General features: G+C 39.5%; 2 protein-coding genes and 1 pseudogene across 5 annotated transcripts; 1 reads left to right on the top strand and 2 right to left on the bottom strand.

The window, feature by feature from the left end:
• Positions 1–3,688: 3,688 nt before the first annotated feature.
• Rab28 (RAB28, member RAS oncogene family) lies at positions 3,689–77,000 on the bottom strand. 4 transcript variants are annotated; one of them, XM_034509143.1, is made up of 8 exons: positions 76,700–77,000; positions 72,294–72,390; positions 67,169–67,257; positions 57,558–57,687; positions 11,605–11,708; positions 8,843–8,920; positions 5,715–5,809; positions 3,689–4,586 (listed from the first exon to the last, which is right to left on the bottom strand). In XM_034509143.1, the coding sequence occupies exons 1-7, from the start codon at positions 76,772–76,774 to the stop codon at positions 5,720–5,722; spliced, it is 663 nt and encodes a 220-aa protein (XP_034365034.1). In that variant the 5' UTR covers positions 76,775–77,000; the 3' UTR covers positions 3,689–4,586; positions 5,715–5,719. The 4 variants fall into 4 exon arrangements, with proteins under 4 accessions (XP_034365034.1, XP_034365033.1, XP_034365035.1 ...); XM_034509142.1 differs by lacking the exon at positions 5,715–5,809; XM_034509144.2 differs by lacking the exons at positions 5,715–5,809; positions 8,843–8,920 and having other exon boundaries at positions 4,348–4,586; positions 76,700–76,925.
• Positions 77,001–80,213: 3,213 nt separating this feature from the next.
• On the top strand, positions 80,214–82,670 carry LOC117712390 (DNA-directed RNA polymerase III subunit RPC6-like; annotated as a pseudogene).
• Positions 82,671–121,263: 38,593 nt separating this feature from the next.
• Positions 121,264–124,869, bottom strand: Nkx3-2 (NK3 homeobox 2). The gene is made up of 2 exons (XM_034509432.2): positions 124,262–124,869; positions 121,264–122,948 (listed from the first exon to the last, which is right to left on the bottom strand). Exons 1-2 carry the CDS (start codon positions 124,725–124,727, stop codon positions 122,413–122,415), a joined length of 1,002 nt encoding a protein of 333 aa, XP_034365323.1. The 5' UTR covers positions 124,728–124,869; the 3' UTR covers positions 121,264–122,412.
• Between the last annotated feature and the right edge of the window lie 19,310 nt (positions 124,870–144,179).

Below are 144,179 nucleotides of genomic sequence, written 5' to 3' on the forward strand. Positions count from 1 at the left end.
CTTGAGAGACATAGTGCCAGCAAGTCCCAGCATCTAAAATCTGTGGGTCCCACTATGGATTAAAAGGGGGAGTCAAGAGGCAGAACCAAAGGTGGCTAACTGTGCTGGTATATGCCTCCCACACTATGTACAGATGGTTCTACTTCCATGTACAATGTGACAGTAATGAAAACATCCTGGAATCAGGGAAGAATATTCTTATTCCTAACTCCCAAGCCCAGAAAGCTGGTACACTGCAGGCTAGAAAGAACACAAGTGTGTAGATCCAAGCTCAGTGCATAAGACTGTCAGTACACAGATGAGTTCTTTTCCAGTAAGTGGAGAAGGGCCGTCACTCTCAGGCAGTGATCATTTTTCTCTGTCTTCTTGTGAACTAACTTGCTGTTCGTGGTCCATGTATTTCATCTTTCCCATGGATGTAGTCTCCAGAAACCGAGGATGGCATGAAGCCACAATAGCCCACCTGCTTCCTCCTCCAGCCCAGGAGTTCCTTGAGGAAGACACCTGTCTATGTGCTCTCTGTTCCCAGCCCCAGCCTGAACATTGTGATTTTGCCTCCTGACAGTTTGGCAAATAATCTAATGTCATCAACTGTACAGCCAAAAGCTGAAGCATACAAGCATAGGGCTACAACCTTGTCTGTAGGTCTAGACCAGGCTACCCACCAGACCACCATTCACAGTATCCATGATATAAACACTTGACTGGCTGGGCAAGACAGAGAAATGCCTTACTCCGACAGAAAAAGGAAAAAGGTTCTCCAAAAGAGGGAAATGGCCTGAGAGAGGAATGCATATTTTCTACCTTGCATATAGATTCCATGTGTGCCAGGAAAGGCTTTATTCACATGTAACTTTTAGGTGGCCAAAAGAACTTTTAAAACTACATTAGAAGGCCTTTATTAATTACCAATCACTACCATTCCTCATTGTCTTATACTCTTAGTATTTCTCATTATTTTTTAGCTGCATATCCCTGAGAAGCAGAAGTTCACAAGTCTGCAACAGAGGGCAACAACACAAACAATAAAACTTGCATCTTTGGGGAGCAAACATTTGAAGGTTCTGTCCTAGGCCAGAATGATTCTTCTCTGCTTCTTCCTACTTATCCTACTTCCAGAAACATAACTCTTCTCCTAGAGCCCATTCTAATTTATCTGAGTAGCACTATGTAGGCCATCTTACCCTGGCCTTCTCCCCTCCATACTATCAAACAATGGTCTTCTTTCAACTATTTTATATGGTGTCAAATCCCCTCACCTTACTTGGAATGTCCTGTTATACTCTAAAAAGAGGAACATCCATAGGGGGAGAAAATGTAGCCATAGTCCAATCTCTTGCAAATCAGATTTAAAAAAAAAAAAAAAAAAGACAAAACAAACAAGCTAGCAGCATGAGCATCACTTGAGAGCTTAATATAAATGCAGAACCTCACGCCATGCTGACCTGTGGACTCCAGACTACTGAGTGCTTAGACTGTGAATGCAGCCTAAGATAACACTAATTCTTGGAGATAATTGTGCTGTGCTTTGGGCCCTGTTTGCTCCTATTTTAAATCTGTTTTTAACCACATTTCCCCTTAAGATATACTGTGTCATAACAAAGGATTTCTTACTTTGTAAAGATCTAGTTTGATACCTGCCTGGGAACCCAAGCAAAGACCTCTAGTAAGAATCATTTCTTACTAGAAAAAAGGATAAAGGAAAACTGACAAATACTACTAAAGAGCTCAAGGCACAAGTTGATCCAGAAAGGCATTATGGTTGACCCTTCCCAGTCCTGCTTCTACATTATAAGCTCCACTCCTGTCCTTGTGCTGGCTTTCCCTTTGTGATCTCAAGATGGCTGCCAATGTCCCTCGGAGCTACATCCATTTTCATCCTACTCCACTGGGTAGTCTTCAGACAACCTGAGTTGGTTTATTTGGTTGGTTGGTTTGAGTTTTGTTGGTTTTTGTTTTGTTTTTTTCTTATTCTATTTGAGACAGTTCAGCACACACCCCAGTGTTTCATTAGTCCTGATGGACTTAGCCACTTATCTCTGAGCCAACCATTGATACAAATAGAGTCTATGCCCTAATGGGTTTAAGCTAATGAAGATCTTAAAACTAGAATGGCTGGAAATCTGGGGGACTTGTATCAAGAATGGAAGAACTGTGGCTGCAGATGGACTGACAACTACCTTAACAGAGGTATTTCTCTTTTCTTGACTCTTGAAACTTTTTAGAACATCTAGCATTACAGCCCACATTTGCATAGGTTTTCTATTTTAAACATCACAAACATTTAAACATTCTATTTTATCATATTTTATCATGCTCTATCACTGCTTCAGTGATCAACTGTAAAGGGCCCTGGCTTACCTCCTGGAATAATAAAGCAATCCCAGGAGTTCTTCAGGCCACTCCAAAACCACTCCAGAGCAGTCAGCCACATGTAATAGAGAGGGCGCTTGAGAGGCAGCATCCAATGACCAGTTCTGGGTACAGACTTGTGTGTTTTTCAAAAGCTCAGTAAGCAGCAGAAGTGACCACAGTATGTTTGAAATATTATAGAGTGTGCTTTCAAGAGAGGACATGTCTAAAACTAGATAGGAAAAACTTATAATTTCTTAAATTAAAAACTGGATACAGGAGAGGTAACTGTCAAAGTAAAATGAGCATGGATTCTACATTGTTTCAAAAATAAACCTTGAGGTATAGGAAAAATTGGTAATACAGAATTCAGAAAGCTGCTTCTTCCCCTATGCTGTTCTGCTTGTGTTTGCTTTATCTGTACTGAGATTCTCAATACCTGGACACACTTAATTGATATACAGAAAACCAATACCACTGAAGAAGGAGGGGGTAAGGGTATTAATTTATCTTCATCTTAGTGGTTAAGACATGTGCTGCTCATCATGATGGTCGCTGCTGAGAAAGTAGATGGCACTTCAGAGGCCAATCACTTCTCCAGAACCACTCACACCCTGAGCTGCTCAATTTCTAGGAAATCAGTTGAGTGTCACAAACGTGTAGCCAGCAAGCATCAGCATCAGGCAATTCTGTTCTCGATCAAAAGCATTTTGCATGGCTCTTGGCCCTGCCACTTACCAAGGATACTCACTCTTGGCTCCAGTTTCTCTTCATGACAGGAAGAGGAAGGCAGTATCCTAGAAATACTGATGTTCATGCCAGAGCTGAGAATAGCTTCATGTATGTGTGGACTGAGGGTGTGTGGGGGGGTGGGGGGTCATTCCTACTTTAGTAACAAGTATGTGCTGAGCACTGGGCCTTTGCACAAAACAGCACAACTATGATGAAGACAGAGCAGGAAGCAGACACTGTGGGAGAAGGGAGAGGGAAAGAAGGGGATATGGGAGAGGAGAATACAAGAGGGGAGGATTCCTGGTTGTGGGATCTGTGTAGCTGGGACAGGAAGTAGAGTATCGGCCAACAGATAGGAATGAATTCACAGTTTTATGTGCACAGACCCAAGACTGGCATGACCTAGGTGGAAAGTGAGTCAGGGCTGATAGAGGCCCAGAAATGTCAAGCTACAGGCTTAACTGTAAACAAAGCAACAGAATGCCTAGGAACACTTAAGAAACTAGCTGCACACTAGACTTCACAGGATTGCTAACCATGTGTTCAAATCTACATTGTTTTTCTGTAACAAAAAGGAAGATGAATGAATGAAAATTCCAGAAAATGTAATTTAAATAAATTTATTTATGTGAGAAAAACATCTGAACATCAGGTACAGTGTGATCGATCCACAATGATCCAAGGACATCATGACTCATCCGCAAGCGCTCTCACACAGTCTGTAGGAGAAATTCCATGTGGAGGATCAGCTGAACCATTTATCAAAATTCATAAAGCCATCTAAGCCAAATATGATAAAATATGCAATGACCATGATACAGTAATAAAAATACAATATCAAATACTCACTCACTACTTGTGAGTTATAAACTACAATATAAACACATTAGGCTCCTTTTAAAAATGAAAAAATATTTCTATTACAGCCTCATTTGAAGCACTTTCAATTAGATACAGCTTTGTATATTTTACTCTTAATAGCCAGCAAAGGAACACCTTCTTGAATAACTTTCACCATCAGTGCTCTGAAGTACACTTTCACATACACAAGTTCAGATAGAAAATGATGATCAAAGCTTGGAGGATCTTCATATCTGGTTAAACTTTTTTTATATCTGGGAAAGAAAGAAGTAAAGAGATAAAGAAGCAACATGGTTCTTCTGGAGTGAGGAGGCAGTCTCAATCCAGAGAATGGACTCTCCATTCCGATTTCAAAACATGTGGTCCCAAATCTGAATTCCTTCCAGTCCAGGGAGCTGCCCGATACTCTGAGGCAACTAAAGGATGAAGGAGCAGAGCAGGAGGAAGTGTGAGCTGACTACAGAGACAGTCACTGATAAAACATGTTCCTAGGCAGCTTGGGCCCAATCCAGGGGAAGAACAGCCAGAACTATCAATACAGTGTGTGCTCACTGAACTGCACACATGGAACTCCGAGGTGGGTTAACAGTTCTTGCCATGGGTTCCTGGTTGTAGTTTACAATATCTGCCTTCACCACTCTCTGCCATAAAAGAAAAGAGTTATTATCAAGACATCAGAAGACGCCCCTGAGCATCAGTTGTTTTCTGAGTTCTGGTCAATGTCTAACAACAAACATCACACATGAAACAGGAGTTGTTATTAAAAATAATTGGCCAGAATTAACAGTCAGGTTTGGGATTTTCTTGTTTGCTTTCCTGTTTTTTTAAGGAAGCCATTCAGTTATGAATTTTAATACTTATTGAAGTTATCACAAGTTTTATTAAAAACTCACAAATCTATATAAAGATTTGAATCATGGTTATAATTTTAGTACAAGTTAAATCATTCATGCATATTTAGTTGATATATAAGACATCACCATTTTAAAGATTTTCAATATTCTTTTAGTCTTTTTGTGATCGTTACACTTGGCCACAACTTTGTGAATTAGAAAAAGAGGCATGTTTTAAACGACTCACATAGAAAACAGAAAAGTCCTGAGAAATTCCACTGTTAAAATGTGTTTCCAGTTTTCAAAACATTGCTCTCAAAATACTTACGTCAAATAGTTCACTATGGGTTATGCATAATGACTCTACTAAAACATGACTTAATGGGGAATTTAAAAGTCACTTCATAGCCATGCCTATAAGTCGACTTAAACCAAAAGATACTTTCACACTTCCATCTTATGCTCAGTCTAAAGCAATGAATTTAGCAAAATGTCTAATACTCCATCTCTAAGTAAAATTTGAAATAAAAACAAGCTCTCTTTTGGTTTTAGCTTTTAGTAAGTCCATGCACACAGACCGAGAAAGAAGGGCAATTCAAGTTTCTCTTTAAAGTAATTTTAAATAACCTTTAATATGGGGGCGGGGGGAGGGGAATGGTAAGTAATTACTAATGAAATAACTGCTTCAATCCTATGCACTACATGTGTAATAAACACCCAAAAAGATAAACATAATTGAAAGTAACTGAAATGATATTTTAATTTGTTCTCAAATTCTTGTTTAATTTATAAATTTCCTGGTAAAAGACCAATTTTTCAAAGTTCTAAACCAAGACTTATGTCATTTTAATTGATAATACTCCTGAATAAGAAAGAACAAGATAATATAACTAGCCCTCACCCCTCCCCAAATGGCAGTAATTCACCCATAAGTACCTGCACTATTGTACTGAACAGACTCTACTCTGAGTAGAGCTGGGGTGCTGATTATCTTCTTCCGGGTACTTGACTATTTCTGCCCTGACAATACGCTGTCAATTCCGTACAACATAAACAAGATGAAGGAGAAAGAAAAAGAGAGAGAAAGAGAAAGAAAAAATGAAAAGCATGTTTAATGACTGACAATAGAAGGAAACACCAAAGCAGAAAAAGAAAATTAACAGATGAATTCAAAAATGTCACAAAAGAATTAGCAGAATGTTTATAAAAGGAAGGAAAAGAGAGAACCAATACACATTGTTCTTCATAATTCTGTCCAACCACTGAAATAGATGACTTTAACTTCTCTGCATTGCAGAGGGCTATGGAGGTATTTGTTCATTTCCTTTGACAAGCATTGCTGATGATCTACTATGTCAGTCTCTGGCAAAGAATAGAACCAGTTGTCACACAAGCTAGGTATTCTGCTAGTGAGTGGGATGCTGTGGGGACACACAGAGGATGATGCCTGTTGTTTCAACAGTTAGAGGTAGTACATATTTCTAAGTTTTACTTCCCAAGGGCTTCCTCTGCTGATTACTTCCCATCCTCCTAATCACACCCTCCATATTTCCAAATTTCATATAGAAATCACTCCAAATACAATTGTGAGTCATGTAAAAAGAATAATGAAATGCAATATTAAGGCATGATAGCTTTTTGCTTTCAAGAATTTTGCTAAATAAACAAAACCACAGTACTGCACATTAGTTGTTCTCTCCTTGGGGATAGGACTCTGTGGGATAACCATGTATAGAGAAGTAACAAGGTCCTCGAATCTTTGAATCTGAAGTAAGGAGTACTCTCTGCATGACTGCACAGACCTGATTTCAGAAGCTCTCCTTTCCTAACAGCATATTTTCATTTACAAAAATGAAAACACCTCAACATAAAATAACTGTCTGTGAAGAACTTTCTTAATAAAGATTTGATAAACACTGAAAGTGAATAAGCAGGACTCTGTAGTGTATAAATGTGGGAGGTTAAGGGTTCTGCATAAGTTCTCTAGTGAGTAGTATGAATTCTGGACAAGATTCTTCACTTACCAGACACTTAGCTTGGTACCATCAACAGAAGCATTGCTAATTGACAGATGAGATGGAAGCAGGGCACATCAATAAAAGATACACCATAATCTAACTCCCTCAACATAACTGTTTCATACCAAACTACAGGTTACAATGAAGCAAAGGGATTTTCACCACCATAACAGTGTGAAAAAATAAGTCATTCATCAAGCAAGGCATTGTTTTAAGCATTATTTATAAACATACTCAGGTTACTAAGCTATGTGTAAGACACTGGGGTTAAGGTACTAACTAATGGAAATGACCAGCTCTCATCACTCATTTGTCACATTAACAAATAACCCACACGGCACATTTTCCTTGGGGTTCTTGACTTCTGCACATGAAGCTGTGTGCCATTTTCAAACCTGAAGCTGCTCAGTTAGATTATATCTGAGGTCTCAATGCCTGTTTGCTTGCTTCCTTGCTTGTTAGTTGAGATTCAATCTCACTGTTATTTAATTGAGATCTGATCTCACTACGCAGCCCAAGCAGGTCTGGAACTGCTATATAGACTAGGTTGGCCTCAAAAGCACAGAGATCAGAGAGCCTCCACCTCTGGTGTGCTGGAATTAAAAGTGTCCCCCACCACACCCAGAAGTTTTAATGTATTTGAAAACATATATTTAAATTTTAAAAATGAAAAGAAAAAAATGGTATTTGGAAAAATACAGTCAGCAATGTTTAGTGTGTGAGGGTTAGGGTACAACAAACATGAGAGGTGCCTTCCTCAGGGAAGGTGAACAGTATGTACAATGGCTTCAGAAGAGCAATATTTGGAAAAGACAACTCTGAACTCTGTAAGGTCTCCTTAAGATTGTGGGCTTGTGCTATTTGTATAGTTTAACCCTTAACAAAAATCTAGAGCACGTACTATTTGCAGGGTCATATTTCAGATAATAAAGAATATACATTTTAGCATGCCTATAAAGCTCAGACATTACAGAAATTTTTGTTTTGAAGAAACTAATATATGTCCAAATCAAACCACATAAATTCATGTTTATTAACTAATGTGTAAGAATGTCAAGGCTTAAATCTTGTATTGAGAGCCTAAAGTCTACATGGCAAAGGTCTCAGACTGCAGGAACAAAGCACAGGAATGCTTGCTTTCTTCACAGACTGCCTATTAAATGAATGAAGAACTGAATGTTAGATATGCTAGAAATGGCTCAGGAAAATTTAATTTCTCTCCAAAGCTTTAACTACTACTCTGAACAATCTGAGAAACTAGAAACAAAAGCCCCAATTTTCACATTGTGATAGAAGGAAATCTGCTTAGGGGAAGGGGAGTGGTTAGTGAGGAGGGAGAGGGAGAGTAAACAATGCAAATGAAACTATAACCTAAATTTAAAAGCTGAAATGCTTTTTGTATGGCTATTGAAGCATCTGCCTGCTTTGTTGTGAAGTTTATTCCTCTGTGCTTAGATTGCACTATGGTCCCTTGACATTATGCAGTCCCCCAGAAAGGTTTGCTGTATCAAAAAAATCTTCTTTCTCCCATTTTCTTCTTACAAAACTTACAAAATGTACTGATAACTCAATTGAAATGGAAGCAATCTACATTAGAACTAAAATAGTGGAGTGTAAATACTCAGTACATAAAAGAAAAACAGAAACCTCATTATATGTAGGGAATCTTTGCACTAGAGAACTAAGAGAGATCTATAACCCCACACTGCAGAGGTGAAAGCAGGGGAGGTACACAGTCAGGTTCTCTAATAAAAAAAAAAAAAACAAAAGAAAACACAAAACAGGATCCTCTGAACCTTAATCTATTAACTAAGAACTAATAAATTTTTATTCATTTTTTCCACCAAAAGGGACAAAATTGCAAGACTATCATTATTTTGTAAAAATTCATTTTCCATCTTCTTCAATAAACACTCATTTATACATGTAATCTACTTCCAAAGTTTTGGGTGACATGTACATAGAATACATGGGGAAGAATTGATGAATAAAAAATTGTCACAAGAAATTTGTTACTTTTTAAAATATAAATTTTAAGATAATCACCTGTGACTGTTCTATTTCTGTTTTGTTTAATTTGATTCCCAGGATTTCTGCTGCAACTTTCTGAAAACACAGGAAGACCTACATAACAAAAATAGGTTTAAATGATTTAAAACAGGCATGCTTCAGTTACTTTCAAGTATACTGAACTTTCTAAAGAAGCATAAACAGCAAGTATTCAAAAAATGGCTCCATTTGTCAAATATGGCAACACATGAAATGAAATCATTTTTTAAAGAATTAAACCACAATTTGAAAATCCAAGCAATTCATTGAATCAGTCTAAACACGCATTAACAAAAACATTTTTAAAGAATTTTATGGATTTATTTTTATTTTATGTATGTTTTCTACCTATATGTGGTTATGTACAGAACATATCTACCTGGTGTCTGTGGAGGTAGAAGGTGTCAGATCCCCTAGAAATGGAGTTTACAGATGGTTGTAAGCCACCATGTGGATATTGAGAACCAAACTATGGTCCTCTCCAAGAGCTGCAAGTAACATTTAACTTAACAGCTGAGCCATCTCTCCAGCCCCATTTTAAAGGATTTAACATAACAATTACAATAACAAATGTAAAGAACACACCAACACATCTAATAGCATAATAAACTCCCATAATTCTTGAAGAAAATGAAAATAAGTTCATGTATACTTTAGAGCTCTGGTATACTTTACTATTAGTTCTACGCTGGTCTCCTGAGCTGGCTTTAGTCTGTTTCAACAGGTCTTGCTTTCCAAACCATTAACACTTTTGGTTCTCTTATCAATGTCCAAACTCTCCATTATTCCCTAAGTAAAACAACTTGGTACTATTTACTGTGTTTTATCTCTTCAGGGTAAAGAAGTGACAGAGTCCATTACAGCTATACATTATAAACATTTCTATAAACATCCTTTAATATGTAGTTGGCTTTTGCCAGGTCCTCTATAATCTCTGAAGCTTCAGCCCTAACCATTTCTGCTGTATAACATGCTTTTGCTCTATAACTATCGTACCTGATTTCTAGCCCAATTCACCTCAGGATCACCTACTAAATACAAGTCACAAGTTTCCTAACTTAATTATTTCTAGAGGACTGGAGGGTACTTCCCAGCACCTATGTGGTGGCTCACAGCCACCTCTACCTCCAGTTCCAGAGGATATCATGCCCTCTTCTAGCTTCCATGGGTCCTGCACTCATGTGGGGTACATAAAAGAACTCACACAAGTAAGCACATACACATAAATAAAAACAAATACATCTTTAAACAATTATTACTTTTTAAAAAATTAACAGCCATAAGCAAGGCTCTAGCCCTAGCACCAAATGAAAAGAAAAAACAAAAACAAAACAAAAAGAACCTAAGTCAAACAAAACACTGGACAGCAGCCAGGCATGGTGATTCGTGTCTTTAATATCAGCACTTGGGAGGCAGAGAGACAGGTGGATCTCTGAGTTCAAGTCCAGCCTGATCTACAGAGCAAATCCCAGGATAGCCAGAGCTGCATAGAAAAACCCTGTCTCCAACAAACAAACAAACAAACAAATGAACAAAAGAAACTGGACAGGGAAAAATAGTCGCAAGAGTCATAACAATCAGTTATTGTCTCTAATATAAATGTGGACACAGTATTGTTTTTTTAACCAATAAAAATATAAGTGGTTAAGTAGAAAGTGAATAGTTAGTAAAATTTAATGAATTTCAATCTAAACACTCATGAAAGAAATTCAAAATTAGTAAGGTTTTTATTGTTTTAAATTGTTGTGTTCTTATGTGTACTGCTCTACCACTGGGGCAAAGGTTTAAAAACAATTAAATCCTTATTATTACAAGGACTAGTGGAATAGCAATCTTACAATACTAGGAAAAGAATAGGTTAATTTAGTCTTTCTGGTGAACATCTAGTAGCATGTTTCAATCCCCAGTCAAAGAATCTATCTAAAGGAAATAAAACATTAAAAGTTACTAAAATTTCATAATAAACTCAAATTTGAAATTTAGAAAAAGCACTACATGCCCAAGAAAAATAGTGCATAACTAAATATATTTTTGAACATTTAATAAATGATTAAATTTATTATATAACATTAAATGACATGAGAAAATTTTTACAGATAAAACGTAAAATAAAAGAAACACAATATAAAACTACTAGACCATGATCTTAGTGTTTAATGAACTAAACAAACACTAAGTTTTGGTTAAAATGATAGGCCTGAAATATCATTACTTAGGCTCACAAACTGTATCTCTACCCCTCAACATCTATGCAGAGTAAGCCCTGTGGCATAAGCTCGAGAAGATACACCTACATAATAGAGACAATCAGACTCATACACACCTGCCACAGAGTAAGCAGCAGTGAGGCCTTCAGTGAAAGAACACAAGAGAATCCTCTGAGGGTCTGAGTGGGTATCCCTAAAGGCCAGAATTATGAGTGACTTGGGTACTTTAGAATTCTTGTTAAATAAACTATAAAATTAACTAACCAAATAAGCATTCTCATATGTTCTATTTATGTCTTCCCTCCAAAAGTATCACTGTGTTCCTTGTTAAGAAGTAGAAGTGTACTTCCTGAGAGGAGGGGGACATCCTCTTGGAGACAGGGGGGAGGAGGAATGGGATGAAGAACTGTGGGAGGGCAGTTAGTGAGGTAATAACTGGACTGTAAAAAAATTAAAAGTAATAAAAAAAAAAAGAAAGAAGTAGAAGTGTACTTCTCAGGAACATTAGAAAAACAAAGCATCACTTACAACACACTCCACTGTTTTACTTACAGAGTCTCCTGTCTTGGCTGAAACAAAGTGGCTACTAAAACCATTTTCCAGGCAAAATTTTAAGTGTTTATCAAGTTTTACTGTTCGCATATGCTCCAAGTCAACTAGGAAAAATGTTAGAGAAAGAACAAAAAATATTAGAATCAAAAAAGTATATTTAACATGTTTAAAACTTATATTACAATACCATTTCCCACTGTGTAATATTGGGTAATTTTTTAACTTTTTTGTGCTTCAGTTTCCACATTTATAAACTGTGAATAATAAATATACCTATTTAATATATCACTCTTTCAGAGTTAGCCAGAACAAGGACTGGCAAGTAAGTGCTCAAAAATATGTGTTACTATGCTACAGCAAAGCCTACATAAATCCACACACCATGACAAAGTTCAAAACACATCTATCTGCTCAATGTACTACATTTAAGCACAGTTACTAACTGAAGATGGGCCATACAAACACAAGTATATTTGGCTGGAAATAGTTTAATTACTTATAAGACAATTAATTAATTAGAACAATTCTGAAATCTTTTATATTATATAGTAATATTAATTTATTCACACTACAGTTCACTTTCACAAAGATGCAGCTACTTTCCAAACTGTTAATAGTATCAACTTTGAGGATAGTGAGCAAGATATATTTCCTGGCCTTTAAAGCACAGTATAGAATTCATATCTAATACTAATAGCACATTATTCTTCTTTCAGATGAAATCCTTTACTGAATGGTTTCTTGTTCACACTATAACCCTCTAAAGGCTTATTTAATGATATCAAATTGCACAACAAATATAGTCACATGACTTAAAAAGTAATTAAGCTCTTTGCATCAACAGAAAAAACTTTTTTCCTGATTTCCTGAGGAAGAGACTTAGCCAACTTGTAAAAACTTAGAAGTTTGCAATTATCACCTGAAAATGCTTTCTTATTTCATAAAAGGCTTCACTGAAAATCACATTGAGTTTTTTGTTTGAAGGCTAAAGTTTCTCTAGGAGAGTTCTGAACCAACACAGGAATCCTACACCCCACTTTCACTGCTGACCTTGGAAAACAGGGAGATGATTTTTTTGTTTTGTTTTGTTTTTATTCCTTCCTGGCTGAATAAAAAAAATGAACTCAGCAAGTTGTATTTATAATTTTATATAAATATACGTGTAACAAAGAATAAGCAGCCATGAATTTGAGGTAAGTGGGAGTGCTGAGGGGAGCTGGAGGAAGAAAATGATGTAAATACAGTATTCATGTTTACAGGAATGAACTCATCTTGCTTTCTCTTTCATTCACTCTAAGACTCCAGCCCATGGAATGATGCATCCACAGTGAGCACATCAACCAGCCTAATGTAAGTAATTCTCTGTAGGCATCTCCAGAGACTTGTTTCCTAGCTAATTTTGGGTCCCATCAAGACAAATCAAGAATAACCATCACATAAAATATTAGAACTAATTACGTAGTATGGTAGGTTTTTTTTTAATTTAAACTAAAGTAGAGGTAGTTTGAGCAGGCCAGCTTTGGTATTTGTTTCACCCTCTTTCAATGTTGAAATCAAGGAAAATGACATTCTGTCAAGAACTAAAGAAAAAAATGATGTATTTCTCAACAAAGAATTATTTGTCTACTTTGAGTAGAATGAAAACATAATTCTGAAAAGAAAGCACAATTATTTCATGAATCCCTGAAAAGACTGTTTTTAATGACACTGTCTTTGCAACACAAATTGTTGAAGAAGCTGCTCATTGCTCTTCCTTGCTTGTTCCCTAGTCAAATTACTAACTTGATCCAAGAACTATAAACAGTAGTTTTACACATTATGGTTTTTTGTAAGGTCTATTTTATTCACAGTGTAGTGCTATTTCTGGAGTCTGCTTTACCATAGTAAGAATTAGCCCAGGAATCAGATAAGCCTTCAAATAAATGCTGAGATTGTCATCACATTTGCTAAACAAGAAGCCTTCCAAAGACAATACAGAAAGCCCAGAGAAAACCTCGCATATACGCTAAGACAATGCCTAGCAAAAGTGTCAAGCAATTCAGTAGAGAAAGAACCATTTCTTCAAGAAATGATACTGGGAAAACTAGATATTTACTTGCAAATGAATGATGATGGAAGGTTATCATATGTTAAAACTTAACTCAAAATGGATTACAGTACCTAAACATAAGGCTCAAATCTCAAACTGTTGATAGAAAACAAAAAAATAAGCTTCAAGACATTGGAATTAATATAAATTTCTCAGATAGAAGATTGAAAACCCAGCATCAGAAGAAACAAACAAATGGAACTACATCACACTTAACAAGGCTTACACATAAAGCACACAATCAAGAAAGTGAAGAAAGAATCACCAAGGCATTACTATGCAGAAGATATTTTATATTTTAACTTTTAATATACTTTTGAAAGTCTTACAACTCGACAACAGAAAACAAAAAAATAAGCTTCAAGACATTGGAATTAATATAAATATAAACATCCAACTTAATAATAGGCAAATGATTTTCTAGACATTTATTCCAACATGATATTATCATCTGAGATGTAAAAATCAAGACAGCAGAAAGAATATCTCACACCCATTAGAATGACTGCCATATCAATATATACTATATTAATATTTAATAATATATATACATATACATCCCACAGCCCCCACAGTCCTGGAGTGGCCAAAGAGAGAGACCCAAGTGCCTACCCCAGCCTGCAGTGGGCACCACTACAATGAGCAAATATGTGATGGATGGATAGGACAGAGAGAGTATAGGGTAGAAAAATGGGAGAGAGAGTGAAGCTGAACAGTTCAGGCACTGTGGAGAAAGGTGGGACCAGAGACACAATGGCAGTGAGGAACAGGGGAGTATGAGGAACCTATACAACTGCCTCTGGCCAAGGAGAGGTCCTGGCTCTGGCTGGTGCCAAGGACCATGACGTGGTGGGTTCAGGACCCTATGCAGCCAGGGTCTGTGCTGATGCCTAGTGGCCATCTGAATGTCAGTGGTCTGGGCTGTTGCCTGAGACCAAGTTGATGTCCGGGACCATACTGTCACCAGCAGCCAAACTAATCTGAGTCCTGCCACTGAGGGCCATGTCTGGGCCCATAGTCCTGCTTTAGCTGGGGTCTGTGTCAATGTCTAAAGCCCAAGTTAACCACCAAAGGCCATGTGGATGTCAGTAGCCTGGGCTGTCCCCTGAGATCATGTGGATGTCTGGGGTACATACTAATCTAAGTGGCCTGTGCTACCACTTGAGGCTATGGTGACATCAAGGCCCATGCTGCTGCATACGTGTGTGGAGAGAGGGGTCTGCATCTGCAGTCCTATCACAGCCAGAGTCTGAGTTGATGTCCAAGGTATATGTTACCAGCAAAGTCCATGAAGATATCACTAGTCTGGGCTGACACCTGCGGTCATATTGATAGTGACATGAGTGCAGGAGAGAAGCACCCACCACACACACCCCACCTATATATAGCAAGTGGATAAGCTGGCCAAGGGCCACACCTGGGTAGCACTGTAGAGCTGTCCCTAGTGGTGGGTCTGGGTGAGCCAGCTCTAAGGATGTGAGAGCAGAAAAGCTGGCTCTGTCCCTTGCCTGAGCAAAGTGGGACAACCTGCCCCAGTAGTGCTGTACAGGAGTGTAGGTGAACTAATCAACCCAGCTTCTACCCAGGCCCACATTCAGGGTTCTGAGTTGACCCACCCCAATCATGTTGATAGACATGAGTAGGGGAGAGAAGCCCCCTGACACACACACACACACACACACACACACACACACCATAGATGGCGGATACCCACCCCATTTATGAAATGCTAGGGTGCATGAAGGGTCCAGTCCCACAGATCCAAAGCTGCAGGACCAACATAACACAGGTCAACAACAGGATATCCTAGAGGAGTCCCTATGAAGACCCAGTATTGATAGTATAGTAAAAGTCAGAGATCTCAAACCAGACCAATGATGCATTATAATGAACATTTGCAAGCAAAATTGTTTAGGCAAAGAATGTACTATGTGACCCACTGTGACAGACAGCAGCAGCTTCCATGGAGACATGGTTTTCTTGGGTTTTGTTTTTTATTTCTATTTTTTGTTTTCTTTTATAGGAAAGTTGCAAGGGCAGAAGGCAGATATGAAGGGACAGGGAGATGAACGGAATCTGGGGTATATGATGTGAAATTCACAAAGAATCAGTAAAATGTTTTAAAAAAAATAGCAGTGTTGGTAAGTGTGCAAACATTGAGACATTTATGTGCTACAGCAGAAATGTTGAATGGCACAAGTGTTGTAGAAAACAATACGGAAGATACTCAGAAAATCCAAGGTCTTGCTACCATATGATCTATCAATCCCACTTCCAAAATTGAAAGTAGGATATTGAAAAAGAATTTTTGCATACCCACACTCATAACTGCACCAGAGACAAGAGACAAGAAATGTAAATGAATGCATATGTCTATCAATAGATGAATAAACCAAAGTGGTAAGTACAAAATGGTTATTCAGCCTTTAAGATAAAAAAATCCTGTCTCAGACTTCAACTTGTAGTTATTGGGCCACATAAAACAAGCCAGTCATTAAAAGAATAATACTGTATAATTCCAGTTACAGGCAGATATTTCATATCCAAAAAGATGACCTTTACTGTTGAACTTTACTGAACAAGAAAGAAGATAATATCACGTATAAGTCTCATTTAAGCAACAACTGTTTCTAGGCCTGGAGAGATGTCTCAGCAGTTAGCTGAGCTTGCTGCTCTCTTACAGAATCTGAGTCTGGTTCCTAGCATCCACATTGCAGCCCATAATTGACTGTAACTCCAGCTCCAGGATCTCCTGGGGCACCCGACCACACATGGAAACACAAGGAGAAACATGCACACAAATAAAAACACAAGTAAACTTTTCAAAGTAAACAAATAAATAATCCCAACTACTTAATTGTTTATATTAGAGCAAATGTAAAGAATACATACATGGGCTTCATGTTGCCATAGTTCTTTTCTGGACAAGATGTAAAGATTGGCAGTAAAGAATATACTCTGGCCAGGCATGGTGGTACAAACCTTTAATCCCAGCACTTGGAAAGCACAGGCAGGAGGATCTCTTAAGTTTGAGATCAGCCTGGTCTACATAGCAACTTCCAGGACAGCCAGGGCTCCATAGTAAAACCCTGTCTCAAACCATCAAATCATCATCCCTGAAAACATACAAACAATTAACATTATACAGACTGAGTGTATTGTATAGTTAGAAACATACACATGTCCTTGTGGATGGGATATATCAGAAAACCTTTAAATGTTCCAGTTTAATTCAGAACACTTCCATTCTACATTCTATGAATGTTTCTACATTCATAAAGTATTTAGAAGTAAATTATACATGATAAAGATATTACAGTCTTACAGATATTATAAATATTACACTTTCTGCTCCCATGTTGTATATATAAATGATTCTATATCTATATGTAAATATCTTAAATATATATCATCTTTAAATATCAAAGTAGAAGACTATAGTATACATAGGTTGTCAAGTGATTTCTTCCTCCTTCAAGTCATAAGAATCCTACACATTTATCAGCCTAACTATTCAGATTAACTGCAGGCTATAAAAAATCACACAAAATAACAAAAAATATACAAGATATTCCAATTACTTATTTAAACCAGGTAACACATGGCTGGAGAGGTGGATCTGTGGGTAAGAGCAGTATACCACTCTTACAGAGAACAGAGTCAGTTACTAGCACCCAGTTCATCACTGTCTATAACTTTAGTTCCAGAGGATCTGGTAATTTCTTCTGTTATTCATGGGCATCAGGCATGCAACAGTACATGCACATACATGTAGAAAAAACCCTCATACACATAGAAAAGTAAATAAATACATAAATCTTTAAAAATAAGCAGATAAAGCATATCTTAAATTTAGGAAATCAATAGGAACACCTATTTTGCCTCATACTATACTAAAGAGCACAAATAAGAAGTAGGTAAACACACTAAGGACATCATCAATAGGACAAAAAGGCAGTCAACAGCATGGGGTAAGATCTTCACCAACCCTACATCTGACAGGAAACTAATATCCAAAATATATTTTAAAACTCAGGAACTTAGACATCAATAACCAAATAATCCAATTTAAAAATGGGGTACAAAGCTAAACAGAGAATTCTCAAGCACTTAAAGAAATGTTTGACATCCTTAGTCATCAGGGAAATGCAAATCGAAATGACTCTGAGATTCCATCTTATACTCATCAAAATGGCTAAGATCAAAAACTCAAGTAACAGCACATGCTGGCGAGGGTGTGGAGCAAGGGGAACACTCCTCTATTGCTGGTGGGTGTATAAACTTATACAGCTACTTTGAAAATCAATTTGGTGGTTTTTCAGAAAATTAGGAATAGTTCTACCTCAGGACTCATCTATGCCACCCCTGGGTATATACCCAAAAGATGCTCCACTACACCACAGGAATACTTGCTTAACTAACTATGTTCATGGCAGCTTTATTTGTAATAGTCAGAAACTAGAACCAAGCTAGATGTCCCTCAACTGAATAATGAATAAAGAAAATACGGTAGATTTACACAATGGAATACATACAATTCAGCTATTAAAAACAAAGACATTATGAAACTTGCAGGCAAATAGATAAAACTTGAGAATATCATCCTGAATGAGGTAACCCAGAGTCAGAAAGACACGCATGGTAAGTACTCAGTGGATATCAACCATAAAGTGCTGATAACTATGTTACAATCCACAGACCCAAAGAAACTGGGTAATAAGATCCAAAAGAAGATCCAAAAAAAGAATGCATAAGTCTTACTCAGAAGGGGAAACAAAATAGTCATCTGACATGGATGGAGAGAAAGAACTGGGTGAGAAAGGGTATGAGGAGGAATACAGAGATAGGGATCGGGTAGGGGGTGCTGGAAGTGAAAATGGGAATTGGTAGAAGGCATCTCTGTGACTATCTGGAGACCTAGTACAGGGTTAGTTATGGGGAACCAATAGGGGTGACCCTAGCTGAGATTCCTAGCAGCTGGAGATATGGAAACTGATGTGGTCACCTCCTAAAAACAGTTGAAACTTCCAGAGAGGGCAGAGGGCACACCTACAAAACCTTCAACCCAAATTCTGTCCTGCCTACAAGATACTTAGGAATAAAGATGGAGCAGACATTGAGGGAAAGGTCAACCAATGACTGGCCGAACTTGAGACCCATCCCATGGGAGACAGCCAACTGTTGACACTACTAATGATATTCTGCTATGCTTCAAAGACAGGAGCCTAGCATAACTGTCTCCTGAGAGGCTTCATCCAGCATCAGATAGAAACAGATGCAGAGGCTCACAGCGTAACATCAGGCAGAGCTCGAGGAGTCCTGTGGAAGAATGGGGAATAGAACTGAAAGGGTAGTGTGGAATCCAAGGGTTTGGGGGGTGGGGGTGGGGGGCTTCCCCTTCTCCTCAGAGAAGGGAAAAGGGTCAAGGGGGAGAGATCTGTAAGGGCAGGTCAGAGAGGTGTCAGGGGGCAGGGGGAGCTGTGATCAGGATGTAAAGTGAATAAAAAAAATAAGTTATTGAAAAAAAGAAATAGGTAAACACTATAAACATTCCCCTTCAGGATTGTGATAGAGAAAACAATGATAAACAAGCTGACATACAAATAAATGAGTCTTCTAAGCATGATGATGCACATCTGAGATCCCAGTACTTAAAAGCTGTAGCAGGAAGATCATGAGTTTAAGGCCAGCCTGAGCTATATAGTGTAAAGATGGTATCCTGAGCCTCATATGGAGACCCTCCCCTCAATACCTACCCAAATAAACAAATAAGGATATTACAGCAATTATCATAATCCAGAATGAAGAGGCAAATGGTGACTGGACAGACAGCATCATAAGGAAGAGAAGAATGAGGTAAGAAATTGCAGTATATAGGAGAGCCATGGAGCTGTGGAAGACCTTCCTCCTGGATCTGAGATCTAAAGGATTAAAATGAGGTATTAAAATGTATAAAATAAGGCAAGTCAGGAGGCTGAAAGAGAACTGTATTTCATTCACCTTATTCAGGATTTCCACAGTACTGATCATTGTGGTCAAAGCTATAAATAGACAATAGATTTTTAAAACCTAGTTATATACAATGTAATCAGAGTTGATGAGAAGATTAAATAATATTCAATTTTCAAGTGTGAAACAGTTGATAACAAACCTTATCTTTATGCTAGCCTTAAACTCAGAAGCTGACTGACTTTCCATGTATTTCTTTTCCAACATCCAATCATAATATGGTCTACAATTAATGACTTTTTTCATTCAAATCAGTAACTATGATTTGTAAAAAAGTAAAAGTACTCTATGTTGCTTATTAGTTACACTATTACTGTCCATTGCCTAAGACAGAATTCAAAATATCAACTATTTTTGCTCTGACTCAGACCACATATAACAGCAGCAGCAACATTCTCTGTGAAATGATTATAAAGGCTGCCACGACTGAACTTAAAGAAATAAAAGCAAAATATAAATACAGCACTTGTGTAGATTTTCACGGTAATTTTTAGGTTATCAAGGAAACATCTACAGTGTTGATCTGGTTATACTCAATTCAAACAAACTACTTGTCACATTAACTACCTCCAGGAAGTTACTCCAAACACAAAATAAACTGTTTATGCCCCTACTCAGATAGATAACATGACAGATTGTTATTAGTTGAAGACAGATGAGATACATTAATTTGATTGTGAGCATGTGTTTAATTTTACCCTGCCCTGTACACTCTCTAATGCTGTCTTTCTATGATGCCATAGTAAATCATGCCATATTCGAAAAATTGTTAATGCAAGAAAATAAAAAATGACCAGAATTTGACTTTAACTTTGCAGTTTCTTAAATTTACCTTTTAACCAAAGTAACTACCTTCACTATTACTGAGTTTCACCCAGGGATATAAAAGAACACCATGCCTTCAAAGAAGCTACTTTAGTTTCTAAAGTCAGTTTAAAGATGTGAGGGCAATTTACCATTTTTCCATACACTAACTTTTCTTAATGAGCTGTCTTGTCTTCCCAATTTCTACCGTCCTGTTGATCCACTAAAGAAAGCACATCTTACAGTGATGATACTGTCCATATTTGTTGCAAGCATTCTCCTCAGGTTAGGATCCTCCTTTCAGATCTTTCATAGTACTTTGAGAAACAAAAACTTAGATTTTGGGGCTAGAGAGATGGCTCAGTGGTTAAGAGCACCAACTGCTCTCCCAGAGGTCCTGAGTTCATTTCCCAGCAACCACATGGTCATTCATAACCATCAGTAATGGGATCTAGTGTGTCTGAAGACAGTTACAGTGCACTTATATACATAAAATAAATAAATCTTTTAAAAAATTTAGACTTTATAAGGTTCAATATTCTTGCGATAATGAGGTTATTAGTACTTCTGTGACGCTTACTGAGTTCTTCTTGTTATATGCAGCTGAAAACAAAACAATTTCCAAACACAGTAGCGACTTCAAAAGTATTGATTGGGTGGGGGGAAAAAGGTTTTAGGGTTTTAAAACAAGGACAAAAGATTCCTTGGGAACCTGTAGTCCCAAGGGACTAAGCAGGGAAACAGGCTAACTTCAGATCTTCACCCACCCCTACTTTCCTCCAAATCTAATCCCCCAGTATTACATTCAGGTCTAAAATAGAGGAGCTGCTGCAGCCTCCCTCTTCCTCACCCTTCCCCATCTCCCCTCCACACAGATCACACAGATCTTCCCCTCCAAACTTCCTTACTCCACACTCATTATTTTATCCAAGCCCTCAACTTCAATAGGCATTCCCTGGAAACCTGAAGGCCAGAGTTCTGCCAGGGAAAGAGGCAGGTAACTGCAGCTCTTCATCTCTCCCTCCACCCCTCCAGATCTACTCCCTAGTAACCACCAGCTGCAGCCTCCCTTCAACTCCCCTGACCCACTCCCAGCAGAACACTTGCTATGGTCTCTTTTTACACTCTGACCCCTATTGCCAAAGGAATACATAGAATATCATCTTTTTTTTAACTTTTTAAAAATTAAAAAAAAAGGGGGGGGATGTGTAGGGGAGCAGGGCAGAAGAAATCAGGTGTGGGGAGATCTGGGTAAAAACAGCATGCAGAGTGAATGAAAATGGGCAGCAGGCAAGGGCCACAGGGAACCATCTTTAGGACATGCCAGAGACCTGGGATGGGGGAAACTCCAGTGAGTCTAGGAGGGCTATTCTAGCTGAGACTCCTAGGAGTGGGGGAATATGGAACCTGAAGTGGCCACGTCCTGTAGCCAGGCACAACACCCAGAGGAAGGATATGGACATCAACCCACCCACAACAAAACCTTTGACTCAAAATTTGTCCAGCCTACAAGAAATGCAGGAATAAAGATAGAGACTGAGGAAATGGCCAACCAATGACTGGCCCAACTGGAGACCCATCCCATGGGCAAGAACCAATCCCTGACACTATTAATGATACTGTTGTGCTTGCAGACAGGAACCTAGCATACCTGTTCTCTGAGAGGCTCCACAAATGCAGAGACACACAGCCAAACAGTAGATAGAGCTCTGGGAATTTTATGGAAGAGTTAGGGGAAAGGATTGAAGTATCCAGAGGGTATAGAGACTCCACAAAAAGAACAGAATCAACTAACCTGTAGCCTTGGGTGCCCCCAGAGATCGAATCACCAACCAAAGAGCATACATAGGCTGGACCTAGCCACCCCACACACAGACACATATGTAGCAGATGTGCAGCTTGGTCTTCATACTAGGTCCCCCAACAACTGGAGCTGGGTTGTCCATCATTCTGTTACCTGTCTATGGATACTCTTCCCTAACTAGGCTACATTGTCTGGACTCAGTGGAAGAAGGATATGCCTAGTTCTACAGAGATTTGATGTGCCAGGGTGGGTTAGTACCCAAGGGGGTCTTCACCCTCCTCAGAGGTAAAGAAAATGAAAGGGGAGGGGCTATATAAAGGGGAAACTGGGAGATGAGGGGGGATGCAAACAGCATCCCCAGTGAATAAATAAATAAATGTGGAATATTTATTCACTTTACCTCCTGATTGCAGACCCCCTCTCCTCCCATTCTCACCCTGGAATCCACCCCCTCCACTCTCCCTGCTTCTTTCCTCAAAGGGAGGGGCCCACATGAGTATTAACCTGCACATTAACCTGGCACATCAAGTCACAGCAGGACTAAGTGAATCCTCTCCTACTGAGGCTAGTCAAGGGAGCCCAGGTAGAGGAAAGGAATCCCAAAGCAGGTAGCACTGCTTCAATTTATAGGGGACCCACATGAAGACCAAGCTGTACATCTGCTACATATATGTAAGGTGCCTAGATCCAGCCTCTGCATGCTCTTTGGTTGGTTTTTCAGTCTCTGGAAGCCCCCATGAAGGCAGGTTAATTTACTTTGTAGGTCTTGGGGTGTCGATGACCCCTCTAACTCCCTCAGTATTACCCCAACTCTTCCATAACTCTAGCCAAGCTCCACCTATTACTTGGCTGTGATTTGTTACATCCACCTCCATTAGCTGCTGGATGAAGTCTTCCAGAAGACAGCTATGCTATGCTCCTATCTGCATACAGAGCAGAGTATCATTAATAGTGTCTTGGGTTGGTTCTCTCCGAGTGGTGCACATCTCAATTTGGGCCTATAATTGGTTGGCATTCTCTCAATCTCTGTTCCATCTTTATCCCTTCATATCTTGTAGGCAGGACAAATCTTGGGTGAAAGGTTTTGTGGTGAAAGCTTACGAACTCATGGAAACTGAACAATTAAATACTGAATAAAATATGAATCAAGACAGAAATTAATTCTAGAATTGAATGAAAATGAATACACAACATACCCAAACTTTAGGACACAATGAAGATAGCTCTAACAAGCAAGTTCATTGCACTAATGCCTACATTAAAAAATGAAGAGATATCATATTAGTAACTGAATAGCACATCTAAAAGCTCTAAAACAAAAGGAAGAAATCATATGTTAATCAAGTACATGGCAAAAATAAACTTAGAGCTAAAATCAATAAAACAGAAATTAAATGTGTGTGTGTGTGTGTGTGTATGTGTGTATGTGTGTGTGCCACACACACACATAAAGAATTAATAAAACAAAGAGTTGGTTCTTTGAGAAAATCATTAAGGTGAACAAACTCTCATCTAAATTAATTAAAAGGTAGAAAGGGAAAATACAAATTAACAAAACTAGGAATAAAAAGTAGGCCATAACAACAGACACTGGGAAAATCTAGAGAATTATACATGTTTTAAATACCTGTACTCTACCAAATTGTAAACTCTAAAAGAAATTGATAATGTTCACTATATACTACTTCCCAAAGTTAAATCGAGATTAGATAAGCAATTTAAACAAATCTATAGCCCCTAGTAAAATAGAAGCAGTGATTTAAATGCTCTCCTCCAAAATAAGCTCAGAGTCACACAGTTTAAACACAGAATTCTACCAGATCTTCAAAGAGTTAGTACAATAAAAATATTGTTTAAAATAATATTGATCTTTCCATTTTATAGGAATGCTACATTTATATTTCAAAATCCATAGTTTCATATTACAGTAAGAATAAATCACATACTGTGATAAGAAAAATCAGAATGCAATTTACATAAAATTTTGAAACAGCAAAACCAATTTTGATCAATAGTAGATGGGTGATAAAGGCAAAAAAAGAAAAAGACTAATCAATGGATAAAACTACTATAAGAGTAACAGTGAGTGAGCAAAAAAAGTGTCTGATCAATACTGGCAATGAGCAATGCTACAGCCTTGTAATAATTCTTTAAACTATATACATAGGAGCTACAAAGACGGCTTAGCTGTTGAAAGCACTTATTGCTCCTGCAGAGAACCCAAGTTTGGTTCCCAAAACCCATGTAGGATTGCTCACTATTGCTTATAACTACAACTTCAGGAAATTCAATTCCTCTGGCCTCCATGTGAACTAAAGTGCACATGTTCCTACACACACACACACACACACACACACACACCCATTAAGGGGCTGGAGAGATGGCTCACTGGTTAAGTGCACTTACTGTTCCTGAAAACCCAGGTTCAGTTCTCAGCAACCACAATAAGTAACACACAACTGACAGTAACTCCAGTTCCAAGGAATTTGACCTTTCCTTCTGGTCTCTATCAGTTTCTGCAGACATGCAGTACATATATATGATTTGAGAGCTAAAGGATTACTGGAGGTCCTTGAAAAAATCCAGAAAAACTACAACTATTTTTGTGATAATGACCTTCTCTTAGGATAATATGAAAAGTCAGATCTTAAAAAAAATATTGTAATTTTAGGAACAATTTTAATATAATGAGATACATGCAGAAAATATTGTGTAGGTTTTAAGGATTTATTTATTTTATTTTATTTTATGTGTCTGTGTATGCCTACATATAGGCATACACAATTTGATCTACTTACATCATGAGCCTTGAGGGGTTTGCTCTTTTTAATTATCTATTATCTAACTCTTCAGGATCCTATTTGGTAATTTCATGGATCTAGTAATTCTTTTTAGATTCTTCATACTATGGCAACATTTTCATTATCAACTTTCACTGCATACACATTCATGCACTTAAATCATGCTACAGGGATTCTGAGACGATAACAATGACTCATCTTAAATATATGTAGTGACCAGAGTCACCAATGGTAACTAATATAAAAAGAGCAAAGAGGGGAGTATGTAAGAATTCCTACTACTTATTCAAATCATTTAGCACCATTAATTAGATTACTTAAATCCTTTTTGGTCATAGCACATAACAACTCCTATAATGACAGTTGAAATGGAATAATGAATATAAATAGATAGCATTTTCTGTATTTGTGGCTGGCTACTTCTGTTGCTTTCTGTAACATTTGTGCCTGAAGAGGGTTCTATACCTTCCAAAGGGAGTCACATATTGTTGTAAGCTGTCATGTGGGTGCTGAGAAACAAACTCACATCCTCTTTAAGAGCAATAAATGTTCTTGACTGCTGAGCCATTGCTCCAGCCACATATATGATTTAAAAAAAAACAAAAAACAAAAAACAAAAAACAAAAACAAAACTCAAGGATTCCAGGGTTATCATAGGCCTGAGCAGCAAGTGCTTTTATCTGCTGAGCCATCTGCCTAGCCCCTGAGGTCTTGTTTTTATAGTTTTTGTCAATGTAATAATAAGTTTATGTAGCTAATAATATCATCTGAGAATCAAGAAATGTATTTCTCCCTTTTCAATCGGTAAGGTCTATATATATTTTTCTTATGGATTTACAATGACGAAAACCTTCAAAATGGCAGTAAAGTATTAAAGTCAATAACCTTGCCTGGTATGTGACCTTAGGTAGAAAGCATTCATTCTTTCACCACTGAATATGGTACTAAACCACGGGTTTTACATAGATGTTACTTAAACTGAATTTCCTTGCCATTCCTAATTTGTCGACAGAGTTTTCTAAAAATCAAAAATGGGTGTTTAATTTTATCAAAATGTTTTTGTGCATTTATTCAAATCATCCTATGACTTTTTTTCTTTAGCCAATGAGTGCATATATTATTTCATATATGAAACCAGACTTTCATTTCCAGGATACAAAGATAAAGCCCACTTGGTTACAATGTAGTACCTCTTCTACTGGATCCAATTTATTAACAGTATATTTAAAGAACTATATGTCTATGATCATGAGGGTTATTGGTTATAGTCTTTATCTGATTTAAATATCAGATTGTCAGGTTAACACTATAAAAATGAGTTTGGGACAGTGTTCTACTATCTTTGACTATCTAAAAAGAGTTTGCATATAGTTGCTATTATTTTTCCTAATACATCTGGTACAACTGACCAGAAAAGCCATATAGACCTGTAGTTTTCTTTGTGAAAAGATTCCTAATTATAAACTACTTTCATTAACATGGCAGATATTACCATTCATATCTGTTTCAGTGGATTCTAGTAGTCTACAACTGTAGTAGAATCTGTCATTTCACCTAAACTGTTGAACAATGAATGTAAGCCTTTCAAACTAGTCCTTTATACAACTCTTAATATCGGAAGATAATGACTGAAGATATGACTTCCATCTTTTATTTCTTACCTTCTTTAAAAGTTACATGACTGTAACAGTAAAAGCTTTGCAACAGTCACCATGACTATTGCAGTAAAAGCTTTGCCACTTTAAGCCTCTTTTTCTTCTCTCTTTCTCCCTCTCTTTCTCTCATTCCTTTCTTCCTTTTATCTTCTTTCATTTTCCTCTTATAAAGATTTATTTATTTATTTATTTTATATGAGTACACTGTCGCTCTTTTCAGACCCACTGGCAGAGGGCATCAGATTTCATTTCAGATGGTTATGAACCACCATGTGGGTGCTGGGAATTGAACTCGGGACCTCTGAAAGAGCAGTCAGTTCGCTTACCCAGTGAGCTATCTATCTCTCCAGCCCCATTTCTTTTCTTTTTTAAACTTCTGCTCTTAACTTTCACTTTTTTCTTCCTTATGCTTTTCCTTTTTCTTTCCTTAAAGTAAAAACAAATCATTGGGTTGCAAAGCCTTTATTTCCTTAAAAAAAAGGACTTAATAATACTAATCACACTTTTTCAAATATTGCTTTAGCTACAGACACCAAACCTTGGTACAATGTTTTCATTTTTTGGTCAATCAAACTATTTTTACATATTTATTTATCTATTATATTTACCCATTCCTCAATAGTCTGTTTTGAACTAAACTGCTCAATTTCTGAATGCTTTGGTGCACTATATATATTTTCCTAGTACTGATTTCTACTGTAATTACATTATTGTCACAGAACAAATTCAACATTTTACACATTTGAATCTTTTACTAAAGTTAACTTATCCTCATTTTTGTAAATAAGAATCATTCTAACCAGTTTATATAAAATATGAATAATCATTAAAATGATTTGTGAAGTGCCAAAAAGGGATTTCATTGCTAATTTTTTATAGGTGAGAACATTTCCTATCATGATAAATACCTTGCGTGAATTTGAAAGCAGTATCTATTAAGTTGTGATATACAAAGTTCTTTTTCCTTCATTCACTGTTTACTAGTTTGTTTTTTATTTTGAAGATAGGGTCTGGTTCTGTAGCCCAGAATAAACTCAAACTCTTGTTAATCCTTTTGCCTCAGCCTCCAGAGTATAGAGATTGCAGGAGTGATCACATCCAATTTAAAATGTACTATAAAAAAAAAAAAATGGGTCGAGATAGCTGGTATTATTCAGGCCATCAACATCTCTACTGATTGCCTGAGTTCTGTCAGTCTATGCAAAGATGGCACTGATCAAATACAATGGTGGATTTGTTTTGTTCTTCCTGTTCTATCAGCTTTTATTTGTAATTCTCAGTTTTTTGTGGGTTTATACTTGTTTAAGATTGTTATTGTTTTTTCAAAACCTCCCCTTTTGCAAAGAAAAGCTTCTCTGATGCTTGAAAGACGCACTAATATATGGACATAATGAGAACTCAGTAGAAATCAGTTTACTACTATGTCCCATTAGCTTCTTCATAGCATTAGGCTTTCCCATAAGGCCTGTGATCTACCTACCTGCTGGTTCTATACCAGACATGAGCTCTATCTTGTAAAGCAGACCTTAAATCCAAATAGAAAATTTGGTGACTCCCATGGCATGTGTACCACTACTGTGTTAATGGAAATGTCTTACCAGCTAGGTTATTATCATAGCTCACAAGGTTGACAGCTGGGTGCAACTGATAATTACTTTTTCCCTCCATTAGTGTGCAGAGTACCTTCCAGCACTATGAAAGCTAATCAGTAGAGATTATGGTTCCAGGTCAATACCAACTTTGTTCTATGACTCAAGTATGTTATGCCTTTAGGGTCTTATTGACAACATATATATATATACCATATATAAAATAAAACAAATCTTTTAAAAGGAAGAAAACTATAGTTAAGCATTTCTTCACAACACAGCTAGAAAGTTTTCCCACAAAGTTTCTACCTCTATTTTTCATTCATCACATGAATAGATTCTATTTGAATACCAAGTAACAAAGAAAAGACACACTAGTTATCATACAGAGAAAAAGACACCATGTAATTCTTAGCCCTGAGTGCTGGGATTGAAGGCATTTACCACCACTGCTTGGTTTATTTTTATTTGTATAAAAATTATTTTACCTGCATGTGTTTCTGTACCACATGCATACCTGCTAAGGTCAGAAAGTGGTATTAGATATTCTGGAACTGGAGTTATCTGGAGTTATGAATGGCTGTAACTCAAATATGTGGTAGCTAGGAACTGAACCTGCCTCGTCTCCAAGAGTATACATGCTCTTACCTACTGAACCATCTCTCCATCCCACACTCCTTACTTTCTTAAACCTATTTATATCTGCATTAATGTTTAAGTGGGTTCTTTATGGACAATATAAAATTGAGACTGCTTTCTAGCTGGTATGAATCTCTCCAATTTAGACCAGGTCTCTGCAAACATTTTCCTATAAAAGGCCAGATTATAAATATTTTAAGTTTTGTGGATCCTATATTCTTTGAAGGAACTATTCTACTCTTTTAGTGAAAAAGCAATCCTATGAGTAGACTAAGTGTAGTCCTCTTCCAATATCACTCTTTATTAATATTAACAATTGTTTTTTATCATTCAGGTATCATAATTGGTATCCTTCTATTAAGTTTTTTCTAAATACTTTAACATGTAAAAACATTCCTAGTGGTTCATAAAAAAGAAAATAAAGCAAAAGGAGTTACAGTCATAATTTGTTGACTTTTGCTTTACACACTACTGCTGAAATACCTTTAATATTTCTATAGTTCTCATAACAAAATACAAACTCTTCCTGACTTAAACCTCATATTCTAGCTGGGACAAAATGTTGTACATTCCTCTTAAAATCCAGCTGGCTTCCAAAATTCAGCAGGTTTACTCATCCTATACTTCTTCCCTGTATGTACGATGTACATCACTCTAATTCTGTTTTACTGTCTCTCCCACCATTATGCTATGTATGAGGCACTCAGAAATAAATAAGTCAGTAAAGGAATAATTTTTTAAAACATAAGGAAGCAATGTGTGGATATACCTACATACACAAGAACTGAATCGTAGTACACAATTATATTTATAAATAATTAAAATGCTTTTTAATCAAGTCAGTTTTAAATTCTAATAAAGCGGAGCTCCTTTACAGAATGTCCTCAGGTTGAATGGCAACATGTTGTATAATGAACTTTTAAAGATACTACTACCCAATACACCAAGAATAACTAAGATGTCAAAAAAAAAATTACTCTTTTAAATAAAATAATTTATTTACAGAAAGGGCAAAAGATAATTTCAGACAAAAACAATCATTTTGAAAAAGAAAAATTAATTCCTGAATAAATCTACGACTAAGTACAAAAATTAATTTTTACTAATTCATAAAAAATATAGAATATTGATCAGTGATTTTAGTGCTTAAAAAGAAGATATCATGAGGAAACAGACAACTCAATTTCAAGCCATAAATATACTCTCCTCTGCAAAGCCTTCATTCAGTTCATAGTCCCAGTATATTAGCATATCAAATTATAACTCTGGTTATAAATGGCATTGTGGGGAAGAAGTTTGTATAAAGACAGAAGCAAAATTATACTAACCATCTTTGATGTTGTTCAGTTTTAAATCAAAAAGGGTTTTGTTTTGTTTTAAAAAATAAAATGGGCGGGATAGTTCAACATGTAAGAGCATGTGTTTCATGTGGTCCCTCAACAGCTGGGGTGGGGACTATCTCTTACTTAGACTCTGTTGCCTGCCTTCAGATCTCTTTCCCTTAGCTGGGCTGCCCTGTCTGGCCTCAGTGGGAGACAATGCACTTAGTTCTGATGGGACTTGATGTGACAGGGTGGGTTGGTACCTGGGGTGAAGGGAGAGAGAAGAGGAAGGGGGTGCAATTGAGATGTAAAGTGAATGGATGGATAAATAAATAAATAAATAAATAAAATACTTATGAATAAATTCAACAAACTGAAAAAAATAAAGAAAGAGCATGTGTTGTTCTTACAGAGAACCCAGGTTCAATGCCCATTACCATGGTAACTCACAATTGTCTAAAACTTCAGTTCCAGAGAATACAATACTCTCTTTTGACCTCCACAAGCACCAAGGGTGGAAATTATTTATATATATATATATATATATATATTGCACACACATACATGAAAGCAAAGCATTCATGCATATAAAATAAATCTAGTCTGTTCTAAGAAAATAAAACGTACAATTTTACTTAATATGTTTTAACAATTACCACTTCTTTTTGCTCAATCACCTGCCATATTAGTTCATTTTTCTTAAAACCAAGTAGCCTCTTTATTTTTTGATAATACCAAATTATAATTTTAAACATGTATTTGAGTCATTAACAAGGACTTTGTAAACTCCACATTCAAGTATTCATTTTTAAAAGTTAGTGTTTTCTGTAGAACAAATTTGACTGGTAATGCCAATTTAAACTCTTGTTGAAAAGATCTTTTGCTAAAAGATTTTAAATGTTCTTACTCAGAAGACACATAGGACCAAAATCTCAGTTCACGATTATCTGACTTAACATCAGCAGTCTCCTCTCACTGAGATGTCTTCTAGGAAATTACATACTCTGCGAAATAGATTCAAATATAGCACCCGATGGCCCTCACTCCACATGAAACCCCAGTGGTCCAACTCATAAATGCAATATGTTCTCTGAACCTGAAATAATAAACATGTGGGTTTACACCAAAAAGAAGCTAAAGAAAGCTGTCAGCTTATTTGGGATAGACAGGAATTTAAAAAAAAACTTCTGAAAACCACAGTTCTTTCAGTCAGTAGCTTTCTTAATGTGTAATCATGTTCTGACATTGTCATATAATAGATGTCTTTTACTGGGTAGCACAAGAAAAATATTCAGAAAAGCTGACAAGCTTCTATTAAATCACATATACAATCAGTTCTTACAGATAGCACTTACAAATTTCATAGTGAATGCTGTATTCATGGGGAAGCAATTAAAGAAGAAATACTCAATTTTGATTCAAATTTTTCCTAATTAGTACCAATCTGAAGAACAGAAAAAGATTACACTATGGGAATTTACATCAAATAAGTATGACAATTTTTTAGGTACCCACAGTAATGAGAATTTTTCACTAAACAGAAAATTTTCTCACTTCCTCAGTTTGCAGAAGTCTAATACTCACTGAAACTCATTTTTCCTTTTATAGAGCATTGTAAATATCATTTTAATTAAGGAGTAATCATAAACACAAAAGTAAGTAAATTATAGAAAATCCAATCAACAAAAATTTTGGATAGCTCTTCAAAACAATTTAAGTCTACATGGGAATAAGCCGGGCAGAGGAGGCACAAACCTCAGAGGCAGAGGCAGGTGGGTCTGGGAGACCAAGGCCAGCCTGATCTACAGAGTGAGTTCCAGGAAACAGTCTTTTAAAGAAATAGAAAAGAAAATTCTACTGGTAAGAAAATATGGGCTAAAAACTGAGTGAAAACAATACACCAAGAGAAACAGATTTAAAAACATGTTAGTTCTATGCAAAAAAAAAAATATATATATAAAGGAATTTTTTCTTTATTGATATTTGTAGTCTCTGAGCTGAGCACCACAAAAGCCTTGGTCTCATAAAGGCATCAATGTGGAGACAAGTCCCTCCTTCCCACCCAAGCTGCTGTAGTAAATGTCCCTCAGGAACTGTCCAAATTGGGGCTTCCTGTCAAAATGGCAGCACCACATCTTCTCAGACTGCAGCCTCCGCATGAGCTGTCTACAGTGGCATGCTGCCTTATCTGCCCTCAGGAGCTGTCAACAGTGGCAACACTTCTTTCCTGACTCAGCCTTCAGCTTTAGTGAACCATGACTGCAGGAGCTGTCCCACAGAAGCTGTTCACAGTGGCAGCATTTCCTCTCCAGCTCCCCTCCCACACTCCCTAGCAGCCCAGCAAAGATGGCGCCTCAGCAAAAGCTAGCTACAACAGGGAATGACTTCCCACCCTAACCCACGAGCCCAATACAGGAAAAAGGTGGTGAAAAAAAAAAAAAGGTCACCAATCTCTTAGCAGGAAAACCCAGAAATCCCTGAGGAAACACGCCAATTTCTCAACAGGAAAACACATCACTCCTAAGACCCTCACCTCAAGCTCAGGACTTGGAACCTCACCAATCCTCACTCTGGAAATCTCTGCCTGAGAAGCTCCACCCCCTCAGAAATCCTATATAAGCACTGGCCCTTTGTCCAAGTCTCTGATATCTGTTCCCAGGAGACAGCCATCCCTGGATTCTTCTGTCCACACCCTGGACCCTCCAATAAATTTCTTTCATGGGGTTTGATGTCTGTTGTGACTCTCTCATTGAAAGATGCCAAGAAGGAAAGAAACAATGAAGAGAAGAGACAAAAGAAATGGGAGTTAGGCTCCTGAGCTCCTGACCTCAGCTGGGGACACCCTGCCCTGGGTGCACTGCCTCTGCTGAGGAGGCTTCCTCTCAGAGCTGTGTGGTTCCTGAGCTCCCTTGTCTCAGGATGCCCTTCCACTGGGATACCTTCTTCTCTCAGAGCAGTATGGTTCCTGAGCTTCCTAGTTCCAGGATACCCTTCCATCCAAGTAGAAATACTTCCGATATCTATGTTTTAGACTTTAAAAGCATGTGCTGACTGTTCTCTACTTTAAAATCCACACAGCCCACCTTCAACCTCTTGAGATTTGGCTTCATGGTGTGGACCCATGGCTTCTTTAGTTCTCCCCAACTGCACTTTCAGCCATTCCATTTGGTCTACCTCCATTCCTTTGTGTCTCATATCCAACCCTCAGAATGTTCTCTATTAGAGACCTTACAATGGCCACACTTGGCTAGAATCCAGGCTGGGCAACAGCAATCGAAGAACAGAACAACCTCCCAACAAAGGCAGGACCAGATACAAACACCAGAAAACACCACATGTCTATGGCAAGGTCAAAGTACAAAAACCAAGTGGGTTAACCAAGAAAATCTATCTCCTGCATGAGCCAGCAGCCTTATATTATAATAAACCCTACAAAAAGCACAAGGACTTCAGAACAACAATTATGAAGTTATACTTCTATTGCTGTAATAAGAAATGGCTAAGGCAACTTATAAAAGAAATCATTTAATTTGGGATTCACAGGTTCAGAAGGCTAGAATCCAGGACAATACTGGTAGGAAGCAACATGACAAAAGGCAGGCAGGCATGGTACTGGAGCAGTAACTGAGAGCTCTTACTAGGATGGCCTAATAAGCCCCACATAGCATTCAGCTACTTTCTTAATCCAAAATCTCAATGTCTTCCACATTCCTTCCAACATAGCATGGTCAGGTCTGTCACAGCAATACCCCACTTCCTGTATCAATTTCTAGTTTAGTTACTTTCCTATTGCTGGTGATATTATAAAGGCAACTTAAAGAAGGAAGAGTTTACAGTTACTTACAGTTTCAAAAGGTTACTGTCCGTGCCCACAGTAGTGAGTAGCATGGCTGTCAGCAGATGGGCATGGTGCTGGAACAGCAGCAAAGAGCTCACAACTGGGAAAGCTAAAACAAGGCCACACCTACTAATCATTCCTAAACAGTTCCACAAAATTTGAACAAGTATTAAAATGAATGAGCATATGAGGACCATTCTCATTCAAGCTGCCACAGACCTTAAAAAGCATGTGAATAAAAGCCTTACCAGAGACTATAAAAATGCAAAGAAAAAGCTGAATGAAATAGTAAAAACAATTGAGACTATGAAACAAAGAATAAAAAAATGTATTCACTAAGGAATAGCCAAACTGAAATAAAATTTGAAATAAAAAACTCAGAAACTCAAATAAAAAGTTCAGAGGTAAGCCTCTTTACAACAAAGTCCATTACAGAAAACCATGAACCAATCAAAATGGAGATGTGGAACCCTGCAAAACACTCCCATGTCATAAACTAAGGAACATTGCAAAAAAAAAAAAAAAAAAAAAAAAAAAAAAAAAAAAAGGAAGAAAGATTCTAAGAGCCAAAAGATCAGGGAGTTTGCTGTGAGACTGTGTCTCCTTGTAATGTCAGAAGCTACCTCCATACACCAACATGACTTCCTAAATGTGAGCTGAACAGTGACAACAATAGACATGCCAAAGTGAAAGAGGAACGATTACAAAACCTCACCCCAAAGCAAAGAACTACAGGCAACTAAGGAATGCTAAGAATAGAAGAAATAGTTTTCCCTAGGGAAGAGCAATTGGTTAACCAACATCAAATGAAACCATGCATACAAGTAACATTTATATTTAGGAGTGGGTGTGTATGTGTCTGTGTGTGCCACATGTGTGTGTTCACATGCATGTGATGAAAAAAAACATGACTTTGAAACAGAGCAAGGAAGGGTATATAGGAGGGTTTGGAGGAACAAAAGGGGAAGGGGAATAATATAATTATACTATTAACATAAAAAGAATGGGGGGAACCACTCTGAAATTTCACCTTACACCAGTCAAATGAAAGATAAATAAAACAAATGACAGCACATGCTGGTGAGGATGAGGGGAAAGGGAAACAATTATTGTTTGTGGGAGTGAAAACTGGTACAACCACTATGAAGTGTGGTGATTCCTCAGGAAGCTAGGAATAGAATAGTTATATCACTCTTAGGCATATGGCCAAAGGCCTCTACATCTTTACTATAGAGATACTTATTCATCCTTGTTCAGTGCTGTTCCACTCTTAGTAGCCAGAAATTGGAAACTGCCTAGATTTCTGGCAACTAATTGATGAATAAAGAAAGCATGATACATTTACATAGTAGAATATTATTCGTCTGTTGGGGAAACTATGAAATTTGCAAGTAAATGGATAGAACTAGAAACAATAATCCTGAGTGAGGTAGCCCTGACCCTAAAAGATATAGATTATTTTCTACATAGATGTTAGAACTTAAGCTTGAACTCTGTGTGTGTGTGTATGTGTGTGTGTGTGTGTCTGTGTGTGTGTTTCAATTAGAATAATAATAGTTTAGGTGGCTATTAAGAGACCAGTGTGGAGAATGGAATCTTCCAAGGAAAGAAACAAAATGTAGTGTTATGATGGTAAAAATAGAACAGGAATAAATGGGAGGGGGTATATGAAAGGGCAGAGTAAATAATGTGGGGAGGGACAACTACCACTAATATCCTTTCAAAAAACCCATCTGGAAACCTGTGGGAGAGGTTTAAATGGAGTCACCATATAATGAGAATGACAGTGTGCCAACAAGATATCTTATGATAGCAAACAAAAGCCCCAGTGTCAGCTATGAGCTATACCTTGACAAGTTGATGGTCAAGCAGGTCCTATATACCACCACCCCCAAACATCACAAGCTATTCCCAAGGCTACTAATTACCCTCCACAACTTAAAGGTACTATTAAAGCCCTATTGTTAATGACACCATGTCATCAAACATAGAGAAATCAAGTTGGTGACCAATAAGAATCATCATTCCTACTGACTAACTTTCATGATCCTGCAAGGTACTATATGCATGGTGTCAGAGCAGAGAATTAATCATCAGTATCGACTAGCTACAAACCCTGAGACCAACAACAGAGATCTGCCTTCAAAATACACTGGCGGGATAGTGGTAAAACTGTTATGGCAATGACCAACCACCTGATTTGATTTGATTTGATTTAGGTTTAAAATTCATTCCATGAGATAGAATCTATACCTGACACTGCTAAATGACAAAGACTAAATGCATTATGGGTACTAAAGGAAAAAAGGTATTACTATTTTTCTGCTAAAAAAAAAAAAAAAAAAAGACTCCTAAGAACATATGGCTATACCCATAGGTCAGTGCATTGCACAAACCTCATCAGAGAACTTCTTTCAGTAGGTAGTAATTAACATTGACACCACAACTGTACAATGTGCAGAGTGTGAGATATCTTGGAGCACTTAGCTATAAATGGGATGTCTGTTTCCTCTAAAGACTCAAAGACCTACATAGAAGAAAGATGCAAAGATTCTAAGAGCTGTAGCGGATGAGCGTGAGGAAACAGTCTTCCAAGCATACCAGGACTGATACACATATGAACTCACAGGGATTGTGACAGCATGCCCAAGATCTGCACTAGTTCAAACCAGACAAAACCGCAGCTTGGAGAAGAAGTAAACATAAGGTTCCACCCCTTACCAAAAAACAGTTCACCATTGGTAACTGCTGGGAAAGGGAAAATCAGTTTTCTCCAATAACATGTCACTAGGTATATCAATCACATGCCAGAAAAAAAACCAATGACCAGAAGTAGCTGGCCAACACAAAACAGACTCCATGTTTGTGTGTGTGTGTGTGTGTGTGTGTGTGTGTGTGTACTTTTTTTTTTTTGTCTTACTTGCTGTTTGTTTGTTTGGAAGGGAGTACTTGGGAGAAAGAAAGAACAAAGTTGAATATGTGTGGAGGCGATGAGGACCTGGGACAAACTGGGGGCAGGAATTTTATATAATATATAAAAACCATATATAGAGAAGAGAACAATTCAAGGACCAATCACAGTGCATTGTTACTTTAAAAGTCACTACACAGATGTTAAGTTTTAAATAACTTTTTTTATTTCTTTTGTTTTAAAAGCAAAGTTTCTCTGTATAGTCCTGAATGTCCTTAATGTCCTAGAACTTTGTAAGCCAGGCTAGGAATAAAGCCAAAGATCTATCTGCATCTGCTTGCTGGAATTAAAGGCCTCTGCCACCACACCCAGATAGGTTTTAAATAACTCTTTATCCTAATACTTAAGTATACAATATAAATATGGTGTGGCAAAAATATGTTCTTTAAGCAAGCATATCAATGACATCAGGTAGTATAAGTTACAATGTTATTCTGCCAATATTTAGTAGTATTTTTAAACTGAAATGTTAGTAGTAAGTTTGACCCACTAAATTTAGATTTAATTTATTATTATGTTGTCTTTTGTACAGTAATGTATCAGAGAAAATAAGCATTTTGAGGAAATCTGATTCACAGAGATAACAAATGACTATAAGCAACTCAGTCGTTAACATATCAAAATTAAAAAACAAAACCACATCATATATGATACAAATAATTAATTACACTAAAAATTAATTACACTGTATCCAAATATAGTGAAGATTCATGTCACTGAAACATGTATTTGAATTTAAAAACTTTAGATGTCAACTTATGATTGATCGAGTTGCACACACATAATAGAAAGCATGTATGTATACGTTTATGTGATATATATGTCAGTATTGACATTGTAAAAATAAAGCAGTAGACTAGGGAAGTACCTCAGTGGTAAAGCCCTTATCTAGCATACACAAAGCCCAGGGTTCTATCATAAGCACTGCATCGAAAAATAAAATGAAGCAAGAATAGATAACAATACTGAAGGAAATTCCTAGAAATTTGAAATGTAATTTTTCCAATTTTTTCCAGAATAAGAAAGACTAAAAAATAAAAGTGGATATGACACAAATTGTATCAATCTTGAAGAAAAAGGTAAAATCTAAAGAGCTAATCACCATGAAAAATTATTTAAGAGATGTTGAAATAGATGAAACAGCTCAAATATTTACCTAATAGAAGCTGAGAAGAAAAGATAATTTTTTCTGAGTTAATAATAACAAAAGTTTTAAAGACCAAGAACCATATAGCTACCATAATGTATTCTCTGTTTTAATCTAAACATACTAAATTTCTTTTTTTTTCTTTTTTTAATGTATTTTTTATTGGATATTTTATTTACATTTCAGATGCCATCCCCTTTCCCCATTTCTCCTCCCTAGAAAACCCTTATCCCATCCTTCCTCCTCCTTTTTGCTTTTATACAATTTTTTTTAATGTTAATGAAAGGCTTTATAAGTTTGGTAATGCTCAATATCAATCAGAAGTGTAACCCAATACCCAACCTAGATATATCAACTATCTTTGACTGGCAGAGACATGTGAACATCTGCCTCCATGTACCCACTTCTCTCTTTCTCTCATCACCTAGCTCCTCCTCTCCTCCTCCTCTTCTTACTCCTTCTTTTTCTCTCTGCACTCCTCCCACCTGAGCTCCTCCTACATATTACCCTTCCTGTTAAAATAAAACTTTTCTCTCAAAATACAATTAGAGCATAACTATACCAATTTGTGTCAGCAAGGTTCAAGATAGACCTAATACCCAGTCCATCATTTTGTTGACTAACCAGAACCTCTGTCATCTCTTCTAACTAAAACACTTAGTTCTGAACCTGGCTTTCTTCTTGGCTTTAGAATGAATGTCAGCTGAAAACCATCCTCTCAAATCTTTTCTCTCAAAGTAAATAGCCGGGATTGGCTATGAGACTATAATTCTTCAACCCCGTCAAAAATCCAGAATGACTGAGTTAACTGAAATTATGGGAAGCACAAAGAATAGCTTCTAAAACTTAGCTAATTTATAACAACCGCTGAACACCTGGACAGTCCCTATACTACAGAACGTTGGAGCATCCAATCTTCAGCCTTCTGGCCCAGGATCATCTGACAGACCCCCTGTCCCTCTTCTAATATCTAAATTTCAATACTACAAAATATTTTTTAAAATCTTCTAAACTCCATGAGAGCAAAAATGTGGAAGGAATAGTAAAAGGTAGCATCTCAGTTTTCATTTTCTTTTTTAAAAAGACTTATTAATTTTATATGTATGTGTGTATACCTGAGTGTGTTTATATACAGCCAAATCTCTGTGAGTTTGAGGCAAGCCTGGTCTACATAGTGAACTCTAGCACAGCAAGGACTATATAGAGTGACCCTGTCTCAAAAAGAGAAAAGCAAAAGAAGGAAGGAAGGAAGGAAGGAAGGAAGGAAGGAAGGAAGGAAGGAAGGAAGGAAAAAAGGAAGGAAATAAAAAGAGCAAAAGAAAGAAAAACTAGTGATATGTGACCATGAGACAAAGTATATTGTAAAGCCAGAGTAAAAACCTAACATGAACCACGTATGTCAAGAAGATAGCTAAAGCACACAGGCACTTCTGTTTGGGTAGAGGGCTGCGAATGTGGTTTATGCTGCTGATGGAATTCTGGAGTCAATTTTAAATTTAATAATTTAATAATAATTTTAAATATTGTTACATTCTAAGGGTACTCTTGAGCTTCATGTGGTCTGTGAGTTGTATCTTGGGTATTGAGAGCTTTTGGGCTAGTATCCACTTATCAGTGAGTGCATACCATGTGTGTTCTTTTGTGATTGGGTTACCTCACTCAGGATGATATTTTCTAGTTCCATTCAATTGCCTAAGAATTTCATGAATTCATTGTCACAGACCACATGAAGGTCAAAAAAAAGGAAGACCAAAGTGTGGATGTTTTGGTCCTTCTTAGAAGGGGGAACAAAATATGAGACCAAATATGGAAACAAAGTGTAAAGCAGAGACTGAAGGAAAGGCCATCTAGAGACTGCCCTACCTGGAGAGCCATCCCATATACAGTCACCAAAAGCAGATACTATTGTGGATGCCAAGAAGTGCATGCTGGCAGGAGCCTAATATAGCTTTCTCCTGAGAGGCTCTACTAGAGTCTGACAAATATAGAGTCGAATGCTCCTAGCCAACCATTGGACCAAGCACAGGGTCTGCAACGGAGGAGATAGAGAAAGAAAGGACTGATAGAGCTGAAGGGATTTTCAACCCCATAGGAAGAACAATAATATCAACCAACTAGATCCCCCAGAGCTCCCAGGGACTACACCACCAACCAAAGAGTACACATAGAGGGACCCATAGCTTCAGCTGCATATGTAGAAGAGGATGGACTTGTCAGGCATCAATGGGAGAAGAGGTCCTTTGTCCTGTGAAGGCTCGATGCCCCAGTGAAGGGGAATGCTAGGGCAGGGAGGCAGGAGTGGGTAGGTGGGTGGGAAAACACCCTCATAGAAGCAGGGAGAGGGGGAATGGAATAGGAAGGTTCCAGGGAGGAAACCAGGAAAGGGGGATAACATTTGAAATGTAAATTTAAAAAATCCAATAAAAAAAATCAAAAATAAAAAAGAGTACACTTTGTTGAAATGTATTATATGCATAAAATTAAGTTGCCTGTAATTAGACAACAGGAAATATACTTTAAAAAGGAAAAATTCCAAGTCTTTAGGAGAAATAAATAAACAAAAGTTGGTTGATCTACAGAAGACAAAGAAAGACAAAACAAACTACCAGATAAGTCAGATAAAACACTGTGCAAAAATAAAACCACAATGATACTAATTAATAAAATAAAAACCAATTTAAAAGACAACAATAAGGGACTGGGCTCGGCAGTTAAGAGAACTGGTTGCTCTTCCACAGGACCAGGGTTCATTTCCCAGCACCTATATGGAAGTTTACAACGGTCTCTAACTCCACTTCCAGGAGATTTTGGTACCCTCACACAGAGGGAGGTAAAACACCAATCAGTGCACATAAAATAAAAATAATCGGGTTGCAGAGATAGCTCAGCGGTTAAGAGCACTGACTGCTCTTCCAGAAGGCCTGAGTTCAATTCCCAACAACTACATGGTGGCTCACAACCATCTGCAATGGGATTGAATGCCCTCTTCTGGTGTGTGAAGACAGCTACAGTGGAGTCCTAAAAATAAATAAATCTTTGAAAAAAAATAAATAAAATAGGCTGCAAAAATTTATAAAAATATAAAAATAAATCCAAAAGGAGGTAATAACAAGGATTTTAAACTTAACTTATACAAATTATAAGCCAATGATACCAAAATGTTACCAGGATAGAATTAAATAAGTCAGAGTCAGAAAGATATGTACATGTTTCTCTCATTTATAGATTACAGACTGTGTATGTGTGATCATATATGTACATGTATGCTCATGAGATGATAACAGAAGACCAGCTAAGGAAAGGCCAGAAGAAAGGAAGACGAAGGAGAAGGAAGGAGAGGTTATGGGAGTCAATATAGTCAAAAAATATAATACACTTAAAAGAAATTCCCTTCATGAAATGCAGCACTATATACAATGAATATACGTAAATAAATAATAAACATATAACTATTTAAATGCATAAATAAACTCATCTGAAAAAATCATTTTTGGATGTAGTTAAAGATAAGAAAATTAGAACCAAATCTCGAGTATAAAGTCAGACCTCTCTAAGACCTGCTCCGTGTATTAAAAACGGGCCTAAGTGCTAGGTGTGTGGGTTATGTACCACTAATTCCAGCACTGAGGAGGAAGGGAACAAGAAAGAAATGCCTTTGAAGTCAATCTGACTTTGCATTGAGAGACAGTCTCAAAAGGGGAGTTGGGGATAACCCTATTCTCAACAATGAAAGGTTGCCCATGAGGAAATACAATGTGAAAATATCCACATGAGATGGCAAAGCATTCTTATTCTCAACTGAAGACCACTGGCTACCTAAGACTTTCATATCAAAGTAACACAAACTACTGTCTCAAACAACAGAAACTCTGTCATAGTTCCCAAAAGTCAAAAGGATGACAGGATCAAACTTCCTTCAAGGACCTCAACAAAGAGTCCTTCCTTGCTTTTTTCCTAAGCACTAACTAGCCAATGGGATAAATAAAAACAAAATATAGTAACATTTATGTATGAAATGTCATGAAGCCCATTACTTTATCACTCAATAAAATCATTAGTTAGAAAAAGAATGATAAAACTAGGAATGATGATCTATAGGTTGTAATTCTAGCAGTTGAGAGTTGATGGAGATCAGAGGTTTAGAACAGTGGTTCTCAGTGTGTGAGTTAAGTCCCCTTTGGGGTTGCATATCAGACATCTTGCATATCAGATATTTATATTATGATTTATAACAGTAGCAAAATTACCTTTATGAAGTAACAACAAAACAATTTTCTGGTTGGTGCCACCACAACATGCATAACTAAATTAAAGAGTCGCCACACCAGGGAAGCTTACAGAGCTCTACTGCTGAGCTCTACTGTTCTCTTAAGCCTTAAATTTTTCCCTTAACTTTTTCAGATTTTCTTCTTCCCAATGATACAATACAACTAAATTAAATGTTGTTTTTCTTTTGTAGATTGAAAGTCTTGCTGGGAAAATATTTCACTAACACTAAAAGACTTACTTGTACAAGATTTTAAGTTTCTTCAGAACAGGTTTCATGACCTGCTGTATTGAATAGTCAAGTGACCAATCCTAAAATTATATGATTACAAGCACATTATAGAAACTGAGCATGTTAGATTTATATATTTAGGAATATACATTAAACATTATATATATATATATATATATATATATATATATATATATATATATAATTAATTTAACAGTAAAAGCCATGAATTTGGGGACCTTGCAGGGGAAGGACGGGAGATAAGAAAGGGAAGGGAGAAATAATAATTATATTTTTAGTATTTCAAAAATGTTAAGTTGTAAACCATATATATACTTACAGAAGTAGTGCTTCATGCATTGGCTTTACTCAGTAATTATGCAAATCTTCCTAGTTCTTTTCTATAATGCTAAATTTAAAGGTGTTTAAATTATGGAGATTTTTTAGAACATGTTCTTTACCCGCATGTAGCATTATAAAAGCTGAACACATTTTAGAACATCAGTTCATGTAGCATACTTAGTTCCTTAATTAATAAACAAAATAAGACTACAATTATATTCACATTTTTCCATTGTCAATACTATATTTTTTATTACAGTAGACTATAATTCTCTACTCTTCTCTAAAAATTAATGAGAATATATGTTCATAGTAGCAATTTGTGACATTGCTATAAATCAGTGTGCTACAGTGATACCTAAAGAAAAGTTTATTTCACAATAATGATGCTTCCAGGCATCTCTCAAGTCAGGTGGTTACTTGCAGTTAATGATCTGTAACATACCACACAAGAAGTCCTAAAAAGACTTATTATCCATTGCATGTGAAACAATATTTGCTTTATGGATGACTAAATGAATGAAGACATTCAATGTAACTATAAAAGTAAAGTCAAAAGAAAACTTACAAGTAATATGTTTCCTTTAAGTAAAAGGACTGTGACCATTTTCCATTAATACTTAACCTTTCACTGGAGACCATACTACATAGAATACTCAGACTCACAAAGCCCAAGAACTGTTCTAGGTTAATGCTAACTGCTCCTAATCAAGGAGCAGTCACTTTACAGAAATGTGAGATCAGCCTTTCTTGTTAGCAGCACAAAATAGACATGATTTATACATAACTGTGGAGACTATTTTAACCAGGCTATATACTACACTACACACACACACACACACACACACACACACACACACACCATAAATATGCCTAACAGAGTATTATTCTACACACAAAACTTGCTAATCTCAAATATGTGATCTGTCATAACTGCCAGACTTTGTAGGTACTTACATCTTTACCATTTATAATTTTATTCCATTTACTAGACTCAGCTTTTGTCCACCATATGTCCACTGTGGATTAACTATTCCCTTAGGCACAATTAAGGACTTTCCATTTGTTGTAAGAAGAGCTAAGTATGAAGGACACAGCCAGAAATAACATTTATAACTCAACTAAACACAGAAGCACATTCAGGCTCAAGCAGTGGTTTGTGCAGCATCTTTTTTTTTTCATTAGACACATGTCTGAATAGCAAAATAAACTTGAGATAAAAATCCACAGCAAAAGTACAACAGCTCTCACAATTCAGAGTGGCTATCAAAATTGCATCACCTCTACAACTTATTTTTTTAATTAAAAAAAACTTCTATAAAGCAAAAAGGTTTTAATTTCCAAATATTAATTATAGCCAACATTTTAATTATTACATTTTCAAAGATATTTAATAAAATTTCAGCTTGGGTTTTTTAATCCCTACATAATAAATATATACACTGCCTAGATGAACAAAGGAATGGTAGAATGTTTATCTAGCATGCATCAGACTTTAAGTTCAAGCCTTAGCATTGCTCAGAAAGAAAAGAAAAAGAAGAAATATATAAATTTAGCAGAATCGCCTGTTACTGCTTATAAGTATGTTCTTTCTTTCCCAATAAAAAGACATAGACTAACAGAATGGATACAAATACAGGATCGATCTATCCTGATGATGCATCCAAGAAATAGACCTCAGCATCAAGAATAAACATTACATCAGAGTAAACAGTTGGAAAAAAATATTCTAAGCAAATGAACCTAAGAAGCAAGTTGGTGTTAGATATTCTAATATCTAACAAAACAGATTTCAAACTAAAGCCAATTAAAAGAGACAGATACTACATACACATCAAAAAAAATCACCAAAAATATTATTTAAACTCTTAATATCTATGCCCCAAATAAAGGGCACCCAGATTTGTAAAAGAAACACTACTACAGTTTAAATCACATTATTGACCCTCACACACAGATTGTGGGAGATTTAATACCCAACTATCACCAAACTATCATTCAGACAAAAAGTAAACAGAGAAAACTAAACTGGAGCTAACAGCTATTGTAAACCAAATGGACCTAACAGATACTTACAGAACATTTCACCCACCCCAACACAAAAGAATATACCTTCTCAGCACCTCATGGAACTTTCTCCAAAATTGACTACTTACTCAGACAAAAAGCAAGTTTCACTACTGAATAAATAATAGGTCAAGACAGAAAAAGACTTCTTAGAATTGAATAAAAATAAATACACACACACACACACACACACACACACACACACACAAACCCTTATGAGACACAATAAAGATGATTCAAAGAGGCAAGTTCACAACATTAAGTGCCTATATAGAAAATTTGGAGAGATTTCATATTAGCAACTTAACAGCACACCTGAAGATTCTAAAACAAATAGTAGAAATCACATACAAAGGACTAGATGGCAAGAAATAATCAAACTGTGCTGCAATCAGTAAAATAAGAGAAAAATGCAAGCAATGAAACAAAGACATGGTTCCTTGAGAAAACTAGTAACACTAACAACCCTGATCCAACTAAAAGGCAGAAAGAGAATATCCAAGTAAACAAAATCACAAACAAAGGAGTTCATAACAACTGACATCTGGGAAATCCAGAGACTCATGACACACTTCAAAAACCTCAAAATTGGAAAAACTAAAAGACATGTGCAAGTTTCTAGATACATACCATTTACCAAAGTTAAAATCAGATAAATGGTTTAAACAGACATACATGACTACTTAAATAGCAGTCATTGAAAGTCTCCCAACCAAAAAGAGTTTAGGAACAAATGGTTCTAGTGCTGAATTCTACTAGACTTTCAACAAAGAGTTAATCCCAATACTCCTTGAAGTATTCTTCAAAATAGAACAAAGGGAACATTACCAATTCTCTTAACAAGGCCACAATTACCTTGACACCCAAACCACATAAATACCCAGCAAAGAAAGTGAATTACAAACCAATTTCCCTTATGAATATGCAAACATATTCAATAAAATACTGCAAACTGAATCCAAGAATACATCAAAAAGATCATCCAACCACGATCAAGACTTCATCCCAGAGATGCATGGAAAAATCCAACACCTCATCATGATAGAAGTCCTGCAAAGATTGGGGATACCAGAGACATACCTAAACAGAATAAAGGCAATTTACAGGAAGCCTACAACCAACATTAATTAAATGAAAACTCAAAGCAATTCCACTAAAATCAGGAACAAGACAAGGCTGTTTACTTTCTCCATATCTTGAAGTCTTAGCCAGAGCAATACCTGAAGTAGGTATCAAGGGGATACAAACTAGAAAAGAAAAAGTTAAAGAATCATTATTTACAGATAATATAATATAATAAATGAACCTCAAAATTCCACCAAGGAACTCTTACAACTAATAAACGCTTTCAGCAAAGTACCTGGATACAAAATTAAATCAGAAAGATCATTAGCCCTCCTATATAAAATGAAAAATGGACTGAGAAAGAAATCAGGGAAACACCTTTCACAACAGCCTCAAATAATATAAAATATCTTGGTGTAACTCTAACCAAGCAAGTGAAAGATATGTATAACAAGAGCTCCAAGTCGCTGAAGAAAGGAAGATATCAGAAGATGGAAAGATCTCCCATGCTCATGGATCTGTAGGATTAATATAGTAAAAAATGGCCACCCTACCAAAAGCAATCTGCAGTGGAATCCCTATTGAAATTCCAACACAATTTTTTACAGATCTTAATAGGACAATTCTCAACATCATCTGGAAAGACAGAAAATCCAGGATAGCTAAAACAATTCTGAACAATAAAAGAACTGCTGGAGGTCTCACCATTCCTGATTTCAAGTTGAACTACAGAGCTACAGTTTTTTTTTTTTTAATAGTATTGGCATAAAAACAGCATGTTGATCATGATCAATGGAATCAAATTGAAGATCCAGACATAAATACACATGCTAATGAACATCTGATTTTTGATAAAGCCAGAAATATACAATGGAAAAAAGAAAGCATCTTCATGATCAAGTTGGAAGTCTACATAGAGAAAAAAGCAAATAGACCTGTACTTATAACCCTTCACAAAACTCAATTCAACATAAAGCCAAATACACACAAACCTAACAGAGGACAAAGTAAGGAATAGCCTTGAATGTACAGGCAGAGTAGATGACTTTCTGAACAGAACATAGATAGCATAGGCATTAAGACCAACATAAATAAATTGAACCTCATGAAACTGAAAAGCTTCTGTAAAATAAAGGACACTGTCATTCAGGCAAAGCAGCAACCTACAGAATAGAAAAAGATTTTTAACCATCTCGACATCTGAGAGAGAATTAATATCCAAAATATATAAAGAACAAGAAACTAAATACCAAGAAAATACATAAATAATCCAATTTTAAAATGTAGTGAAGATTTAAACAGAGAATTCTCTATAGAGGAAACTCAAGTGGCTGAGAAACTTTTAAAGAAATGTTCAGTGCTGGAAAGATGGCTCAGTGGTTAAGAGCACTGACTGCTTTTCTAAAGGTCCTGAGTTCAATTCCCAGCAACCACAAGATGGCTCACAACCATCAACAGTGGGATCCAATACCCTCTTCAGTTATGTCTGAAGACAGTGACTGTGTACTCGTATATAAAAAATAGATAAATCTTTTTAAAAGAAAAGAAAAGAAAAAGGAAATGTTCAACATCCTTACCCATCAAGGAAATGCAAAGCAAAACTACTTTGAGATTCCATATTACACCTGTCAGAATAGCTAAGATCAGTAACAGAAGTGACAGCTCATTCTGGTAAGGATGCAGAGCAAGAGGAACACTCCTCCATTGTATAAGCAAAGTTATATAGCTAATACAGAAATCAATATAGTGATTCTTCATAAAGTTGGGATGATCTACCTCAAGACCCAACTAAACCACTCCAAGGCATGTACCCAAAGGATGTTCCATCCTACCCCAAAGTCACTTACTCAGCCATGTTCACTGCAGCTTTATTCATAATTGTCAGAAACTGGAAACAGCCTAGATGCTCCTTAACAGAAGAATGAATAAAGAAAATGTGGTAAATTTATATAATGGAGTATTACTTAGTTATTTTTTAAATGGCATCATGAAATCTGCAACAAATGAATGGAACTAGAAAAAAAATCATCCGGAGATAACCAGATCCAGAAAGAAAAAGGTGGTATGTAATTGCTTGTAAGTGGATATCTGCCATTAAGTAAACGATAATCAAGCTACAATACATAGACCCAAAGTAGTTAGGTAAAAGGTGGGGTCTATGGATCTCCTTGAGAGAGGAAAATAAAACAAATTTAAAAGTGGACTCTGGGTGAGTGAAGACAGGAGGTGGGGGTTAGAGGGGGATAGGTGATAGGGAGATGAGTGGAGGAGAAAAAAAGAAAAGGAAAAATCATCTCTGCAAAAAGGTGCTTGTTTGCCTACAACACAGTCTCCTAAAGCTTCAGGATAACAACAACAAAAAAATATGTTAAGTTACACAATCTGACAACTGACAGCTACATAGGGTTTGAGGGATTATATCAGTGGTGCTATGCTCTCTTCTCTTTTCTAATTCTTCTAGAGTTACTTATGTCTATGAATGTTTGTGTGCCTAGTGTCCATGGTATACAGAGAATGCTTCCAGAATCCTGGAAGTGCAGTTACAAATGATTACTAGCTGCTATGTGTTTTAAGAATTTGGGAAAATGAAGAGATATCAGCAAAGAAACTGGAAAATGGCCAGTGGAAGAAGAAGGACAATCTGAGGTGTACTATAAGCCAAACGCAGCTGTGTTTTAAGAAAGGAATCAGCTGCAAGAGAACACAGATCCTCCGGAAAAGCAACAAGCCTCTATTGCTGAGCCATCTCTTCAACTCCTCACCCCTCTTTCCATCTATAAAGATGACTCAAATTGGTTAATTCAATTTCCCAAGGTTACACAATACAGTAAAAATCACAGCACCAAGTTAAAACATAGTTTTTTGACCCCCGGTTTCTTTAATTAAATTAGATTTGTCCGATACTTAGTACAAATATAAACTATTAACAGAGATTAATTTTTTATCATTAAAATTGTCAAATCACATTTCACAAAGAAATCTGTCTTGCAGGTGTTCTTAATATTTTTTTATTCTTCTCTCACATATTACATCCAAACCAGTTTCACCTACCTCTCTACTCCTCTCAGTCCCTCCTCCTCCTACCTCCAGATCCACCCTCCTGTGTTTCCCTTCAGAAAGAGCACAGATCTCAGGGATATCAACTGAACACAGCATACTAATCTAGTATTTAATAATTTCTTCTAAAATTCAAAATCAGTGGCATACCATAAAAGAAACAAAAAGAGAATAGGAGCTGACACTGCAGTTGCTGCTCTTCCAGAAGACAGTTAAGTCTAATACCCACATCAGACAGCTCACAACTGCCTTTAATTCCAGCCCCCAGGAGATCCAAAGGGCTCTTGGGCTTCCATGGACACTCATAAAGGTATAAACTACTTTTTCAAATGATTACACAACTCCTCAAAACAAAGAAAACAAAACTAAACACATAAAATTTCTTCAGCTAGGTAATTTGCCACAGTCAAAATAATTTGAGACAAGGTATCTAAAACCACTACAAAATAACAAAACACCATCACTGAAGCAGGTGTGAGGTAAAAAAAAAAACCAGGTTTTGGTTATGGCTATAAAGCAGTAGTCATCTGATGTTCTCACACCAATCTGAACACACATTTACACACTACATTTGGAAATAGAACTTATACAAGTAAGCTGAAATGAGGTCAGCACTCCCTGAAATGCTGCAAACACAAGACCAGGGTAGAGAGTTGCTTCTCATCTAGACTCCTGTACTTTCTTCCAACAGCTTCTACTGAGCAAATAACCACAACTGTGCTTTAAAACTGTACATGTAAAGGAAAAAAGCAATGAGAATAGAAGCAGCAGGATTACCTAAAATAACACCTGGGTCTGGTGTTCTGGAATTGTTATATTCAAAATATAAAAAAAAAAAATTTTTAAATGCAAAGTAATAAGAAAAATGAGGAAAGGGGCAGAAGGCTTCAGTTTAGAAGTATAAACAGAATGAATTTTACAAATCCTTTAAAAAAGTTGTTTATGCTTTATAAATTACAGCTCTCTGAAATAAATGTCCTTGCTATAATACTGAAGCTGATAAATTTTATAGGAGTTGCTATGAACCCTCAGGGTAAGAGTTAAATGTTAACTATCTAGTAGTCTCACCTATTTACTGTCCTGATAAAAGAATTTCAAAGCCTCAAAGGATTTACAGTATAAGTAAACATGTTTCTGTAATTCTACACATACATTTCTCATAGTTTATTAACAACAAAAAAGGCTTTTAAAAGCTTTGTGATAATTTTATTGAGAGCATAAATACAATTTTCAACTTCAAATGCACTTATTTTTCTAATACATGTCCACTGAGTACAGAGAACACAACTTATAGGGTATGTTAAAATGTAACCTTTCAACTTCCCAGTGTAAAACATCACTTCCTGGGCAGATAGTACTCCAGGAACAATCAATCACAGTTAGGAAGAATATACAGTCAACATTGTTAAATAGTCCTGATGCACTCTTCTCTATGCCCTCATCTGTCATGAAGATTGTTTAAAAATCTGAGTTATTAGTCTTTATTTGGGAAAGGATCTGGTTAATATCTTTAAGAGCAGAAATCATTCATCCATCCACTCTATGCTGGCGCATGGTAATTCCTGCCCCCAGTACATGTTCCTGATAACCACCCTACAACCACTAACTGAGAAGCTATAAATCAGGGTCAGAGCAGCTCCCATGTAACCCCTGTTAACTCTGTTTACAATCTTTCCACCTCAGAATGTGAGCTAGCTGAGGAAGAAGCAAGCGGATGGATCAGATGGTAAGAAAACGTAAGAGATTAAAGAGAGAAAATGACAAATTAAGATGGTACATAATTATAAAGCATGGACTGAGTTTTAAATCAATCCTTAAAGCACTGAAGGGAAATTAAAACCATATTCAATGCAAATAAAAATTAAAATCTTGGAAATAAAACCAAAGTACAAGTTTCTAACAGGAAAAAATCAAATTAGGAAACAGCAAACATTCTAAATTTTTTATGTTTATACAATCTAAAAAATGACATAAAAATCTCTATTTTGTTTCAAACATGACCAAGCATAACATAACTGTGATGCAGTTTCTAAGAAACTCCCACTGGCAATATTCCCTAAGGTGAAATCCAGGGGACAAACTGGCCTTTAGGACATCTAATGATACCTTTTTTGTATTGAGAAAAACCATTTTCATGTTGTATGCATGTAGGAAGTTCTCAAACAACTTTTTAAAAGAAAAAATGAAAATCATTTCCCTGACTAACATTCTGGGCCACAAACACTTCTATCTAGTTTTAACCATAAAAGCCTATTGACTTTTATCCATTACACAGGTAATGATATTCTTAATTTTCCTGAAGTTTAGTTGTAGTGTAGAAAGACATACAGGAAACAGCATCAGATGACAATAAGACCACACAAACAACTGAACAAATGACCACACAAAGGCCTAGGTGGCTCCTTGAGATTGAGCTGCCAAAGCAGTAACTTTAAGATGACTATTAGGACAAGATGAGAGTGACAAAATAGAGCTAGCAGAAAGCAAAGACCAAGGAGAAAAGCATGTCTTGCAGAAGACATGAACGTGGATGGCTTATGAAAAGAAAGGCAGGGAATGGTGGAGAAATGAGGAACAAACCTTGAGCATAGAAAACATAGATTATGAAATCTGTAAGGCAAACCAGAGTCAAATCACCTAGACCTTGTAAACTTGGAGGAGAATGGATTTCACTCAGAACAATGAGAAAGGATTAAAGGTTTTAAGTAGGAGTAGCCTATGATTTTTCCTTTGGCAACTAACTGAACAAAACAAGGAACAGGAACACCAGTCAGGAGACTATCTGTAGGAGAGGCATGGCCAGACCCACCAAGCTGTCCGTAAGTGAACATAATAAATCAAATCCTCCTAAGCTCTGCAGCATGGTCTCTTCAGGCTAGAGTTCCTAAAGCTGGAAAAGCACGACTTTCAATGGCAGAACCAGGGATTAAGCCAGGTGGATTCAGTTCCATGCCTTTTATGCATGTAATTGTTTCCAGATGTAACATGGCCAAAGATCGTAATGGAATCACTAACCACTTCTTGAGCAGTGCCTCTGGCTCAACCTTTGAGAAAATTAACAATGGCCAGCTTAGTATGCCATAGCTATCATTTTAAAGTTTGTTGAATAAATGGCCCTCCCCCAGCACATAGGGAGGGGAAGAATAAGATAGTGACAAAGGATTTCCTAAAAATCATTCCCCCTCCTGACAGTTTCATAGGACATCTATTTTGGATCTAATGGACTATAATTTGTGATCATCCAGATAGAAGCTATGCATATTTCATGCTTTTAAAAAAACTACAATTAACACTGAAATAAAATTGAGTGCTTCCTATATATAAAACATTCATTGCTTTTCATACAATACAGTATTTCATTTAATCTTTAAACTTATCAAACAGAAAGTACTATTTCATTTCCAGGTGTAAGAAATCAAAACTTAAAGATGTGAAGGCATACAGTTTAGTTAAATGTAGAAATTGTATTTGTAAAGTAAGTCTCTCTATATACAAAGCCCTGTGATCTTAAACAGCACTCTATATTTCAGGCACTATTTTAGGTTGTACAAGGTTAATATTAGTTTACTAACAAATGTGTGACAGATTTTTAGAATAGAATATAGGCTAAAAAAGTTCTATTTCTCTAAAAATGTTTCCATTTTTAATAAAAAGCAAGTAATCACATACTCTACTAATGATAAACTCACAATATGTTATGAATATGTCCTCCTACTAACTTTAACTAAGACTTAACTATAGCTGTTAATATTTCTACAGGCTGTATTTCTGTTCAACATATTCTTTCTCTTTAAGTTGTAAAAAATAGAACATAACAGTGAATTTATCTCAAGATCCTGCTACACCACTCTTGGGCATATAACCCAAGAGACACTTGCTCTCTATAGAGACACTTGCTCAACTATGCTCATAGATGAGCATCTACTCATAATAGTCAGAAATAGGAAATAACCTATATGTCCATCAGAATGGATAAAGATATTGTGGTACATATATACAAAATAGACTATTACGCAGGCATTAAAAAATGAAATTATGAAATTCAGAGATAAATGGATAGAGATAGAAAAAAATGTCACCGACTGAGGTAACTCAGACCCACAAAGACAAATATGGTATGTATTCACTTAAATGTGGATATTGTAAGCCCCTCACAGAAGGCCAGGCCCCGCCCCTGAGGACTTCCAACCATCAGGCTCTGCCCACAGAACACTCTAATGGCCATCAAGGCTGGCTCCAACCCCTCCAAGTGCAGGTGACTGACCTCCACCATACAGAGTAGAAAGCCTGCTTGAAATCCCACCAATCGCCAGGCGGTGGTGGTGCACACCTTTAATCCTAGCACTTGGGAGGCTGGGAGGCAGAGGCAGGTGGATTTCTGAGTTCGAGGCCAGCCTGGTCTACAGAGTAAGTTCCAGGATAGCCAGGACTACACAGAGAAACCCTGTCTTGAAAAAAAAAAAAAAAAAAAAAAAAAAAAAAAAAACAGAAATCCCACCAATCCCTGAGTTCACTCCAAGCTCAGGAACTGAAATCCCACCAATCCTCACCCTGGAAAGTTCTGCCCCCAAGAAACCCTATGTGAATGAAGCCTACTTCCACAAGATAGAAATCACACCCAACACGGTCTGAGTGATCAAGAACTGAAAATTAAATAGCCCAGGGACCTAGGGTAAAACCAAATACTACTACTGTACTACCAAAAGTACATAGCAATAAAATGACTCTTACATTCTGCTATACTCATTGGTCAGTGCTTTGCTTAACCATTATCAGAGAAGCTTCCTCCTACAGCAGATGGGAAGAAATACAGAGATCCAGCCAGACAATGCATAGAGAGTGAAAGACCTTGCAACACTCAGCCCTAAACAGGATATTTAGGTATGCTTTGTGTTTCACAAAAAAATCCATTCCCTCAAGCTCAGGTAACCCTACAGAAGAGGAAGCAGAAAGAATGTAAGAGCTAGAGGAGACAGAAGACATCAAAACACAAGACCTTCTAAAACAGCACAACCGATGTATAACATGAACATATGAACTTCAGAGACTGTGACAGCATGCACAGAACTTGCACAGGTCTACACCAGATGGTATCCCAGAACTGAGAGAATCTGTGGACACATGCCTGCACCCCTAACTAAAAAGCTAGCTTCAGTTGATAATCTCTTACAAATGAAAAGTTAGTTTTCTCCCAGGGAGTCTCACTGGGAAAAAAATCCACTCTTAATGGTATGTTCCATGCCCAGCAGTAGATGGCCAACGAAGTAAGAATAACCGTACAGGTCCTTTGTGTATATATTACGGCCCCTGGTTTTGTGTTTTTATGGAATTCCTGTGTGTTATCATCATTCCTTAGGTACCTGTTTGTTTTCTAAGAAAAGACAGAAGGGCTGAGGATCTGGATGGGGAAGAACTGGGAGGGTATAGGAGAGGGGAAACCATAATAAGAAAGTATTGTATGAAAAAAAATCTATTTTCAATAAAAGAAACAATAAATAAAATAAAATCACATTTCAGCCAACTGTAACCATGTTTAAACAAGAGTATAACAAACCAGTTTTTACTCTTAATCCATTGTTTCTCCTGCTTTGATAATGTGTTGTCTTTTGTGAATTTTGCTACTTTTAAATAAAATTGTATTCTCAAATAGAAAATAAATACACAGTATTATATTAACTAATGTAACATCAATTTAGAAACACTTAACTAATGTAACATCAATTTAGAAACACAAATTGTAAAATATTCAGGAGACTCAAAGACATAATAGGCTCAACTGTAGAATAATCCTTCACTCTATAATCACATGAAATTGGGCTAATGAAAGATTATATAGTAAGTAACAGCCAGGAAACGTTCACCTGTAACCTGTGTCACATATTTAACAGTCTTTGTGACTATATTCTCTCCTATGTGCCATTCTGAAGGGACATATTATAAATACATAATTTTTTAAGAAAGGGGTTATCACTAACTCAAAAATGAAAAGTATGAATTTTTATAACCATTAACCTCAAATACAATAATTTACTAATTTTCTGAAAAAATTTAAATAACTTACATAAGGTCTTATTTTTAATACCTGAGTATAACACCACCAGCCTAGACCAGTATTTCATCTAGTCTAATATTCTGTTGTTGACATCAATCAACAGTGGATGTGTCACAGGATAACCTAAGCACATAGCATATTGCATATAATTATATACTACTATGATATTATCTCAGATGATGGTTAGATTATACCCGAAAGAAACAAAAACAAATCCCAATTTTCCTCTCTCCTCTACAGCTTCCCATATGGTGATGGGAAATCTTCAACAAAAGTATAAGTGGACTATAACTTAATGCTTTGGTAACATGACAACTGACCAAGAAATTATCATCTAAAATGAAAAGCTGCACACAAAAATAGAACCCAACGTGACCAAAACCTATTATTTGGAAGGGAGATTTCAATGAACTACAAATCATAATCCACTCCAAAAGAATTACTTATAAAACAGATGTGCAATTTTTAGTTAAAACTAAGTAAAATACACTATAATTTCTACCAAAGGCCATGCCATTTTGTGACATATAATACTTTTTTCTAGACAGCTGACAGTATTATTTTTAACTCTGCAGAGAAATGCCTTCACACCTGTTTTGTAATGGCTTTAAATTAGGGATTAGGTTTATTAAATGCTCATCTTGGCATATAAAACTACAATGCAGAAATCTAGGTCACCCTTTAGGAAATACTATTCCCTAAATAATTACAGAAAAAAATGTATTGAATGCTTCAGACATTTAGAGAAGCTTTTTCTCTTGGTGATACACACAGGCATTGATTTAACAACTCTTGTACTCAAAAAAACAGTTCCCAACTAAATCCTCCATGGTATAATTTAAGTTCATTTTCTCTTTCTCTGACCTCAAGTAAATTGGAGAATATCAGATTATACCATAATACCTCATGTATCTAAAACTCTTTTTAATATTTTCTTTTCAAAAGTAGTACAGGTCAATGAACCAAATAGTTGAGTCCTGGGTTTAGTTTTTATAATTTCTAGATGCTATATATTATAGTTCAAGAAACTGATCTCAAAAAATTACTTATTTATACTTTTTATCAAGTATTTCTCCCTAACACAATACACTCTCCCCCACATACACAAAAATTTATCTGTATTTCAGAAATAAACTCTTAAAATTTCAGGAAAAGTTTATAAAAGATGGGAAGAGGAATAATGCACTGCTACCCAGGCACTATTCCACCTTTAGGATAGGTCATAAAGTGAGCTGAGATGTCCCAGAGCCCCTGGAACGGAGCTGAAGCTATAGTGTAGTGTCATACAACCTCCAGCTGTGTTGCCATTCTTAACAGTCCATGCTGTCTCCTGAAAATCACAGGAAGCCAAAACATACATACACTATCAGTCTTGAACTTACCTTTAAAAAGCAGCCAAAGGCCACAGAACAATTATGGCAGAGCAAGCCTCAAAACAGTTACTGAACTGTAGGTCTTAATCTCACTGTAATGGCTGTGCACATGGTTGAAAGTTATTCTTTCAATGTGAGTGCAATGTGAGTCATATCATATATTACAAAGTTCAAAGATTATATGTCACTTATGGGAAAAAATGTTATTGGCTGGTTATACATATTTTCAAATTTTTTCTATTTAAATTCCAAAAAATCTATTTCCAGATATCAAATATATTTTAGGAATAAAATGATGAACAATATAGGCAAATGCCAGCCAGACACTTGGGAGGCAAGAGGCAGACAGATCACTGAGTTTGAGGCCAGCCTGGTCTATAGAGTGAAATTACAGGACAGTCAGGACTATGAACAAAGAAAGAAATCCTGTCTTTAAAAAGAAGAAAAAAGGAAGGCAAATGCCTTTGCAAAGTCTCAGATTGGACCATCATAATGAACTACCAAAGACCAGTGAACAAACTTTCTTTCTTTTAGTTCCAGGGACTGGTAATTTTAACCTCAAGGTGCCAGTAGATATTGATGTGAGCCCTCTTCCCAGTTTGATGGCTACCTTCTTTCTAAGGAAAGGAATCCTGTTGTGTTTCTTCTTATAAGGGCCACTAGTCCCATTCATGAGGGCTCTGCTATCATGACCCAATGACTGTAAAAGTTGTATCTCTACTTACCACCATATTGGAAACTTGAGTCTCAATATATCAGTTGGTGAAAAAACTCAAACATTCAGCCCACAGAAACAAAAAAACTACACATAAGTAAGTAGCAACAACTTACTTTTATTGCCCACTAAAGCAACCAGGGGCTCAGTTTCTGACTCTTCACTTACTGTCTTCACCACAGAATACCAATCTTCCAAATTCTCAAAGCTTTGGTAGTTTGTAATATCATATACCAAGAGGATTCCCTGTCACAAAAAAATTATAGAATATTTATAATATACTTTTGAAATAATATTAATAATACTCTTCAGAGTTTCAGCTATATCAGGTATATTATAAAATGCACTTGCCTTTATAAATAAATTGATTTCAACTTAAATGAGTTATAAGTAGAAACAATAACAAATAATCCCATTTACAATAAATTCTGAAACAAAGATGCAATGCAAGCTAATGTATGATTATTTCTTTCAAAATTGTAAGTAATTTCCCAATAAAATACCTAAAGAATTCTTAGTGAATTTGGGATAATAAAATTCTATCACAGTAAAGCACGAGGACTACATACTGCCTCTCACTTACACAAAGTCAAACATTCAAACTTTTCAATAAGTAACCATCTGCTGCTGCTGCTGCAATTTTAAATGTCTTCAAAAATGAAGATTCCGTGATGTCCCTTGATAGGCAATTTCAGTGTTTAACACAATTTTCTTTAAATGAATTGTGGATTTCCTCTTTTAGTCCTCTGTGCATTTAGAGAACAACTGGAAAGTATCCTCCTTATAATAACCCCTCATATACTTGAAGACAGTTAAGTAACTCCTTACCAGTCTGCTTTCCAGAGTAAATAAAAGCTGTTCCTTAAGGCTGCCTCAAAGGGCCTATTTTCTGTCCCTTTAATCATGGCTATTGAGTCTTCCCAGGACACACTACACAGAGTTTTTTGACATCGTCTTTAAAATGAGCAATGTAAAACTGGACATGATACTATAATAAGAGTCCAAGAAAAGCTAAATATAAGAGAGGGGTTGCTTCCTGTGTCTTATATATCATAGTCCTTTTTAAATTTATCCCATTATATTATGAAGGAAGAATGAGAAGTATATACATACACAAAAATAACAGAACTACATTCTTGATTCTCATCCAGTTTGTGGTCAAACACTTAATACAAATCTCTGCTTACAGGATAAGTTACTCATGGTATTCATGTCTATTTCTTATGCTGTAATAAAATAACTATTTTGTATCTACTACATATCAGACACAGATTGAGATTGTTACACCAATCTTCACAACTCCTACAGAAATTGGCATTATCCCCATTTTACTAATAAATGATTATAATGACCAAGATGACCCAGATAGATAACTGATGGAATCAGACTATAGCCAAGTAGTAAATGACTAAATGTTTGTCTGCAGATGCTATAGCATGCATTATGTTAACTGCTCAAGTACAAGTATGCTAAAGTTCAAGAAAGTCTTCCAGGAAACCTAGACATATAAACAGGATTGTATACAACACAGTAGTCACAGCAAGTAATAAATTGGCAGTAAGTGTGGAGTTTCACTGTGGCAGCTATCAATGTGACATTACTGAATACAGACACTACTGGAACACTACTTAGCATTTCCTCAACACATAAACTATAAATGTGAACAACCTTGGGAGCCCAGACAACAGAAATTATAGCAGTTAGTAAAGAATTCATTTTGACCACATAGCATTTCTAACAACATTTTTGAGTTTACATGAAAAATTTAATTATGAACGCATTCAACAACTCGCTCACAAAAAAACTGCCAAAACTTAAGGGTTGAGTTTCTAACACTAGAACAAACTGGCTGCTAATACGATCTTCCAGTACTGAGTTCTATTAAGCCACACTGGCCCTTAAGTCACCTGCTTCTTGTCTTTAAAAGTAGATTTCTAGGGAGTAGAGAGATGGTTCAAGGGTTAAGAGCACTGGCTTTTCTTCAGAGGACCTGGTTTAGTTCCCAGCACCCATATGACAGCTGTCATCAGTCTGTAAGTCTAGTTTCAGAGGATCCAACATTCTATTCTGGCCTATGGGGGAATCGCAAATGTGATACACAGATAAAACATGCAGGCAAAATGGTCATCATATACATTGAAAAAAAACTGAATCTTAAAATAAGATTCCTGGAGTCTCCAAGATCCTTTTCAATTTCACTATTCTGTAATTTTAAAATCAGATGTGGTGTCTCAAGGCTATACTCCCAGAACTAAAGAAGCTAAGGCAGGATTGTTGAGTCTAGCCTCTACTATATAGTGAACTCTAGAACAGTCTAGACTACAGAGAAAGACCCAGTCTCAAAAACCTTTTTGACCATTGACCAAAATAAAGTTATCTAAAATAAAAGGTCTAATTTATTGAAGAATATAGTTCCAAAGCTGAACTCTAGAGACAGCCACTCTCCAATTTACTGACTCTATCTCCCTCTGTAGGGGGTGATGGTATTTATTGTTTGCTGAAAGAGTTCTACCCTTGGATTCTAGGCCTGGACACATTTTTAATTATTCATTGTGATCTCAATTTAAATATGCTTAATACAGCTATATGATTAAGAGACTAAGAATACACACCAAATAGATAATGTGAAATTAGCAGTGTGCATAACTGTACATGACGTTTTAGTAACTTTTTTATTTTTATTTTTATTTTTATTTTTATTTTTATGTACACCCATGTATGTATGTATGTCTGTATGAGGATGTCACCTTTCTGGAACAGAAGTTACAGACAGTTGTGAGCTGCCCTGTGGGTACTGGGAACTGAAACAAGATCCTCTGGAAGAATATTCAAATGTTTTTAATTGCTAAGTCATCTCTCTAGTTCCACCACTGTACAAGATTTTTATTATTTAATGTCAGTCATATTCTCATGGTAACTCTGAGGTGTTGAATAATCATTAAATAAAGGTTAACATGTGATAACTAATCCTTGAGATTGTGGAACCTTTTGGTTAATGCATAAAAATCTTTACTCAAGGTAGAACAATAGCTGAGTTAGACAAAACACATGCAAGTAGAACACATATGCCACCATGTACTTACTGATGGCCTGCACAGTGGTGCATGCCTTTAAGCATAGGATTCAGAAGGCATAGGCAGGTGGGTCTCCATTAAAGGTTCCAGTCCATGTATATTTCATAAACTTCTATTTAATGTGGATTTGCTTACGAATCATCAGTGGCTGCTTTAGCATTATAACTGAAGACCTGCTTCAGTGCAAAAGAGATAATAGCCTGCAAGGCTTCCCTGAAATCTACCTCTTTATCGGAAAGTCTGTCAATCCCTACTCTAGACCAATGTGTCCCCATATCTTTCAGTCAAAAGATTCTTTTGAATCTTTTTAGACTCATAAAAAATAAATAAATTTCATTCACTAACCTTGCTATTCTCTAACCCAAATAGTCTCAACACAAACATAAAAACAACTACTTTATCTTTGCTCTTACCATCATAATTACTATGAGATTTGACTTTCAGTGCTATACAGAAATGTCTGAAAAGCTGATATGAAAGAAACAAAATGTGGTGGTGCACGCCTTTAATCCCAGCACTTGGGAGGCAGAGGCAGGCGGATTTCTGAGTTCAAGGCCAGCCTGGTCTACAGAGTGAGTTCCAGGACACAGCCAGGGCTACACAGAGAAACCCTGTCTCGAAAAAAAAAAAAGAAACAAACAAACAAACAAAACAACAAAATGCAAAAAAAGAAATTTTAGGAGTTTTGGTTTCTGGGATCTCAGTTGAGGATCCAACAATCCTTCTCCTATCCCATTCTTTTATAAGAGAACTCCAACACATCAACAGTCAAAAGCCTCCTCTTCAGGGGCTAGTCCAAGGAATCACCACTACTCTGATGAGGATACTTTGTATCTTCAGCTGAAGATATGCTTTCTTAGATTCCTGTCCTTGTAATTATGCCTGTCGCCTGCTGTCATACCTCCCCACTGTGATTGACACTTAACCCTCTGGAACCATAATCAAAATAATTTCTTGTATAAGTTGCCTTGGTCCCGATGGTTTATCAAAGCAACAGAAAAGTAACTAATACAGTGGTTTGGATTGAATATATTTATTAGAAAAGAAGAAAGACCAATAATCTAAGTTCCTATGATAGGAAAGCAAAATAAAGCCAATTTCAGATAAAGCAAACAAAAAGGAGTAGAAATAAAAATAAAGCACAAATTAATAAAGTTGAAAAGAGAAAAATAGTACAAAAAAAGATTCCTTTAAAAATCAGTTACAGAGAAAAGACAAAGTGAGCAGTATCAGACTGAATAAAAAGTCATCACTGCTGACATCACAGACATCAAATGGATAGATAATCAACTTCATGGCTACTAATTTGGCAATACAGGTAAAATAAACCAAACATCTGACATTCATTACCAAAACTTTTGCTCCTAGGGCCTCTACTACCAGCCTCAGCCCCTAGAAGCCTTCTTGGGTAGTCAGCACTTCAGGAAGTCCCTCAAAGCTGAGTCTCTTGCTATATCAGTCAATCCAGGGCTTCTTCTGACTCCCTCCAAAAACTATAGCAAACAAATACAACTTTCTCAGATGTGAAGGACATTTTAACTTCAACTCCAGTCCCAGAACAATCCTGGCAACTGGGGAATCTAATTACCTTTGCAATGCTCTGGGCATTTAAGTCATTAGCATTTCTCCCTTCCCAGACACCTTTGACCACCCTCAGGCCATCATCATCATCTTTCTCCTTTATGCCCATGCCGTCCTTCTGTTTCCCTCCCTAACTCAGCCTCCAGTTGTTCCTGCCTTCCCAAACCTTTTCAAATGACCTTTGAAAGCATACTTCAACCTTAAGAAATGCTTCTTTCAATACTCCAGTGCCTTTGCCATACTAGACCTTCCATTTCAGTTTCAAGAAGACAGGACCACTTCTCTTTGTAACATTCAAGACTCTTCTACATAAATACAAAATTACTTTATGGAGTACTTTGTCTGCATCTGTTTCATGTATTTAATAAGCATTAGTCATTACAACAACTACACAGCATTCTCAAGGTAAATAACTGATTGCTGTTAGTAAGTAATACATATTGGCGGCAATACTTCATGCCCTTAATAAGTTTTCCTCATTTTTATTATAATTTCATTATAATTGGCAAATGACACCTTAAGTTTAATTATAACATTTCATATTCTTAATAATTTTCCTAGTGACTGCCTTTATTTAAATTAGACTATAGTAATCTTAATAATTATAAAATATTGACTACACCATAATCTCAAAAATGAAAGGTTCAGGGCTGGAGAGATGGCTCAGAGGTTAAGAGGACTTGTTTCTCTTGCAGAAAACCTAGGTTCAAGTCCCAGAACCCGCATGATGGCTCACAACCATCTTTAGCAATAAAGTCCAAATTATAAAAAAAAGAAGAAGAAAAAGAGTTCATTGGTTTGTTTTTTATCTAACCTGAAAGAGAAATAATTTACTTCATTTCTTAATTACACAGAGAAATTAATTAAATCATAGATACTATGCAATGGCTATAAAAATAGAACACTTACAATATAGAAACATACTAACACAAATGGACTCAGCAGGTTGTATTTATATATTTATGCATTTATAGATACATAGGAATAATAATTAAATAAAAAGTGACCATCAATTTAAGAGGACCCAAGGGAAGGGGAAATAGAAATGACTGAAGGGAGGTAAAAGAAGACAGAAATAATATAACTAGATTTAATTTTAAAAACTACAAATAAAAACATTTTTTAAAAATGCTAGTGCAAGAAGGCTATAAATATAGCTATATTTTGGCAAATTTTCAATTTAAAAAATCATAGTAAAAGGTCTCAAGAGTCAAGCTTTTAGATATAATCTGTCTCTAGCTGTCGTGCTGGCACCAAATCATTTCCTTGGTGGTTAACAGGCAGGCTCGTCTGTGTGGGGCACTGACGCACAATAGTAGTTGTGTTCTACCTCACAAATGACTACACTTCATTGAGTTTATGCTCAGTAGAGCAGTGTTTGCAAACCACTTAGATTCCAGGATGGAAAGAGCTGCAAAAATGAAACATCCAGCCCTTCCCTGAGGTTTGTTATTAGCCTCTGTTAGCCACAGGTTACAGGGCACTAAACACTATGTGCTGTGTATTTGCTCCTAACCACTAGGAAAAATAGCCTATAACATCTTACTCAAGACTTCTAGAAATTTTTAAGTTAATTTAAAATCTAGGCATTTAACTAGAACTTATTTCAATTCGTAAAACTAGTTCTTGTCAAAATATCTTAATTCTGGAGGTCAGTTCACTTGGTTTCAACCTGCACTATTCAATAGGACTTTTGTTAAAGTTTAATGTTGCTAGGAGAAAAAGTGAAGAAGGTAAAATAATCAATTTTATCTAAGGCCTAGTAAACTTCCATCTTTCAAATAAATTTCTTTCTGGATACTAATGCTTTAAAAAACATTCACATGCACACAAGAAACAATAATCTACACCTTGTTGACCCAGACTTATATATAAGATAATTCTTCTATTAACACTGAAGAAAAATATGTAAGATAATTCTATAAACAATGCAGAAGTCAGAAAACCTCAGTCAGAGGTTTTCTAAGTAGCATATTAAGCTAGTATCCTAAAAACATACTCCTTAAACACTATGTATGAAGCGTTTATGTCCTGTTAAAAAGTGACTCCCCAAGTGTTGGTGTCCTTGGCTGAGGTATATTATTTACATATATTTCAGAAGCACCTACTGGTAAATGTACTTCTGTATATTCGACATACCTTTTAGGTTTAAAATTTCTGCAGAGCACAAAAAAAGGTTATTACAGTATCATTAACTTATGATAATTTATTTCATCTTCTCAGAATTTCAAGTTTTTAAAATGAATTTCTCAGAAACACTACATTATGCTGTTACTTAGCATAGGAGAGAACATGCTTGGTAACAAAGTTGTGACTAAGAAACCAACATGTACATCAAGGTAGAGCCATGCATCGCATATTCTAAGAAGGCACATAACACTCACTTTCTTCTAGGAAATGAAGGTCATTTCACCAAATCCAAGTGTTCTCAAAAAGTAAATATAAGAATTCTGGGTACCAGATGGAGCAATGCATGCCTTTAATCCCAGCACTTGGGAAGCAGACAGATCTCTTAGCTCAAGGCCAGCCTGGTGTAAAGAGTAAGTTCCAAGACATCCAAATTACACCCCACCCCCCAAAAAAATTCTATCTCAGAAAAGAAACCAAAAGCAAACAAACAAAAACATGAAGAAAGTTCTATATAACTTCACATTTTAAACACTTATATAACAATATAAAATATGTATTGACTTAAAGATATAGTTGCATAATATTATGAATATAGTAAATTAGACACCTGAGAATAGTTAGCATATTTTATGACTTTCACCACAATATTTACTTTTATGTAAAAGTAATAAATTTTTAAATAATTTAAATGATATATTTTATATGATTTAAGTAAAGCAAAAATAACAAAATCCAATTTATACAATATATTGTGCAATTTTAAAGCAAAGAAGAAAACAATCAACTTTTGTATTATCTGTCTGATGATGCATAAATTACTTCTATTTGTCTAACAACAAAACTATTCTGGGCTGACAAGAAGCTCAACCGATAAACCTACACAACGGTGCAAGGCCAAAACAGACTCCACAAAGTTGTTCTCCGACCTCTACAAGTGCACCATGGCACATGTTATGCATACATAAATACAATTAGTTTAAAAAAAAAAAAAGCTACTTGTTTTGACACATTGAGTCATATATCACCAGAAGAGAGACCATCTTAATTTTTATTTAAAAACAAAACAGGTATGCAGCCTGTAGATATATTTTATGTGACAAGGAGAAAAAGATCTGTTATTTTCAAATCCAATTTACCCACTCTCTTAAGTAAAACAAGAACTGTGGCTCCCTGCATCTTTCTGCCCAGCCACTTTTTCTTCTGCCTAATATCTATGTTAAACATAATCATTTTAATAAGAGACAACAAGGGCTGAGAATATTGCTCAGTGGTATAGCTGTAGCCTGTTATGTATAAAGCTGTGGGATTAATGGTCCAGCACCATAGAGGAAAAACCTCTAAACAATTGCAAAAAACAACCAAAAGAACGAGCTACAACTTTAAAAAGTTAATGTGTATAAGCTATGAGGTCATATAAGCACAAGTATAAATGTGAACCATAAGCAAACAGACCTTGCAAAAGAAACAAGATAATGTACAAAAGACAAAGAAGAACATTTTAAGAGTCAAACCTAAGTGAAAAGAACTGCCTCTGGAGCCATCACAGATGATCCAGAACCCTGTCATCTCATTTATACTTCTCAATATTTTATAGAGTAAAATAGATTCCATTTTCCATTGTTACAGATAAGAGGCAAATTGTGTAAAGTTCTGTCTTTATCCTACAGATTCATTTTTTATATGAAGCATAGTTTCACTAAAGCAAATTATGCTTAAAACACCAAATTCCAATAAAGCACTATGAACATTTACAGATTACCCTCATGTCTCATGATGATGGAGAAGCTGCAGACTAAAACCAGAAGCAGAAGCAGAAATAAATAGTACATACACAAATCCTGTGTAAGGGTGCAGTAAGCGCCATGCACTTCTACACCTACCTACAAACAAGCCACTTCAGTAGACAATGGCATAAATAGCATTACTGCATCCTTAACATCTTTGTCAAAAAGAAAAAACAATCTGTCAAAGCATTTAAAAGGTAATTATTCTTCACTGGGTATCTTTAAAATAAAATAATTCCTAAAGAGTTTTGCTAATATACATTTTCTATTATACATAGACTTCCTCTGAAAACATTTTGTTATTATCATTAAACTATTGTATTATTTCATACATAAAATCATATCTACTTGTCTGGTACAGAATAAGGTCACAAACAGTAATCTGACTTATAATTATTTAATAAGCCAATACACAGTTCAAAAAGACAGATATGTTGATATATCTTTTGTTCTTTTCAACTTAAAATGAAATACCCCTTTCCGTATTTCAGTCAGCTTATTAATAGTAGTTATGAAACAAAATTACTGTATTTATTCAACCAACAACAATAGTATTTAGTAAAATAAGTTCAAGAGAGTTTTAAAGTATTTTCCAATTTCTACCAAACCATTGCAAATGTAGTCTGGAAAGAACAAAACGAAAGAACTAGCACATATAAAATCTACATATCAGATAAAAATCAAAATAGCAAGCCAAACATGGTAGCCTATGCCTTTAATGTCAGTACTTGGGAGGCAGAAGCAGGAAGACCTCTGAGTCGCAGGCCAGCCTGATCCAGCCAGAGCTTCACATTGACACCCTGTCTCGACACAAACCAAAGAAATGAAATTAGCCAGCTGGAGAAATGCCCTGGCTGCTTTTCTAGAGAAAATAGGTTTAACAGCCCCCACATAGCAGCTTTACAACTATCTGTAACTCCAGTCCCAGAGAATCTGATGCCCTCTTCTGGCTTCGTTAGGCACCACATACAATATGATGCCCAGACATATGTGCAAGCAAAATACATTAAAAATTAATTAATTTTTAAAATACATACACATTAAATAAAGTAAAATTAAAATTAACATTCTGTGTTTATGTATGTATAATGTGTATCTGCATACTTTTGTAAGGAAAATATTCAAAATATTAAGATAATCATAGAATTTATGTCATACCTGTGCTCCATAGATGTATTTATCCAACATCTTGCCACCTATTGTCTGCCCTCCTATATCCCAAACTTGAAGAGTAACATTCAAATTTCCTAGAATATAAAAATAATATAAAATAGGAATACAAAAGAGTAACAATCTAACAGCTAGGCACAGTATCAGAGAGCACTAAGTAACAACAATAAACTCTGATATCTATTTGCATTTTGTTCTGCAAGTTTACATGGTCAGATATTTAAAACTGAAAACACTGCTGTCAAACAAATTGTGCTGGGGGAACTTTACCTGATATTTCTATGGAAATATATATAATTTAATATAAAATAAAATTCAGTGCCTGGCATGGTAATACATGTCTTTAATCCCAGCATTCCAGGAGAATCTCTATGAGTTGGTGACCAGCCTGATCTAGAGTTCTAAGACATCCAGGTCTACACAGTGAGTAAGACTCATCTCACAAAACAAAATTAAAATAAATAAAGTACTATATACATTAATTTACAAATGTAAGCCTTAACAAAATGAAATATTTTCAGAGAATATAATATAAATATAATATATAATATATAAATATATGATATAAAATACATGTTTACAGAGAAAAAAAATACTTTCAATATAAAGATAAAAGTTTTTATACACCAACCTACCCAATCACTCATGAACTGTTGGTTCTAAACTCCACATGTTCTAAACACACTATAAAAATGCACCCATAATTTCTGTTCAAATGAAGTTTTAATCTGAATGTCAGCTATTATATATAAAGGTAAACATAATAATTAGGTTTTAGTATTTAATCTCTAAAATATCAATGTTAAAGAGCTCTATTAAGAGCTCAAACAGTGATTACAGGCACAGTATACTTCTAAACCATGATTCATACCTGAACAAAGCATGATGACTGAGACAAATTACTACATGTCCTTCAAAGCCTTCATAGTAATCTAGTGTCATATCCCATACAAGCATTATTCTAAAAAGCTACCAAGAACACTAAAAGGCAATCTTTGAATTAATGTATACATTTTACAAAATATTGACATGAATAAAAATTAAATAAATAAACTTTACTCTCTTAACAATACAACTAATTATTAAGCTACAAAAGTCAAAGACTATCTACATTATATATTAGTTAGAAATTTCAAACTTTTTTCACATAAAATTATACTGTTTTCTCCAAAGCCTGTCCTGGTACTTTCAGAATGATTCACAAACTGAAAAACTTTTTAAATAAAAATTTATAAAGTAAAGAAAATTAACTCTCTTCAAAAATAAAGCATATTTTAAACCATAAATTTTTAAATCAATGTAAAACACTAAAATCTGAGAATGTCTGCTTCACCATTTAAGTATACTTCTGAAGAGAAAGCACAACAGTGAATTGATCAGCAAAGTTTTACACTTCAGCTTCGTTTCTGTGGACTTGTATTACAAGATTTCTATCTGATACAGCACAGAGACGTCCAGGAGGAACAGCCATTAGCACTAATGAAAGCTACTGAGGTTTATCACCGTGGTCACTGCTATACATGCAGCTCCAGCACTGTGAGTAACGACCAAAATGTTCTTAAACTCTATTAATTTGAAACCCAAATATTACAGACTATTAGCCTGTATAAATCCAATTTCTTAAAATTCTAATTTTATGAAAACCAAAGCTAAAGTCATCTTTTCTGATGCCATCTCCAATCAGGTGGGAACAAGCTAACCATCACTAGACAGGTATGGATGAGGTTTGGAAGCCTGCAGTCAACAGGCAGCAGTCTATTCATTTCACTTGCAAAACTGAAGTCCTCAGTTTACAGCAAAAGACAGAGCTCCACAATAGTAATGCACACAGAGTAAAATTTCAGGCCACACAATAATTACTAAGTATTTAATCTCATTTCCTCAAGGACCAATAATCCCTACTGCTTAAGCTGGCATCCAGATATGACACTCTTTCCCCTCTCCCTCTTCTTTTTCATTCTGATATCCAGGGCTTCTCTGAATTACACATTATAAACAGTTTTGCTATAACTTCAGGAACCCTTTTAACTGTGTGCTGCCAAATGCTGGTGAGAGTCACTTAAGCAGCCAGTTAGATACCCAATTCTTATCTAGAAGATTCACATTTGTGCAAGAAGGTAATTTTAAAAATTTTATCTTTCTGAATAAATACTTTTTGTTATTTGCTTCCATTTTATTTTCTTAAGCTATAGATTCCAGTCACTAAGAAGTAAAATTTCCCTAGAATTATTAGTAACATATAACTTTTATTGCAAAAACCTAGCAAGAAAAATTACTATGGCTTTTACCTTCAATGAATAATATTATCATCATAGTTATTTCATATTCTTAGAAAAATTCTTTAACATCTACATTTTAATTTTAGACTTACTAGTACAAAAAACAAAAACTAAAATGGGTACCTTCTACCTGAGGACCAAAAATAATATAAAACTATGATTCAAACTTATTTACATTTAAGTTTTTGCTGGCACATCATGCAATAGCTATTATATTTTTAATATGATATAGCTATAAAGCTATACAAAGATGCTCAGTTGATCAATGTAATATATTCTAAAATGAAAAATTTAATAAATAAAGAACATTAAATAATCTGTCAGCATTCTAATCTCAAATGCAAACTGCTATAAAATCCCTGTCCTCTGTAAGAAATGACATGTGACTAGGGAAAAAGATTAAATGAAGTAGCATTTATATTAAAAGATAAAATACAAGTCAGCTGCATTTGTCATGAGTCAAAGCCACCACAGGGATTCAACAGTGACCTTGTATAAGTACACTTGGTGCTTTGGTTAACCTTACTTAAAGTGCTACATAGTCACGATGGAACTCAAAAACACAGGACTGCCCACTTCTTGTGCCAAAGACTCAGAAATCCTTTTCACAGTAGAACGAGCGCTGTTTACTGGACTGTACCACAGGCTTCCTGAAGGTATTTTGACTAAGGCTCTTAAGAAGCTCTATCAGCAGAATCTCTGACTAACAGATACACTATTTTAAGCAGCAAAATCTGCACAGTGGTTGCATCCAGACTATACAGCATACCAGATTGTGAAATACACTAAAATGGATGAGAATCACAAAGAAATGACCTTGAACAGATGCATGAGGAAAATGTGAATAAATAGACAGGGAGTTTACAACTCTAACAATGTGACAAAACTCATAACAAATACTAAATTCACATGCTATGCTATATTACTATAAATTCAAAGAATGTTTCCTGTAATGTTTTAGTTAACAAATGATACAAACACTAATTATCATACCTTAGACATTACAATGACTTGAAACTGGAGCCAGAGTACGCAGAGAATATACTTAATAAAATATAATTTTATATTAATCAAAATATAAAATCTAAAACAATTTTTAACTAAAATCTGTGATAATTTTGAACCCTTTAAATAACTAAAACTATCTTCTAAAAATATATAATTTTTCTCTGGAATCCTACTCATCAAACTTCATTAGGAAAATTAAAACATACAGTCATTAAAAGCATACATTTCCTAATGCCATTTTTAATCTAAAATCTTTCTAAATCTAAACATGTTATAAATTTGCATTTCAAAAATATCAACAATATTTTACAAAGTAGTCACAATATTTGAACTCATAATATTGTACAACAGATCAGATATTTTGTATCATATATACAAAATATACACAACTATCTTTTGTTTATAATATTAATACTTGGGTAAATTTTTGTTCCTTTATTTCTGCCTTTCAACTAAAGATTAGAAAATTTAAACAAAACTAACAAAGTAACTTGGTGCTTTGACTAATTAATCATCCCAGGAAAATAACTAATAACAAAGCACCATATTGGGGTATCCAACAACTAGAATCACTAAGTCAGGCTTGCGCAATTATGTTTTCAGTGTGCGTGCTGTAGAAGCTGTGCAGGTATCTATTCTATTAGTAACTGCTCGCTCTGTATGAGCAAGTAAAATAATATTTCAATCTTAAATACAGGAAAAGAAAATAAATGAAATAATGAACAAACTACACATATGCATCTCATTAAACCTCTGAACAATAATTGAGTAATGGAAAACATTAGAATTTAGATTTTCTTTTCTCATATTGTACCACCTAACCTATTTTGGATTGAGATCTAATCATAAACCATCAAAAATATAACAGGAGATAGAAGTAATGAGATATCAACAATATCTCCAATTGCCAAAAGCTTTCCTTAACTGCTCTATAATTTTCATAGGAAGTTACCAATAGATGGGGCATTTGAGAGGGGATTTAGTTCCAATACTACTGAAACCTATTCACATTTCAGTATAAAAATCAGATATTACAATTGCAACCACTTAATTCACAGACAAGACAGTGATGGTTTTGAAAAAATCAATCAAGATAACTACTTCTAATAAGATATTTGAAATATGTCATTTAATCACTGAAATTAAATGGATACATTTTAAAGCTCCAATTGTTCAGAAACTAACCTGAAACATAAACCACTCTCTTTGTGTTATTATTTCCCTGTATTTCCCACAAAATGTGCTGCAACTGGCATCTAAATAGTTTCTTTGCATGGTGAACTGAAACATCGTGAATGCTCAAACTGTACTTTTATGAGTGCCTAGGGACCCTAAATTTTAGTGGTCTATTAAATGCCAGCAATTTCATGCTGCCTTGCATAAAACAGCATTCACATATTAGAGCACAGAATTTCCATAGCTACATTATACTTCTGTTCCAACTTCCAAACAAATAACTGAACAGAATCTAATCCAAATAATATTTTTAAATCCTTCCTGATATTTTTACATTTAATTAATACAATAGCAGTCAACAAATGTATAGCATTTGATTTTTTTTAAAGCTTTCTGGAATTTTATAAGCAACTATTGTTTATTCTCAAAAAAGAAAAGTGCAGAGTAACAGCAATAGAATAGAGAAATGTATAAACTTTTTCTTACCCCAGTGGACAGTATACTCTCATACTAGTTGCTAATGATAGCTAATTTCTTGTACATATTTCTGTGAGACTTATGTAACCTCATACAGGTAAGGTTCTATAGTCTCTTAACTAGGTTGTCCTGTGAATGAGACTTACACAATCTTGTACGTTTTATAGTCTCACCTGGTAAGGTAATCCTTCTCAAAAAGAAATCCAGTCCTATAGTCTGTTTGTACTGTTTCCCAAATGTCTCTTGAGCAAAACACGTAGCTAAGGAGGTCTAAAAAAAAATGGATGCACAGAATAGCAAAATTAATTTCTTTGTTTAAAAAAAATATATAAACATAAGAACACCTCTAAACTTATTAAGTAATCCTAACATGTATACTTTAATTAATCCAACAAACAACCTTTAGCAGTTCTAATTAGTCACAAAGGTAGAAACTCACCCTCCCCAGGAATACTGCACTTGTCTATAACCAGCAGTGGAAACAGCAGCCTAATCTAATCAGTTAAAGTTCATTAGGTATTCTGATTTTCAAGCTATTTCTCCTTGATAGAAATTAGACTCTGAGAATTGTAAAAGGGAACTAAAGCAACAAATATGATTAAGATCTCAATTTTACATATTGCTTCGATAAAATTTTCAGAGAACTCTTTGAAGTTTTCTTCTAAGGTTACATGCTCTGAGGAGAGCTGGATAGCTGTACTATTAGCTAATAATAAGAAACACTGATTAAGGAAGAGAAAGCTACTTGTACAATTTTTTTGTTTTTTTCTACAAGAAACATTGTATTCGTTTTTCTCTATACTTAAGACAGCAAAAATAATTATACAGAATTGTCATGATAATGTGTATCATTTAAATAAAAGGGCTAGCATTCTGAAATTAGAAGGAAACAAGCAAAATAACTATTATTTATCTGAAAACAATACTAACAACTCACAAGATATTATAAACAACATATATTCATGTTTTAAATAAAAGCTCTAAATTTCACTAAAGGACTCCAGGGCTTTCCTTTAGAGAGTCATTTCTAATAAATGCGAAATACACTCCTAGTAACAACTGAAATTATTCTAAACTCAGAACGAAGAATTTCAAATGCACTGTTCTTACTTAAAAGCCTATCCAAAGGTAGAGGAAGGAAGCAACACTAATCCTCAGGACAAGCTGTCAGGTTTTTTGTATGTTTTTTGATTTCTCTTTCTTTTCTTTTTCTTTTAGTCTTGTTTTATTTTAAAAGTCAGTTCTTTAAAATTTAGGATAAATGGTTAATCGTGATATTAGAACAGAAGTTCTAAAGAACCCTTGGCCATATTTCAAGTCCTTTTAGCAAAGTGAGCTACATTTCATTTACACAAGTGTCATATTTTTCCCACAAAGGACAATTTGCACACTCTAACTTCAAAGTCTTTAATATTCCAATAATGTGATTATAATAAATGTCTAAGATTTTTGCACCAAGTATTCATTGAGCACTTCCATATGAAAGATGTTCAACCAAACACTTAGAAATAAACTCACTACATGGATTATATCACTGAAGCTCGTAACAGTATCAAAATGAGAAACCAAAACAGAAGATGGAGCTATGTGTTTTTTAAAGATCTTTGGGGTTTCGGTCAGTTTTAATTGCTCCATTGAGTCTGGCAAACATAAAGCACCAAAGTATCTACAAAGAGGCTCAGTGGTCTAGAGGAAAATACCATTACTTACAATACTGCAAGTATTCTAACTGTTTCACATATGAATGGTTGAAAGATTTAAAAGTCAAGAAAATAAGGCACATGTACAACCTATTGTTAGTTGAGATATTTTTCATTTTCATTTAAGATTCTCTAATGTATTGTTTTTATATTCAGTAATATTCAGAAATGTATACAAGGGTGAGTGGGGAAGCACAAAGACAAGGAAGAAAAACAACAAAACAAAATTTATTTGAAAAATGCAATAATGAAACCTAATAAATACTTCATTTATTAATATATTATATATATATATATCTTTCCATATATATATATATATATATATATATATATATATATAAAGATTCTGAGCAAAGTTCTTTCCTTGAAAAAAAGATTTCTAGATTTTTTTAAAGCCTTGCCTTGAAAACTCTGAGGCAAACACAAAGCCTCAAAATCACAGAACTTCCAAATTCAAAGTAATAAAGTCATAATCTAGGTAGTAACATCTAGGTAGTAATCTAGGTTCTTAAATCATCTGACATTTTGCTATGAAAATGAGAGAATCAACGGCATCTGTGGGAGGCACTTCCTCTTCAGTTCTTTATCCTTAGTGTCATTTTTCATATTCAATAATTTCTCACAAGTTTCTGTATAAATGCCCTTCTTAGAGTGAACAACCAGCTATCATATCTGAAATATTTCTATTTGCTTGCTGATGTGTGTATATACACGGTGTTTCTGTTGGTTTGGGAAACATTCTTTATCCAATCTATACACCAAGAGGATACCAAAAAGGTATCATTTTATTTATTATAATAACAGAATATTTTGCTTCAAAAAAATCTTAAGAAATGTGTAATTAAATTGAAAATCTAAAACAGAAAGGAAAGACAAAAAAAAATGAACAAAGCATCTTTTCAGAAACTGCTACTGGTCTTTCCAGTGCTGTTCTTTATTGCTTCTACCTATGAGGATAAAATGCTGAGTGCTCAACTACTACAAAAACGGCAAAGAGTTAAATGAGGATGCAAATAAGAATGAAAGCAAGGCCAAGTTTTGTGAAAGGGAAAGAAAAGCAGCAGGTGGAGAACAGTGCTGTCAGTAATCTGAGAGCTGAACACACTGATAGGAAACGAAGTTTGCTGTGGTAATAATGGATCACAGTTAAGGTTCAGAGGCTCACTTCAGAAGGTATAGAGAAGGAAATGCTGTGACATTTTAAAATATATTACTTAAGAAGATAAAGGCTGAGTCAGGGCACCATAAAAAGATCACTCATTCTTCAACGCAGAATGACAACCCTAGCTCAACCATACAGAAGAGAAAAAAATTATACATTGTTCAACACTGGACAGAATTTTTAAACAGAGGTTAAAACTAATTACACTAAACTTGCAACAAAGGCAAAATAATGTATGACTTCTACATTTTTATATATGTGTACATATATATGCTATGAATAAATTTCAGCATGTATTAAATATTAGCAAACAAATGAGTAAAACTTTAAGGAAAATATCAAATATTTTAAATACTAGATGAGATATATTTTAATTTTAAAAATAAAAATAGTAGACTTAATAGGCAATCTGGGGGTCTTTGAGATAATAGTATAATCAAGTGTCATGGATTTAAATGAAAAACAAGGTCAGTTGTTCACTGAATTCAAATGAATATATGAAACAAAAACACAATGTGTGGTTCAAAAGAAAATCTAAGTAATGAAACCTATACAATAATCTAGCTTTCTATTGAATTAAAGTTGTGAAATAATGCTGCTGATGTACAACAATTTGCTTCTTCGAAAAGTTTGAGTGCATAATATTTCATGCACTTCCTAAACAAAAGCAGTCAAGCTGTTCTTTGCAAAAAAACAAACAAACAAAAACAAAACAATAGAATCACAAACAGTTTTCTTCAGTGCTCTACAGCCAAGCATCTTGGGAAACCAAGGAACGAGTTAACAGAAGACTCCAGATTTTGCAGAAGAATGAAACCTTCTGTAGCAGCCCTAGGAACCCAAATTTCAGAACCAAAGCACAAAAGCGTGTGCAAAGCTTCCTTCCGGGAATGATGCAAAAGCTGTCACCACAGAAACCAGGTCCAACTCCAGCAGGCCCAGATGCGGGAGAACTGTTTCCCATGAAGACCTAACGATGGCAGAGCAGAGGAAGAGAAACTTTAGCTACCTTCCCCAAGAGTGCTGCGGCAGGTGTGAGGGAGCCCAGACAAGAGGCTATACACCCACTTTATTGGGAAGGTAAACCGCAGTCCCTCGAAGACGCTGGGGACCCCCTCTCTAGAGCCAGTACCCGGCACTGAGGCAATGGTGATCCCATTACAGTTCACAACTTCGGGGGCGAGAGCTCCGGCCTAGGAGGTGGGGGGCTAACTGCCCGCGGGTTCTCTCCTGCACGCGCCCATTCATTCCGGCAACCAACGGTCACAGAAGGCTAGGTTTTGAGGCAGAGGTCCCTGTGTCCCCCCAGCCCCCCACCCCCGACATCCTGACCACCGCGGGAACTCAATAAATAGCAATTGAATGAGCGCTTGCACTGACTGGTGCTGAGAATGGAACTTAAGTGAGCGAGGACACTAAAAAGGCAGCTAAGGTGTACGGAGCGCACTCGGCCAGCGCACCGGCACCCTTCACCCTTCGTGTGGGTTTGGGTAGTGGTCCACCCCAGGAGCTGGCCTGGTCCGGCGGGCGGCGGGCACGCGCACAGGGCGCAGGCGCGAGGAAGGCCGCGGCCTGAGGCCAGCCAGGCCGAGTCTGAGTGAGGGACGGCTGAGGAGGACGCGGTGCTGGACAGCGCTCGGCTCCCCGAGGGCCCAACAGGCCTGACCCGACCACGATTCCTTGTAGCCCAGGGAGCCGGGCCCGCCGGAGGACTGACCTTCCCGGAGGTGCCGTCCCCCAGCACGACGATTTTCAGTTGCCGGTCCTGGCTCTCCTCCTCAGAGTCTGACATGGTGTCTGAGGATGCTGGCCCGTCCCCGAAGTGGAGGACGGGAAAGAGGAGGCCTCCGGGGACGGGGGTGAGGAGGCCGGCAGGCTGCGCGAGTGGATCCCCTGCCCCGGTGTCTCCTCAGCCCTGAAGGAAGCCAGGGAAAATCACTTACCGCCCGCCATCTTGCCCTCCTCCCCTCCCCCAGCAGGGCTCCGCCCCCAGAAAGCCCCGCCCCCGTACGTCACACACTAGACACCCCGCCCCCGCTCTAACCATCACGCCGCGATGGGGGAGTACGTAGAAGCAGACCCGGTGTCCCGGTCTGCTCGCCGCTGACATCGGCTAGGAGACAAAAGCAAGCATTTTTTTTACAGTGAAGTGAAACGACATTAGAGCATAGTAGATCTCGGGCGTCCCGTCCTTCTTTCTTGTTTCCATGAAGTCTGAGAACATAACGCACATGAGTGAATTAGTCCAAGGGGGCGGGAGCATGGTGCGGTTCGGTTGCCATGGAAACCTGGAGCCTGGAAGCGGCAAAGGGGCGGGGTCTGTCTCTGGGCAGCCAGGGACGCTTTGGGCTGCTGGTGCAGAGGATCCTTCCTGCGGGCAAAGGTGAGCACACACACGGAGGTTGGCTTGCCAGTGGAGCAGCTGGAAACTGCTAAGGACTCAGCGGAGGGGAAGACGTTTTTGTAGCCTTGGAATGTCCTGGGACTCTGGTGCTGGGTCCTCCTTTACCCTCTAACTCTTCGCTTCCCATACAGCCCAGACTCCAAATTTCATTAGTAAGGCAGAATTGAGTGAAGCGAGCACCATCCTACTGGCCAGTCTTTACCTCCAAGCAGCAAGCCTCAGAGTGGCTAGGGAACCCTAGGGTTCCCATGAAGTTAAAACAACCATCCACACTAGAACCAGGGCCTCCTTTGCCTTTTGTATCTTCGGGATCTCACAAGAGTAGTTTGCTGAAGGAAAACCGTTGTGTATAAAGTTCCGTAGAACAATGCTGCTATATAAAATGAAAACAGTTGTGTGCTAACAGTATTTTAAATATCTCTGACAAGTTGAGAGGGTATAAATGAGAGTTTAAAAACTTAAAGCTGGGCTGGAGAGATATGGCTTAGTAGTTAAGAGCACTGACTGCTCTTCCAAAGGTCCTGAGTTCAATTTGCAGCAACCACATGGTGGCTCACAACCATCTGCAATGTGATCTGACACCCTCTTCTAGTGTGTCTGAAGACAGCTACAGTGTACTCATATACATACAATAAATAAATAAATCTTTAAAAAAAACTTAAAGCCATTTTTTTGGTAAAGTAAAAAGGGGCAAGATCTTCTTGTGTCTAAGACTGTTAGCCTTGAACACTTCCAAGAAACAATCCGAAGGGAGAATAGAACTAATCCACAAAATACAAAAAATGTAATTGGATTCTCAGATACAGTCCTCATGACCCGATCAGGTACTAGACCCCTTCAAAGAATAAAAAAAGAAAGTTGTGGGAAGAATCCCAGGCTGAAATGAAATCGGGGATCTTTGCAACACTGACTTTAACATAGCCATTCAGTCTTATTCAAACTGTATTTTAATACCTCCACATTCGAGGAGTGTGTTCATTCATGAAACACCTAGACTAGATGGGTAACATCTAGTCCTTAGAGTAATCTCTCCTACTTTCCCACTGCAAATTCCAACTAACTGCCTCCAAATACCATTGCTCTACCATGCATGACTTCTCAAATCAAACCAAAATGCCCCACACTAAAGTTGTTTAAGGTGACTCAATAATGTTTACTCTTTCAAGTATTAGTGGTTGATGCTTTTGTCATAACTCTTCTGAGCTTCGAGGATACAGAAGTGAACAAACCTATGGGACTTAGTCTGAAGGAAGAGTTTTGTGGGCTACATCACATAAAGATATCATGGCCTCCTTAGCAAATATTAGCCTATGTAATTTAGATAAAAATAAAAGACATAATTTAAAGATGTAATTAAATATATAGTGACAAGAAGACTATCTAGTGAGACTTCAAATCCTTCACATATATCCTTATAAGCAAGAAGTGGAATCTGAGTTGTATCAGACAAAAAAAAAAAAAAGGCAATATAACCATGAAAACAGAGATGGCAGTGATGGACCACAAACCAAGGAATGCTGGTGGCCAGGAGAAACTGGCAAGGATAGAGAACAAATTCTCTTCTGAAGCTTTCAGAGGGAACACATTCCCCACACCTTGAGTCAAGTCCAGTGGCACTGATTTAGGATCTCTGTCCCCACAACTTCAAACAAATGTATTAGTTTCAACTAGCGAGTTTATGGTACTTTGCTATAGCAGTCACAAGAAGCTAGTACAAAAAGAGACACTAAGAGATCAACAAAAATTTCCAGATAGGTTGAAAACATTAAGACAACTCATAGATGGGAATAATATCAAATATTATTATTCATCACTAATGAAGGTAAGATAATTTCAGAAAACATTCTGCTATATATTTTTTTAATTTAGACGAGACTTCATTGTGTAACCCTTGGTTTTCTGGAACTCACTGTTGCAGACTAGGCTGCCCTTAAACTCAAAGAGATCCATCTGCCTTTGTATCACACATACTAAGGTTAAGAGAGTGCCTTTATCCGATGCTCACAGCTAACCACTGATCTGATCAAGGATTTCCCAATAGAGAAGCTAGAGGACTGAAGGAGCTGAAAGGGTTGGTGGCCCCAAGAGGAGAGCAACAGTGCCAACCAACCAGAGCCTGGTTGGTCTAAACCAACAGCCTGGGAGCACATAGGGAGGGACCTATGACTCCATCTGTACATGAAGGGGAGGATGGCCTTGTGGGGCATAGGTGGGAGAGGAGATTCTTGGTCCCATGAAGGATGAACACCGAAAGGCGGGGGTGGGGGGGTGGGGGGTGGAATTCGAGGGTGGAGAGGTGGGAGTGGGGGATAGGTGGGGGCACATCCTCATAGAAGCATGAGGAGGGGGGATAGGATAGGAGGTTCCTGGGTGGTGGGGGGAAGGGGAGTTAGGGGATAAAATTTGAAATGTAAATATAATATCCAATTTTTTTAAAAAAAATAGAGAGTGCCATTATGCTGGTCTTCCTTTTTTATGTTCTTAACAATCTAATGGTTACTGTTGCAATTTGAAGCTTAAATGTCTCCCAGAGGGGAAAAATAATTGTCAGTTTCACCCAGATACAAACTCTGTGGCCTACAATAGCAACTTGCCTACAAGATATAATGAGGCAGAAGTTTTAAAACTGTTAAAGGAGGTACCAACCTTCACACACACACACACACACACACACACACACACTAGATTTAATGTCCACTCTATCTGATTGGAGACTAGATAGATCATGGGCCTTAGAAGAAAACCTAGTACTGTTATTCTGTTAACACAACATAGTAATAAAATAACTCCAAATAGCATACTACTATACCAGTAGATCAGTACACCACTCAACTCTTATTAGAAAAGGTAGTTCTTGCTGTAGAAAGTAATTAACACTGAGACCACAACTGGGTGATATGCAGAAAGTGAAACATCTTGGAGCACTCAACCCTAAATAGGATGTCTTTATCAAACATGGCCCCCAAGCCTTGGGCATCAGTGCAGAAGAGGATGCAGAATGATTATAAGAGCCAGAGATAGGAAATGACTCCAAGGAACATTGCCTTCCGGAAAGAATGGGGCTGATACACACATGAACTCAGACTGTGTCATCACACACAAGACCTTCAGAGATTCAAACTAGACAAAAATCTTAGCACTGGGAAGAGGAAGTGGACACAAAGTACCATACCTAACCAGAAAGCTATCTGCAATGGATTCATGCTGTAAGACTGAAAATTTTCTCCAAGTGTCATGGTATCAAACACACTTCATGGCATACCCCATGTCCAGGAAGAACTGCCCAACACAAAACAGACTCCATTGTGTGTGTATGTATGTGTGTGTGTGTGTGTGTGTGTGTGTGTGTGTACATTTTGTTTTATTTTTTGTCATGTTGGTTTTTATTTGTTCTGATCTTTGGGTTTTTCTTTATGGTTATGAGAGAGAGAGAGAGAGAGAGAGAGAGAGAGAGAGAGAGAGAGAGAGAGAGAGAGAGAGAGAGAGAGAGAGAGAGAGAGAATGAGAATGAGAATGAATTTCAGACCAGAGAGACAACTTAATGAGTAAGCCTGATAGCTTGAGTTCAACCTTCAGAACCTAAGTAAAAGTGGAAGAAAAGAACTGGACCCTGGACCCACAAAGTGGTTCTCTGACCTCCATACATGTCCGTGATATGTACACCCACACATGTAGTTATTGTATTGGTTTACATACATATTAATCGTACACATAATCATGCACACAGAACAGTTTTAAAACCATTTTAAAATTCTGCCCATCAAAAGACACCTTAAAGCTAAGGATGTTTTTGAGCAGTAGAATACTTAACTGCCATGTGCAAAGCCCTGGTTTTGACCAACATCACCATAAAATAACATCATAAAATAATAAAACTAAAAACAGGAAAAATAGATTGCATATAAGTCATAGGTGATTTATAGCTAGATTTGGAAATTATACCCATGTTACTAAAAGTTCACACGCACACATATAGAATACTAAGTGTGAGCTTGGATAAGCATGTCACAGAAGTGTTAATAACATGAAGAGGTTCTCAACTTCATTAGTAATAGGAGAAATGCAAACCCTAATGAACTATGACTACACTGTACCTATCACGTTCACTAGACTTACAAAGGTAGACCTTGTGGAATAATGGTGATGTGGAGCCTTTCATATCTCCATACACTGGGAACAGGAATGTAAATCTCTGTAAATGCTTTAGAAGCCCATTCGACATCATCTACTAAAGCCAAACGTACATATCCTAGAAACCAGTTTCATTTTGTGATGCCCCTTGCCTGCCCGGTGCATGTGTGCTTCCCCCAGGACTTCCAGCACACTCCACAGAAATATCTCCACTCCTCTTGGCCAAAGTGAAGATGAAGGTGCAGCTGCAAGACATGGATCAGAGAATTATGCTATCAATTCCCTTATAGAATCACAGATCAAATAATCTAAAATGAAATGCCACACATAGAGCAAAACAATGAGAGTGGCCATCAGTAGGCTGATGTCCATGGGTCAGTTGGATCTTTTAATAAGTGATACAGGCCTCTATATAGAATAAAGAATTCTCAGGATGCTAACAAAATGAAGGGGTCTGATAACCAGGAAAAACTAGTCTATCAAATCATGGAGGATGCAAGAAATAAAGGAATGTGAAGCAGAGATATTTGATACAAAAGTGACTTGCCACTAACATAAATCAACAAAATTCTCAAAAATTTGGGAAGTAAAAAGCTTATCAAAGCTTTAAAGTCTGTAACAGTCGCAAAAAAAATTTTAAAAAGAAAAAAGGTTTTAAGCTCTGTAATCTGAGGCTGAGGCAGGCCAGCCTATATAGCCCATAAGTAACTGTTGAGAACAGATACACTGACCAGGATTTTGAAACTGAATTTGTTGAAGCGCTTAAACAGCAGTGTTTCAGATTCTACAAATCAAAGCAGACACATCCAATAAAAAGATCCAACAATACCAAGAGACAGTTCATTAGCTTCATCACACGGAAGTATGAAAGTATCTGTGAACGGCATCAGCAAGATAGATTGTCCATAGAGGACACTGAAACCATCTTGAAGACATTTATAAAGGAAAAGTGGAGATGACTCTCGTGGCTGTGAAGTATGGCCCTGTTGGCAAATGGCTACGTGAAACTGTTCAGGACAGTCAACCCATTGCTCCAACCTACAGGCTTGGTCCGGACACTCTGTAAACTCTACCCAAATTTTAATGACTGCCATGAAGGTGTAAGCTTTCAACAGCTAATTAAATTTGCCTAACAAAGTGGTTCAAATTTTAATAGAGAGCTTTGAACTATACTTACAGTTGGCAAATTAATTACTTGGAGAGCAAATAATTCATGATGGAGTGTCACATTTCTTTGAAAACATGCTTCATGAAAATGGATACTGACTTGCTATAAAAACATTTATTTGTGAAGACAAAATACAAAGCAAATTAAGTTTAATAAAGCTTAATAGGTAAGTCTTTCGTTCATAAGTAGAATACCTTGAAACTCTGGAAGACCAAGGAAAAGAAGCCAACAAACCTATAATGACCAATACTGAGATAACAGCTAGAATGGGAAGATGTTCACTTGAGTTTCTTACTAAGATTTTCATTGAAAACATTAGATCAGCTTTATTGCCACCATTTCCATTTGTTTTTCCTTGGGTTTCACTGAGAAGAAATCACATGTGGTGCAGATAGGAACAGCTGATGATGGGCATATGTGCCAGCTCGGAGGCTGCGTGGTAAGGTAACCCTTTTCCACATTGTCAATCCCTCTTCGCTTCATTAATGCACTTTCTGCTATACTGACCTTGCTCCCAAATGCTGTTGTCCAGGACATGCTTTTGGATCACTGACATTTCACCCTAAAGGGAAAAATCTAACTGTTCCTTTATTGTTAAGGCTATAAATTTCTCTGTATGGCTTAATTGTATTATTTGCCAGTATTTTTTTTCCACATTCTCATTCCATGAATATAGTGTGGCCTTCTCTAACACTGGCACCAAATTCAAATTTTTGTAAATTAATCCCTGTGTAGAATGTGATAAGTAAGACCTTTGGAAGGTGACATATCATGAGTACAGAATTCTCATGAGTGGAATTAGGGCCTATATAGAAGAGACCCAAAGTATTCCGTTGCCCTTCTGTCATGGGAGAACACAGGAAAAGAATAAGGAAGCCCAGCCTTCATCAAACAGTAATCTACCAGTACCACATACTTCCCAGCTTTTAGAATCATGATAAATAAATGTATTTTCTTAATTTAAAAAGTCACTTTTTGGGCTAGAGAGATGGCTCAGGGGTTAAGAACACTGAGTGTTCTTCCAGAGATACTGAGTTCAATTCCCAGCAACCACATGGTATCTCACAACTACCTGTAAAAGAATGCTGTATTCATATAAGTAAAAATAACATTTTTTAGAAAGTCATTTTTTAGTAAGTTACTCAACAAAAATCTCTTCAAAGTCATGCAAAAGAATGTTATCCATAGAAGTGTTATCTATAATATTCCAAACTGTTCCAATGATGTTCATTAATCATTGAGTTGTGATATAGTGACAGAACAGAATATTATGCAGCAATGGAGATTAATGGATTACTATATGCTACAAAATAAAAGGATCACAATGTATTTTTTTTGGTTTGACAGTTTCATACACTTATATACCAAGTATCTTATTTAAGATTTATATTGCTGTGAAGAGACACAATGACCACAACTCTTATAAAGGAAAGCATTTAATTGAGGCTTGCTTACAGTTCACAGGTTTAATCCATTCTTATCATGGCAGGAAACATGGCAGCACACAAACATGGTGCTGGAGAAGTAGCTGGGAATTCTACACCCAGATCCTCAGGCAGCAGAAAGAGAGACACTAACCCTGGCTTGAGCATTTGAATCCTCAAAGCTCACACCCAGTGACATACTTTCTCCATCAAGGCCACACCTCCCATAATGCCACTCCCTACAGGCCCATGGAGTGCTTTCATTCAAATCACCACACAGATCATTTTGTCCCCTACTCCCTTTCCTCCCCTCTCCCTCTTGCTGGAAACTTTCTTCCTAATAAATCTTCCTCCAACTTTCAGGTCTTCTTGAGTATGACACTTTTGAGTTTAATGAAAGGTTCTTGCCTGAGTGTAGGTAGGAAGATATTTACTGGAGAAAGAGAAGTCAGTGGCTACACTATTGAAGAAAATGACAGCCTCTCCCTCAATAACCTTTAACTGCCAATAGTCCCTCAAAGAGGGTGTCTCATGGACCATTCCCCATCCATGGTGAAATAATGGTGGGTCTAATCTTGTACATGTCTTGTGCAGATAACCATGTCTGCTGTGAGTTCATGGATACAAAGGCTATGTTGTGTTATCTAACTAAGAAGTTACAATTTGGTCTCTGTCTCCCCATCCTCTGGTTCTTAAGCTCTTTCCACACCCTCTTCAGTGATGCTCCCTGAGCCTAGCAGGGAGTGATAGAGCCATCCCATTTAGGGACATGCACTTCACCATTACTTAATTCTTATCCCTTTAGCCACTTATTTAATATAATAGTGAATAAAAGAATTCAGATGCAAATGAGAACAACTTCTATGATTATTTTCATGCAAGGTTTAAAAATTAGCTTCCATTAGAAGTCAGAAGAGCTTTTGCCTCTGGAAAAGAAGGTTTTAGAGTAGGAGGAATGTCCTTTCTTGATCTGATCCACAGTCATGTGACATGTATACTTTTGGGTGATTCAAGATTTATACCTAATATTTGTGTAAAGATATATTAATTGTGACCCTGATTGCCCCAGGGATCATTGGCCAATATCCATCCACAAGGGCATAGGGAGCAGAAATGGTGGACATGGGGTTCAGAAGTCCTATGAGTACATACAGAAATGATGACACGACACAGAAACCAGCTACAGGAGGCAGATCAACTTTACTTGGGGTGATTAAGGCTGATATAGTTTTGGGGATGCAAATCAGAATATCCAGGATGGGCAAATGTCATTGGGTGAAGGCTTAATGTACTGAGATGCCACTTTAGCAGAGAATCATTCCAGGAATCTCAAGAGAAAGGAAACTGAACCTGTTATCTTAACCAAGACTACGGGACATTCTGCAGGTAGAGGCATATAGGAGTTTTGAACTCCTCAGACAAGGTCAGAGAAGGGGAAGGACTATGACCTTAATTATCAGGGCAACAATGGGTTACTTAAAATTATATGTGTGCGAATGTGTGATTGTAAATGCATAGTAAAACTAAAAGTAGAGGAATATAAATCCCTATAATATATAAATCCCTATTAATAAATTACAAAGAACTATGACTTCCCATGGAATATACTTTAGTATAATTTACAATCAATATAAATATCACTTGAAATTGGTGAAGAAAAATGAAAAAGATAAATCAACAATAAAAGAAGACAAATAATTAACAATAACCCTTTCCAGGGAACAGATGAGAAATGTGTTATGTGGCCACTATATTCTACTAGTATATAGAAAAATTGTTGGCAATTATAAAAGAGACCTCATGAAACTGAAAAGCTGCTGTACAGCAAAGGACATCATCAGATAAAGAAGCAGGTTACAGAACTGGAAAGTATCTTTACTAGTCATTTACCCGAAAGAGAGTTAATGTGTAAAATATATAAGGGACTAAAACAACTGGACACCAAGAAAACAAACAATAACCCAATTAAAAACAGGATATATATCTAAACAGAGTGCTCTCCTAAGAGGAAACACAATTGGCTGAGAAAGCCAAAAGAAATGTTTAAGATCCTTAGGTAGCAGGGAAGTGCAAATCAAATTTACTTTGAAATTCCATCTTACATCAGTCAAAATGGTAAAGATGAATCAAATGACAACTCAAACGGGTGATATCTAGGTAAAGGGGACCACTTGTCCATTGCTGTGAGGGCACAAACTTGCACAGTCACTAGGGAAAGTAGTATGGTGATTCCTCAGAAAGCTGGGAATAGATTGACTTCAAAGTCTAGCTATATCACTCTTAGGCACATGGACAAAGGACTCCACATTGTACTACAGAGACATTTGTTCATCCATGTTCACTGATACTCTACTCACCATAACCAGGGACTGGAAACAGCCTACATGTTCATCAACCGATGAATGGATAAAGAAAATGTGCCACATTTACATAATGGAAAATTACTCAGCTGTTAAGAGAAAATGAAAATTGTAGGTAAATTAATGGAACTAGAAAAATATCATTCTGAGATAACCCAGACCTCAGAAGACAAATTAGGATCTGTAGTATCTTGTATGAGGATGTTAGTTTTAAGCTTCCTTTAGACACCATACAATCTTGAATAACGACAGAAATTAAGTACAGAGTAAAGGACTAGTGAGAAGGAAGCACCTCCTAATGAAGGGGAAATAGAATAGTTATGGAGAGATAAGGGGGCAAACTGGAACAGGTGGATTAAACAGAGGAAAAAGAAAGAGGGGAGTCTCACTAGGTGTGTAAGCCATACTTAAGAGTAAGCCCCATCAGTGGGAGGGGAGGCACTTGGTCCTGTGAAGGCTTGATGCCCCACAGAAGGGGGATGCTGGAGGGGTGAAGCGGGAATAAGTGGGGGACCAACCTCATAGAGGCAAAGGGGAAGGGTGGGGTTGGGGATTCATGGAGGGGAGACAGGGAAGGGGGTAATATTTAAAATGTAAACAAATAAAATGATTAATAAATTAAAAAATAAAAGACGAGGCCCTAAGCCCAGCACTAAATGAAAAACACACAACAAACCAACAAAGTCAATAGTGTTTTTGTAGGTTGTTGTTGGTTGTTTTTTGGTTTGGTTTGGTTTGGTTTGGTTTGGTTTGGTTTTTTCATATTGCTTTGTCTGGGCATTTTCTTTTAATCTTACTAGTCTTTTGCTTGAATACTATGGTTTCTGATTTTGTATTTGTGTGTGTGGTGTGTGTGTGTATGTGTTTGTGTGTGTGTGTGTGTGTGTGTGTGTGTTCTACTTTTTGCTATTTTTTTTAACTGCCTATTTGTTTTCTAAAGAGGTGGAGAAGGAGACATGGCATCAAACAGATAGGAAGGTGGAAGAATCTTGGAGGAGGGAGGTGAGGGGAAACCTTGATCAGAATATAATATATGAACATTCATTTAAAAGAAAAATGTTTCAGTAAAGACAGGAATATAGGAAAGGAATCCATGGGGAGGAGGAAGGGAGGGAGGTAAGAGGAGGAGGTTGAGAGTAAACAGCATGTACTATATGCAAGTATGAAACTGTTAAAGAACAAAATAAAAAGAAAAATCTATCGGCTTCACAACTATCTAAAAGCTTTTGTCAGAAGAGAAAAACTCATGCTTAACAGACCTCGGGTGGTTTGTGAGCTCCAACTTCCCAGCTGTCCACAGTTCTGCCTCATTGCTTGGGGGATGTGCTTCACTGCTTCCCAAAGCAGAGCTCCAGACAAAACCAAAAATGTGCAGAGCCAGAGACTTCTCAAATCAACTCTACAGCTGTGAAAACCAGACCTGTCACAACCCAACAGCCAGGCCAGCATGTTTAAATCAGGTAATATGTGTGCAAGTGTTTGGAAAAATAGGAGTTGGGGTGTAAATACAGTAAAATCCAAAGCTCGGTTGTGGGGGCTGCTAGGATGTGTATTTCTGTGGCTGTCAAAAACCAGCAGAAAGGATTGAGTGACGTCTTGGGCATTTCCAGATTCTACAGGATGGTGGTGTGTTCACAGACAAAACATCCTTTCCTTTGATCCTTCTGAAGCCTTGTTTTATATGGATCTCCCCTATCCATGAAGGTATCTCCCTTGGTGGCCTCTAGCTATGTCATCTGGACTTCCAGTTTATCCATGTTGTTAAATTTAACTGTAAGACATTCAGACATGTATAATGCTATTATCTTAACCTTAGGATACTGTCTCCTAAATGAGAGATCTTGTACCATGGATTACTTTCCAAATAAATTTCAAAAGAAAACAAAAACTATTACTGCACCACTTTTGAAAAGTGACAGTATGATAAAGAATACCATACTCTGAGATTGTACAATCTTGTTAGACCTTTTTAAGCCTACTGATACCTAGTGCTTAAAACCTCATTTTCTTTGTTTCGTTCTTTGTTCCTTCTCTCCCCCCCTCCCCATGGTCTATGTAGGTTTTGCTTGTCTGGAACTCACTTTGTAGACTAGGCTGGCCTCAAATTCATAGAGACCAGAATGCATCTGCTTCTCAGGTGCTAGAATTAAAGTCACATACCACGATGCCCATCTTAAACACTAATTTCTAAAGGGTTCATATGTCAAAGATTTTAGTCTCTCCTTAAATCTGTATGAATTCCATCATATGATCTACACAAATATTGGTGTTACAGAAAGATGAAGGGCCATCACGGCACAGTGGTAAAGCAGCTTAGACCTGAGTGACTGCTTTTCATCTGCAGTTATTTTTATGAACTTGAACTATTAACACTACCTTAGTAAGTCTCCTTGTCATATGTAGACCAGAAACTACAGTAATGGACCTTATTTCACTGTGGTGGTTTCAATGGGAATAGCATCAAGTAAGCACATCAGAGCCTACATACACAGAGAAGCTGAGCTCTATGACAGCCATAGCAAACCAGTGAGACCAGTACTGTGGCTCACACCAGCAGCATCAGAACTGAAGGAAGAAACTGAGTCAGAAGGGAGTTTGAAGCATTCCGGGTCAACCTGCAATAGAGAGAGACAGAGACTGAAAGAGGGAGGGAGGGAGGGTAGGAGGGAAAGAGGGAGGGAGGGAGGGAAAGAGGGAGGAAGGGAGGGAGGGAAAAAGAAACTAATTTTTTTAAATAAAAGAAAGGCTAAGCTTTGTGATTAAATGAGGCAAAAGATTTGGTGTGACCCTGAGGGAATTATTGTCCTCAAGAAATCTAATTGAATTCAATAAAAACTTGTGGGGAGCCGACAGAAGGCGGCTATCATCCTTGCAGCCATCTTGAGCCATATAACCTGACAAGAGACTTGTTTACAATAGCCTACAACAGCTGAGCACACTCTGATAACATCTTGCTTTAGATACCCAGGATTTTCCCTTGGGTGTGTGAGACTTAAAGGTGTGTGACTTAAGGGCGTGACTTAGAGATCAGATTTAGAGACAAGACCTAAGGGCATGACTTAAAGGCGTGACTTAGAGGCGTGGCTTAGAAGTGAGACATAAAAGGTGAGAGGCAGACAGAAGAAATTATTATTATTAGGTATTAGGCACTTGGAAGAAGAGCACTTGAGACTTAGAGCTGGAAAAATTAGGCAAAGAGAATTAGATATTAGGCACTTAGCACTTGGAAGAAGAAACTTGGAACTTGGAGGCACTAGGGACTAGGAACTAGGGACTAGGAACTCAAGACTTGGGACTTCAACTAGGAAGAGAGACTGAAGAATAAAAGGGATTGAATCATACTCTGTCTGGTCTCCATTCCTCGTGTCTATCCTCACTCTCTCTCTTGCTGAACCCCAACCCGCAGACCTGGAGCAGTGCAGGCTCTAACAATTTAGCCCCCAAGGCTTTTGACAGTGTAAGTTCAAACATTAATAGAGCGATCCCCAACATTTTGGCCCCCGAACGTGGGCCAGCTCGGGCCGCAACAAAAAATTACTGGATTTAGCCTGTATACTCACACCAAGGTGAATTAACTACATGCTGTGTGATCGCTCATTTTTAAAAACAAGGATAACAAGGATTCCCTATAGAAGAAATTCAACCTCATGATGGCCAAGGTCTAAAAGTCTCACCAGAGTTGCTAATCAGTCTCATAAAATACAAGTGGGCCAGCATCTACAACCATGTGACACATTATTCCTACACACACACACACACACACACACAGAGAGAGAGAGAGAGAGAGAGAGAGAGAGAGAGAGAGAGAGAGAGAGAGAGAGACAGGGTAGGGAGGCAAGAGAGTTCTGTTTTTCTACAGAACCCTAGTGCCTGCTGTGAAGGACACAAAGATGAAGCTAAACTATTTGATTCGCATTCTAACAAGAGAATTCAGAAATCTACTTCCTTAAACAAGTAGTTTACAGCAGCAGACTCCCCAGAACTGCTGTGTATTACCAAATTTCCTCATCAGAATATTTAAACAGAAGTATGAATCAGATCTTCAAGAGTCACAAGCCACAGCTTCCTAGTTGCTTTACAGAACATGAAATCTTAAATATGAGAAATGAGGGAAGAACATTAGATAGGTGAACAGGAGGAACAGTGACAGGAAAGAAACTATTTTTGAAAACTTCATGTCATTTACCCAGGAAACACCGAGTTTGGAGTTAAACCTAATTAGCTTTAAAAAAAAAAAAAAAAAAAAAAAAAAAAAAGTCTATTTCTATATAATAAAGCACAACTTTTCCTATCTATCAGCTTCCCACTCCCTCACGTTCATAAAAGTTACTACATGAATACCATGAAATCAATAACACACAGGGTTCATTTCAGTTCTTATTACTAACTTGGTGTCCCTGGGCAGGCCTATTGGCCTCAGTCTTGTTAGATATAAAATGGAAATACACATGACCTCACGAAAGCACAGTGAGACTCAATTTGGATTTAATTATTTGAAACAATTCTGAAAACTAAGACTATTCAACTATTTGGTCTTTATTTAAGTGCCTATCTGTGACATTTTGTTTATTCCTAAGTTTACATATAGCAGGAGGCTTGGGAAGAAAACAATACAGGCTTTTAAACACACAAACACACACAAGTTCCTGCCTCTCATATATGTAGCAAATTATAAACTCTATAAAGTCCTTCTACCACAAACCTAAACTTTAGTGTTTTTTTAATTAAACTTTTAGAAATACCAACTATAGTCACTGACATTAAAGCCTCTATGAATGCAGTAAATGGCCCATTTAGAAGAGCTTGGTGGCTGGGAAATAGATATAATAAAGTCACCCAAGACCTAAACACAAATATGACAGTATATCAAAGTGTGCAGGAAAGACTGACAAATGGGATAAAATGAGAAGACAGTACAACACACATCTATAGTTCAAAAGAGGACAAAGGGAATGGAGGAAGCCAATATTATCACCTTTTCAAAACTAATAAAAGATATTAAAATGTGTATATAGGAGACAGAATATACTGGACTGGGGAGACAGCTCAGAGATACAGTGCTTCCTTAGCGTGTTTGAGACTCTGGGTTCAAACCGCAACACTGCAAGCAAACACACACATGCGCACACAGGATGCCCAAATTCACTTTGGGAATACTTCACAGCTTACCAGTGCTTCTTATATTATTCTGTGTATGCTACTCACAGACTATTTTCCAGCAACCAGGAAAATACAAAATAAGTTATATTACCATGATACTTTTAAGTGTTAGGTTAAAAACATTGGTGTTTTTCTGGTGGGTTTTTTTTTTTTCTTTCTTTCTTTCTTTCTTCATCAGATCAATGATTTCTGGAAGTCATACCCAAGAGCATTTTTGCCAACTATTTATGTTTCTTACTTAGGTAAAGCAAATCCCATACTTTCTCCATGGGGTTAAGGTCAAGACACTGAGGGGAGCCACTCCTTCCTAATTAGTTCCCCAGACTCCTCTTTTTTTTCCCCTCCCTTTAAATGGCCACAACAGTCTAGAAAAATGTTTGGAGTCATAATCCCCCTGATAAATGAATCCCGGATCAAGCAGCTGGTTTCCAGAAGGGGCCCCTCGCTGGGCTGCAATTATGTTAAAGGTGAACTCCAGTAGTTGGGGTCACAGCTGAAGTACGTCAGGGGAAAATACCTATCTCCAAGCTCCATTATGTGATTCACGAAGCTAAGAGCCTCCTGGTTCTCCCCCACAGTGTACTGTCACAAGATGAGGATCCTTGTAAATGAGAAAAACACTTAATGAAGTGAATACAGAGAAGGTCTCCTACTGGTGACTCGTGGCAAGAAAAGACTCCCATGTTCAGGCAATACTGGCATCTTAAAAGTTCCTCCTAGAAATCCTGACAGTGATTCTTAGACATCACATTTATTTCTAAGCTAAAAAATAGTCATCTAATAATGGCTGCTGGGACAATATTATTTCTTTTTTACTGAATTTTTTGTGGTTTCTTTTTTTTCAGTATTTTTATTAATACTTTGGAATTCCTTATCATGTAATTTGATTATATTCATCCCATCTTCTCCCAATTCTTCTCAGATCCACCCTTACCTCTCCTCTCTCCTTCCTACAGCTTTGTGTCTTTGAAAGGGCTGTTGTCTTATGTACTAGAAATCATGGCAATGAAAAACACTAGTACATTCCAGAGCCTGGCTGCCTTTTCATAATCTTGTAGACCTATCTTCCTGATTGTTCTAGTATAATTAAAATACTGTGCTCATAGTCCATATTAGGATGTAGTCTTTCATTCATTAATTCTATCAATAATATTGGTTTATGATGAGAGGTGTAACTTTGTCACTAAAATCAGTCCACTTTAAGTACCTTTCTTATTTTGAGATTGCAATAACTCCATCTGTATCTTAAATTGAGAAAAAAAAAAAGTTCAAGTCTTCTTAGGGGAAAAAAATAATAGATATTTCAAAAAACAATGGGATTCTATGTGAGAACTATCAAATACTTCTGTTCAAATTTAAAAGATAAAGAGCCAGACAAATCCCTTTGCAACATATAAAACACATAAAACAGTAGAATAGAGTACCAACTCTACTTGTGTTCTACAAGGATTTCTCAGAACTTCAATAATAAATTCCTGATAACATTGTGTTTAAAATGACATCACCCTAGAACTGGAGTTACAGGTGGTTGAGCCACCTGAACAGAAGGTGCTGAAAACCAAATCATGTTCCTCTGCAATGGTAACAAATGTTCTTGATTGCTTCGGCATCTCTTCAGCTCCCTAAAAAGACATTATAAAACTGTTAAGTACAAGATCTATTTATAGAAACCAATCATATTTATCAACACTTATAAAACAGTGAAGTATTACTAGTAATATTAGGAAGATTACTAGTAAATCAACTAGAAAAGAAAAGAGAGAGAGAGAGACAAGGAAAGAAAGGTGGGAGGGAGGAAGGGAGGGACAGAGAAAGAAAGAAAGAAAGAAAGAAAGAAAGAAAGAAAGAAAGAAAGAAAGAAAGAAAGAAAGGAAGGAAAGAGAGAGAAGGAGGGAGGGAGGGAGGGAGGGAGGGGAAAGGAAAGAAAGAAAGAGAGAGAGAGAGAGAGAGAGAGAGAGAGAGAGAGAGAGAGAGAGGAAGGAAGGAAGGAAGGAAGGAAGGAAGGAAGGAAGGAAGGAAGGAAGGAAGGAAAGAAAGGGGAAGGAACTAGACAAGATGAGATGAGACAGGAGCATGCCAAATGAAGACAAGAAAGGAATTTGGCATCACAAGGGGTTTGACAGGATCTAAGGGAAGGAAGCCAGTACACATTGTATCTCTTATACTAATTTTTCTCTGTACACATTACTTATCCCATTCTCCCTATTTAGCCTGGCAGTCTCTACTTTCCGCTTCTGTTTTAGTTATGTGTTCTGTTGGGGGCCGACTTTTAGCAGAAAGCGGCTATCAGCTTTGCAGCCATCTTGAGCCATATACCCTGACATGAGACTTGGATTACAATAGCCTACAACAGCTGAGCACACTCCGATAATCTTGGTTTAGATACCTTGGGTGTGTGAGATTAAAGGTGTGTGAGATTAAAAGTGTGTGACTTAAGAGTGTGACTTAGAAGTGTAGAGATCAGATTTAGAGACAAGACCTAAGGGCATGATTGAAGGTGTAACTTAGAGGTGTGGCTTAGAAGTAAGACATATAAAAGGCAGAGGCAGACAATAGACACATCAGACATTAGGTAGAAGACACTTGGCTCTAGAGAGAATCAGACACTTCAGAGAGTACAACTTGGAGTACAACTTGGAGTTAGTTATCAGACATTAGGGAGACACAGAGGAGAGAACCAGACACAGCAGAGAGAAGACAGGTAGCAGGGCACTTGGAAGAGAGAACTTGGAAGAAGTAACTTGGAACTGGAGGGACTAGGAGCTAGGGACTAGGAACTCAAGACTTAGGACTTAGACTAAGAAGAGACTGAAGAATAAACGGGATTGAAACACACTGTCTGGTCTCCATTCTTCAAGTCCGACCTCACTCTCTCTCTCTTGCTGAACCCCGACCCGCGGACCGGAGCAACAGCTTGGGCCGGGATACAGTGGCTGCCCAAACGTGGGTTGGCCCAGGCCTCAACATTTTGCTTGGGCAGAGACATTTTTTGGCCACCCCAATGTGGGGCTAGTGTGGACCCCAACAGTGTTCCATTCAGAAAACAGTTTTCTATTGCTCAAGCTCATCATGAGTCACTAAGCCAAATGGCCAAACAAAAGCATCAGACTCTCTTGTTTGGTCCACAGATCTAGTTAACTGTGGTAGGGGACAGAGTCACCAGACAGGATCTTGGGGAATGGAAGACAATGGTCTGTGAAAGGGTGACAAGAAGATTGTTTACACTCTAGTGGAAACAACATGACAAATCTCTAATACTTTTTTGCCCTTCAAAAAGTATGTTTTGGGCCCGCAGAGATGATTCAGCACATGAAAGCTCTTGCCACACAAGTCTTACAACAGTTCAATCTGGGAACACACAATAGAAGGAGAAAATGGCTGCTGAAAGCTCTTCTCTGTGTAGGTAGCGAACAGAAGTCCTTGTTGGGTGTCTTCCTCAGTCAATGACCACCTTGCTTTGATTTTCTTTCTTCCTTTCTTCCTTTCTTTCTACCTCTCTTTCTTTCTTTCTTTCTTTGTTTCTTTCTTTCTTTCTTTCTTTCTTTCCTTTTTTTAGTTTTACAAAATAGTTTATTCACAAAAAAAGCAGCCACACATGGGGATGAATAGTGAGTGATCCATCTCACCAAGGACTGTGGGCATTCTGGTCTAAGGCATGGAGAAAGATGATTTATTTATCATATTCCATCAGCTTTTAACAATCACTGCCCACATGCCAGAGCAATTATTGATGTGGTCAGTTAAAAAGTAATAAGAGAAATCGAGGCAAAGTTAAATTTAAAATTAAAGAATGGGTGAGCTTTAGAGCAGGCCAGTTCCGGTTCCAACCTGACTTTGAAATGGATCCTCAGTGTACTCAGAGCTCACTGATTTGGCTAGACTGGCTATCCAGAAAGATCTGAGGATTCCTTAAAGTGACCAGTGCATAAAACAGAACGTTCACTAAACTTGAGAGAAAAAGGTAAATATTGCAATTCTGTCCAACCAAAATCTGTATCCTGAGAAAGACAGTCTCATCTTAGCCATTAAGAATGTTCCCTGCTGCTCTAGCAGAGGGACAGAACTTGGTCCCCAGTGCCCACACCAGGTGGCTCCCAACCATATGTATACATAGACTCACACAAGCACTTGTACACATAAAATAACATTTAAAACTCTTTAAAATACAAAAGAAGAGGAATCATTTCTCTAGACCATGGTTGCCTAGATTACAACCTGGGACAACTTCAGCCCAGCCAACAGATATTCTAAAGCATTCTAAAGCAATCAGCCTATCTCTACAAAAAGGGTTATTCGGGGGATATGGTTATAATAATGCAACATTGAGCAATGGGGTACTGACTAGGAATATAATTTGTACGCTCTCAATTTAAAGCATTAAGTACCATGTCTATATGTACCAATTTGGAAGGGTAAATGCTGTATGCATCCTAATGTGGAGAGCTTATAAGAACAAAATCAAGGGGGCTGGAGAAATGGCTCAGTGGTTAAGAGCACTGACTGCTCTTCCAAAGGTCCTGAGTTCAATTCCCAGCAACCACATGGTGGCTCACAACCATCTGTAATGGGATCTGATGCCCTCTTCTGGTGTGTCTGAATATACCTACAGTGTTACTATATAAAATAAATAAATATTAAAAAAAAAAAAAAAAAAAGAACAAAATCAAACTGCATAAAAAGTATGGGATGATTTCATTTCATAAAGTATATCACACAAAACAAAAACTATGTATGAAAAAGTGTTTCTGCCTGGAAGATCAAATAACAAAGGACTATCCACAGCTACTACTGAAAAGGGTCTAGAATTGACACAGGGGCAGAGAAAGAAAAACTCTATTATATTATGCTATATAGTTTATGATTTGTATTAGCCACACATGCATGTTGGGGGAAAGGGCAGACAAATGGATAATTTAGATGATTAAATATAAACTCTAAAATTCCAGCTCTAAGAAAAATCATTATATTAAGAACTACTTTCTGTTTTTACTCCGGCCCCATTTTTCCCACAGTGCTCAACAAGAGACAGTTGCCTCTGTGAGTTCAAGGGTTTGTTTCCCAACCTTCAAAGGATATAAAAATCTGAAGATGCTTGCTGGGTGGTGGTAGCACACACCTTTAATCCCAGCACTCGGGAAGCAGGGACAGGCAGATCTCTGAGTTCAAGGCCAGCCTGGGTCTATTCTAAAACAGCCAGAACTACACAGAGAAGTTCTGTCTCAAGAAAAATAAAATCTGAGGATGCTCAAATGCTTTATATAAAGTGCCTCAGCACTTGCATGCAACCTGCGCATGTACTCCTGAATACTTTAAGGCATCGCTAGATAGTTTCCAAGACTTAATTCAAGGTAAATGCTATGCAATTAGTTGGCATAATTCTGAAATGAGAACAGAAAAAAATTGTTTAGTACAGATGCAATTGCAGCTTTCCCTTTTTCCAACAACAGACAGATAAATCTGCAGGAGTGGAATACATGCATAAAGAAGGTAGATGGGAAGCCGGGCAGTGGTGGCGCGCCTTTAATCCCAGTACTTGGAAGGCAGAGGCAGGTGAATTTCTGAGTTCGAGGCCAGCCTGGTCTACAGATGGTCTACAGAGTGAGTTCCAGGACAGCCAGGGCTATACAGAGAAACCCTGTCTCAACACCCTTCCCCCCCAAAAAAGGTAGATGGGGACACGGCACGTGGGGGGTGCCGGGTAATGAGATGACTCAGCAAGTCCCTGGGCCCTATTATAATTGTTCTTTAACCTATATGCATGATGGTGGTACTGCAAACACACACTCATGCACTCAAGTGCCTGACCTCAGGGATATACATACACACATGCGCACACGCACATGCACACTATAAGTTTTTGATTGTTTTTTCCAAAGCTGGAGAAATGGATCTGCAAATAAGAGTATTTGATGCTCTTCCAGAAGAACAAAAGTTTGATTCCCAGCACCCACATAGCTGCTCATAATTATCTGGAACTCCAGTTTAATTTTACAAAAGAAATTAGGTAAACATGGTGATGCATGCCTTTAATCCCAGCACTTGGGAAACAGAAATGGGCAAGTTCAAGGTCAACTTGGTCTATAGATAGAGCTCTAGGCCAGTCAGGGCTACAAACTATGACCCTGTCTCAAAATAAAAGAATTTAAATGAAGAAATCTGACTGTATTGAAATTTTTCACCAAACCAATAATTGATCTTGATAGCAGATTCAACCAGAAGAGACAGCAGAAAAGGAGAAGCCAGAATAAAAATATGATCTTAAAAGTGGCTATCAAAAAAAAAAAAAAAAAAAAAAAAAAAAAAAAAAAAAAAAAAAAGCTGTAACTGATATATTCTTTATGTTTAACTTGGGTTTCAGTTGTCAAACCATAGCAATATAAAGAAGTATTAAGTTTGTAGTAGCTTCAAGTTAGTGTTAGCTAATCCAGACAAGTCTTTGAACAAGAATTTGAACTTTCAATATGAAAAGCAAAGCTGGCCCCTTAAAAATGTAATTGCTGGCTTGGTAGTCATATTCTTTAAGTCTATGTAAATTATTATAAGGCATTCTTGATTTCTACTTTTTAAACATAGGGTATGTTTTTAGGGTAAAATACTCAAAAACTAAAGCCATTTGAAGGAAGAGTCTATGCCTGTCTCGGAGTATTTTTAATGTAAATAGGAGAACACTCTGATGAGAGTGCATGTGCTGGGTTTAAATTCACTTTGATAATGCACAGCACACAGTAATACTCTCCAGAAGCTTGGTCAAAGAAAGGAGGATTGTCTCCTCTCTGGCAGAATGAGACTGTTTCAGAGGCAGGCTCCTTAAAGTGAAGAAAAGGGTCAAATCCAATTAAAACGGCAAAGAAAACTTTGAGAGGACGAATGCCATTAGCACAAACTGGAATGTGGCCAAAACACAGGGTAATACTTCACCTCTTAGAAAAAAAGTGCCAGGGGGATATTTAACAACTGCAGGTGGCCAAATTCCTTCTCCCAAGTCTCATCAGGGAAGTCATTTACAGCAACAAGGTTCACCACAGCAAAGTAATATTACTTGACAAACTACGTATTCCATTATCATGTTTAAACTTTGACTTTGGTCAGGTATCAGTTAATACTGTTCCTCTACAGGATGACAAATACATAAATTAAACACTTCTGTTATTAAGCAAGGACAGGGAATTGGAAATGGTTGCTATTTGTGACTAATGTTGGTCTTTCTTTACTTGAAAAACCAATTCCCATTTTGGCCTGTGAGTTGAACCTTAATGTATGCATATTTTAATTTCCTTTCTATATTTTGAAAATCTTTATAAAATTTTAACCAAGGGTTCATTCCTCACAATAATTTCTTACTACAGGTTTACTTTATATGAATTCAGACAGTTGACTATTTTCTATAATGTACATAAGACTGAGCCTAAAATTTTTTTAGTATACAAATTTTTTTCCATGTTGGCAATGACCACATAATACTATTTCCTATTCCTTTATTAATTTACCTTTTAAATTTCTTTAACATCTACTTCCACTTACCACTCCTCACCCACACCTCCACCAGGGTTACACGAGAAACATTTTGTTAACCTGGATAGAGGAAGGCGATGGAAATTTCAGGCCTGTCAGTGACATGACCCATCCATCTTGGATTCTGCAAAGGATATTATGTGAGCAAAAGCATACACTGAAACTGAGAATGGTCCCCGGCTTTTAAACGCTGAATGCATGAGAGTTCTGCTTCTGCCTGCTGTGATTTAAAAGGCTAAAGGCCTCATTTCAAGCCACTAAAATTCAAAGTGACAGAAACCTACAAATTTTTATTGCTGTGCATTTAATAAAATTTACATTTACAAGCTGTCAGTTTGAAATGTTGAATAACTGGTACTTTTGCATGCAGACAAGCAGATTGGTTTGTGCTGTGGGCTCATTACTACCTACTTACACGTTCCTTAAATACTCGGAATAATCCTTCAATCTACGACTTTTGATATCTCTTAATTCAACATTGCACAAAAACACCATTGACTTTGCAGCAAGGTCAACAAAAGGAATTTATTGTGCTCCCATAAAGCAAAGCATAATTAAGAGCCCCTTTCTGCTTGTTTTAATGTGCTAATACGAGAACATTAGAACCAAGGCACAGCCTATTGCTAGGTGTCTGCAGCAGCTGCCTAGGTTTTTGGTAATTTACTTACTCAATTATGTCGACTCTCTTAAATCCACAACACTGGTGGGTGGTAAGGTAGAAGGATAATAAAAAAAATAGAGTAGGAAACCCCTTTAATGCATCTTTTATGTGCATCTTGGGTAATCTTTTTCTTTCTTTCTTTCTTTCTTTCTTTCTTTTATTTATTTATTAAATTTTTTGCTTGTTTGCCTTTGAGAATCAGAATTAAAGGTTGTAATTTTGAGAAACTCTCAGCACAGGAATAAACAGGCATGAAACTAAAGCACCTCCCCAAATTATGAGATGTCTAATAATCTGGTGATTACATGCTCTGTGCTGAAAAAAAATATTAAACTGAATGTTTGACTTGAGACTACAAAAACAAATTATCTAATGGCTTCCAAGGGGGAAATATGAGAAAGACCATTCAGGAAGTTACTACATAGTAGTGGATTATACACACTTCCTTATTCTGCATGAGAACCGAAAGACAAAGAAAAACTCAGAAGAGGATGTGATGTCACAGGTTCCTAAGGTCACCATTGGCATAATCTCTCAGAACTGTTTGCAAGCAAAGTAGATTCTTTCAGATGGGCATCAAATGAAAATCCTTCCACCTACAACACCACCTAATTCTTCCTAATAGTAGAGAGATTTTTTTCAATGCCAACCTCAAAGTTCTAAGGTTATATTTTTTATATATGCTTTATGTTGAAGTCAAAATGCAAACTCAGGGAAAAGGCCTAAAGTAAGAGGTTCAGCCTGATTTACCCAGACATCACTTCTACATCAAAAGTTACGATTGCACCAAATAGTGACTTAACCTTGAAAACCCAATTGTCTTATTTTAGATTTTATTTAAACTGTCTCTAAAATGTGGCCTTCATGTAACAGGGCCAGTCACGACCTGTCAATATGAATTAAAATATTGGGAAATGCTTAAGTAATTTATTTTAAAATGTGACAGTATTAATTTGATTTTTCAATATGTTAAGATTTAAAATGTCTTTGATAAATGAGTAATTTTCATTTTATAGCTCAAAAACGGCAAAAGGATTTGCACATATCAACTTATTAATGTTGACTGTAAATTTGAAATTTTAAATGCTTAAATTTTAAATGCTTAAATTTTAAATGCTTAAATTTTCCTCATTAAGACGTGGATTCTTCTGGATGAGGGGGCATAATTTTTAAAAAGAGAAAGAAAGCAAATAATCTAACTCGTATTATTGCTTTGAGTCATTGTCTTTGAAATAATTTATATGGCTATATTTCACTCCTAAGACAAATTCATTTCATTTTGATCTCAAGGAAATTGAGTGTATAAAATATTATACTGGACTAAATTAAATCCCATACAATGATAAGCTCAATAGTAAAGGTAATTTAGCTTCTGGAAGAATGTGTCAGTATTTCACTTTCTATTGTTAATTGTCAAAAGTGAATTCCAACAAATAAGCCTGTGAGCTTTTATTTTTAAAACGGAAAGTGAAACTAGCGGAGAGGCTACAGGCTGCCTGAAAAAAAAAAATGTGTAAAAAGTCACCTCTTTCCCAAAAATAATGAGCTCAGGGAGGGGCAAGGGGGGACCCAAATGAGCTTTTCCTGAGCAGAGACCACTGAGTCAGCTTCTGACTGTGTGATCATTGCCTGCACTGTGAGTTAATTGATTTGCCTATTCACTAGTCCTTTTGAGAAAAATCTAAGAGATGTGGTCAAAACAAAATCTATAATTTCACCTCAACACAAACTAAAAACAAACAAACAAACAAAACATAATTGCCTACCTAAACAAGTCAGTGATATTACCTAAGATAGTAAATTCTAACAGCCCATTTACTTTAGAGCACAAGACAAACAGTTGTCCTTCTTCAGCAACCGGGAGGAAGCTCGGGCTACACATCCTATTTTCATGCTCAGCCTTTCTCAAACACATAGTTTAAATGTCTGGCAAAATGCCAGGCTTATTGGTGTGCTGTATGCATTGAATGAGTTGGGTCTCTATTAATCTGGCTGCCTGCAAGATAGCTGAGTACTAAGTAACTCAAATAACATCAATATTAATATAATTGTATTTACTAACCCCTAGCTACTCACTCCTGCCTGGCATAAATGTTGGAATTATAATTCAGACAGGGCTGGACGGCAATCTTCAAGAAAATTGCTTTAAATTGGCCTTCATTAGCTCCCAAAGTCCTGAAAAACAACCCCAAGTGCCTGACTATGGAAAGCAAGCCAGTAGCAGAACCTCCCTATTAAAAAGACAGCATATTGACCTGCTCAGCCGACACTCATCACATTCAATCAATAGCATTAAATAATCTTCAACCGCAAAAGAATTCTGCTGCTCCTAAGTACCGGGACTATTGAGACTATATTTAAAACCCAGCCCAAATGCCACATGTGTTATTGCAGTTTGCTTGTTTTTTTTACAACTATAGAGAATTGGAGGCGATGGCTGCTGTGTTTAAGTCTTTTGCTTAACATTGCTTAGTTATAACTAATCATCGTTGCACTGTAACAAAGGGCAAAGAGGCTGAAACTCTCATAGGAAAGGCAGAGGTAATTTAGATACCAAATACCAAGTGGGAAATCTATTTCAAAGAGAAGAAAAATGTCTACCGTTCCAGAGCTCCGCTTTGAAGGGCATGCTCTTCCTTGACATCTGCATAGTAAAGGGAGTCCAGTTTCCTTGGTCAACTGTCCTTTCTGAAAACCCTGCATTGGCAGACTTGCAAATGGAAGGAATTTTTCTGAAGGATTAATTCACAGCTCTTCTTAACACTCAAAATGCTGAACCTCTTCAGTATACAAGCCAGGGAATCTGGTCCTTAGAGCTGCAGAGTTTAGCAAACAACTGTTTTAAAATACTTTCTGGACGTGAAACCTATCGGACTTATGCACTATCTGATATGAAAATGATATGCGTATTACCTCCCTGGACTGAGCTTTCTCTCTTTGCTTCGCAGCTTGAAAATGTGCCAGCATTTTTTCTTTCATATTGGCATTTCCATTTCTGAGCCTAACCACTGGTTTTGTTCCAAAAAAATAACGTTTCAAAACAGAACGGTAAAGTAAAACATTTCAGACCTAGCAACTAAGACCACCTTCTTGAAAGGCAGGTAATGTTTCTTGGAGTCTAAGTTCATAGCCAATTCCACCATTTTGACTTGGACTATTTTAACTTAGTAAACATTTCTTTTTTTAAATACAAAGTTCTGTGAATTTGTGTCTGTTCAGGGAAGCATGGTTATTCATGTTAGTGGAGAGATTGCAGCTTCAAGTAGGAGCTAAAATGTGCACCCTAAAGTCGCACATTCCCACGCTAAGTATTTACTATCTGGATAATGGGAAGCAATCTATTTGTGAACTCTTATTTTTTCACAAATGCATAAATGATGTATTTATAAATATAATGCCAAAGTCTTTCAAAGGAGGACATGGAATGGCATTTGTAAGTGTACTAACTATGGTGCCTGGCATGTAGCAAACAGCCATGTGGTACTGTTTTTATATTTAATTTGGTATGCCTTAGATTCAATAAATTTTTTGAGATCAGAAATGAAAAATCTCATCTTTTAAAACTATCAATATTCAATCTAGGTATCAATTGATCTGTCACAGACTGCTTGTTCTCACCAGTTAAAATGTAGACTCTTGACTCATGATCTCTCCTCCCTCTCCCTCTCCCTCTCCCTCTCCCTCTCCCTCTCCCTCTCCCTCTCCCTCTCCCTCTCCCTCTCCCTCTCCCTCTCCCTCTCCCCCCCTCCCCCTCCTCCTCCCCCTCTCTCTTTCTCAACAAAAGCCATATCTCTCTCTCCCTCCCATATTCCCTCTCATATACCTGGTGATCTGTTCTCATAATCAAATGGGAAATGACAGCTGCAGTCTTCCATTTGTCTTCAATGTCATTACCGTTTTGAAAACAACTCTAGTCTTTCCCTTCTTTGCTGCTTGCATCAAATCATATTTTAAAATTTGCTTCAAGATCTGTCTTGAGGGTGACTTTAACTTCTTACATCATCCATTGTCAAGTACAGTTCTAAATATTTCTTATTCTAGCTTCAGATTCAAACTACGTTGCTATTTTTAAAAGCTAAAAAAATTGTATCTTGGAAGATGGACATATGCACTATCTCTACAGTTCTCTTGAAGACATGGCTGAGTTTTTAAGATTATTTCTTTCTTTGTCAGGCTACCTGTCCTTTGCTAGGTGAGCCAGTTCTATGACTATAGCTATCCTCTTTAAGACATCTTCCTTTGAGAATAGAGAATGAAGAGGAATAATAATTTAAGAAGACACAGTGGCTCATTCTGGGGGAATGTGATGAAAATTACTTCAAACTCACTTGAACAAAGACAAAGATCTGGATTACCTGCTAAGAAAGCAGGGAAGGTTCCATTTAAAAATTTAATTAATAACAAAAGTGGCCCAAGCAAGCCAACAGGGAGACTACCAAACTAATAATGGACTTGCTATGTGGTCTTCTAAAAGGGGATGCAATAAAGAAATGGACCCCAGGCCAAACCCGTTCAGACCAAGAGCTTCCTTCTGTCCTCCTGTACTAGAGCCAAAGCCACTGTGCTCAGTTAACACTAGGCATATAGAGACAGACAGTCTCTACTTGGCCAGCTTACACTTAGCCATTTTCTGCTTGCCTCCCTCCATCTGTGGAAGCAAGCGTCTAAAAGTCAATAGGAGTTCAGGGCACATGAGCGGGTATAAAGAATGCCCACACAGCTCACCCAAGCCCATAAAAGCCAGGAAATGAACAAGTTCAAGTTCTCATAGTGTGTTAATGTGCCCACAAATGTACCTCCTTTATATATTTAATAGCTCGTGTAGTAATGAAAAATATTGTATAGAATCCATAGCTGCATGTGCAAGGTGTGCTAATTAATATGCCTATTTATGTTCCTTAATTGTTTCATTCCTCGTATTTTTGGGGGTTTATGTAACAGAAAACTTTTATAGAAATAGTTTATATTATATATGGAATTTCATGTAAAGGAGTCCAAGGTGAAGGAACGGCAGGGGGGTGGGGAAGGGGGTTCTAATGGTACCCTTAATGAGTTTCATGGGCTGATACCCTACCTTTCCTTACACTACCAGCCCATCTAGAACAAGGGAAACAAGGGAAAGCTTCATCTGACTCGGTCACTGGGTAAGCTGGTATAGACAGCTGAGACTGGGAGTGCTGAGGTGTGGAAGCTGTGGTTTTCATCCAGTCACTCCAGTCGGGCCATTTCTGATTACAGCCATGTATTAAGCCTGACATTTGTCTGTTCTAATATGTTTGTCAGCTTCAAAACTAGGAGAGCTTGGAATGAAGGCTTGAATTTTTAAGTTCTCGCTATTGCTAGTGAGGTCTGGGTTTGGGTTGTTTTTCTAGGAGAAGCCAAACGCCATGGAAGATGTTTTTCCATCTTTTTTTTTTTCTCATCACTATTTAAGCTAAAGTTTAGGGGATGATGGAAAGACGGGGGTACATGGTCTTCTTGGGGGAAGTAAATTAGAAGTCACCGCAAATAATTCACCTGGATAGGTAAGGGCGAGCAAACACTGCTTGTGACTCCCTGACAGATATAGCCTTGCATTCAAGGGAGGGGCTCCATTACAGACCTTGACAGGAAAGGGCTTTGAGAAGGGAGAGGGAAGGGGCATGGTCCAGGTGTGGGTTCACAACAACACTTGCCAGAGGGTCTCTGCAGGTGGCTCTCACTGGTTGCCAGGTCCTGTACAAACCAAAGCCTGTTGTGACCCCCAACCAGGCTGGCTGAAGCAATGGCCCAGTTCTCTGAAAGAAAAGTTGGCCTCTGCATAGCGGTTGCAGCAGGCATGCTGGACTTGGAGTAAAGCATTGCAAGGTTCAAGACAGGCAAAACTTAAACCTCACACTCTTGGTGTCTGCGGCCTTCTCAGGCTTCACCCAGACTTGTGGCTTCAAAGGTGCTCTCCAAAATGTTCAAAGCCAGGATGCTGCACTGTCCTGAGCCCAGTACAGCTTAAACCTCAAGATTTCAAGTTGAAAAAGTTACTCCTGGGCCAAGAGAGGTCGCTAGAGCCAGGGCACACTGGCCCTGTAGACTCTAGCACCGTTACAGTTGTTAAGTGGATTAAAGGCAGCTGTAGCCCCAGGGCTTTCACCTTGCTGCTAAACCTAAGAGCAAACCTTTATCCACACCCTATAGTCTCAATGTCCCTATGACAAGGAGTGGAGGCCAGAGTCCACTCACCCTCCCTGTGAGATGCAGAACTACCTATACTGGGAGCATCCTGAGGGTAAAAAATGCAGAAGTCTGAGCCCACTTCATCCATTAAAATCAAGCACCTCAGACTGAATTTTCCCACCTGTTAATGTTAGACCAAGACAAGGTCGGTCTCCCTCCCCTTATCCCCCACTTCCTTTCCTTCTTCTGACTCTTGCCTCTTGGTCTTAGGGGTCCTAGCGTGTTTCTCTCTCTCTCTCTCTCTCTCTCTCTCTCTCTCTCTCTCTCTCTCTCTCTCTCTCTCTCTCTCTCTCCTTCTCCCTACCTCCCTCCCTCTCCCCTTCCCCTTCCCCTTCCCCTTCCCCTTCCCCTTCCCCTTCCCCTTCCCCTTCCCCTTCCCCTTCCCCTTCCCCTTCCCCTTCCCCTTCCCCCCTCCCCCTCCCCCCTCCCCCCTCCCCCCTCCCCCCTCCCCCCTCCCCCCTCCCCCTCCCCCTCCCCCTCCCCCTCCCCCTCCCCCTCCCCCTCTCCCTCCCCCTCTCCCTCTCCCTCTTCCTCTCTCTAAATATAATCAACATCCCCTTGGGCTCTCCGGTCCCTGGGAAAGGAAGGGAGAAAAGAAAAAAGAGGGGAGACACAGGCAGGGGGCAGGGTTCTTTGGCCTGATAGCAGCAAGAGTCCAAGCCTACAATTCCCAATTCCACCAGCCCATGATAAGCCTCTTGCCAGTCCCCAACCCCGCCCCCAGCAGAGATACACTTGCCTAAGCGCAGATTCTGTCTCGTACTTACCCACTCTACCTGTTCTATTATTCTTGCTGCTCCAACCAAGCCAAATCGTAGTTCCTTGCTAAGTCTTTTCTGCAAGCACTGTGGGATCTCCGCTGAGAACTCACACACTCTAAGGAAGGGGGGGGGGGGGCGGATGGTGCTGCACCACAGACTGGACCACAGTTTATTGAAAGCAAAAGATAAATTGTGAGTAATGGGATTGCATGACCAGCACAAAGCAACCTCAATAGCCCTCTTGTACACTTTTGGAGATGCTAGGGATGGCCCTGTACCTCAAGAGCACACAATTTTCTCTTTGCAAGTTCAGTGTCACCATCAAAACACCAGAAGAATAGTACTCTCCTCTTCGGCAAATATTCAGAGAAGCCTACCTACCAAGTGCCTGGTTCTGGGTCCTGGTAACACCGAAAGAGGCATGATTAGGGTGTCCAGCTAGAGCCAGAGGTTCAAATTTCTGCCCTATCTGATTAGGTGGAGAACCACAGAGGAATTCTGGATTTTATAGCTTGGCGCCCGCAACTGTAAAACCTCATAGAGTAGATTTGATGATTCGTTTAAGAGGAATGACTTACCACTGAGAACTGGTTCAGTAAGTTTAACAGTCGCCACCTTTTGTTCGTTCATTCGTTTGTTTGTTTGTTTTCCAGATCTTTCCACCAACCTACTCTTTTGATGGGCTCGGAAGAGAAGGCGTGCCAGAGGAACAAGGCATGCTGGGGATGCCTTGTCCCAATTTGTCCCAGGTCACTTAATAGAGCAAGGTTTAGCTCTGAGATCTGACCCTATGCAGAACAGAGAAGTCCCTAGTTCTCGCGAATTAGTAACAATAGGGCACAGACTCAGAGAATCGGAGAGAGGCCACACGTGAGGCAGCCCGTTAGCGCTTTCTTCCTGGCTATCCTGGATACCTCCGCTAAGCACTGAAGCAAGTGCCCAGACCCTTTTCTGGCTACCTTCCGAAATTCTAATAGCAAAGACCTTATGGTATCCTCCAGTGAAATGGAAGTTGTCTCACTAGTGCTTCCAAGGCTTTCTGGGAAAGGGTTTAAAATGCACACGGTGAAATTTTTTTTTTTTTTTCTCTCAGAAATGTCCCCAGAAGGTTGTATTTAGCTTTTTAGTTTCAAGTGTTCGGAGTTTGGCTTAATCATGGGGGTTCCCGGTTTTTCAGTACCGTGTGCCAGATACATCGTCAACAATTTGGATGGTTGTAAGCCTAAGCCTACAAACAGAGTAGCACACTCTGAGCTATTTCTAAGATGAAGATAGTGACCCAGAGTCCGAATCAGGATGCCCTTCTCAGAAGACGCCTTTGTGAACCACAGAATTCTATCCTTTCTTCTCCGGGCACTTTTTAAAAAAAAAAATACCAAGTATCAAGTGTTCCCACTTAATTGTTTTTATTTTTTAAAAGACCATTCTTAAACTCCCTACATATGTGAAAAAAGCTTTTCTGTCCCACCCAAAGAGCTAAGTAACAGCAGGTGAATTCGCTTAGCATTTGGAATTTCTCTCTGGTGCTCAAGGGTAGTATCAGCAGCTGAAACACCTATCCAGTGCATATATCCAAGGCAATTCTAGATTCTGGGCTCTTTGCGGAACAGCTTGAAAATGAGCTTCTGACTGCCCTCTGTGCCCCAGAACCCTTGCTACCATGACATTGATAACTAGGTCAGAGAAGCTATGGGTGGTGACAGCCCACCCAGCAAGTGAGTGGTCTTGAACTCAATCTTTATAGGGCTAGTCTCTTAGTAATCTAATGAGCTACCAGAGAAGTTACCAATCCATTATCTTCCTGTAAACTGGTAATGCCTGCAAAAGGCGGTTCATATATTAAAAGGGAATAAAAGCCAATAATACTGAGTTCTTGTGGAAAATGATTCTCCGTGTGTGTCTTTTTAAAAGCAAACATAAAGTACTCACTCTATGCCATGTATAGTTTTAAAAGCTTTGCATAGTGACTGGAAAGGGTTTCGTGAGCCCACACACCTAACTGGGGAGCTCTGGACAGTTGATGGGTTCTGGGGACGAGGTGGGGAGTCAGTTTTCTTTAAAGGTGTGGTTTCCTATACTCAGAAGTATATGGACCGCACAAATTGGAGTTGAGGGGGCTATTAAATAAAATTTTGAAAAGAATACAAATCTGGGCAAAGAAAGGACAGATCTGGGAGGCAGTGCTGGAAGATGTTGGGGAAAAGATGATGAAAATACAGTGAATGGAATTCTCAAAGAATTAATAACCTATTTTAAAATCCTTGTATTTATTAAACTTCAGAATACCCTTCTTCTGTAGGTATGTTACTCTTATTTTACACAGAAAAACAGGGGCAAAAAGGAATTCTCTGTAAGCTCCAGGTTACCTACTAGTATGTTACAAAGCTGTAACTGACACCCAGACCTCTGGGTAGAGCTCCCATCAAGTTACCATCCTGGGGCAGCCCAAAGGGCCTCTCTCTGCAAGATCCCTTCAGCCTCCATTGGTCTATAATAGTTTCTGGGTTTGTTTGCTTGTTTGAATCTAGTCAAAGACTTGGTTTTTCTTTTCAAGATAGCTGGGCTATCTTCCAAGGATAGTAACATACCTTGAATGCTTTCTCTATGCCAGGCCTCAATAAAAAGTATTTACTGGATATTGGGTACTATCCTATATGTCAAGCTACTTGATGTTTTAATTTATTTAAAATGATAACCAGCACCCTATGGAATAAATTTTATTGCCACCCCAAATTTACAGATAAACAAGCTAACAACCCAATGTCTCACAGCCTGTAAAAGATACAACTGGTACTGGTACCCAGACTGAATGGCTCCACACCGGTAAAAATGGAGGCCTCCTCTGCTCCGAAAACCTGTGAACTGATAGCCCTCCTTTATCTTCACAACTTACTGAAATAAATGCCTTTGATAGAATTTCCATTCTAAGCTGAAGCTTCAACAGCGTAAAGAGGCCCCCCACCCCTACCCCTGGCCTTAGATTCTACCTTGGTGACTTGAGAAGCCAAATCAACTCTTCTGGTTTGAGGCTTAAGGCTTGTGTCTGGAATCTGAACAACTATTTCTGTGGCTTCCGGTCAGTAATGTGGCTACATCCACAGTTCTGTGCACATGTACTCTTTGCCAGTTACAAAGATCCTTCTATTGGCACTTTCCATTCTGGAAAGTGGCTGAGAACCACCCTCCCTCCATCCCCCCCCCCCCTTCACTAAAGGAACTAAAACCCAGAAACAGGGGAGGCATCACTAATTTCTGCTAGCCAACCAAAAGGAGCCAACAGGCTCCTACTTTGTGTCAATAGTTAAATGTCTTCTACTTCCCTTCATGAAAACCTCTAACTATTTGTACCTAAAAATACGTCCAAGATCTGTTTAAACAGCAAGACCCCATTTTGGAAGGTGAGTCAAGTTAGATGCTTGCATTTTCACTAGCTGACACACCTGGATCTCATCCGTTTCCCTCCCCTTCCCCTTCCAGGAGTTCCGCAAAGTCAGTTAGAAATAACTACTGAGGTTGAGGAGTGAGAACGTGTAGAGCTCGATGGTGGGAAGAAATATTCTTTCTGGCGAGGTCTAGGGACCAGTAGGAGAGACAGAATAGAGTGTGATATAGCAGGCAGGCAGGTGCACCGGTGATGACCAACCAGAGAGAAGGAGCAGAAAGCCACTCCGCAGATTCTCACTCCCCAGTTTATGTACCCGGTGCCTGGTGTCATTGACCTACTGAGTTGAAAATGCTTCAGTGCTAGGAAAGAAGTGTCAGACTTGACACTTCTGTGGGGTGGGGGAACACACACACACACACACACACACACACACACACAACTTACACGTGAGGAGCAGTAACCTGGCTGGGCTCACCCAAAAGCATGGGTGCTCTGGTCACGCCTTTCCCCAATTCACCCAGCTCAGAACTCTGCATCGAAAAAGACTGTTGAATTCTCCCCTACTCTGGGGAAGCTCAGTGCATGATCTCTGGTCTCTGGCCTCTCTGGGGTGTGTCCCTTGACACCTGCAGCTTTCTTGCTCCAGCCCTAACACTAGCTAATCGCTTGGGTGAGTTGTCTAGGTCCCTTGTTACCTGAGCTGAAGGCCTGTCGATTTCTTAACCTCCTATATAAGTGAGAATTTTAGACCCATTTTACAGAGGAAACACTTGTAGATCTGTGATGTATGTCTAAAACAGTGTTGTTAAGTTGTCAGCTGACACCCATCTGGCCATCAGACATGCCTTAAGAGATGAACTTCAGCAGTCACTATTGGGGCATTCTAACCTGCCAGTGGGCAGGACGAGGACCTCCTCTAGATCTGAGCCTGAAAGAAATGAGGAGATAGGGAAAGGAAGACACTTCCCATAAGCCAGATACTGAAGGCCCTGGAGTTCAGGCTTCTTAAGTGGGCAAGAGTTGAAGACACCTCAAATAGCCTCAGTTTCCTCACACCTAATATACCTGGCTCATGTCAGCCCTTGAAATCCAGAGATCACCTAGAAAGCTTATAAGAGCTGGCACTTGGGCTCTACTCCCCCTAGAACAGGGCTGTGTAATAGTTTGACCTCTCTGGGTCTCCCGTTTCACCCCTTGCCTTTATCCCAGGTAGGTTGTCAAGGCTTTCACAAAGCTTTGCTTAAAGGATGGTTTTGAGACTTTCAAATGAAAGAATAAGCTTGTTTTTTATTTTCTGGCTGAAGGACACAAAAAAGAGCCTCATACTTCTGACCTGAAGAAATCATTCAGAGCATTAGGTCCTTAGGACTACCATGAGATCCTACAGAAACCGCCCTCTCTCAGCAACCATGGACTTCCTTGGTTAAATAGGTCCCCAAAGTTGGTCAGATTCTGAGGCTTCTGAGAACTGGGCTTTCCTTGTAGGTAAAGGGACCTTGCTCTTGAGAGAGATGAGGAACTCTGAGAAGTCTGCAAAACCAAGGCCATCCTCAGCAAGCCCCATCGCTCCACCTCTCTGGGCACAGCTCTGGGCTCCAGACCTTTAGGCTTTGGGATAGCCAGGCCCAGAGTTCCCCCTGCCACATATGGTCTGTGGATTTAGGTGTCAAAAACCGGAGAATTAGAAATGGTAATTTTCCGTCATTATGGCTGAAACGCGATCTGTCACAACAACTGGAACATGTCTCCTCGCTAGCAAAAATAATGTTCGTGATTAGAAATCATTATGCACGTCAAGCCGAGTCCATTAAGTTGTAGGGAGAAATTAGCCTTGACGGCTGAAATCAAACTACAAATATACAGGCCTCGCCTTCAGGAGGCTGAGTAGCAGGCCTGGGAAGGAGGCAGTCACAGTCCTGTGTTTTCTTAATAGGAAATTGCCCAAAGAATTAATACCTCCTCCCCACCCCCTTAGGAGTCACCCTTCCTCTCACAACTGCAGAGTCCCCACCCTAGGAGTAGGAGTGGAGCTCAGATGTATTTCACCAAATCCACTACTTAGAGACTGTGAGGTCCCAAAGCCCTCTGGACAGTTCTTTGCCACCACTTCTAAACTGTGTGACCTTGCCCAAGTCACTTGACTCGCCTGAACTTTGCTCACCGTCTGTAAAAGGATAATCCCTACCCACTTCACAGAATCCTTATGAGGACTAAATAAAGTCAGGTATGAGTTAGGAACCTAGGAAACCCTCAGTCCCTTCCTCACCTTGTCCTTCTTTGCACTGGGGACAAGATGGCAGAGGACAAAAGATAGGTGTGTATGTGAGAGCCTGGGATTAGGTTTGATTGACTGGCACTGAGAAACTCAGGCCACCCAGGACCTGAGAAAGGTGAGCAGAATCTCTGAAAAAAATAGAGATGAAACCAAGAGCAACTGTTCTGCCTACCTGATCCCCACCTCTATCAGTCCAGATAGGACCAGAAGCACCGAGTCCTCTATGCTGTCTCCATCCACCTGTCCCAGCTGCCAGCCCACTAGGATCCAGGATGCTACCTCTCAGTATCTACACCACCAGCAAGTGGGGCAAGCTTAAAATGGATCCTTTTCTGGCTGCAGCCTCTGTCCCCTGGATGCAAATTCAATTTACTATTCTGTCTGAGCAGTGAGTTTAAGAAAGAGTCGCCCTCTTTGGCAGGTAAGAAGAAAAGGGGGAAAGGGGATAAGAATTCCAAAAAGTCAGAGTCCAAGCTTAAAGTCCTAATAATCTTTAGAGAGCTTCTTCTATGCCAGGCACCAACTCTACAGAATGGTACCTCCTTTCATTTTCAAGGAAAACTATGTGTCTCACTTGTTCCATGAGTGACAGAGCCAGAAATTAGAGAATTCACCAGAACCACAGGCTGAGAAGAGCCAAGTTTGATCTCACCCCCAAAGCCTCTGTGCTCGCATTTTGAGACATGCACGGCTTTGTCCCTTCCTCCTTTCTACCAGTCATTGAATCTGCCTCTCAGGCTGTGAAAATTGAGCTAATGTACCAAACCAGGCACCCAGCACAGGGCTGGATGTAGCAGACACTCATTTAGTCCCTAGCTCTCTGCCTGTCTGCCTGTTTGTTTGTTTTAATCTCTGCCACAAATGCTATCCTTGTCACAGAACCTGTATGCTGGAGAACTGAAGACAAGTGTGGAGAGTGCTGTGGCCAGCCATGAGTCTAGGTTTGTACCTAACATCACCAGATCCCAGCTCTGTGTAAGTGAATTGAGGAAAAGGTGAACTGGGGAGGGGGCAGCTAGCACTTGGTACTCCAGGGCAGTCTCCCATTGCTCTAGTGGCTACCATATTCAATGATGTAGGAGGATAGAAGCCCCATCAAAAACCAAACAGTTTGCAGAAATGTGTGTTTGATTGTCCCTGTAGTAATCCACCCTGCTCTCCGTCAATCCACATATATCTTCTTTTTCTCTTAGCAGCATCCTCGGTGTCTCCAGCTACATGGTAAAGTTCTCCAGCAAGGGACTTTCCTCTTCCATATCACTGGCACAGAGAAGGAGTTCAACAAATATTCATGCATATCTAAACAAATATATGGATTAGGAATAAATGATACAAGACAGAATAATTCTACAGCAAAGGTTTGTCTCATTAAAAACAAGCAAAGGACCTCTATGCAGCATGGTGACATAAGCCTGTAATCTCACAATCCCAGAACTCAGAAGGTAGAGGCAGGAAGATTGGGAGATCTAAGCCCATTTGAGCTAGGGACTCTTACACGTGCTCACGAGAGCACAGGCACACACAGCCACACACATATGCGCGCTGTGCACTCGCTTTGCGTCTCCACACAATTTATTTTGAAACCACAGCTGTGATGATCAAGGATATGGGGAACTTGCTGCTTTGAAGGTTTCTGATGAAGGCTGAATGATCTTACTGTTTGGACTGTGTCAGTCATTATTGCTCTCTGCCCATTTTTTCCTGCCCATAAAATAATCTTAAATGGCACATATCTTTGTTTAACTTTGCAAATTTATCAGACAGTCTGCAAGCATTTAGTGACACCAACTTCTCCAGAAGCATATGGTTCAGTGACCCATCTTTGCTGCGGGTTGTATGGGGGGCGGGGTGTGTGTGTTCCAGCCAAACAGGGCTTGCTGGGACCAAAGGCTTCCTAAAAGTTACTGTGTGCTGAGGGACTTTCAGGATGATGCCGTTTCTGCCTTTCCTCTTGCAGCATTAAGAAGATAACCTTGCCTGAGTCTCTGTGACCTCTCAGAGAACCAGCACTGCTTGAAGAAAAAGTATCACAGAGAATTCATTCTGAAGACGCTGCAGAGTGAAACTTCCATTTCACATTAGTACGAGCCAGACACTGAGCTGAAAATCACAGAACAAGAGAAGTTACTGGAAAGTAACTATTCCCTCCATTCTTTAGGTTGAATCCCCACCACATTGGGGGGATTTAGCTGTACTCACACCAACTAGGCCATCTGGGCATGGGTACTCTGCAAGATGCTGGAACTATGTATTTCCTTAAGGTTAGTTCTGCCAAACCACTGTACCTCACCAAAGGGGTCTCTGCCTATTCCAGTTGGGTCTCAGAAGAGGCTCGCTCAACTCTATAACATCTGTCCAATTTAAAAATTGAGTTCATTTTCAATATGATGCAGAACTGGAGAGTATATTGTCGGAGCCCTGGTTTTTCAGCCCTTTGCTTGTGGTGGGAGGAGTTAACCTTCCACTTTCATACATTCAAGAGTGAGGTGGTAAGGCAGTCAGGGAAGAATCACACGGCACTGGCAAATGAGAGCGTGACCTCTATCTAAGACCAGCCTAGGTCTTGCCAGAAGCTTTTGTCCCAGAATTCATGCCCAGCGACTTGGAAGAACAAGTCTACATATATCTATAGAGGGCTCACCTGTCTCTGCACACCCCATTTCCAGCTTTGTTCTGTGCTCCACAAAGTCAGAGTCTGAGTGTGAAATGCTTTTAGAGTTTTTTTTTTGTTTGTTTGTTTTGGTTTTTGTGTTTTTCTTTTTAACCAAGAAAACTGGAAGATCGTGGCTTTTGTTCATCAGTCATTCCACATTGTTTGCCAAAGAATGACAGATACTGTGGTAGGTGCTGCAGCCACCATAAGGTGCTTGTGTATCTAGCTGGGACACTCATCAGAGAGCCAGGCATCATCAGCTCAATCAGTGACTCTGGTATCACTCAGCTACTATGCTCAGGTGATAAGTACGTAGATGGTGTTGACCTACTCAGGACAGACTTAAAACCTCAACGTTTGTTTGTGTATGAAGTGACCCAAAGACTAGCTGAGACCTCACCGTGGAGAACTGAAAGATTCGTGAGAGTAGGGAAAGTCTGCTCAGTCTTGTCTTCACTGGTTGTCTTTGTCTCAGGATTGGTGTCTCTACTGCCCTGGCTCACAGGAGCCAACTCAGAAGATGGGAAGGAGAATGGGGAACAGTGCCAGAGACCTTCACCTAGCAAAACATGTTCCTGAGGTCAGTCACCCTGGTGGAAGCTGTTCAGCCCGTCTGAGATTCGTGGGCACAACCAAAGTAGAACTGGCTCCATCGACTGTCAGAATGAGGTGCGCGGGAGCCAAGGTTTACTAGGGCTCTGATTTTAAATCCTCATGCAGGTCAAATCTCTAGAACCTTTTCCAAAACCAATAGCGAAGCATAAAACAGAACAAAACCCAGGCCGGTGGAACTTCTTCCTTACCTAGGGTCCTCCATGACCTCTAAACATAGATTCATAACCTGAGATGGAAAGTCTCACTCTTACCACTGCGCGTAGTAAGAATGGACGCGCGGAGGTCCGATGTTGGCTCTGTGGGCGCCTCGCAGCCTCTATAGCTTGGCAACGTCCTCTGAAGAGAAGGCCCCGAAGCTAAGCGGTTTTTGTGGGTGTCAGGGCGCAAAAATCCCAGCGACACAGTAGGCGGCCCCTCTCAGGGAGGCCTTCACGCGCACAAGAGAAGCCTTTCAAAAACATTAATACGCTTATTAAAATGAGCAGTTTTATTGGCTCTCATTTTACAATGAGCCGCCCACCCTCGCTTTCTGGTGGACGCTGGAGGAGAACGCACTTGTGACCGTTGTTGTTAACCCTTAATGTTTTTTTTTTTTTTTTTTTTTTTTTTTTTTATAGCCAAGAATGGGGACTCTCTTTAGTGTCCAGCACGCCCTAGAAGCGGGAATAGCCTCTGGTCCTCCCTTTTCAGGGTGGTGGGTGGAGAAAGGACTTCCTCTAGGAATAGCTGAATTCTACAAAATAGCTTCCCAATCCTGCAGGGGAGGGAAGGCAGAGAGGGCCTTTGTTAGGCTTTCCGGTGAAAGCCTGAGGATCCCCTCCTTGGAGGAGATCCTAAATCCTTAAAAAGAAAACAATGTTTCTCCCCCAAATAAAAACCAAAATTGCTCTGTAAGGGCTGGAGGTTTTTTGAGTTGTGTTTGTTTGTTTGTTTGTTTGTTGATAGATACGTAGAAAAGAGAAGTTAGTTACTTAGGTAAGATTCACCAACCAACGCATTTGGCAAAGCTACCTTTGGGTTTGTGGATTCCCGGACCTCAGGCAGCCTGTGACCTGAATGTATGGGTTGGGCGGGGGAGAGGGCGGAGGAATACTGGACACAAGTCGACTACTTCGCTCTTTCAGTGCGCACGGTGCGGGGGAAATTATCCCATTTGGAGCATCCTCGCAAGCCCCGCGTCCTAGGGAGAGAGCCCTGGTGCTAGAATGAGATCAAGGAAGAGACAAGACCTCACCAGGAAGCTCCCAGACGCAAGCACAGAATTCTTTGTGCTATATTCTCACTAAAGAGGACAGGGCACCCAGTCCGAACAGCGTCCCTGGCTCTGGCCGAACGCACAATCTGCTCAGAGATTAATGTTGAGACCCTTAGGTATATGAACTGCAGGGTGACCCGTGGCAACTTCCCTGCCAGCAAGGGCACAACAAGGGTGCTCGAGCGAGGCAGAGAAACTAGAACGCGTTTTAGGCCAGCTGTTCTCCCGCACACACATCACGCATCTAAGCTTCGGAGGAACTAGTTGAGCGTAGCAGCTAGCCAATCTCCAGCAGAGACTCCAGGGAAAGTGACCGCTTGCACCCTCCCTACTACTTTGTATCCGCCTTTGAACAAGACGCCTCAGCCCGGAACTATCCAAAGCTATTCGAGCTGGCCAAGTTAATCCGGTTTACTCTGGGTCCAGCCGATTCCCCAGTTGCTACATCTCTTGAATTATACCAAAATTAGATGTTTGGCATTTCCATCACAGGAGGGTCAGCTCCACAAGTCTGAGAAAATTTTTATCATCCAACTTAAACTTGTACTTTACTCTGGACCACCCCTGCTAGCAGGGCCTTCACAATCAGTATCTTATAAATGTATTTTTAACGACTCGAACAACCCTGTGTGTTCAACAGGAGGAAAAACAATTTATTAGATGATGTAAGTGTTTGTAATAAAACGATTTTTTTCTCCCCTGCTTTGGCCTCGCCCACCCCTTTTATTGGTCGGGGCTTTAAAATTTAGAATATGTCGACCCCTAAGCTCGATTGGCCACCGGATGCTTGGGCTCCCCTAGGGGTGAAGACAATCAAGTCGGATTATCTGGAGTCAACAACTTGATGTCAACAATACACAAGTAATCCCACCCAGTTGTTCACTCCTTAATAGTTTTCTGAAATCCATCTACACTCTTCTCATTCACTTCCAACCCCTGGAGTCCAACCTAGAGAGCTGAGCATTCCAAGAAAACCCTTTCTGCAACCTCTGGATTTTGAAAGGCTGGCAATCCACTTGTGTGATGGTGAGAAGACCACCTTTCCTCCTAGAGCCCTAGACTCATCAGACAGAGGACCTACCCAGTAGAGCAGAGGGCAGTGCTGCTGACTCCAGCAGGAAGGATTGAAGTGCTTCTTCTGAGGCATGCTCCTCGGGACAAAGAACATTTTGTAATTACTATTATAATTCTCAGCGCTCTTCTTGTCGACTATTGGTTCAGTTGTCATCTTGGATGGTCTCCGATTAGGAGCTCCTGCTTCCCAGAGAAAGTAGATGTGTGTTGATGCCTCCCACTCCTGTGCAGCTCAGTGCAATTACCAGGTAGGAAAATTGGCAAGGTGAGTGGTTGCCTAGGATAAACCCCCAGGACTCCTGGTAGTAGTAGCTGGGCTCCCGACCTGCCTGTCGTTTAAGAGCCCTGCTGGTGGGAATATCCCTAGTCCACTTTGGGGCCCACGAGTTCCTCAACGAGTTTTGAGGTTGAGGGACAACATGCCCTCTGACTCTCCTCACACCCTAGACCCGTGCAATTGTTCTCAGGAGACAATGCAGGTGCCTTTGTGCAAACAAGCTGAAGTCTGCAGAACTTGCAGGTAGTTGTCAGATTCCGTGTTTTGTTCTGGGACACAGACAGAGACTAGGGGTTGAGAACAGTGAATTGTCAGCATTACCCCTGCAGAGCTCTAAGCTAGAAGGTTAGAACGCTGGGCCTTGGCCTAGTGGGATGTCTGCAGGCCTGGGCCAAGGTTTGCCCCTCGGAGGTTCTTGGACTTTTTCTACCAAGCAGTATTCACAGCTTGAGGTAAGTATAGGACCCCACCCCACCTTACTCTAAGAGAAGGAATCAGGGCAATTCCTTTAAGCAAGACTACAAGCAGTGCCCCACTCCCCAGAAGCCCCACTGTCCAGTTAGCCCTGTCTCCAGCATTTCTTCCGATTCTGGATGCTGGCATCGCTGGCTGCTGTGTGGAGGCCTTGGGACACTGTGATGAAATGATTTTGAACTGTCACCCAGGATGTCATATTCACCATCATCTGTGTACTTTCTCAGTGTTGGGAGCTGTGTGTGGGAGGAGAGTCCACACTGCAAAAAAGCCATTCATCTTTTGAAAATGGAACCAAACTCCAACTTCCCCAGCTCTATCAATACTCAGCCAAGATATTCCCCAGAAACTCGAGAGGCTCAAACCTAAGTTCTTGAAACAGGACATACCTTGAGATAAGTAAAGGTTATCTCAACACACACACAGAGAGAGAGAGAGAGAGAGAGAGAGAGAGAGAGAGAGAGAGAGAGAGAACAAAATTTTTATTGCTGGCCAGACTGATTTCAGGGCAGATCAAAGCACATTCCAAGCCTGCTCCTAACCCAATTTCCCTCTTGTTGGTTTAATCATCTGTAAGAGGCAGAGTGAGTCAGAACCTAGTACTCCTAAACTCACCTTCATGTTAACTAAGGGCCAAACGTACTATAGGGCAAAGTGAGAAAGGACCCTGTGACTGCTCTGGGAGAGGGGACCCAGGCATCGAAGACAATGGGAAGGATCACATCAAGACTCCGAAGACAATGAGAAGGATCACATCACGACTCCGTTGATCAGGATCAAGGAGTGTGTGTGTGTTGGGGGGGGGGAAGAGCAGGTTTTAGTTTTATTTTTTAAAAAAGGAAGGAAGAACAAAAGGAGGAAAGAAACAAAGAGTTAGATTATAGGGAAAAAAGCAGATGAGTGAATATAGTAACGTTGTGTATTTCCAACAGTATGTGAGTCTACGATCATATTCTTCAGTGTGGAATCCTGGTAAGCTGAGCTAGATCCAAAGTTTGGATATGCTGCTGCCTCGCATTCTTACCACCCAAACCTGGCAGCTGCCGCCGTACTGATCAAATGGAACTCACTTGGGCAAATTTTCTGGAGACAGCTTCAGATAGCTGAGACCAACTCTCCCGGCTAAGCCCAGAAATGGGAGAGGCAGAGAGGACCCCCGTATCTGCTGAAAATGGGACCTGCGAGGGAAGAGGAAGCTGCGAGGGCACGACCTTGGACATGTATTCATTTTGCTTCTCTAAAGAGTCTCTAGCTCTTCCCGAATCCTCAGGGATCAAACACAAACTGCATCCTTAGCAAGCAGATGAAGAAGTTCCAAAAAGTTCAAGGAGAATGAATGCATCACATCACAGTAAATTATAAAACAAGCACTGAATACTGAAAAAAAAATTAAAATGATCTCAGAGACTAAACGCCTGATAACTGGGATGGGGGGAGCAATCAGATGAGAATGGCCTAGGGGCTTTGTCCTAACACTTTCGCTGTTTTCAAAGCTAGACTCAGACTACTACGCCCTGGTCACCTCGGTAGGCCTCCTACGGAGGATATTGCGGGCTTTCTTTGTCTGGGCCTTTAGAAACCCAAGGCCTGGAGGCCAGAAAGCTGAGAAGGGTTGCCGGGAATAGGAGTAGGGCAAACCAAGCTTCACTTTTGGCTGTTCCCAGGCAGGAGTTAGGAATGTGGCATTGTAGCATTAACTCGTCCTCGCTTGTCAGGAATCCATCTAAAGCGACCCCGAAGGCAAGCGTTTAACTCGGGAAGACTCTGTGAATATTCTGGGAAGTCTTGTATAGCAAGGGTATGTTCATCTGTACGTCTACTCGAGCTGTTCATCTCACACTCCACTGGCCCCGGGCTTCCGTGCAGATCAAATGACTCCAGGTCACCAAGGAGCAGAGCGCTTGAAAACATTTTAGATAGAATAAGACTCACACCTGTAGGGGCAAAATGAGCAGGAGAACCTCTCCTGGAGGAACATTATTGGCACTTGACTCTCTTCAAATAGAATTAGAATTTCAGGGAGAGTTTTTTGTCCTTACAGTCTGTTCTGAAAAGACCGGGTCACTTTGGAGAAACACTGACCAAAAAAAAAAATCGAAAGTAGAGAGGAGGCTGGAAGACGGAGAAGAATCTGCAGGGTTGGGTGTTAGGTGGGACTCGCCTGTGGGTTCAGTCAACCCAGGGCTTGCATGATTTGAAGCCCTAGGACTGAAGAAAATAAGGAATCTGAGACATTTGCTATAAGATCCAATGAGATTCTTTCGTGACCCTGAACTTGTGATTCCCCAGGTTTTAAAGCCTTCGAAGCGGGTGGCCAGCAAGGCTGCCGTCAGGTAGGGGATGGTACCAGAGCGAGCATTCTCTCCTAGAGAGAAAAATACCGTGGAGAATGATTCCCCCTTGCCTCCAACCCGCCTGCAACTCCTCGTCCGAAAGGCGCACCAAGAAAATTTCAGAGAAGACAAAGCCCCAGGAAGGCATGTTGAACTAAAGTTTATAAATTAAAGAAAAAAAATACAGCGAATAGAGTTTCCAAAATTCACAAATCTTTTAAGGATAACTCTAGTTGAGTGCACAGTGCCCTTAAAGAGGCGAAAAGCTGCGAGGCTGACTGAGACACGTAGTCTCAGTAGCAAGCAAGGCACAGAGGGTGTGGGAGCTGGAAAAGAGGATCAGGGTACGTGGAGGAAGACGCGGAAACGCGGGCCAGAAATATTCACATTGAATACAAAAATAAATCGTTATTTGAATACAAACAACCGAAAAGTGCTACAAGTCTCAACCGTATTTGAGAAAGAGAGAGAGAGAGAGAGAGAGAGAGAGAGAGAGAGAGAGAAAAGAAGAAAGGAAGAAGGAGAGACAGGGTGGTTTCCGAAAAGGGCTTTTACGATGGCCCTCTTTGTGGATCTCCCAGGCACTTTCCCTTTGGGTGTGGCCCTGAATTTACAGAAAGAGAAAGTGTAGGGAATCCCTGGCCTGCCCCGCCGCTGAAAGGCTCCCATTCTTACATTCAGCATCCAGGAGGGCGCCCGCGAGGGGTGGAGTGGAGGTCCCCCTCCCCCCAATCAAACCCTACGAAGTTCAATTCAACTCCTGGCCTGGAGCTGAAAGGATTCTGCACTCCTTTGTCACAAATATAATTTCCAAACATTAAAGATACGAAGATACAGATCGGTAGCATGGATACCATGAACTAGTATGGCCTAGCCGCAGAAGTGCCTGGCCGACCCGAGATTCTGTGGATTCAGGCTACCGGGGGCGTGGGGGGTGGGGCGGTCTCCAGGAGTCCTCTCTACTCTGGGTAAACACCATCCCCAGGCAGACAGAATCCGAATCCAACGGTGGTGTTGTGATAATAAATAGCATCCAGAGGCTTGCGGATAGGTGGCGGGTGTGCAGAGCGCCTGGGGTCATAGGGCGCAGCTGTTCAAATCACAATAAGGCTCCCTCTCTGGGCAGACTCAGTTCCACTGCCCTGTCACCCTGGGTAGGAGAGTGCCAGCAGGATTTCATTCTCCACCTGCCCCATCCCCAGTTGGGCAGATTGCCTGCACAGTGTTCAGTCTCTACACCTGTCCGCGGCGGTGCAAGATAGGGCGCAGGAATCCTTCCTTGCCTCGCCCTAAACGTTTCACTGGGTACCAGCAGCGGCTGCGCATGTGGACAGCGCCCAGCCCGGGAGGCAGTAGTAAGGGTAGTAGTAGGAGGGCTGCAGTGGCAGAAGAGAAGGTGGCCTCAACACCTCTCCGGGCAAATACTGTCTTTGGTCGTCACGCACCAGCACTTTTACGGCCACTTTCTTGGCGGCGGGTGCTGAGGCGAGCAGGTCGGCGGCCATCTGCCTACGTTTGGTCTTGTAGCGACGGTTCTGAAACCAGATCTTCACTTGTGTCTCTGTGAGCTTCAGCGAAGCTGCCAGGTCTGCGCGCTCCGGCCCGGACAGGTAGCGCTGATGGTTAAAACGGCGCTCCAGCTCGAAAACCTGGGCGTGCGAGAAGGCGGCCCGAGAGCGCTTCTTTCGTGGCTTAGGGGCTGCGGGCTCTTCCTCCTCCTCCACGCCGCCCGCCTGCCCGCCGCTAGCCCCGCCGCCCGCAGCGCCGCACAACCCAGGCACGCGTGCACCTCCAGGGCTAACACTGTCGTCCTCGCCTCTTGGGCTGTGGTCGCCTGCGGATTCCGGTAGGGACAAAAAGCAAGACCCTGTCAGACTCGCAGAGGGGAAGATGGGTCTCAGTTGCAGTGGTTTCTCGCGGAAGATTGGGCAGGGGGACCCGCTTTGTGCCTACTGAAAGGGGAGGAGAGGTTCCAGAGGGGTCTGTTTTAGAACTCTGTCTCCCATGCTTCACAAATCTGTATCTTTTCTGCTGCTTTGCCAGAGCAGTAGGGAATCAGCTCTCCCCGAGTTTTCCGGGCCCCAGATTTCCTGCAGGAATGAGGATACTTGGCCTGAGCTTATCCACAAGTTTTGTTCTGTACTTAGCCCTGAATCGTGGCTTTCTACACTGAATTTCGGTTTCTCGGCTCTAGGCTGTGCACCTCTGCACACCCACACTTACACAACCGTTGGTTACATGAAAGAGGAAGGTAGGGGGAGGGCGCAGATCTTGAGGTCAGAGGTATATAGAGTCTTCTACCCTAAGAGCCCAGAACTGCTGTCAGGGGGATGGCTACAGGGTAGAACTCAAGGCCCGAAGTACGCTTGCCTCCCTGTTCTTTGCGTGAAAATAAAGGGAAGCCGGGTGTAGGTTAAGACTCTGATCTAAACCCGGTTTTCCAACCTTTTCTGTGCTCCTTGCAGCGCGCCTGCGAAAGAGGTCAGCGCTCTGGCCGGCTTGAAGCCTATGTGAGGCCTACAGCAGACTGGACCCAATAGAAGCCAGCTGCGGGCCTTTCAGACCAAGAAATACACCCGTGAGTGGAAACAGTCTTGACTGTCCAGTGCCTCCCGGACGACCTGGATCACACGTCCCCACCATCTTACGCCCTCAGATAACTGCTGCTTTTGTTTCTAGCTCCTAGGTGCTCAGTCAAAGGCTGTTTTGCCAGTCTCGGGGTAAGGGAAGTTAAACGCGCCCTTTCCCAAGGCTCCCCACTCCTACGCTGTGACGGGACCTGCAGTCTTAGCCTTGGCCGTGTCAGGGAAAAAGCTCTAAGATCTACCTCATAGGTTTCTGGTCACCCTTTCTTTCCTAAGTCTAGAGATTTTAAATGGGCACAGTCGAGCCACCGCAGATGGACTCCAAGCTCTTGCTGCAGAGCGCAGGGCACATGGTACCAGGACACCGGCTCTAAGAAGCTCACTTGCTTCAGGCTCTGGGGCAGCGCGCGCCAACGTGCAGAACTTGGAGACTTAGCTAGAACTAAGGCCGGCTGGGCATCGGGTTCCCACCATAGGCCCACCCCGCCTCGGAGTGCTTGACCTCTTAACCCACCCCCTTCAGCCCAGCCCCCTTCCTGGAGAAACCCCCGCAGCAGCAGACCTGAAACGCTGGCTGACATCTCGCTGTCGCTGCGGACCGGGGCTTCCTCCTCCAGGTCCTTGGCGGCGTGCAGCTCGCAGCCCGGCTGCTCCAGGCCCAGGGTCACCCTGGCGCGGCCGGCTCCACTGGCTCCCGGGACGTCGGCGCAGCGCCTCCTGCCCTCAGTCTCTTCGCTCAGGGCTGAGTCCGAGTCCCAACCTCCGGGGCTCTCCGCGCTCTGCCCCACAGCTGTTCTGCTTCGGGCGGGAGACGCCAGAAGAGAGTCCTCGGCGCCCCCCAGCGCACCGGCCTCCGTCTCCCCGAAGAGCCGCCAGCAGCAGACGGCGGGCGCCGCGGCCACCGCCACCTCTGTGCCCCCTGGTGCCGGGCGCCCCTCGGGCGCTGCCAGCCCGCCCCGCTCCTCTTTCTTGTTGAGGATCGCCTGGATGGAGAAGGGCGTCAAGGTGCCGCTGCTGCGCACAGCCATCTGCGCCGCGGATCGGAGCCGGCAGCCGGGCGGGCAGCTGGGGCGCGGGGACAGCTTCGAGCCTGACACGGAGCGCTGGACGACCGCAGCGCGAGTGAGAGGGGCGCGCCAGGCCCCCGCAGCCCACTCCTGCGCAGCTCAGCAGCCCCCGCCCCCCTCAGTTCCAAGATCCGCGCCGACCGTCACCCCACCTCACAGGCCCACCTCGCCAGGACCCCCTCCCCCGGAATCCAGAGCCAGATGCTCTTCTCCTACAGCCCGGCCCGTTATCTCTTCGCCCGTGGGCCCGGGGAGGGGGGGCGGCCAGGGTCTGTCCCCTGGAGGGGAGGCCGGCGGGAATTGTCAAGGGTCCTCTCGGCGTCCGCAGTCGCCTCGGGAGCGCCGCTGGGGCGCACCGCCCAAGTCACTTTCTCTGTGCGCCTCTGTCTTCCCGGCCTGTAGGGCTTCGCTCCTGGCGGGTCCTCCCTCTTCCCCCTCTGGGCTGGCTCTTTCGGAGCCTACCCCTCTGGCGCCCGCAGTGACAGCTAAGAACCCTAAAATCAGAGAAGAGCGGGGACACCTTTTTACTCTCTGCCCGGGTTTTTATCTGTTTCTTCTCTTTGCTTCTGCGTTCCACTGTACTCCCCCCCTCCCACCAGAGTGTCATTCCTCACCGCTGAGTGACAGCATCGGGCCACGCCCCTTCACTGGCTGTCCTGGGCTCTCGCAGCAGTGGATTGGTTGGTTCCAACTGGAGGCCGTTGACTTTAAGAGACTCAAGTCCGCAAGTTGAGTAGCGAAAGACAGGGTCTGAATTAACTCCTTCCCTCCTAAGCCTGGTTGTCATAGCATCCTTCAGCAATGAGGAGACAGAGTCATCCTGAAACCTCGTTTTTTGATTTCAGCTTCTATAGCCATCTATCTACTCTAGTGCTTTTCTGGAACACCAATACGAACCTCAGCCCTTTTTTTTTTTTTTTTTTTTTTTTTTTTTTTTTTCCCTGCGAAAACTCAACGGAAAGCGTCTCCAGATGTGACGTGTAGTTTCTGTTCTCTAGGAAGGAGCCCAGAGGCGAAGAACAAAATTCATCTTTTTTTTTTTCACTCTTAAAGTTTCTCAGCTGTCTCTCTGCTAGTGCCCTTTACTGAAGTAATTTGATAAGTAAAATCACTCTACTACCAAATACTATTCTCTCCTTATGTTTGGTTGGATTGGATTTCTGTAGATGACTTAAAAAGCTAGGTTGAAAAATATTAGTTAAGTCCCAAGTGAGAGGGGGGAATTGGAAGGCACTTGGGGAGAGTTTTTGGAGCCGGGTATTCGTCTCCTTGGGCAATCAACTCTGAATTTAATTGGATTTGTTCAATTTGTTTTACATCAGGAAGAAAATCATAAAATGCTTTAAATTTGTTCTTTAAATATTCTGTTTTTTTTTTTTTGTGAGTTGAGAAAGAATAGATAAGTTTTAAAGAAAGTAGCTGGGAGCAACACAATAGTGAGATCCAGAACTGATATTTAATGACCTTAAAAATAAGAACCAAGTTACTTTACTCACTAGAAGGAAGTAAATACAAAATACAAGCATTGTGGTTATGTCAAAGCATATGTTGACTATTTACGAAATATCTTTTTAATGAAAAGTTTGTTCAAGTAACATATCTTACAGACTGCTTCACAAATTTGACCAGAGGCTTGATCCAATATACAAGTTTGAACCTCTGAACGCATTTAAATAGTTGTGATTTTAATTTCAGAAGCGGAGGAGGCTACTTCATTGGTGTCATTAAAATAGGGAAGGCCTCCTGGAGCTGCTTCCCTGAGCTGGATCGGCACTGAGGGAAAGAAATCGTTACCTGGTCAAAGTTGTCCGCCTCGGGAGGATGATTAGAAGCTTGTGGACTCCATGGATGCGGTTTTCCTGCCCTATGAAGATGCTGCAGGGTACCTTGGGGTGAGAGATGGGGCTCTCTTGAAGGGGCTACAACTCTTCATAGTTCTTCACAATTGTGTAAGTTTTGAGAGAAAGACAAATTCGTTGTTAGTATCTGGCAAATATAACAGCCAAGGATCGATCTTTGGCTATGACAGGGACCCAATGAAATCCTTAAGAGGTTTCAAAATGAGGCTCCCCGCTCCTCCTTTAAGGTTTTTATGTTTTATTAAAATTGATTTCCCTTTCTCTGCATCTCATGCTGGGTGTTGGGAATGTATATAGCCATTTTTCCTTAGGGAACCAGTGGAGGACGAGGGACATAGCTTGACCAAAAAATGAGGTTACTCAGGTGTAGAATATGTGTCCACTGGCCTGTGGACATGAGGCTCGGTGGGGACAAGAACCAGTGAGTTCTGGACATGCTGATGGACAAGAATATCCGAGGGTGTAATCACTGAGAGCTAGAGTTAGATTTTGGGGTCCATATACATATTTGAAGTAACGTTCACTATTTATTTGGCAAAAATAACCGCTTTTTAAAAAAAATCTCAAACCACAAGTTGACACAGAGGTAGGTGGCCGACATTTTCGAAGCACGGGGGGGGGGGGGGAACCCCACGGTTTGGAGATTTTAGACGCTGTCAGCCATTGCTGGTTTTTGCATGAGAATAACGAAGTGGTTTCAATCCAAATCTCCAGGAGGCACAGGGTCGTGGAATTTGCCAGAGGTTAGCAGATCCTTAGGTCTAGTGAGTGACCGACCGCTGCAGGCAGGGCCAGGGGGAGTGTTTGGAAGAAGATAAACACTCGGGTTCTGAGCTACAAAGAGAAGAAGCCCCTGAAAGAGTAAGAATTGGGAAGAGATGAAAAGGCATTGGGGGCTATGGCCGGATGCACTGAAGTACCTCCAGTACATCCTGCGTCAAGGCCAGCTCAAGAGGTCAGAGGAGGTGTGAAACTGCTCTGCTAGCGCAGGCATACCCGTCCCCACCCCCCACCCCCCTCGAGGACAACGTGGGTGATGGCCTCCAGGCCAAGCAAGTAGCTTTGGAAAACTCAAGATTGCCGACGGCTGTGGCTGACGGCTGTGGCTCTTGGCCTGGCTCTGGCGCTGCTCTCTGGCCTAGACTGACCAGGAGTCGAATGAGTTAGGGGTCCTGTTTTGCGACAAGACCTGTTATCACTCTGCGCCTCTCTCCGTGGCCGCGCCCCCTCCTCGCCTACAGGTTCCACATTTTCATAGACGTATCCCTCTCCTCTTTTCCCCAATCTGTTCCTTCTCCAGCTGCCTCCTCCCCAGGATCCTCGCGTGGGTCCAGCATCTCTTCGACAGTCTGGTTCCAGTGCGACCCCTACAAGCAGCACTCTCGGTCCCCTAGGCAGCCTGGGCCTGGTGTGCTGCTGGATGACCACACTTCTATCCGTCGCAGAGGGAATGGGAGAGAAAGATGCCTTGGGATGAGAGAACCCACAGCTTCACTCTTTCGTGGCAAGCTTCTGCGCACACGAGGGCATTTCTGGGCGCTCAAGTCTGCAGGGAAATCTTCCCCAGAGGTCAAGCTGCGATGCTTGGATGTCACCCGCACCTCTCTTGACCTAGAGAGCAGAAGTTGCCTCCCTCCCCAACCCCTCGGCCCCCCAGCTCTAGGATGTTGGGCACAGGCGGAGCTCAGTTCTACCCGGGCAGGCCACATTCTTGGAGTTGTGACCTGGACTGAATGAAGTCACCTGCTCTCTCCATTCCTTTAAAACCAGGCATACAGCGGGGCTCTCTGCTGGCTGTAAAGCTGCAGGAGCAAACGAGAAGAGGATGCGTTTGCTGGCTCACTGGAGCTGAATAGCCGCTCTGGGGATTGTCCGCCCTCAACTGCAGATGCCCTGGGGGCTCTACAAGCAGCCGCAGTCTACCAAGGGTCAAGCCAGCAGACGCGCGGGTTCCCCAGGGCTCTAGTCAACAGGCCCCCTAGCAGGGGTTTTCACGCACAGCATTCTGGTTCATCAGACTGAAGAGAGACACTTCACCAACGCAGGTCAAGGTACCGCTTACACACCAAAATCCGGAGGTTACTGCTTTACTCAAAGAACAGACCTCCCGGGGTTGCGATGAGTTGAAAATCAGTCCTGCTTTACACGGATGAAGCAGACTCTAGGCTGTCAGGGGGTGGCTAAATCAGGACTCAAAATTGTCTGAAACCAACCAAACCGAATTTCTCACCCAACCGAATTTCTCACCCTCGCTTGCTCTTCTCGCCAGCCTTCGTGTTTCTCCTCGTTGTTAAGTGTTTCCTTAGAGTTTTCTGATTATTTATTCATTCTAAAAGATTCTAACTTCTCTTAACCTGGGAGAAACCAAAGAAAGCATGCAAATCTGATGATGTCTCCTGTTCAGTACATTAGCCAAAGAACGAGCCAAACCAAACCTAGTAAATAAAAGACCACCGTTTGTGTGCGTATGTGTGTTGTTGTTTTGTTTTGTTTTTTTTCTTTGTTTTTGGTTTGTGTCTTAATATATAAGTAATGAATTATAGTTACACATAGGAAGGGGTAACAAGATGGTTGAAGCCATTGGGTTCAGATAAGAATTGTGTGCTCAAGTCTGAGATGCAAAGAAATAACTCCATGGAAAACACTTTCTCTTGGAGCTTAGCTTTCGCTCACGTGTGAAAAAGAAACCAAACCATCCGCAGCACTCACGATGGAGGTCGAGCGCCACCTAGCGGACCCTCTTCCTGGCTGTGCAACAGACCTACACACCTGACTTAAGGGAGAGCCCCATAGGGGGAAAAATGGTTTGTTCCCAATTTCATGTTTCTCCGTCGTCCAGTAGTGAAGACATTCTATTTTAAAGTGATGCGGAACTGGTCAGCATCCTGCCCCCTATCAATGTTCAGTTCAGTAGTGGGCATGAACAAAGGACTGGGAACGAGCTAGAAAAGGTCTTGGACTCAATTATCCTGGAGGCCGGTTCACTAAAATTGGACCTGATCCACCTGTTATAACCCAATGCAGGTTCTTCATACTGTGCAGTATGGCCCTTTCCATGATGATTAAGGTACATAAACCCGGGAGTTTATTTGGCACAATAGGAATACTTTCGAAAATATAGTAGCTTCTCCCTCCCTCCCCTCTCTCTTTCTTTCTTTCTGAGACGTGGGTCTCAAACGTCTCATAACCATCAACAGTTTTAATGACTTTACCATCTTCCAAAAGCCTAAATTCTGTCCGCATTAGACTCTATAATGCCTCTCCTCGCTTTCCCATCACTTCGAATTTGATAATGAAGACCAGGCTAGTCTGAAAGTCACTCACGAACGCCTCTGCCTCTCCAGGGTTGGCACTGAAGGTACACAGCACCACTCCTGGCTTCCTGAGACCTTTGGGTTGTTTGTATCTCTCAGTAATTCTGAGTAATGATGAAATCAATGTGTATGCATAATTTGATGATTCACATAATAATAGGAAGACCTATTTGTGCATAGCAAAAATCGCACATGTAGATTTCTTTCAGATCTTGATTACAATTCTTCAGACTATAGAATCAGAACTTGGGGATTCTGTAATTATTTTATTTTTAATTTTTAAGGCACCACCATACCATTTTGTCATAATAACTACACCATTTTACATTTCTATCTACAGAACACAAGAATTCTAATTTTTCATCTCCATACCAACTTCTGTTGTTTTCTGTCTTTGTGATAGGAGCTCTTCTAATAAGCAAGTAGTGGCACAATGCTGTTGGATTGGTTCACATTTCTTTAAGGACAGATGATGGACTTATTGGGCATGTATATATCTTCTAGGTGAAATGTCTATTTGAGTTGTTTGCTTGTTTTAGAACTGGGCTGTTATCTGGTAGCTGAATTTGAGAAGCTCTTTATACTTTGTAGATGTTGGTTACTTATAAAAAGGATGATTTGAAATATGTTCTTCCATCCCATCTGTCAGTATTCTCAAAGAACTCAATGAATTGGATGGAGGTGAGAAAAGGGGGCATAATCCAAGGTGTGTTCTAGATCTGGTCTCAAGAGCAGCTCAGACTTGGAGGAGTTGAGTTGAGAAAGTCATCAGTTTTAAAAGGGTTCCATCTTACCTACTGCTTAGAGATCCAGACCCCAAATATTGACACCCCGTAGAGTCTTAGTCAGTGTTCTATTGCTGTGAAGAGACACCATAACCAGGGAAACTTTTACAAAAGAAAGCATTTACTTGGAGCTTTCTTACAGTTTCAGTTTCAGAGTTTTAGTCTTTTTTTTTTTTTTTTTTTTTTTTTTTTTGGTTTTTCGAGACAGGGTTTCTCTGTGTAGCCCCGGCTGTCCTGGAACTCACTCTGTAGACCAGGCTGGCCTCGAACTGAACTCAGAAATCCACCTGCCTCTGCCTCCCAAGTGTTGGGCTTAAAGGCGTGTGCCACCACTGCCTAGCCATCTTTATTGTGATGAGGAACATGGTGGCACTTTATTGTGATGAGGACATGGTGACACTTTGTTGTGATGAGGACATGGTGACACTTTATTGTGATGAGGACATGGTGACACTTTATTGTGATAAGGACATGGTGATGCGCCGGCCGACATTGCTGGAGAAGCAGCTGATGTTCTACATGTGGATCCACAGGCAACATGAAGAAAGAACCACTTTCTCCATGGTCTGGTTTGGGGTGGTGAAACCTCAAAGCCTGCCCCTAGTGCCACACTTTCTCCAACAAGACCACACCCCTAATCCTTTCAAATGCTGCCACTCCCTCTGCATTCAAGTACATGAATCCATGGGGGATTCTTATTCAAACCACCACAGTGATGAAATTTGGGTGTGAAATAAGCATTGAAGAAAGCATTTTAAGAGGATATTGGGCTAGAGGCAGGGTTTGGGAAATCATCAGTTGGAGGGAGAATCCCTGATGCCAGCTGGCCTCACACTTGTTGAGAGAATGACAATGAAGAACATTTCATATGTTTAAAAACCTTGAGTAGCATCTACTTAAATACTCAGTAGGTACCAGCCTGCCCATTATGATCTCATTAAACAGTTTTCCTCCATACAAAGAACCTAGATTTAAAATTATTTATATATATATATATATATATGTATATATTCATACATATATATGTGTATATATACACGTACATACACACACACACACACACACACACACACATATGCAAGTGCTGAACCATTGAGCTACAGTCCCAGCCTTAAAGTATTGTCAAGGGAACTTCAGATCTATGCATAAATGGCTATATATATATATATATATATATATATATATATATATATATATATAAAATCTCCGTACTGGGAATTGAACTTTGGGCTCTACGGATGCCAGTCAAGCACTCTACTATTGATCTACAGCTCCCAGAACTCATATATGCACTTCTTTATATTTGTGTATATGTGGAGGTCAGAAAACAAGAAGGTGCTCAGAGATCTTAAAACAGAGAGGAAGTAGAGAATGGGATGGAGAACATGTAATAAGAAAGCAGACATGGATGGAGGGAGAAAGGACGGAAGAACAAGTAACTGGAAGAAGAAAAAGAACCTCCCCATAAGAGGAAGCCGGGAGCAGACATGTGGGTGGAATAAACTATAGGAAGCTTGTGAGAGGATTCACAGGAGCACCAGAGAATGACTGGCTCTGTTGTGACAGCAGGGAGCAGACAGGACAGTGCCTGCCAGTCTCTACACCTCTGCAGCTTCGGTGTCACTGACAGCTTGAGAACACTCCACAACCATCCCCTAAGTTCCCAGCTCTCTGGACATCCTCCTGCATACTCTCCTCCTCAGCGTTCATGCTTCAACAAGCATTCCTCGATTCTCCCTGAAAGCCTAAGCCACCAACCTGATGCTATAGGTCCTGTTCCTCTGGCTGGCACGTCTTGCAAAGGCTCATTTTGTATCCTGCAGGTCTGCGGTTGCAAACCCTTCTCAAACAGCCTTCAATCCCTGGGAGTTCTTGTTCATTGTAACGGTCTAATTTTGGGAGACCAACTGTTTCTCCCACCTAGGTCTGACACAGGTGGACTATAACTAGGCAGGAGCGTAGGTGAGTGCTCACTGCTCATTTTGATCGCAGGTGCCCCTCCACTTTGCACAGCTGTACAGTACTTCCCTAATCTTTTCTTTCTGGTCTGAATGACTATGTGAGGGACTTTCCCATCCCCCCCTTCATATTTAAGCCTTTCTCTTGGAAATAGGGAAAGCCATAACTTCAGAATGGTTTCCTCCTCTGCACATCACGAGCACTATGATTTCAATTAAATTGACACTCAGGAACGTTTTCCCTCCATGATAACAAACAAAGACGCTTACATCAAAGGGGTGGTTTTTAAAGAGTGGTGTGTCGTTAATTTTAGTCTTCATATCCTTTTTTATGTCCTTACCATCGCGTGTATCCTATTATCCCAACTGATTTAATAACTTTATTTAAATGACTTATTCTTAACTTGAAAAGCTTTACCCCAAAACTTTTGTATAAATGATATAAAGGCAATATTAACACATTTATAAATATTTAAGTCTAACATTATTTTGCCATGGATAGCTATCCCTTTTACACACACACACACACACACACAGAAAGAGAGAGAGAGAGAGAGAGAGAGAGAGAGAGAGAGAGAGAGAGAGAGCGAGCAGATAAACCAGTGTGGCCTTTAGTTTATAACACACCTGGGTGAACATGTCTCCTGTTCTGAGTACACATTTGTCACATCCTACCAGAATCAACCTGAGTTTCTGGCATGGTTAAACATACTAAAAGGGGATTGACTGAATAGAAATTCCTATGAGCTCACTAAGACACCTGTCAGAATGTCTGCAGCCTTTTGTTGTTGTTGTTTGGTTTTGTTTTGTAATGGTCAAAATCTTAGAAACTAACTGTGATGGTTAATCTTAACTGCCGACTTGACTGGATTCAAAATCACATAGGAGATAGTGAGAAACCTCCAGAGAGGTTTAAGTAAGGAAGGACCACCCACCCTAAATGTGGCTGCTATCATCCCAGAAGCAGGGGTCCTAGGCTGACTGAAAAGGAGAAAGAGCTTGGGTGAAAGCAAGCATCTTTCCTTGTTTCCGTGGTTACAATGTGATATCTCACACTCCTCGCCCTGGCCTATTGACTGTGCCTTTGAACTGTGAGCCACACACACAAACAATCCTTCCTTCCTTCCTTCCTTCCTTCCTTCCTTCCTTCCTTCCTTCCTTCCTTCCTTCCTTCAAGTTACTTCATAACTAATGCACTACTCTAGCGCTCAGTGGTGGGATGGAAAAATTGAGTGTGCTGTGTGATGCATCACAGATTAAGACATTATACATCAAGGAGATGAGCCATCTATAATCACATGCAAACATCAAGATGGATCTCATACACTCAGTGCTTTCTATGAGTCACTACTGCATCCCTAGCGCCGAGCAGCCTGGCACATGGTAGGCTCTAAGCAAATGTTTATTGCATGAATGGTCTCATTTTACCCTGAGCCCTTTGAGGTCACCCAAGCAGGCATCGGGTTTCTTTTTACAGATGAAGAACTCGAGACATAGAGAAGCCATATGATTTGTTCCAGGTCACCTGGAACATGGGTGCTCGTCAGGATGCCTGTCACAAAGTCTGTCTAGTAAAATGTGTGTTCACTCAACATCACTCCAAGGCAACCAAGTCTTCCCTTAGCCCTTTTAGCACAAATACCATATTTCAGTTTCTTTTGTTGTTGTTAAATCATCTTCTGAAATCTAACTTGCAGATGTTTATTTCCATGATGGGACCTTTTGGACTGGGTTCTGAAAGAGAAAATGCTAGAGGGACGAGCCTGAAGAGAATGAGGCTTAAGACAGGGAGAAAGTTCATCCGAGAGATTTATGGCAAGGAATTACAACGAGCGCTGTCATTTAGTCTGAGTAAGTGTGGCTAGAAACAGGAAGGGGAAAACAGGATCCTGTGGTAGAGCGAGGCTTAATGGAGTGTCAGAGGAACAGATGGGATGGAGCTGTCCTGGGAACTGTCAAAGGAAGCAGTTGGAAGAGGCTTTGGAAGAATCTCTGTGACATGCAGGTGAACCGGGATAGTGACACACACTTCCTGTGAATGCAAAATGGGATGTTAGGGAGGTATGGAAAAGGCCAGCATAGGCATATTCTCCAAGCTGTCTCTGGAAAAAGTCTGCACCAGGTCAAAAAAAGAGATAGGGGCCCACATATGGAGGGTGGGCAGATCTTCTTAGACAGGGCTTTCACTGAAGGGGTAGAGGTGCTTTTTTAAAAGGCACTCTGAAATCATAAGTTATATCCTTTTAAACCCCAAAAGTACATGCTGGGGAAAGAGGTTTCTGAAGAGTCAGAAGGCAACTTTTGGGAGGTGGTTCTCTCCTTCTATTGTGGGCTCTAAGAATGGAACTCAGGTCCTCAGATTTGCACTGCTTTTACCTGTGGAACCATCTCCATGGCCTTGAAGTTGAATATCTAGGAAGGTGAGCCAGACATAGAAGCAGAAAGTGGCTAGTTGTAATCCTTACACCATCATCTCAGAAACTCATTCTTCAGTCTTTCTTTCTACATTCTATGTTCTGCCTGGGACTCTAAAAAAATCCACCTTTCCTTCTTACTAGTGGGCTTTCTGTAAGCTCTGTTTAGAAAGGATTGCTTTTCCAGAGAAAAAAAGAGCCAATCAGATATCTGAAGAAGCAAATGCTGGCTGGCATTTATTGGGGAACTTAGTTCGTGCTTATGGAGGTTGTTGTTAAACAGACGGTGTTGCCTGAAGAACTTGCTCAGTTCAAGTCCAAAGGCCTTCAGTGAACAAGGAGACTGATGGGGGAGCTGTCACCGAAGGCCTGAAAACTATTTGAGGGGATGATTGAGTCTTAGAGCCCAAAGGCCAGAGAGCTAAGTATGGGAGAAGAGGAGGCTATCCCAGCTCATGGAAGCAGATACATTTACTTTTTCATTTTCTTCTTCCTAACTTCTGCTAACTGGGTGGTATCTGCCCACATGGAGGGCAGATGTTTTCTGTGTGGTTCATTCAAACTTACACACTAACCTCTTCACAGACACATGCAAAACTAATGCCTCACCAAATTTCTAGGAATTTTTACATACATCGAGAATGGTATCTTAACACCACAACCTCCCAAGTCCTTCCTAGTGCCTGAACTCTTTCTTCCTGAGCTAGGACACACAGGCCATCAAAACATTAAGTCACAGGAGCTGGAATCAAAGCTTCTACTTATGAGTCATTAGAGGTAAAAGTGCCATGTCTAGAAAAACCAAAGAGTAATTCAAAAAGAAAAAAAAAAAAAGAAAAGGAAAAGGAAAAAGCAGTTAGCAGTGGAGCAGTGGATAATGGTGGCAGGGCTTCCAAAATCCCAAGCTAAAGTAGAAATTTAAGGGTTCTTTGAAAAGTCAGTTGTGTTGCATGGTGTTTTGTTGGGGCAAACACATGAAGGGACATTTGGCTGAAATGGACATAGGTGAAAGACTAAGGCAGACGCGTGAAGGAATGTTTTGCTGAAGTAGACCCAAGTGAAAGGATGTTTTATTATTCATGTACTTATTCAAGTAAGTGCATGAAAGGACATGTGATGAAGGATTCTTCGCTAATGACATGTATGTATTGGTCTGTCTTACATTGTGTAGTTGAGCTCCATTTGTCGGGACCCTGTAGAGAGAAAGGCACCAAAAACTTCTATTGGTGTCTTGTAGTTTTGCCGCTTCTTTGGATTTAGGCAGATTGGCAGAGTGATGTCAGCTAAGGACTTGACAGATAATGATGGATCTGAGATTGGTTGGCTGGTAGAGGTGGCTGTACAATGCTTGTGGGTCTCACATCTTCGCTTCTCTGAGAGAGGCCCAACCAAGAATTTCTGGCATGCCTCCCCGTCTCTCCTGATGACTTGTGCTGAGGCCTAGTTACCTCTCCTAGATAGTGCCACCACTGCTTATTTGTGTTTGCTATTCCGAGTCTACAGAAATGGACTGCTGGTGTAGCCATCAAGTGACCAGGAGCAGATGGAGCTGCTGCTGCTGACCTGTGAGCTAAACTGGCGATTTCCTGGCAACACAGATGGAAGTTGCTTCAAAGAACCATTTCTAAACAGGTCCACTTCCCCCATCCTTTCTTTTCCATTACCTCTGGTGGGTGGTGGACTAGAAGGGAAGTTAAAGCAGTTAAGAACCCTCATTAAAAATAGATTTTTAAAAAAGTAAAATTACACCAAGCACCTGTGTTGTAAAGGGAGCCTGTCAAAGCCTCCAGGTAGCATTCTTATCTACCAAGCTGCTTCCAAAACTGTACAATCTACTGGGTTATTATATTAACTGCACAGCAGCCTGCACAGCCACAAGGGTCTAGTTTGGAGCCTTCCTTCTGCACCCTGCTCAGAGCCAGCAGCTTGGGTCACTTGTGGGTGGGGCAGATGAAAATGTCACTACATTCCAAAATCCAAACAGGCATGCCAGGCATTGTGTCTCTTTCTTGGTTTTCTTGTCAGATACGACAGTTTATGCTCTACCTTACAAGAATTGTAAGAATTGTCTCTACACATCTACATCGCAGGATCTCATTGACTAAGAACTCCCTGCTCACCTCCCTAGCTTCTGACATAACAAAATCTTACCAATAAATCCATAACAATCATCATTTCTCATCACGAGGCCTCAGTGCCCTAATGTAATTGTTATAAAAGAAGAGCGCACTAGCTTGTGGAAGGGAAAGGTGACCAAGGTTTGAGCAAACCAAACATGGCACAGGGATGGGAAATTTGTGCACTGTTATGACTCCCTATTCCTGACCCCAACAGCTGGAAACAAATTGCTCTGGATGGATCTTGTGGACAGGGATGACATAAAGGTTACTGTTCAGGTCAAAGGCTGCATAACAGTTGTCAGGGGATGTGTTAATGTATGGAAGCAGTGAAAGTATATCTGGTAATGTAGCAAGTCCCTAGACCTTAGTAGGTCTCTAGACACCATGATTTCGACACACCATTCTGACCTGAGAACCCAACACCTAACATCTGCCAAAATGGGAACAAATACCTAATCTATCAAAGACAGTCTATAGTTCTAGGATCCAGGAAAATGGTTAAATAAACTAACCTTGCTTTTGAGCTTCTGTTGTTTTACTTCTTGCTAAGTGTTCTTGCTAACCGAAGTGTATCAATCAGGATGTAGGGTTTGTGCATAAAAGACAAAGAATAGTGAGGCTTGGGGCTGCATGATTTGGGCATGTTTCCTCTGCAGTCACTGGCTGGCAATACAGACTTTTGTATTCAGCTCTGAGAGTTTCTGTGGGTCTTCTCTGGGGAACTTATCTTGCAATAGTATAGCACCTGTGTTCTATGAGTTTGTTAACCACTTGGTGCTCCTGATGGCTTGCACACGTGCACACGTGCACCCACCCAAGAGCTAACTGGATTTGAGAATGAAAGACACACACACACACACACTCCAGTTCATTTTGATATGCCTTGGCTAGCTCAAAGTCTGAGTACTTCTAATTCTTCCCTTGACTAGGAAACAGTCCCCTCCAGTATTCCGGAGTTAACCTCCTTTAAAATCTATATTTCATCTCTGCTACCCCAGACCCAATCAGGGAAGTGGTCACTAGAACCACTTACTGGAATTTTGACATGGCTGGTTCATTCAACACCCCTCTCATGTCGATTCAATTTTCTATCCCCTCTCCCAAGCCCTCGAATCCTAAAAGTCCTGCCTCTCTCAGAGCCAGCTTGGATCAGGGTCCCTCAGTGTCTTATGTGCAGATACTTATGTAAGCAGTTTTGGGACCAACATTAAGATAATAACACAACCAGTGTTAGAGCAAACCCACTTCACACCTGTATTGAACCTACCTGTATTAAGCTTAGGATAATCCATTGCTGTTCTCCAGGCCCCATGTGTCTTTCATATGGCAAGTAGGAGAGCTGAAAGAAGATGCAATGGGAGCAGCTGCTTCAAGCTCCTGCCTCTCTGCCTTCTGCATCATGATGGACTGTACCCTCAAACTGTGAGCCAGAGTCAGCCCTTCACTTCTTAATTGGATTTTGTTTGATATTCTCTTGCAACAGTGAGAAAAGTAAATTATCCAGCTCAGGAGGAAATCAGTGTCGGGTTCTGTCATCTGTCAAATACGTATGTTTAATTATGCATTCTGAAACTGGAGAAACAACTTTAAAATGGGTTGGGGCCCCTGTGACCATACTGTGAGTCAGACTTGAGCTGATACTTCAGGTATTACCTGATGCCTGACTGGTAAAACACACTGCCTGTAGATCTTCTGGAATTAGTGCCGGCTCGGAGGTTTGGCCCAGTAATCTCCTAAAGGTCTAACTGTTCCCCTTTCTATGGTGAACAATTATCCTGACAAAAGGTTGTAGGCCTCTTTAGGGAAGAACTGGGAGAAAGATTAACAGTGTATTTTTTTTCAGTGATGTTCTGGAGTTCTTGGAATAGACCCAAATTCCCCTCCAGTCACGGGGTTATAGGCCTATAAAGTGCTCAGATCTTGGAAGCGCTAATGGTTTACATTTGGCCTTTCCCACCGAATAGATTTCCTTTTCTGTGTAGCTCAGGGAACCAATATAGAGGTATTGCTATTTTGCCTATCAGGAAAACTGGGAATGTGTCCACTGGGTGTCTTTTTTTTTTTTTTTTTTTTTTTTGTGCTGCTGAAATTGTGTCCATTTAACCTTTCTGCTTGTACAGATCTGCCAAGAATTTAGTAGGATGGCTATCTACGTGGAACACCATCACTGACCAGGTAACAGTATAAATCTACATGGGCCAGACCATTCTAATTGCTGCTTTGCCTCTGCTATCCATCACAGGAACCACTGCCCTCTTGCCACTGAGGGTTGAGTGCTGCCATTTGGCATCTAGGCATCAAACTACACTCACTGCACTTAAGTCTTCCAGCTGAATTCCTATGGCGCCCACTGGGGGTTGTTGCATACGGAGAAGAGGAGCCACAGAGTATCTAACAATGCTAGGGCTCCCCCACCAACCCACTTCCCAATGGACTGGTAAAAGGCACACGCTCCAGACCTTCCTGATATGGATAGTAGGTATTATGTGATGATAGTCCAGTCTTTCATGCTAATCCCTAAGGCTTTTGCATCATCTCCGCAGTAAAGGAGACTAGGTATCTCCAGTTTGTTTGTGGTGGGCCATCCTTTGATCCATGTTGCAGTCAGTTAAACAGATGAATGAGTGAAGGAATGAACAAAGTTGTCAGTACATTTCCTAACTCTCCAAGTTAGAACAGTGAAGTCAGAATCTGCTCTGAGTGGGCCTGTACCATTGCACTTGGCCTGAAATAGCTCTGTATTTTTTTCCATTACTATTCTACACCATTAACATTCATTGCCACACATTTCCCTGGATTTCTGCCTGTAGAAATTAGAAAACTCTAGATTTTTTGTGATGTAATCATGCTATAGGTTTTGAACCAAAGGAGGTACGAGTGGATCCTGAGAATAACCAAAGTTGTCTTTCTTGGCAACTGCCTCAGTGGAAGCCATTCTGTTTCCTCTCAGCAGTTCAGTCAGTGTTTTCAAACAGAGGGGGGCCAGCCTGTGATGTGATGGGAGGTGTGTCTGCTCTAGAGGTTACTTCAGGCAAGGAAGTCTCGTTAAAGGTAAGAGTGTGAGCATCCACTGCCTCATCTGGTCTTCCCATGAATTCCCATCACAACCTGCAGGCTCTCTTTCTTTTCCAGCCAAATGCCCCTGTTACCAAGCCCAAGACTGTTTACTTGCTACTCAGAAGGGCAACAGAGAACAAGATGCAAAGATGAAACATCACCTGGTAATAAAATTGAGAAGATGGTGGATGAGCATTCTAAATAGACCAATTTAACTCAACACAAAGTTTTTAAAAGATTTATTTTTATGTACATTGAGTATTTCCATGCATGTGCCTAAGTAACTATGTGTACGGCCAGTGCCTGCAGACATCAGAAGGGAGTATTGAATCCCCTAGAATTGGAGTTATGGATGGCTAGAAACCAGCTTGTGGGTACTGTGAATGGAACTCAGGTCCTCTAAAGAGCAAGTGCTTTTACCTCCTGAGCAGTCTCTTCAGCCCCTCAGCATGAAGTTTAAGGTCCTTTATCTTTAAGCAAAGGTGAAGAGAGGGCACATCGTTAGGGAAGATTGGTAAGTGAAGACTTATCCAGTATCACTGGTAGTCTGGAATGGGTCGATGTAAAATCTCATGGTTGGCATTCACATATATCAAGGTCATGATGGCTCTGAAAATATTTATTCCCATCTTTATGTCATCAATCTAGATAGGCGAAAAAGAGTAGAGAACCGTTGAGGATATTGTGCTCTCAGTTCTGGACCAATATTTGGTCTGTGGAAAATGGAGAGAAGACAATCTTACCCAAAGATTAAGGAGACAAAGAATCAGAGACAACATGAAGGCAGAGATGTCAAGATTTTTGGTCCCCTTTAGTATTTGTCAGATACCTGTATACACTGCCTGTCACCCCAGACCTGCGGTAAGCAAAGACTGGGTCTTCAGTGAAAGACCCTGTCTAAGAGGACTAAGACAGAGAGTGACAGAGCAGGACACCTGACATCTTCCTCTGACCTCACTCATGGGTACATGTACTCACACATATACGTGCACACAACACACACACACATAAATATAAAAATGTCTTTAAAATTTTAAAGACACTTACATGAATGTAGGGTTAATAAATAATATCCTGAAAACCCCTTTCTTATTATTTAGCCAGTGAGAGATGGTAGGGACAACCAGCTAGTATCATTGTTCCGGTTTCTCTAAAAGTGTTAATAAAAAATAAGTACCAAAATTAGTTACCAAACTGCTTGTCTCCTAAGTAGTAGATTAGAAGAGACGTAAAGTTATTAGAAGCAAAATGCTTCAGTTGTGTTTACTCTGCCAAACAATGCAAATGAAGCTGCAAGATTATTATGTAAAGGATATTTATGTGTGAATGTCTTATACTGATCAAATAGACAGAAATAAATATAGACAAAATTATAGATACAGGAGATTGGCCCCCATAATTATGAGCTCCCACAAAAGGGGTCTGTAGGCTGAAGACCTTGAACTGCTGGAAGCATGCCTTAGTGCACACCTGAAGGCCTGGGGACTAGAGAAGCTAATGGGACAACTCTTAGCTTGAGGCTCAAAGCTTGAGAACCTGGTTTAGGGGTGGCTGGCATAAACTCTGGGATCTAGGTTGAAAGACTAGAAAGCCAGATCAGGAAAGCTGCATGACATCTAATGTTCTCAGTGTGCCTACAGATACTATTCTATCTGAGAGGGTGCAGTAAAGAACTGTTGACATGGCTGCCTTATTATTAGGGTGAAGGTTTTTATTGTGAGTAAGATAGAGAAAATATCCAAAGGCTTCTTGAGTCCAGAGCTGAAACAGAAAGCAGACAGGGCATGGCCAGAAAAGCAGGCGAGTGGGAGAAAAGAGTTTAGACAGTGGTAGACAGTGAGATAGAAAAAAAATAGTGAGGCCGGGCGGTGGTAGCACAAGCCTTTAATCCCAGCACTTGGGAGGCAGAGGCAGGCGGATTTCTGAGTTCGAGGCTAGCCTGGTCTACAGAGTGAGTTCCAGGACAGCCAGGGCTATACAGAGAAACCCTGTCTCGAAAAAACAACAACAACAAAAAAACCAAAACAAAACAGAGAAAGAATAGTGAGGACTGAGACACACAGAGAGAGAGAGAGAGAGAGAGAGAGAGAGAGAGAGAGAGAGAGAGAGAGAGAGAGAGAGAGAGAGAGCAAAACTGAAGAGTATAGCAAGAGATTGAGAGGGACAGGATGGGGGTGGACAAATCATGTGGATTATTAGGACAAGTAGCTAGAAGGAGGGAAGGGCCTAGATTCTTAGGGTTTTCAATGCTGTGTGTGAAGAGACACCATGACTAAGGCATTATAAAGGCAAACATTTAATCAAGGCTGGCTTACAGTCTCAGATGTTCAGTCCATTATCGTCATGGTGGGACGTATGGCAGTGTGCAGGCAGACTGGGTGCTGGAGAAGGAGCTGAAAATTTTACATCTTGATCCAAAGGCAGCAGAAGGAACTGTCTTCCAGCAGGAGGCCAGGAGGCGGCTTCCTTCTGCACGGGTGAAGCTTGAGCATAGGCCTTAAAGTCCACCCCACAGGGACACACTTCCTCCAACAAGGCCACATTTTCTAATAGTGCCACTTCCCAAGGGCAAGCATATTCATATCACCACAGTGCTAATGTGGATACTCCCTTCTCTCTCCCAGTTAGGAGATCTCCTCACTTGGGCCCTTCAACTTGTTGACCTTTTTGGGTTCTGTAGACTGTATCTTGGTTATTCTGTACTTTAGTGAGTACATATACCATGCATGTCCTTTTGGGTCTGAGTTACCTCACTCAGGATATTTTCTGTTTCCATACATATGCCTGCAAAACTCAGGATATCCTTGTTGTTAATAGCTGAGTAGTATTCCATTGTGTAAATGAATCATATTTTCTGTATCCATTCTTCTGTTGTGGGACATCTGGGTTGTTTCCAGCTTCTGGCTATCACAAATAAGATCTCTGTGAACACAGTGGAACATGTGCTCCTGTGGCATCTTTTGGGTATATTCCCCAGAGTGGTATTGCTAGGTCTTCAGGTAGATCTATTTCCAATTTTCTGAGGAACCTCCAGATTGATTTCCAGAGTGGTTGTGCCAGTTTGCAATCCCACCAGCAATGGAGGAGTGTTCCTCTTTTTCCACATCCTCTCTAACATGTGTTGTCACCTGAGGTTTTGATCTTAGCCATTCTGATTGGTGTAAGGTAGAATTTCAAGGTCACTCTGATTTGCATTTCTCTGATCACTAAGGACTTTGAACATTTCTTTAGGTGCTACTCAACCATTCGAGATTCCTCTGCTGTGAATTCTCCGTTTAGTTCTATATCCCTTTTTTTTTTTTTTTGATTGGGTTGTTTGGTTTTTTGGTGGTTAGCTTCCTGAGTTCTTTATATATTTTGGATATTATCCCTCTATCAGATGTGGGGTGAGTGAAGATTTTTTTCCCAATCTGTATGTTACCAATTTGTCTTATTGATTATGTTCTTTGCCTTACAGAAGCTTCCTAGTTTCATGAGGTCCCATTTGTCAATTCTTGATCTTAGAGTGTGAACCATGGTTCCAGAGACACACCCAAAGTGGGATCTAGCTCAAGGGGAGGTCTGAAGGCCTGACACTATTACTGAGACTATGGAGCACTCACAAAATGGAACCTATCTTGACTGCCCTCTGAAAGATCCAACAAGCAGCTGAAAGAGTCAGATGCAGATATTTGCACCCAACCAATGGACATGACTTAGGGAAAACCTGGAAGGATCTGAGGAGGAGGGTGACCCTCTAGGAGGACCAGCAGTCTCAATTAACCTGGACCCCCGAGATCTCTCAGACACTGGATCACCAAACAGGCAGCATATACCAGCTGATATGAGGCCCCCAACACATACAGCAGAGGACTGCTGGGTCTGGTTTCAGTCAGAGAAGATGCACCTAACCCTCAAGAGACTGGA

Source organism: Arvicanthis niloticus, chromosome 7 (assembly GCF_011762505.2).
Source record: "Arvicanthis niloticus isolate mArvNil1 chromosome 7, mArvNil1.pat.X, whole genome shotgun sequence".
Lineage (NCBI taxonomy): Eukaryota > Metazoa > Chordata > Mammalia > Rodentia > Muridae > Arvicanthis > Arvicanthis niloticus.

Coding starts and splice junctions, on each gene's coding strand:
- Rab28 (XM_034509142.1), bottom strand. CDS start 76,774: ATGTCAGACTCTGAGGAGGAGAGCCAGGACCGGCAACTGAAAATCGTC. Junction 11,709..57,557: donor TGCTTTAGTGGGCAATAAAA/GTAAGTTGTTGC, acceptor CATTTTTCCTAG/TTGACTTGGAGCATATGCGA. Junction 4,587..8,842: donor CAGAAATAGAACAGTCACAG/GTGATTATCTTA, acceptor CTTTTATGGCAG/AGAGTGGTGAAGGCAGATAT.
- Nkx3-2 (XM_034509432.2), bottom strand. CDS start 124,727: ATGGCTGTGCGCAGCAGCGGCACCTTGACGCCCTTCTCCATCCAGGCG. Junction 122,949..124,261: donor GATGTCAGCCAGCGTTTCAG/GTCTGCTGCTGC, acceptor CGGAATCCGCAG/GCGACCACAGCCCAAGAGGC.